Raw genomic sequence first — 144,179 nt, 5'->3', positions numbered from 1 at the left:
CGGTATAAGATTAACCGAGGTTTGTTGATCGTGGTGGCTGAGAGATGGTATAACGAGCATAACACCTTTCATCTACCACCTAACGAGATGACAATGACACTAGATGATGTCTACCAGATACTCGGGATACATGTTATTGGGCACATCATCTATTATGATTTGTATGAGCAAGGAGGGATAGCTGCATTGAGGAGGGTTTTTTACGACGATCTGTGAATATGATATCCCATGGCAGGAGATGCTTGATCTAGATTATGCTCCTCTTCTTTTAGTATTACCAGGTTTTGTTGGAGGCTTCCTTTGTCCTGACCATAGGTCAAAGGGATTATCAGTTAGATGGGGCTACTTTCTAGAGCAGATGATTACACAAGTAACTAGGTTCTCTTGGGGATCTTGTATGCTAGCCCACTTATACCATGATTTGAATAGAGTAGTTTGCTAGGGATCAACTACCTTATTAGTAGGTGTGACCTTGCTACATTTATGGACCTGGGAGAACTTAGTCATCTTGCGTCCACTAGCAGATAGGGATCATCCAATAGGGAGACCCTATGTATATGGATACCCAGGTGCATTTGTCCAGCGGAAGCTGGGCAAACTAAAGTATTGGAGGTGAGTGTTGGATGATATTGATTTTGTGATCTAGCATCCATACAAGTTTTAGCAGTGAGCTATAGGCAATGTGCCTAAATGCAAGTGCATTCCCCATTGTAATATTTACACATACTACTGCATAGTATCGTCTTATTGTGGGTAGATTCCCACCATGGTTTTCCCCTTAACCAAGTTTTCCACATCAAAAATTTGTGTTATGTGTGTTGTTGATGTGGTGATTATTTATGTTACTGCTTTTTATAATCATATATGAACCTAAGGTTAATTTGTTTAAGTTTGGTGAAAACTGATTCACACCCCCTCTCAGTTTTATTGTTGCTTTGTTGCCAACAATACCATTGTCTAAAATCAAAGTGCGAGGTATACAAAATAATGTTATCCATGATGAATTTACATATTACATCAGTAGAAGTGGATCGAAGAGGACCAACCTCTACCCACTTCGTAAAATAATCTATGGTAGTGACAATGAAAGTATGGCTCTGGGGAGGAGGGGAGATTTTGCCAATAACATCCAAACCCCATAATGAAAAGGACCAAGAAGCAAATTGGGACCTAATTTCATGAGTAGAAGCAAAAATATAATTTTTATGTTGTTTACACAAATGACACCTTTTGACAAAGGTAAAAGGCATCTTATTTTATAGTTACCAATAGTATCCCATTTAGAGCAAACGTTGCACCAAAGATTTTATACCAAAGTGCCCACCACAAGTACCTGAATGTGCTTCTTCAATGAAAATGGGGATCTTTTCTTGTTGAGACAATGAAGAAGAAGAAGACCATCATAACCTCTTCTATAAAATACATTCGAGAGAATAATGTACCGTACAACAAGTTTATGAATTCAAGCTCCAATGTTCTTACTTGTAGAATCTCAAAAGGTACCATTAGTCAAATATCAGAAGATATGAGAATACCATTCATCAAAATCTGAAGCATAACAATAAGCCACTTCACTAGAATTATCAGTAGTAGCAGGCGAAGAAAGATTATGAATGACAAATTGGTAATCCATGGAAGGTCTTCAAAGGATACGAGGGAGGTTGTGTTAGACATGGCATTCACATGTCAATTGTCCTTTCAAGGAATATAGGATCTATCATATAAGAAGAAAGCTTGTTTAAAAATGTTGAGGCCGAGTTAGAGTACTGCAAAATTTCATTTTGTTTAGCTTGATATGTTCTCATAACTTGCCTTATAATCAATTGTGAATCACCATAGATACACAAATGCTTGATATTAAAGGATAAAGCCACTTTTAGATTAGCAATAGGAGCTTCATTCTCAAATACATTATTATTACATAGGAAATTAAGTCGATAAGATAAAGGGATAGGTTTTCCTAAAGGTGACATCAAAATAACAGCAGCGCTTGAACTAATTCGACACTTAGATCCATCAAAGTACAATTCCCAAGTATTGCCAATATATAGAGGAAGAGAAAAGCTATCAGGAAATGGATCTTGATTAGGTAGAGTAAGAGGATTAGGAGTGTCAGCCAAATGGTTGGTTAAAGATTTTCCTTCAATTTCTTTTTGAGAGACAAACTTAAGGTCAAATTTACTTAACAACACAACCCATTTTTTTAACACGTTTAAAGAGATTTGTTTTAGAAAAAGAGATATTTTAAAGGATCAAGTTTTATTATAACATGCATCTCAGTTTTTAAGAGATAATGCCTTAAATTCTATGTTGCAAAAATAAGCACAAGACATTGTTTTTCTATTATAGTATGTAGAACCTCATAATCAAGTAAAGTACAACTTGTGTAATAAACTAGACATTCTTTTCCATCATTATTATGTTGCACCAATAAAGTTGCGAGAGCATGAGAAGTAGCGGTCATATAAAGGAAGAAATATTGATTAGAAATAGCAGGTTGTAAAATAGGAGGATTAGCGAAATAAAGTATCAAATCTTCAAAATCTTTTTGACAAATTGTACTCCATCAAAAAGTAGTATCTTTTTTAAGAAATTGAGTAAAATGGAAAGTTTGATCTACAAGTTATGAAACAAAACTATGAATAGCCTGAATTTTTCCTTGAAAGCTTCACGATTAAGAGATATTTCGAGAAGGTGGCATGCTCACAATGGCATCTATTTTATTTGTATGCACCTCAATACCACAATGTGAAATAATTAATCCTAATAGTTTCCCACTATCCACACAAAAAACACATTTTTGGGGATTCAAGCACATGTTGCATTTATGAATTTGTTAAAAAAATTAGCGAAGGAATTTGATATGATCTTGGTGATAGATAGACTTAGCTAGAATATCATCAACATAATCTTCCAAGATTTTATTCATATAATCATGAAAATTAAGGTTCATAGCATGTTGATAAGTGACACTAGCATTTTTTTGTCCAAAAGGCATCACAACCCAACAAAATGTACCCCAAGGAGTTGTAAAAGCAATTTTATATTGATCTTGAGGATTAATTAAAAAAATGATTATATCTAGAAAAACCATCCATAGAAGATAACAAAGCATGAGCAATAGTAGAATCAACTATTGTATCAATGTTTGGAAGGGGAAAATCATATTTCAGGGAAGCCTTATTAAGATCTAAAAAATTAGCTATCTTGTTTGGAAATGACAACAATATTCAAAATTCAAGGAGAGGAATCAATAGGGAAAATAAAGCCAACTTTGATCATTTTTCTATTTTAGCTTTAACAAGCAATGCTATTTTGGGATTTATCTTCCTAATTTTTTGCTTCATGAGTTTAGCATTTGGAATGAACACAATGTTATGAGTTGCAATCTTAGGATCAATGCTAGGCATATCCAAATAAACAAGCGAATATTTTGGGAAATTTATGTAATAGAGAAAAGTACTTTGTCTATCCATCATCATTTAAACACTTCTCAATCTTTATGATTTTTTTGTCATTATAAGGATCTATTTTAACATCAATGGTATCACTCGCAAACAGATTACTTTGTTGGGGAACATCCATAGAATGAGGTAATTCATGAATCCTCTCTTCCTTATCGCATTCTAATTCAAGCTTTTTTCAAAAGTATGTTTTATCATTTAAACAATAGGGAAATCGATGATTATGATAATAACTAGGAAGATTATCATAGAATCCTAAAAATCAACCAAGGAATCATCAGTAGAAAAGATATCAAGGGAAGGTGAATAAGAATCAGAATCAATCAATTGAGGATGCATTAGAGAAAGAGGGTTAGAGGAGAAGATAACATTCACATTGAGAAATGGTCTCTAAGATTATTCAGTGGGCTTAAAGGGATTATATCCAAGTCCAAAATAAGTCTCACATGTATGATTCTCTAAAGGAACTTTTATCCTTGTTCATGTTCCCCGCAACCATTGCCATTATACCCACTCTTCGATAGGATGTGGAAACTACAACCATAGAGGGATGCCATTTTTGGAAGGAATGATGGAGCCTCGTATGTCTTAATGTCATAAGTAGATGAAGTAGAAGAAGTATTTGATTTTGAAGAAACCACAAAATTATAGCTAATTTTCTTAGACAAAGTAGGTTACTTTTTAGGTTGCACTATATCATCATCCTTTTTAGTCTTTGGAGTAATTGGGGGGATTCTTTATTCTCCTATAAAAGGAGGTGTAAAATCTAAGGATCCATAGTTGTCATCTAAGAGTAGCTCTTCAAATGAGGAAGTATCTTTAAGAGGAGATGGTGTAGACAAATTTGAAGAAGATTTAGAATCAAATGAAGTTTACAAACAAGCTTTTAAATTAGTATCAACATGAAAAGTATATATCTTGTTGTTATAGATGATTTTTTTTTATGATGAAGAGTAGAAGGGACAACTTGCATACTATGAAGCCAAGATCATCATAATAGAAGATTGTAAGTAAGACTATTGGGCATGACTTGGATAGGTGTAGGTAAAATGATAGGTCCTACCTTAATAGGTAAGGTTATAGTACCTAAGGATGCTATAGCAGCATTGTCAAAACAAAAATAGAAAGAGATTTTGGTTAAATAAGGAAAGTATCCAAATTAATCTTATGCAAAAAATCAATGCTAAAAACATTAAGGCCAAATTCATTGTCCCCTGAGGTTCATCTTATAGAATTAATATTGATAAGGAAAACAATCATAAGAGGATCATATTGATTTTGAATCTCCATAGAAGATGACTCATCTCGTAAAAATACAATTCGAGCTTTAGGTGCTTTCATAGAATTAATCAAAGAAGTCGTGTTATTAGGTTTTACCATAGGTGGGACATCTAAGTTATTTAAAGTATCTTGTAAAATTCCATAATGTGTAGATGAATTTTAAATTAAATCCCGAAGAGATATCTTGGCAGGAGTGACTTTAAGTTGTTCAATAAGATCATACTCTTTGCCAAGATGTTGTGACAAATGGGGTGTCGGTGGAAGTATTGGTTAGGAAGAAGGAGAGAAGAAGGGATAACAAGAGGAGGATTAGGTTGCCTATTTATCCTCAAATTATATGTGTGGGCAAGTGAATTGTAACTCTCTCAGTTGATTTGTTTGGCATACTCATAAGGACTCTTGGTGGCATAACCTCCTTGCACAATAATAACTATTTTTTTAGGATTGTAAAAGGTATCATTATTATAACCACCTTGAACCACAAAAGAGGTTTATTGATAGGTTGAGAATTTTGAGGAGAAATACCACCTTTATGTTGTAAGATTGTTTGAGGAATTTTTAGTAGAAATGAAATCATTAGGAACATCATCTACCATAGCACAATCATCACTACTAAATAGTTGATTATTGGATTGGATGGAAGGTAAATAATCATAAAGAGGATTATCATATATCACCATGTTACTAGATTTAGAAGATGTCTTGACAAGGTTGACTTCATGAGAAGAGTAATCCAAATTATCTAAATCATCACTACAAAATGTCATAGTAACTATGTTGATCAATCTTTGGCAAAAAGGTTTGTTTAGAAGGCTTAGGATAAATGAATCAATTGAGAGCTTCAAAAATTTCTTCCTTACTAAAAGAATAATCATCATAAGTAAATCAATTATCATATGTTTGAAAATCTTGCAAGTATATATGACAATATTAAAAATAAAAACTATTTTTTGAAACGAAAGATGCATACAAATCTAAATACACACAATGCATAAACAATATTTTTGCTTTTTTATGATTTTGAAATGAAAGAAACATGCAATGATAATATCAAATAAGAAAATGTAATGCAAGAGGGTTAGGGTCACTAAAATGTGATGTGTCAAAATGAAATAAGATAGTATTAGGACCTAAATCCACTTTCACACAAACATTGAAATATGAAAACACCTAGAGAAGTGATTGTACTTTACTAACTCTTGTGAAAGAGAGAAGTGATACTTCCGGGGTTTCTATTCCTTCACTGCTATAGAAGTGAATGTGTAGAGTTTGAGATAGTGCAATACAAGGGTGAAGGTATAAAAAAAAGTGAATACAAAGATGCTATAGTAGACTGTTAAACAAAAAAACTGAAACAGTAGGCATGGAAATGAAAGGAGAGTCTATTTGTGTACCTGTGATTGAAATATGAAGATGATTTGACTGAACTAGGGCACCAGAATGCCTTGGTCTACTGAGACTAAGTTATTGTCAAGATATTTGAATCTTGAAGCAAACTGAATCCCAACCTCAAAATATAGAGCATAAATGTGAGGATCGGGGTGCCCTAGCATCTTTGTCCTAGGAAAGGGATGCCCTAGAACCTTGGTCTCTAAAAACCAAGCATGATTTTTGTTAGCAAACCTGCAACAACTTCCCCAAAACTTCTCAAAGTCTTCCAGCTCTGTCACATACCCGTAGTTGCACTTGGAAGATGGAAAATGGTAGGGTTGTGACTATATAGGGATTTGACTTGGTCAAACCCCTTGTTTTGGTGATTTCCACCTCCACAAATAGTTGATAGTGTAATTGGAAAAGTGTGTGCTCTTGAATATTAAGTGTGTCTAAGATTGCTATGAGCTAAATGTCTAAAATGCAAACTAGATTCCTACTTAAGTGTGTTAGACTAAACCCTAAATGATTATAATAAAAATGCTTTAAACCACGATTATGTTGTGAACATAAAACAATGATGTAAATTTGAAAACTAATATAAAGTAGATATGAATCTCAATGTAAAAACACAAAAATAATATGAAATCATACCCAATCCCTTAGGAAGAGGTACAAGTTGATCATCGATCGGTGATTCCCTTATCATCCTCCAATGTCTCTTGAAGCTTATATGGTTGAAAAGATATACAAAGACTTGATAATTTATGAATTTGTAGGTCTGACACTTCACATGAAATCAACACTTTCACTTCATAAGGATCTCCACTTGATGCTAGATTGGATCCCCAAAAAAGGAAAATATTTACCTTATATATGAAACCTTAGATTTGAATTTGATTAAAAGTCAAACTAAAATTGACATATTTTCGCATGGAGTGGGATTTGAATTAGATAAGACCGCCAAATTATCCTCTCGAAATTCAAGGAAAAAAGAGCAGGACCATGGTGGTAGGTCACCTTGGTCTCGACAATATTTTTTGACTTTTGGGGAATGAAAGATAAGATGGTTCTAATGTTGAATCCAACTTAGTGGCTTAGACCATAACTCGTAAGTATGCAAGATATGATTTGAAGGTTTAAATCAAGGTAAGATTAGAAAAAAAATCAAGATGAAATAACAAAAAGGGGCACACCTAAGATTAAGGGCCGAATTTTATGAAATGTGAATTGATGAGAAATGACCTAGGTTTAATTAAATTATTAATTAAATGCCTAAGAAAGTCCTATAATGCATAATTCAAAGAGATACACTAAGATGAGAGTTAAGTAAGTGCGGAATTGGACAACCTAATCAAGGGTGTACAATTTACAATGCTACAAATAAAAGTACTATTACACTCAACAGTGTATGCATCTAGCTTATATAATGTGCCAACTATGACACATATAGCAATCACCATAGAACTTCTAACTATTTTTCTTATTGCATTTGAAAAAGACTACCTACACATATGCATCTATTTTTTTTTCTCATACACAACAATTTTGTGCCAGTTCAAGGATATGCAACACACCATTAATATTTTTTATTCTACCATCAAGACACTTGATTCTAACTTTTCCACGACCAACAATATTTAAATGAGAATCATCACTCAAGTACACCTTAACTCAATGAAATTCTTCGTATTTAGAAAACCGGCCTCTATTAGAGGTCATATGAAAAGATGCACCAGAGTCAATTAACCATGCATCATTATCTACACAAGTGGCCAAAGTTACAATGAACATATCAACATCTTCTCAGAATCAAAATCAAAATAAAATTTCTTCTTTTTGTTATTCTTTTTTGTTTATACTCCTTACAAAAGTGTCTAGGCTTACTACGATTCTAGAAAATAACTTTGGAATTTCAAGAAGATATCTCCTCTCAGACTTCATGATGTAGAGAGACTTGGAGCTAATCCCATTCACCTTCTTGGTTTCTTGGCTTACTCAACCCTCTAACTCCTCAAGTCCATCCAATGGTACTTGGTTGGGGTTTTTCTATCTAAACCTCCAAGATCTGATCTACTTTGGCTTGCCTTCAAGGTATAGCCACTTGAGCTTTGACAACTAACTGCCTATTGAGGGTTCCACCTCAATCTCCAACTCCACTCCTAAGGCTCCAATCACCTCTGCAAAGGATTACAATACACTAATTGGTTCTTTGTGTTCAGCATGCATTTACATTATGTCTTTGATATCTTTAAGGGGATTGGGAATCTTCAAACCCATCGCCAAGGTTTCCTAACCTCTCTTTGTCTCTACCAGCTCCCAAATAGGCCTAATTCAATTAACCCTCGTTTGGCGGTTTTCAGAGCTTAGTTTGAAATTGACCTAAACAAGGCCACAAATAAATTGCATATTAGAGCACCCTCTTTAGAGTTTCATACAATATTAAATATTTGCATCTGGGTTTTTCGTACACAGGTGGGAATCAAAACTGTCATATTTTCAAGGGTTTAGGCCTACCCGGGTGACTCACAAATGTGTGCTTGAAAAGGTTCGCCAGTAAAAAAATATGACAAAGCTAATCATGGATTATTCAAGGGAGATCAGAGGGATTTCCAACCATGTGACATCTTGTCTTCTGCCAATCCATTTGTGCTTTGAAACCGCACATCTCCTGTTGTCCTAATTCACCAACTCCAAGTTGTGAGTCTAGGGCTTCATTGCTCAAACACCACAATGGCCTACAAAACAACAAAACCTACTCTAATAATATGTATAGTCCCTAACCTATCATTCCATTTTATTTCAACTAGTGCCATCAATGGATGCTCAGGTTAGAGCCATTTTGCTCTTAGACCCTACTTTGCAAGGGTTTTAAACCTAGTTACATAGAATGATTGAGAACTCTACAACCAAAAACACTTGGAACTGCTAATATACCTTGCTGGAAAGATGTTTCAACAAAATCTGATGCCCTACAATGAGATTCTACTGACAAGTCCGTACTGGACTGTACAATGCAACAAAAACCGAGAAAACTGTTAAACGGTGAAGAAAACAAGATTTGCTTGCAACTCAATAACTTGTTCTTGCATTCCAAATTCTCCAACCCGTACAATGAATTTTATTTTGGCTTATATGCTCATGATTTAGTTGGTTGAACCAACTTTGCAACGCCAATCATAAAAAATGTAACTTTTGCAAATATTGCAAAATGTTGCTCAACAACTTTTACATCTTTTTGACTCCTTGGTTGCAACTTTGCACTCAAGTGCATTCCAAGGCTCAAAAGGCCCTCAAACATCCTAGAAGACCTAAAAACAATACAATAGACCTCTATTACATGATTATAATGATCTGGAGTACTACTCCTCTTATCAACATTATCATTACAACTTCCTAGGCTAATAGCATCTTGAACACAAATGACACAACCAAAAGCTTGGACAACTCAACCATGGATCTACTGAGTCCCACATGGTTGGTCCATTATTACATCATGAAAGACAACACAAAAACTTAGGAAAAACCAAAATTGCATGCTTGGAGTGTTAGGTGCCCTGCACCACTTCAATTTATTACACTTCTCATTCTTCTCGCCTTTTTTCTTAGTATTCCATGAACATGTAGGGTCTTCTTTCTATAGATGGATACCTTCATCCTCGTTTCTTCAAAAAAAAAAAACCCATCACATCTTTGGTCTTCAAAATAACAAAAGTAATATTGATAGCCGTAAGAAGGAAATTCTACAAATCAGTGAAAGAACAAAGTGAGATTTTATATTTCTCCTTCTCATCTATTTTGACACACACCATTGCCAATTAAGAAACCAACATATTAAATGTTTCCATGTGGTTTGCAATTCATCAACCCTCTTCCATTCTGAATGAATGCAATCTCTTTCTCAAGAAAATATTGTTCACTAAAGTTTTGGCTTGATACATCTCACCAAGTTTCTTTCATAATTTATTTTCAAAGGACTCTTCATGGATATTGATTAAAACATAATAGGTCAAGGGAAATCTAATTAGAACCTTGGATTTACAATCCATAACATCATATCAAGAAACTAAAGTTGGATTTGCAAGCTTGAAAACATTATCATCAATAAAATTCTACAAATCTCAATCTATTAACAAATCCTCCATCTTCAGCTTCCACATCTCAAAATTATTTCCAAAAAAATTATCCACCTCTATTCTCCTTGATGAACTTACCATTTGAAAAATATTGCAACTAGATCACAAAGTATCTCATACACAAGCTCCGACTCAAATCTGTATTAGTTTAAAAAACCCAACAACCAATGACTAAAACCAAAGATGGTAGGCTCCACTTGTAAGAAATTTAAGGCAGTGGAATAACTTCCTATGCTAACCTTGAGAGAATGGTAACGCAATGAATTTTCATATCTTTATAACAGTTATAAAAATTAAATAAAAATAACATCCATACCATGTAACACAATGATTTAAATGAGGAAAACCCCTTTGGGAGAAAAACCCTAGACTCCTAAAACTACCCAATATGTTATTAAAAAATCATGAATAGATTATAATATACTTGTAGAGCATGCTTCTCACATGAGTATCACCAACATAAATCTAGAGGTAGCTCAACAATTATTAGCTTCTCATAAATGAATCACAATGCTACACAACTATGATACAATGCCTCATAAAATAGAACTTCCTTCTAAGGTAAACAATGTTGATCCAAATTATAACTTTGAAGTACAACACCTAGTGTATAACCTATGGTATTGAGAATTCTGGTTACAAAAACAAAATTCGACCAGACTTATTGGAAGCCAAAAAGTGAGTTTATTCTATTCAAAAATCTTCTATATACAAAGTTCATGAGATCCCAAGGTTCACCAAAATCCCCTTGGATTTGAAAATGAACAATATGGAATGTGTATTACATAATTAAAACCAAAAACTAACAAAAATAACAAAAAAACTATAGAAAAACTTAGTCCAACTTTGAAAAGTCATAACTTTTCACTCAGGACTCGAAACTGTGAACCGTTTGGAAAGATCTCCAAGAGCTCTAGTTTTAGTTCTTTATGGACCTGCCTTTGGTAATGCCCATAAAAAAATTTCCAAAGTTTTGAGGGCTAAAAATGCCCCGAAGACCTCCAAAAATGCCATTTATTGAAACATATAAAATACCAAAAATTTATATTTTCGATATTTTCCCTCACTGATTATTTTCTGATCAAACACACATATAATATCCATCATTAGATGTATGACTTGATGACAAATGGCCAAAGATTTATAATTATAATTTATACATAAAATTTAGCTCTTGGGGGTAATGCCATCGAACCCTCCCTAGGGGGACCATTCCCCTAGACCTCGCAATGACCCCCTTGCAACTCCTCATGACCATTTATCAACAATAAACTTTTATAATCACAAGGTTGAGACACCGTTTTCCTAACGGTTGCCCCTTATAAAATTTAGTTAACCTTAATATTTTGATAAACTTCTTATACCTAATTGAATCTAGTAATAAAATTGAAAAGAGTATCACAAAATTTAGGTAGTAAAAGATAATAGCAAGAACATGAAACCATTTATTTGCTAACATTACAAGAATATAATCAAAACTTTCAACTGATGTACTATATATATTGCAACATGAATAACCAATCCAAATAAACTCTGTTGTTCCTTAGAAAATTTAGGTAGTAAAAGATAACTGACATAGTAAAAAACCATAAAAATAATGGAACAAAGGCAAGTAAAAGATAACTGGCATAGTAAAAAACCATAAAAATAATGAAACAAGGAAAAGAGTATTGTATCAAACAAAAAATTTTAGATATAAAATTTAGAATTTATTTCATAAAATAAAGTATAAAGGCAAACACATTTAGATAATTTATACTCTCTTAACAACTTGTAAAACTTATAAACCTAGTTTCAAGAGATGCATTTTGATGACATGGAATGTATTCTCACATTCATTCAAAACCTTTAATGATCTATAATGAAATGAGATGGGCTCCTTAACTTGGCTCATCATATATAATATAATTTATCTACTCACTGTAGGTCAATACTTGGGAAAGTTATGGCTACTAAATTTAAAATGATTGAACAAATAAAACCATCATTGAAAAAATCCTACACGTGAACGAATAAAGGGATATGATCAAGTTTTTTTTTACATACATCAAATTATTTGTCTAGGAGAAGAAAACGTGACAAAATTTGTCATTAGGTTAAAAAAGAATGTCATGACATCATCCATATCTTTAGAAACATAATATGAAAGACACAAAGATAATACCAAAGATATTACCTCTAACATGGTCAAAGAATGTATAACAAAGGCACGTGGTTATTTATGTGAGGTTTGAAGTATTTCAAGGAAGGGAAACTAAAAACAAAGAATAAATAGAATATTTTAAATTTATAATGAGAAGGTTGTGAGATTCAAGTATGGTATCTTGGGGAGTATTTGCTTAGGTTATAGGATGGGGTTATCATTCAACTAATAGAGTACATAATGTTGGAGGTCAATTATGAGGGCACGTGTTTAAACATATAAATAACAATTAATGTTTTGTTGCAATATGTAAAAGGTCTAGTTTTAGTCTTTTATTAAATTGAAAGTTTTAGCTTCTTTTTTCATAAGTCATCTTGTCAATGTTTTCAATTTGGACAAAGAACTTGAAAACATTGACAAGATGACTTATGATGCAAATTGTCCAACTTTAAGACAAAGTATGAATCTATTTTGAATATTGAAAAGTTTACAAATAAGATAGAATGCAAAAACTATTGATATGCCAATGCAAACAAACTCGTGTTAATCTTCATGATTGAAATGAAGGACACATTCAAAATAGAAGGGCACATCATGGAGGCAATAACATATAAAAGTTAAATAAAAATTAATCTTTTGTTGCAATGTGTAAACCTACAATTGTAGTTTTTTATTAAAAAGATGCCTAAGGCCAATATCACGTCATTGATTTGGAAATATTAGCTTCTTTTCAAACTCAATCTTCCTTAAGACAATCTAGGCACTTGAAAATGTTGACACAATGACTCATGATACTATAGCACCGTAAATTGTCATGAGTACAATTTACACCTCATGTTTGTGCCCTTACTTTAGTGTGTCATATCCTCATCACCTTTTTGGGTATGTTTGTGCTTATTCTCCAACTTTGAGTCCATGAACAACCTTTTGTGGGTCCTACCATGGGATACCCACCCTATTTATGCTTTGTTTGATTATGGTGGGACCAGGGTATGGAATGCCCTAGTCTGGACCATGGCACCCTGAAATGCCATGGTCCCGCTCAATCAGACCCCGATTTGAAATAGGGTCGGGGTTTTATCTCATCGGTAATATTTGATCCTCGTGGCTTTGCATGATCGTTTGAGGTTGACTTAATCAATAACTTACCTAGAACCCCCTATATAAAGACATTTTATCAGCCTAATTTAATCTAAGCAATCTAAGTCTCCATTCATTATCTACCTAAAGTATTCTTGCATCTATGACGCATTCATAATCAGGCATTTTCAGAGATCTTCAAGGTTGCATATTCCTCATTCAACCATTGTGGAGCAAAATTACTTCAATCTTATGCAAAAATGTGTTTGTGATTAGGGTTTTGAGTTTGTCATGCCATTTAATACAACATTTGTGATTACATTAAAAGAGAAAAGCACCATCATCAACAATTGCAAATCTGAGGCATATATGTCTAGCATTTATTTTAGTATTTGTATTATTTCGTTGAAGGTCAATTCCTAAATTGAGGTCAAACCCCTATTCCCAATAATTTCCCCTTTCTTTTTGTGTACAAGAAATAGGTACAGGGTTGTGTTCGGGAGGATTGATGGGATTTGTAGAGACAAAGAGGTTCACCTTTTGACGACAAGAAATTCAGAGGACCATGGCAAATTGATACTACTCGGTCCCAAAAAATCAGGTCAAACTTTTGGGAATAGATCCCTAACATCTCATTTTTCTTAGATCTAGGTTGTTGTCTCCGTATGACGATTGTAGCTCGCTATTTATGCCCGATCTCTTCAATAATCACCTATTTTACCCTAATTTCAACATTTTCTCAATTCAACTTAGAAAGAGGGGAGAACAAACCAAGTGAACCTAATTAGAATTTTAAACTTTTTCCCATTGGGATTAAGCCTAGATCTATTAGGCCAATCCCTCGTTCAATGTGGTGGTCTCTCAAGTAAAATTAGTGGTTTATTTAATTGGCGAAACCCTACTTTTCACCTTTACATTTTGGTGAACCTGACTCCTCACACCACTATTTCTGATTTGTGTTCTCACATCTGATTTGTGAGTATTGTAGTTTTAAATTTTGCACTCATAGATTATATTTTTAGTCAAATTATATAAATTTAAAGAGGTTAAATTTAAAAAAAAAAACTAATTTATTTTGGTTAATTTGGAGTGTGGGTTGCATAATTTGTAAATTTTGTTTTCAAATATAATCTTAGACTTTCATCATGGCGCTTAATAGATCTAATTTATTTTCCATTTCACATATGATTACATTTATTTTTACGTATATTTATCAAAATCAAGTGTTGGATAATATGGTTTCTTTCATTTTACCTTGCTTCTTTTAATCAATTAAATCTCAAAGCTTTTATCCATGATGCATGTTGTTTTATAGTGATATTTTTAGGTAAATGCATTACATATGCAGATCACATAAAAGCTTTTCTAGACCGCAATACTAGAGGTGCTAATGAAAAACCTAATACTTGTACCTCTCCTAGTGTATCTCATGTGAGTGAAGAAAGAGTCAATATTACATCAATAATCTCTCTAATGAAGAGAAAGCATTGAAGCGAAACATGGCACGTTCTTCTTCTCATACACATACCCTAGCACAAGGGGGGCAAGGTCAAAATATTGGTGTTTCAATATCTCTATATCCCCCTTATTCTCCTAGAGCTTATCTTAACCAACAAAACATTTGTAGAGAAAATAATAGATGCAATGAAAAAGGGATTAGTGACAATCACAATGAAATCGTGTTAGTAAACTTTCAACCGCAAGCATAGCATGAAGATAAATCCATTCAAAGCATATCAAGAAAGATTAGTAACAAAGAAAATAGGAAGATAAATAACTAGATAACTCTGATACCTCCTCTTATGCTTGATGATGTTGGCTCTTCCTTGTTATTCTCCTCTTCGAGATCCAAATGAGTGAGTGTAGCTCTTAGCTTTAACATGTAGCCATGGATGCCAAATGGAGGATTGAAATGGTTGAATATGAACTCCTATTGCTATGCAAATGCTAGAATATAACTACTATGAAAAAGCTTAAGTGTGTATGCCAACAAAATAACAATGCTTAAATGAGCTCTCCCCTTTGCTTGAGGATGGGGTTCCTTTTATAGGAAAAATGGTTGATTGAATGGTCAAGATTGATTGGGCTTGTGAAAGGCTAGGATTGCATGATTATCACTCCATGTGTAACACTTTCAAACTAATGCAATGATGACAAGTGTCACCACGAGAGGGCTTGAGAGGAGAGGGAAGAAACATTTAATGTTTGAGATGACAGGAGGGTAACCTCATATGGTTGGGTTATTGGATAAAGCTATTATCCAATGGCTAAACTCTCGTGCAAGTTTACCCATGGTTAGGCCTTGACCAAAGGGACAAAACCCACGTGGGTTAGTGTGTTGAAGAAGGGAAGCATTTAAGACTCTGTAAGAGTCCTTCATGGGTGAGATGATGGGTATGGGATTAAGTTGGAATTAGGATTGTGCAAATGATTAGAAGTGGGATTAGGCTAATTAGAAGGGACTAGAAGATTCTAGAAGAATGATTAGTGGACGAGTGGGCTTTGTGGGAGAATGAAAGTGGGTGAGGATAAAGAGGTTTTTAAAAATAAATATAAATTTATTTAAATGTGTGCAACTTACATTTGTAGGAGAATGCAAGTGGGTGAAGATAAATAGATTTTTTAAAATAAATATAAATTTATTTAAATGTGTGCAACTTGCATTTGTAGGAGAATGCAAGTGGATGGAGTTTTTAAATAAATATTCATTTATTCAAATGGGGGTTTTGATTGGGGATTTTAAATAAATGTTTAATTTATTTAAATGAGAGGAAAGGGGGGTTTAAATAAATTAATAACTTTATTCAATAGTTGGACTATAGTTAATAATTTTTAATTTAAATAAATTTATGAAATTTATTTAATTAAAATAGCAGAATAGGGGTTGAGTGAATTAATTGGAATATTAGTGTATTAAACAAATATTAAATATTTATTTAATTAGTGGACATATTTATTTGTCTACAATAATGTTATGCATTTCATTTGTGATCTATCTCCCCACATAACATTAAGTAAAGATGTAGCCTTAGATGAAAAGGATCTTCCTTCGGAACCTATCAAAGAGGATATGCATGATGATAGAAAGGAGAATCTCCCTATAAACGATATTCCTTCTTCATCTACTTCTCCCTTTGTTCCTTCTAGATATATTTACACTACAGATTTTAAAGAAACTCATTATAATACTCATTTTTCTTAATTAAAAAGATCTTATAGGAGTGACTATAACATAATATCAAGACAAGGCTATAAAGGACATGGACTTGGAAAATTTGAACAAGGAATCAAGTTCCTTATAAACCCTCATACACAAGCTAGTACCAAAGGTCTAGGACATTCTCATCATTCACCCATGGATGATCTTCTTAAAATTCAAAACATTGAGGAGTATCTTGCAAGACATAGAACTTATCATCTATCAAATGGTGCTTCTTCCTCAAACACTCCTTTTTGCTTACATCATCAAACTAATGATCATAATACCAATGATTGTCCCAATTTTTAAAATGGAATGCAAGGACTCATTGATAATGGCATAGTCAAAATCATAGAAAATAATCCATCTTCTTCTAACAATCCTTGTCCTACATCTCAAGAGACAAGACCTACTCCTAACAATGACCAAGAGAAATTAACTACTAGAATCTTTTGGAGATTGAAGTATGATAATAATGTTGTTTTTTCTTTCATTAGACTTAATTACAATTATAAGCGTAAGGAAGGTGATGAACATTGCCTTTTTCATTGTAGTTATTCTCATTCTCTTGGAAATTGTAAAGCATTTAAAATATTTTTTCAAGACCACTATGATAGAGACCTTATAACTGATCTTGCACTCTTTCTTGGTGAAGAAGTAGTGCCTTAGCACTCCATTCACCCTCCATGTTGCTCCTCACCCTGTGACATTAGTAGTTAACTTCATTGGGGACTCTTTGGCATAAGAGGTGATGCTTTTTCAATACCAATCATCTTAGGGCAACAAATTAATTCATTCTTGCTTCTATTCTTGGGGGGCAAGAGCATTAACCTATATCTTCTTTCTATCTAAGGTTTCGCTATTTCCTTGATGGGTTTCATTTTTCATACCTTGATGTCCTTTCTTGCATGAAATGGTACATTTCTTGTGATTAATCTCTCTGTAGGGGTGTGTGTAATCCTTTATCTTAATCTTTCCTTCTTTGAAGATTACCTCTTCTTTAGAGTTGCTTTTTTACACATTTTGATTTTTTTTTCTTGCATTTAATATTCCTTTACGTGGGTACATAGTGCATTTTCTTTTGTATAATTTATCCTTACAAGTTGTGTAATTCTTCTCAATGTCCCTAAAGCTTGGGGGGCATTGATCCCTCCTATCTTTTCTAAGGACCCATTTTTCCTTTGTTGAGTGGTGTTTGCTTATGATTTGATGCCATTTATTGTTTGAAGCTGTTTGTTTACTCAAGGATTTTCTCTTACGCAAGTGGTGTGTATCCTCGACTACAACCTCTTTTTCACTTGGTCGTGTATATTTGTTATAAACAAACCCTTCACTTTGGGTCAAAAGTATGCCATCCTTCATCAAGAATCCCTTTACCTAGTAATAGGAGGAAGGTAGGAATTCTTGTTCTCCTTCCCTTCTTTTGGTAGAAGGTGTTACGTTTGTTCAAGAAACTCCTCTCAGAGGTAGATGTCTTTGAGAAAAGATCCCTTCTCCTACAAGGATTCCCTTTACACTTACTGTAAGATTTCTCCTTTTCAAATATCTTATCCTTGCTTGTAAGAGTATTACCTCTTTAGCTTGGATTTATGAAAATTGTTGCCTAAAAGGATATCTCCTTGCTGTTGAAGGTGTATATCCTTGTTTCTAGCTTCCTTGAGACATCAAAATAGGCCTATGTTGACATTTTAAGGGGGTAGAGAATATCACCCTCTTTGTACTATATTGTACTAAATTTTTGCATATTTTAAATAGGGTGTTCATTCTCATAACTAGAGAAAAAAAACTCTTACATGAGATGCTTCATGCCCAAAACTATATGCAACATTGATATATATCTTAAACATGGTGCACGTTCTCAAAACTAGAGCAAAAAAACTCTTACATGAGATGTCATTGAAACCAGGCATAAACAAGGTTATGCATTATTGAAACTAGAGAAAACAAACTCTTACACAAGATGTTCCCGATACTAGGCACACATTTTCATTTTCATTTCATGTCTTACACAGGTTGTTGCATGCTTGAAACCAAAGAAAACAAACTCTTATACGGGATGCTTAATACCTAAAACTAGACAGTTGCACACACAATGATATGAGTGGAACTAGAAAAACGTAGCTTGACTATTCCCACTCTCTTCCCCAACATGGATCACCTATAAAAACACAACTAGAATTTGTATCCATATCTTCTCTCACTCTTCTTCTCATGGATCACCCAAGAAAACACAACTAGATGGTGTATCAATGCATCTCTCTTTTCTTCTCATCATGAGGTCATAGCTTTGCTATTTGTAGTTTATGATTTGATGTGTGCTCTTGCTCTTTTTATATGATCACTTGTGTCCTTGTGATGACATTTTCAACAATGATATTAGTGGTTGAGACATTTTTTTATCGAGGTCTCTTTGGCTAGTTGACTTGAGGTCTTGTTTTTGGTTTTAAGCTTTTGTGTGTTGTGTGTCTTTTTCCTTTAGTCTTTGTTTGTCTTTTTGTTTTTATCTTGTTTTGTGTGCCCTTCCATGTGATTATGTGAGTTAAGATCCCAATGTGAGGGGATTGGTTCCTCAAAATTAGTGATGTCTTATACTCCTTGTGATTGCTACCCTCAATTACTCCTTTCTCTCTTTCATCTTTCATCTACTTTATTGCGAGTATTTGCATAGGCTCGTACTCTCGTTAAAGTGGGGGCTAAATGTAGCATCGTAAATTGTCATTGGTATAATTTGCACATCATATTTATGCCCCTACTTTAGTGTGTCCTATCCTCATCGCCAATCTGGGTCCTTCTTGTGCCTATTCTCTAGCTTTGAGGCCATGAACAACCTTTTGTGGGTCCTACCATAGGATACCCATCCTATTTTAGTTTTTTTTGGTCTCAATTATGGTGGGACCGTGGCGCGAAACTATTAGGTCCAACAAGGAAAGCTAATGTACTGAGAGGGGAGGGGTGAATCAGTACTTCAAAACTTTTCTTCAAAAACAATCTTACTGATAAACATAAATTGCAAATTGCTGATCTCATAATATAAAGCTAACACATAATTATAGAAATAACATTCATACACATTTCACTCCATAACACAAATATTTTGGTTACACAGAAACTCTTTGTTAGAGAGAAAAACTACGGTGGGGATGGCACCCACAACTTCACTACTGCAATAATAAAGGTTGCTCGGTTAGAGCTACATGTTTAGCTATTTCTGATAGCTTACCCTGTTAGGAGTATCGAGATCTTTAGATCTACTTTGCTAAAGGATTTTTACAACACTTATACAAAATGTTGCACCTGGTTAAAGGCTTTACAATTTATAGACTTTGTTAGAGTCTTTTACCCTATTAAAGGTTTCTATTACAACTCAAATGATTCAATAAAATCTTTACAAATATCTGCAACTTTACATCTGAAATGTTATAGCAGATTCTATGTGCTCAATATGAAATTACCTTGCTCATAGCATACCTCGGTAATTGATAAATCAAATCAGTAAACCCTTATGTTTACTCTGTCCCTTAAACTGTTCTCTGAAGACTTTCTCGGTGACCTCTGAATATCTTTGTCAGTCATAGCAGTCACAACTCAATGTGTCCTCTTATGATTTTCCTTTTTAACTCTTCTATCACACATGTCTCTCTTTTTGATTCTTAAATAATTCTGTATAAATAGATCTCTGGGACGGTGATGTGTTCATGCTTTGATCTTACAAACAAGATTCATTGAATGAATAAACATATAAATTATTTCATTGGATAAACTTCCTCAAAATCATACAAAATCTTGAAGTGCAATTTCCTATGGGATAACGGTTCTCTGTTCCTCGATTCTTGTAACACGTTTCCACATATGTGTCTAGGTTCATTGAATTTGGTAACACGTTTCTACTCGGTTAAGATTACTCAGTATACCTTCTTTGTTGCTCGGTAGACATAAAACGTTACTCGGTAGACAACTTGGTGTATACTTAACTCTGTGACTCCTTTCTTCTGTAACCGACTGCTTTAGTGCTTACCGATTGAATATTTCGGTAGTATTAACCGACTAGAGTATATAGGATGACTTTGGACATAAAACTAATGACAACCTAGTAAATAATAACAATCTCCCCTTTTGACATTAGTTTGGATGTTTGACAAAACTCCTTTCAAAGTCATAACTCAAAATCTATATACTTACAAAAATTGACTAAAATGGTAGTATATACAATTGTCAATAATTAGTAACATACTCAAATATATACTCCCCTCATCAATATACTATACATAAATTAATTTGCATGCTCCTGTGATCAATACTCGGTGTTCACTACTCTGTGTTCTATGCTCCCCCTGTCAAATTCAACTGTTCATTCGGATACTCTGTTCTGCTCAGTACACTCCCTCTTATACTCAGTACACTCCCCCTTTTTGACAAACATCAAAACTAGTTACCATTAGGTGGAGGCAACTGGTCAAAAATAGATTTATACTTTGTACTAGCGTCGGTGAGAGCAGTGGAGAGTGCATCCTTGACACTGTCCATTAGGGAATTCTGAGCTGTAATATCAGCTAACAGTGAAATCAAACCATCTAAAGTGCTTCCCTCTTGTTGAGTGGATAAGTGGGTAGCTCGGTTGATCCACTCTTGGACTGATGATAAGGGAACAAATAAGGTTGGAAGAGTCATGATATCCATCCTTATTTTGTGCTCTTCATTCCGAAGTTCTAACTGTTGAGCCATAAGAGTTTGCAGCTTGGTATAGAAATTCTGAACAAAATTTGACTCGGTGGTCAATTTATTGGAGAGATCGGTAATCTCTTTTTCAATGACTTCGGTCTTATGCTTGATATCCTTAATAAATAATGAAAATGTACAGAGCTTCTGAAATAAGTAAAGAATATGTTTGAGTTGAGGGGACAACTCAACAATGAATCCAACAAGCTTGACTTTACCTATAGCAATTGCTTTTTGCACTTCTTCAATCATTTTGGCAGTTAGCTCTTTGTCCTTCAACTTGCTAAGGTATTCTGATGCGTCTACTCCTGATGCTTCTAATTTAGTGAGTAGTTCATCCAGTTGCATATGGATGGCAGCATCTTTATTCATGGTAGCTTCAGGTAGCATGTCTGTCAATAATGCTTTAACCTTCTGAAGTACTTGGTTCTTCTTCTGAATAGCCATTTGTCTTTCTTGTTCTGCTTTGGCTTTACATAGTTCTCTGAATTCAATAAGTGCTTGCCCTTTCAGTTTTGAAATGTCAACATTTGGCAACACAATAGGCTTTGGCAGATCTACCTTGAAACTATGCTTCTTCACTTTCTTTTCTTTGGATGATGAGGCTTTCACCGGTTGAACGAGTACAATGGCTTTGGAGGCTTGTTCATCCTCGGTAGGTTGCTCGGTAGAGGCAACACTTTTGTCAGTTCCCTTAGCCTCTGATGTGTTCTTCGGTGATTCCTTGCTTGGAGTCTCAGTGGCAATAGTTTCAGTGCATGCAGGTGCTTGAGAAGTCTGTTCCTTGATGGCCTGAGAAGTAGATTCTCCTTTTGTAGACTGTTGACCCTCTTTGCCTTGATCAATGTCCTGAGGTTTCTCGGTTGAAACTTGCTGAGTTACTGGAGGATAGGACTTGACTTGTTCCAAAACTGATTCACTTGATACCAGTTTGGCATAGGCATTTCCTTCTATCATCTCTTGTTCCTGTGCCTCAGTGTCCATGACATCCTCATCTTGTTGAATAGTTGAAGCAGGATCTTGCTCAGTAATGTCAACAATTTCAACTTCACCTTGAGTTTCTTCAGTCTGAATTCTGAAGATTTCTTGCCATTTTTCTTTAGTGTCCTTTTCTACTTCAAGATAGAGTCCATTCATCATTTTCAAGGCTCTATGCTTCACTTGAAAATTTGTCTGGTAGTTTTTCAAATGATTTTTAATATCATCTGCCGACATGTTTGGAAAGAGATGTACCAAAACTCTTTCTCTTATCTGCTTCTTCGAGTCCATAGCATATTTCCATCTGTTGTCAATGTGAGAGTATAATGCTTTTGGAAAATAGTCAGTTACTTCCAATGGAACTACTCGGAATTTGAGAAGTGTACATACAACTGACTCTTCTATTTGCCTCTTTTCTTCTTCTATCTGGGAGTCATATTTAACATACCTGAATGACCCGAATCCTCCATATTGTTTCAATTTGGCACAAAAGTTGTCAACACTGTGTACATCTTCCTTTGTGCTTTTAACAATCTGAAATTTATTTTTGTCTTCAGATTTTGTGTCACTTGACTCCTTATTCAGATTGAGTCTCCTAGTCGACTTTCTATAAGTCTTTATAACTTTAGGCAATTCAACATTTTTTTGCCTCTTACCGGGTGACATTGCAGATGATCTAGTGTTAGGTCATTTCACTGGTGGAGTCGGTGATACCTTAGGTGTATCTTGTTTCTTCCTTTTCAATATTTTGCCCTTTGGCAACTCGGTTCTCAGAGTGATGGTTGCTTCCTGATCTTCAAATTCTTCCTCAATTGAAAGTTGATCATCTTTCCTACTTGTTGACTTAGTAGGTGTGGAGGTAGAACCTTCTCCAAATTTCTCAGTTTAATCTTTTATCATTTTAATGGCTTTTCTTGTAGCCTTCGGTACTACTATGCCCATTTTTACTTTTTCTTTTACCTCTTCATAGGTACCATATCTGATTTCGGTCGAGTGCCTTGGAAGTGCCAGAAAAGCATCTATCTATTGTTGAGAAATATCAAAATCAATTTCATAACCCATAGGCGGTAAAGATTGAGTTCTGGGTTCTACTGCATTGACATAACAGTAGTCGGTGTCCACTTCAAAACATATATCATCCTTATATTTTTCCACTAACTGAGGTGGGATTCTGTACCTGTTATGCATCTTTTCTTGAAATTTGCTGAAGTAATCATCCATTATCTCATTGAAATTATCACCTAACTGATTGATAAAGTCATTTATTTGATGGGTGATTGGTTAGTGTAACTCCTAAACTATGTTACCGACTGATGGGAAGAATTTTTGAAAATAGAAAAACATGCACACTAAGAGTGACCCAAACTTTAGTGTGTTTGCCGAGTTATTCTTCTTAGGTTTCCTTATAGTGTTGAGATTTTCAAATAGGTTTTTCAACAACACTTCACATAGATCAATCTTCATACCCTTTTTCACAATCTTGTAGGGCAAATCTATAGCTGCACATGGTACACTGTTTTCTCTTGCCGATTGAAAGAAACAATAATCGATGACTCTAATTGCAAACTTTAGCTTTGCATCTGTAACATTATTTAATTTAAGACCTCTGCAATCAGACTCGACTCCGGTTAAAGTTATCAATTCCTTTTGTGGTATCATCTTCTGTGCTTGGGCATGGTTGAATATAGGGTATCCGATTATTATGTGAATGATCTCCTTGGTGATTTTGAATGGTTGTTCCTCTAACCACATAAAGTCATCATGCACTCTACTCAAAACAAATTTAACCCATTGGGGTTTGAAAACTCGAGGGTAGGTTAGGGCTTCGATCAATCCCTTGACTTTGATATGCTCATACTTGCTATCTAGGATTCCATCGGTGCATAACTCATCATACATGTCCTTGATCTTGGTATGACCTAGCTCTTCAACACGACACTTAGTGTAGAATCTAACATCTTCAACCAATAGAACCCTATCCGAAATAAGAGAAAATGCATTTTTCTCATCGGGTTCAGATGCAACTTTGGGTGGTAAGGTATACTTCAGTGAGGGCTTCTCAATAGTCTCAACTACAACAAGTTTCTGTAACTTAGGAGCCATTTCAAACTTGGATTTCTACTAACGAAAGAGCTTAGGGTTTTAACTAACCAGAAAATGCTTTCGACTTAGTAAATATAATGTAGATGTTCACAACTGATATTGGTCGGCTAATTGGCTTAAAAATGCTTTTGAGATTGCTGTATAAATACCTTGAAATTTGCTCGGGAGATGTTTGATCGCCTTTGAATTGCTTAGCTCTACTCTTTGATAACTGGTAAGTGTAAAATGACCGCGCGAAGAACTTTAAGTACACATTTTGCCTTATCGGGCTTTGTGCAGTTAGGTAAGAAAACATTAAATGCACTCGGTTCCACTAAACCGATTAACTTCCTTTTACGCTTTTACCGACTAGACAGGCTTCCTGCACTTACCAACTTCTTTGGTACTCCAAAAGACTAGATAGAATTTCAAACTTGCTAATGCATCTTAGCTATGTAGATTTTGAAATTAAGTATATGATAAAATAGGAACTTTTAAGATCTAACCTTGAGAGAATGCAGTCCCTTCATACCTTTACTGATTAATTCGAAGTAGATGCACCTAACTTGGTAGGTAAGGTGCTTTCTTCATTTTTTGACTCAATTTCCTTCTTTTTCTAGATTTTTTGTAGTTTGATTTTTATCTCTTCATTATCTCCTCTGGGTTGATCTCTACAATCTTTAGCCAAGTGTCCAACTTTATGAAAATGAAAGCATGCCATTCCAGGATTTCTCCATGATCTTCAGTTGTTCATTCCAAACCTTATCATGCAGTTGGCACTTGTATGTCCATACCTTCCACAACATTCACACCATATCCTTGTATTGTGATCCCATGGTACTGCAGTATATTGTCGGTTAAGATCTGTGTGAGTTCGGTAGCTTCTAGTATTTGCTCGGTGTGAAGACCTCATATAGTTTTTCTGCTTAAACCAACACTTCTCGGTACTGTGACCATATCTATTGCAGTTTTTGCAAAACCCCTTGAATTTTGCCTTCTGAAAATTGCTAGCTGACTTTGTCCTACATTGTTTAGATGTGTGACCATACTTATTGCAATTGTAACAATAACCATCAGACCTAGTGACATTCGGTTGCTTACCTTTTCTGATTTGGCACATGTTGGCAGTATGTCCTTGCTTTCCACAGTAGTTGCAAATAGGCTTCTTTCCTTCGATGTTCTCCTTGTTTCCAGCTTGCTTTGATGATTCCCCTCTCTCGGTAGAGTTTTTTTCTTTGTAACCGAGTCCTACATCTTTGTTGGGTCTTCTTATATTTAGTTGCTCATCCAACATCCTTGATGCTTCATAACTTTTCTTCAATGTTTCTTTTGACTTCTTTTCTGCTTCAAGTTCATCGGTCAATCTTGATACTTCAAGTTTCAATGTTTGGTTCTCATTTTCTTTTAGAGTTGCTTCATGATGTGCATAACCCACTTGATCAGATAGATTATGTTGAATTCCAGTCATCCTTGTGATTTCGTCATCCTTTCCAGATACCAATGCTTCTAGCTGTTGTTTTTCTCTTTCTATATCCTTTATGTTATCTTCAGTTGTTCTCAATGCATCAAGATTTTTAGTCATCTGTGCACTGAAATACTCATGTTCCCTTCTCATTGCTTTCAGCTGTTCATTCAGTGCTTTGTTCTTTTCTTTCAATTCTACAATCATTTCTTCAGATTCTTCTAATATGCTGTTCTCAGATGATGTCTCAATTTGTTCCACCAACTCTTGTGAGTCCTGTAAATCATCAGACAATCTTCTTCTGACTTTTAGTGATCTTTGCATTTGTCTCTGCATATCTGCAATCACTTGATTAGCATGATCCAATTCTTCTTGAAGATTCACAATTCTCCAAGATTGTTTGTAGCCTTCCATTGATAAGATCTTTCTCTTTAGGCTGTTAAACCCTTTTCCAAGATTGAAGCTCTGATACCAATTGTTAGGTCTAACTAGGAAAGCTAATGTACTGAGAGGGGAGGGGTGAATCAGTACTTCAAAACTTTTTCTTCAAAAAAAATCTTACTGATAAACATAAATTGTAAACTGCTAATCTCATAATATAAAGCTAACACATAATTATATAAATAACATTCATACACATTTCACTCCATAACACAAATATTTTGGTTACACAGAAACTCTTTGTTAGAGAGAAAAACTGCGGTGAGGATGGCACCCACAACTTCACTACTGCAATAATAAAGGTTGCTCGGTTAGAGTTACATGTTTAGCTATTTCTGATAGCTTACCCTGTTAGGAGTATCAAGATCTTTAGATCTACCTTGCTAAATGATTTTACAATTTATAGACTTTGTTAGAGTCTTTTACCCTATTAAAGGTTTCTATTACAACTCAAATGATTCAATAAAATCTTTACAAATATCTGCAACTTTACATTTTAAATGTTATAACAGATTCTATGTGCTCAATATGAAATTACCTTGCTCATAGCATACCTCAGTAATTGATAAATCAACTCGGTAAACCCTTATGTTTACTCTGTCCCTTAAACTGTTCTCTGAAGACTTTCTCAGTGACCTTTGAATATCTTTGTCAGTCGTAGCAGTCAGAACTCAATGTGTCCTCTTATGATTTTCCTTTTTAACTCTTCTATCACACATCTCTCTCTTTTTGATTCTCAAATAATTTTGTATAAATAGATCTCTGGGACGGTGATCTGTTCATGCTTCAATCTTACAAACGAGATTCATCGAATGAATAAACATAGAAATTATTTCATTGGATAAACTTCCTCAAAATCATGCAAAATCTTGAAGTGCAATTTCCTATGGGATAACGGTTCTCTGTTCCTCGATTCTTGTAACACGTTTCCACGTATGTGTCCAGGGTCATTGAATCTGGTAACACGTTTCTACTCGGTTTAGATTACTCGACATACCTTCTTTGCTGCTCGGTAGACATAGAATGTTACTCGGTAGACAACTCGGTGTATACTTAACTCTGTGACTCCTTTCTTGTGTAACTGACTGCTTTAGTGCTTACCGACCGAATATTTCGCTAGTATTAACTGACCAGAGTATATAGGATGACTTTGGACATAAAACTAATGTCAACTTAGTAAATAATAATAGGAACTCCTTATTTTGGACCATGGCACCCCAAAATGAAATGGTCTTGCTCAATTAGGCCCTAATTCAAAATAGGGTTGGGGTTTTATCTCATTGGTAAGATTTGATCTTGTGGTTTTGCATAATCATCGGAGGTCAACCTAATTGGTAATTCTCCTGGAAACCCCTATATAAAGATATTTGATCAACCTAATTTCATCTAAGCAATATAACTCTCCATCCATTATCTACCTAAATTATTCTTGCATCCACAAAGCATTCATAATCAAACATTTTCAGAGATCTTCAAAGTTGCATATTCCTCATTCAACCATTGTGGAGAAAAATTATTTCAATCTTATGCAAACATGTGTATGTGTGAGTGTGCGTGAGAGAGAGAGAGAGAGATTGGGGTTTTGAGTTTGTCATGCCATTTCATATAACATTTGTCATTACATTCAAAGAGCAAAGCATCATCATTAACAATTGTAGATTTGGGGCATATTGTCTAACATTTATTTCAGTATTTGTATTATTTTATTCAAGGTTAATTCCTAAACTGGGGTTTGACACAAGCAAACCCTTATTCCCAACAATTTATCCTTTCTTTTTGTGTGCAAGAAACAAGTACAAAAGTGCATTTGAGAGGATCAACATGATTCACAGAGACAAACAGGTTCACCTTTTGACAACAAGAAATTTAGAGGACCATGGTGAATTGATACTACTTGGTCCCGAAAAATTAAGCTTAACTTCTAAGAACATATCTATAACATCTTATTGTGCCTAGACCTAGGTTGGTGTCTCCATACATCGGCTGTAGCTCCTTATTTATGCCAAATCTCTTCAATAAGCACTTATTTTACCTTAATTTCAACATTTTCACAATTCAACTTAGAAAGAGGGGCAAACACATCAGGTGAACCTAATCAAAATTTCAAACTTTTTCTCATTGGGATTAAGCCTAGATCTATTAGCTCAATCCCTCTTTCAATGCGGTGGTCTCTCAAGTAAAATTAGTGGTTTTGTTACCTAAATTGGTAAAACCCTAATTTTCACTATTATAGATACAAATTGTGAAACTTTAAGACAAATTATGAATTTCAAGTAAATATTGAAAAGGTTACAAACAAGATAAAATGTAAAAATTATTGATATGTGCATACAAATCAACATGTGTTAACCTTTACGACTGAAATGAAGGACAAATTTAAACAAAATGGTGAATCGTGGAGAAAACAAAAGAGAAAAGCTAAATAACAAGTTATCTTTTATTGCAATGTGTAAAGGTGAATCTTCTATTACAAAGGTGTATCTTCTATTCATGTTCTTAGCTCTCTAGTATCCTAATGATGGATCATGAAGTGTGATCTGAAACATTGATGCAAAAAAACTAGTACATAGTCTAATCCAGAAAGTTTGATATTACAAGCTATGGTTTGTGGAAATCTGATATCATTAATTAAGATGATTAAGGCCTATATTACACCATCAAATTGGAATTTCCGACCTATTTTTTAACCCAACCTTCCTTAAGACCATGTAGGCACTTGAAAACATTGACATTATGACTTGTGGCATAAATTGTCCTACTACAAGACAAATTATGAATTTAGAGTGAATATTGAAAAGCTTACAAAGAAGATAGAATGTTAAAACTATTGATATGCCCACATGAACCAATACATTATAACCCTCATGATTGGAATGGATAACAAATAAACAAAAGGGTGCATCGTGGAGGCAATAATAGAGAAAAATCAAAACACATTAATTTTTCTTTTTCATAATCATGATTTCATAATTGGTACATGAATTCAACCCATAGTAGAGAAGGATCTTATGATTTTGATTCATACATACAACTAACAAATCTTAAACTTATCCTCCCAAGATATACTAAGCATTTACCAACAAAAAATACTTATACGAAAAATCTATTTAAAGCCAATTCCTCTTAGAATTTTAACTATGTTAAATGTACTTCCATATATATTAAATTAACCTAAGCAAATCCTAGTCAATGATTCAATTTATCAATTCGTAGATAGATGGCCCAATAGGTTATCAAACTATTTGAACAACATAGCCCCAAAATAGACAAATTATTGACAATAACCCATTTCCAAACAATAAACATTTGAAAACCCAGTTGTAATTTGCATGAAAGTAACAAATTGACAATATCATCGGGCGACAATAAACCTTTGAAAACAAATATCCATAATATAGTTAGAGAACTATAAACTTAAATTAATAACTTAAGCAATAAGTCATAATACTGCCAAAACAAAAATGTTATAATTTTCCCTATAATATTTAATGTGCTTACGAACACGCAATTATTACTATTCATAAATACCCTTGGAAAACCTTTGTGATTCCTTTTTGCAGAAGTTAAAGAAACAAAAACCCTAACACATTAAACTTCAAGGTATAGAACACCAACAAGAACTATAAATCGAAAAATTCATAACAATATTAATTAAAGAAGCACCAACAAAACAATAGAATGTTCAAGTTATGGTATATAGAACAAAGACGAACAAATAATTAAAAACCACAAATGAAAGAAGCACCCACAACCAAGTGTCTTATGGTTCGTCACCTAAGTGAGGTAATAAAACCTCACTTGGGTTGAAAATCACTCATTGAGAACCTCGTAAACCTAACAGTGGTTGGCAATCTAATCCATAATGTGAAACTTGCAAAAAAGTTGAAGAGGAAGCATTCAACAAGGTCAAATGGGGAGCACAAAAACACATAGTAGACCATTCAGTAAATAAGTAAAGAACACGATATTTACTTTAGCAGACAACATCCCCATGAAGAAGAGGATGTAGCAACAACCCACCATCATCGAGCATTGCTTACACAAAAGAGGTGTGAAGAATATTTTAGAGTGAAGCATGTATTGGAACCTATTCAAATGAACACAAATCAGAGCCAACCAAATTTTGGTGTTTATTGAAATGAACACTCTAGAAGATGCATGTATGAAATGGGGAGTGGGTGAGTGAGACAAGTGAGTTTGTGAAGCAAATTTTGGTATATTGGAAGGCATATGTAATTAATGTGGTTGGTTAAGAGGGAAAGAGCAAATGACAAGTGATAAGTGTGAGGAAGTAGATGTTGTAGTTGGCAAATTGCCTACTTACCATGTTGCGTTATGAACATGTACTTGCAGTGTGCCATATAATGTCTGGTGGTGGTCCCAACTCATGATCGTTTTGCCATCCTAATGGGCAATTGTTTTACTTGTTTGATCAATGAGTAGCGTACACATGATAGATTGCTTCAACGTAAGCGAAATTGATTTTTTTTATGTCAACATAATTTTTTTAACATCATGATATATATATTTTATTAATTTTCGATCCATATGATACTCCATGTGAAACACCAAAAATAGCTCACTCCACTATAAACCCCTCTCCCTTAATATTGATCTCAAATGAAAAAATAATATTTGAAATGATAACTTGAGATTAAAGTGAATTAATAAAAAAAAAGAAAAAACAAAACAAATTGAATATATATGAACTAATTAATAAATGTGTGAAATTAGCTTCAACTTCAAGACCGTCAGTATTCACATAAAATTCTAATTGTATTGGGTAGATTCATATCAGCGAATTTCAAATTTATTTGTTGAACTATTGCGATCCGATCTGCGCATTCCATCAATCTGGGGAAATTTGGGATGGATGAAAGTTTGTTGCGCTGCAAAATCAGATGAGAAAAGGAGAAAAGTAACCAGCTAAAAACAGTTAAATCTGCATCTCAATTCCCTCAGCTCTATTAAAGAAATCACAATGAATAGCAATAGATTGTTTCCAGGGGTAAGTAATTAATATCTTCAATTCATTTCTGTGTGAATTTGGATCAGTTTTATGTGTATACCATCTAGCGTAAACAAGACAATGGAACAAATGGGTTTTAAGTATATTTTCTCCTTACCGTGCCAAACTAATGTAATGTGCTTGTGTGCTCTTCTGGGCTGTTGCACCATTTTACAAACTTAAAAAACTATCAGATTTCATCCTCTCGCGTGATTATGTAATATAATTTTTTTTTTCTTCCAGATCTATGAATTCCAAATACGATAGGCTTTTAATTAATCAACTCCGAACTTGAAGTTTTCTTATTGAAAATAAAAGAACCACATTTTCGGGAGAAAGAGTAAACCTGTAAATGACGACCGAACTCAGTGCAATTAGATTTGTCATTTGAAAAGAGAAATACCTAATTTTGACAGGAAGAGTAATTTGAACGAATTAAATTTGTCTTCATTATTTTTTGTTTTGGTAAATTCTTAATTCTGAGGTAATCGTTGGCATACTTTCCATGACGGAGATGTCTCTCTGTAATCAAATTCACCTGGACTTGTACCCGGTCTTGCTCACTGGGGTACACTGAACCTACCAAGTTTGTTGCTGTATTTTAACCAATTCCAATATTATATCTTGCTTCTTAGGATTGGAACCCAAGGCTTCGTTACGAAAGCACTAATACTCTTGCCACTTAAACTCGCCCAAGTTGACTAAATTCTAAGAAGAAATATTAGGGAAGAACTTGTATAGATCATATAGGTGGACTTTAGTCCTTAACGTAGTTACCCTCAAACCCAATGTCCTCATTGAAACTTTTAGGGTTGGGCTTAGGTTCGTTGTCTTAGATCAAACAATGTTATATGCAATATTCAGAATGATGGAAAGCTCCAAGGCATTGATTTGCATAGCGAATCTGGTGGTCAGTCAAGAAAAGCAGAGCCTTGATGCTCTAACGGCCATCTGCCCCATTTTAATATAATCCTTAATATAAAAAGATTACAAGAGGTCCTCATTGAAACATATAGGGCTGGACTTAGGTTCAAACTAACTTTATCTTAGATCAAACGATGTTATAAGCAATATTCATTATGATGGAAAGCTCTAAAGATTTGGTTTGCATTAGCGAATCCGGTGGCCAGTCGAGAAAAGCAGTGCCTTGACGCCCTAATGGTCATCTGTCAAATTTTGATAGAATCCTCAATATAAAAAGATTACAAGATGTGCTTAACTTGTATGGACCACCCGTCTCGTGTCCTAGTGCCTTAGTAATTAATGCTTATAATGAAGCAAACGCAAAATCAGATAAATCAATTGCAAAGAGCGTGGAAACTAAGTCTTATATCCATCATGGTTTTCTAACTGACTTAAAAATCCATGATGTTAAATGTCTTGGTGTGTGCACATGATTTTTTAGCTGATGAGGCTCAGGGATAAAGTGCTAACGTGCGCTTGTTAGGATGCTCAAGTTCAAAGTGCAGCAGCACAGAAATTCTCCCAGTGGAGATCTGCATCAATTGTCAGAGATAGGCAATCCAGACGACCCAGAGAAATTGCTCCACCCCTGTGGGAATGCAATCAGTGCAATGTTTATCTTACACAGATTTAAATAATCCTTCACCTAATTGTAAACAAGGACCAGTATTGTTTTGTACGAATTCAATAGAAATATTTTTACTCTATTGCATATTATTGTTGCAGAGTCGATTGCTACAAAACCCAAAAATTGTCCATGAAGAACTGAAAAACTTCTACTGAATTTTGATGTCTGGCTGGTATGACGTTATTGTCTTAAATTTTAATGCAAGAGATGGACATGGAAAATACTTGAAATCAAACATTTGCTTGAGGATTCAGTTTATATGGGAGTTGAGTTGAAAGGCCAATGATGATTATTTAAGGTTTTGCATGCCAAACATCACTTACCAAGGATAATCTGGCTATCTATTACTGTTAGAATAGAGCATGAATAAAAGATATCCATCCGTTTATTCAATATAGGCTCATGAATCCAAAGGCAACCCTGGGGATGCCGGCTATGGATGTTTAATAAGGGATGACAAAGGGAATATGGTTAGTGGAATTTATGGGTACATTTGAATTGCAAGCAACAATGAAGCTGAATTCAAGGCCCTAGAGAGATGTCTGAAACACTGTATGGAACAGAAATATGGTCAGGTAGATATCGAAAGGGATTCACAGATTACAATAAATGCTGTAATGGATGAGAATGTTCCTAATTGGAAACTAAATAGAAATTTGAAGCAAATATTGGAATACATAAAACAAATACCGGAATATAAAATTGGGCATGTCTATCGAGAAGCTAACAGAGGAGCAGATTTCTTGGCAAATATGGGAGTGGTATTGAAAAAAAGAGAGGAAAAAATCACTCGAGTTGTGACAGGGGACGGACTGGAACAAATAATAAAGGATGAAAAGGGGACAGTTAAACAGAGGAATAAATCAGGTGTAGGATAATTCCAAGGATAGTCGAGCGTTGATGTGAACTAAGGGTACAATGATACAAAGAACAGAGTACTGCCACTGGTGATGACACGGCTACCACAAAGCAGAAACAGCTAAGCAGTGAAGTGAAAAGAGGAAGGAATGCTGATCATCTTCATTCCCAAGGTACTGATGAGCCTGCAATGCCAGAGGTAATCGCCTTGCCTTCTGGGCTGAAGATATGTCTAAGCAGATAAACACATTATGCTCGAAAATAGGAAGAAATGGGAAATCAGGAAGAGAGTCATCAACGGAAACCTGGACCCTTTTCGCAGACTTTTGAGCTCAGAATACAACTGGCTCTCGGCCGCAGCTGCTGTTCATGTTACAGAGATAGGGGAGAACCTTGTGGTCATTCTCCATGCTTTGGAACATTAGATTGTAGGACTATGCCAGATGGATCTTTGCAGAATAATGTAATTGAAGCTATCCCCTTTGATAGCACTTATCTATAAAAGAATAAATAAATATAGGCTCATGAATCATAATGCATGTTTACCTAGCACAGCTTGTTCCAAACATTCCAGCAGCCAAGAAAACAGGCAAGATCAGCCAAAACATTTTCCTTGGATTTGAAGAAATTCCGATCAGAGTGCAGCTGCTCAATTATCTGGGAATGTTTTGTGTATCTTGACAGTCTTTGGAACTTATTTGCATAGTAGCTTCATGCACATACTTGCTGACATCAGCAGATCTGTTCACGTGGACCTTTTCAGCCATGGAACACAATGCAATTCATCAAGAATCTCAGCCGATGTGAAGTTGGGAGGCCAATGGTTTGGAACGACTGTGACAACTTCTTGTTCATGTATTTACATTGGTGAGAGGACATGTAACTGAATATTTGTTGGCAAATCATTTGTATGTGTTCAACCCTTTCTGGTTATAGGAATCTGTAATGTCCCCTTTTTGAAATAGGATTTAATAATAAATTAAAACATAAACTAATAAAAATATAATATAATATAATTAATATATAATTAAGTTAACGAGTGGCCAAAAGGCAAGGAATGAAGAGTTGTGACTCTCTCAAACATGAGATATAAGAGGGAGAAGAGATCATTTGAAAAGGGAAGGAAGAGGGAAGAAATGAATGAAGCATGTGAATCAAGGAAGGAGTAATGGAAGAAGGAAGGAATGGGAAGTAGATAAGGAAGTGTCTCTTTCAAAGGGCGAGAATTATGAAGGAGTGTACTATTTTAAAGGGCGAGAATTATGAAGGAGTGTACTATTCCTTTCAAAGGGCGAGAATTATGAAGGAGTGTACTATTTTAAAGGGTGAAAATTGTGAAAGGTTGTCTCTCTTGCCAAAAGGCAGGCTTTATGAAGAGATGTGACCTCTCCCTCACATGGGAAGCTATAAAGGGAAGAATGTTCATTTGAGAAAGAGATGGAAGGGAGATCAATTTGGAGCATATTATATTATTCTCAAAGGCAGCAATGGAAAGTTGTGACTCAATTGTTATGAAAGGAGGTGCCTCAATTCCTATGAAATGTGATGGTTCTTCCACCAATAAAGTATAAAGGAGAGATCGTTCCAAGCATTCAAGGATCACTCACACAATCATCACTTATGGATCCACAAAGGCAATCATCAATTATCAAATCAAGCAAATAATCTATCAGCAAATCATATTATCAAATCAGTATTCACCAATATGTGAAACCAGCATTCATCACATCATCACTTTTCAATCACCTAATCAACCATCACTTAATCATCACTCACCAATACTTAAAAGTTATACAATTGAAGTAATTCAATCAATCAATCAATCATTCATACAAATTGCAATCATTCAACAACAATACATCAATCATCAAGTGAAATCAAATAAGATTGAGGAATTCAGATTAGATCATGGACTAAGAACTAATCACAGCAATCAGCGAACAAGGAACAAATAATCAGAATCTGAAATGTATCAGCAAACACATATTCAGGATCAGACTCTCACTAATCTGATTCAGACCTGTTATAATCAGCATCTAATAATCTGAATAATAGCTCTTTTAGTTTATATTTAGCTTATGCATTAATTGTCAATATTTATTTCTTATATACAAATATGTATGATTGGATATAAAGTGCATATGTCTGATTAATAAATCTGTTTGTGAACCCCCATCATGTATGGAAGGAAGGAGGTGTATGGAAGAGGGGAATCATGAGGATGGCCATCTAGGTAGGTCACCTTGAGTGGATGATCATGTTGCCTGCCATTGAGGCCAAGAGGGACAAAGTTCCGCTCTTGGGCTTAGATAGGACAATCAAGAAACCCCATTACGATCTCCTCTTTGAGTCTACAATGATGGCTATTGACCTTAGGAGATGAGGCATGAATAGGGAAAGCATGTACAAGCACCCCACTAGGCAGGCCACCCCGAGTGGATGTCCATGTTGCTTGCCATTGGGGACAAGAGGGCCAAAGTTCCCCTCTTGGGCTTAGTGTGGGATGGCTTTGGGTGGACCTATCATGCTTCTTCCCCCATACCCTAATATGTTTGAATAGTAAGAAGTAATATAGATATTGTATTTGTTGATTTAAAGATTATTATATGTTATTATCTTATCCTAATAATGGGAGATATATATTTGTATGTGAATCCTTGGTCATGGTTGCAAGATCTAAATCCAGACCCTTATTGTTTAAAGAAGATATTTTACTTGATAAAGAAGTTAACTCTAACCCTAACTTGTTGCAATGGTGATTCTAGGGCACAATCTAAGGTAAATCTGAAAGGGGACATTATAGAATCCTCATTCCTTACCACACTATTTGGAACACTATTGTACCTTATTCATTTTTCATTGTGAGCAGAAATAGCATATATTTGTTAGGGACCTTTGCTTGCATATCTCAATGGTATGTTCGTTTACTAATCTTTGTCTTCCTTTATATGATCTAGAAACCTGTCTTTCTCAAGACAAGTTTGTCCCCTAGACTACCTATGATTTGGATCATTAGTATGAGAGCCATGTTTTTTACTGTTTGAGTAATTAGGATATTCACCTAATTAATTATCTAAATAGGTCATTATTATATCACTTAAGCTAAATTTAGGAGTGTTTTTTGGTTTTATTAAATTAGGCTAATAATAGCTCATGTTGTCTCATTCATTATGATGTTGACACTTGGCTCTAGGTAATATAATCTTGTCTTAGGGTTTGCATCTAGGGTTTCTTAATCCTTTGTATAAGGATTCATTCATTCATTGTAATCATAATCTTTTGGGCATCAATACTTCTCAAGTTGAGCAAATCGATCTTGTTTGATCTCCATTTGTGACAAGTGTTTTGCTTGTGGGTGATTCGTGGGCTTGTGGGGTTGAACAAATAACCCCAACATTCACATGCTAGTAAAAACACATGCACAATAGCAGAAGGAATGTTGTCAACTCACTTCATCTTTTGAGAAGGGTAAAATGGTAGGTGCAAAGAAAGCATTAGAACTGTTTTTTGATGTTTGAAGAATGATCAACGAAGCTTTGGAAGCATAGTGCCAACTTGAATCCATGCCACGACACCTTTAACATCTTGTTTCTAGGCAACCCAAAGCATTTTCAAAATACTAGTCAACTTGGACATCCTAACAATTTCAGACAACTAGGCCGCAATTGGAAGTGTATTTCTCTATTAGTCACTTCCTAGTTTTAGAGAATATTTCTTTTGTGGCATTGGATTTGTCTATTGTAATGTCAAGTTGTGGCATATGCTTAGTGCACATCACAAATGGGATATGAAACTTCTTTGTTAGCACCTTGTAGGAGGAATACTGCCCCCTGACACTATGTAGATGGCATATGAAATTTTAACAATTGTATTAGTGTAAGAAACAACTAGTTGATGAGTACATCAACAAGTTCCATGAGCACTATGTGTGCCTACATGTAAACACTCTTGAGAAACACAAGGTACTCAAGTACATAAGCGGGTCATTGCCTTACATCCATGCAAAGATGGAGTTTATAACTTTGTAAACATTGAGTCAAGCATTTTGCAATGCATCTAAGATTGAAGCCCATGGGAAGCTCAAGCAGATTTTTCTTCATGCAACAATAAGCCTAAGCCACTTTCAAGCCCTTTGTGTAGAAGCAAAATTCTCTAGTGAAGAAACAACAATGGAACTCCAAGTCATCCACTTGGAACTCTAAAGCCACAACATCATCCATCCAAGCAAGGTAAGAAATGGTGCCATTGCTATCGCATGAGTTCCCATAGTGATGTTGAATGTCATGTGCAAAAATCTCTCATTGCACGAGCCACATCAAATCCCACATAGCCTTAGGAGATTGATTAGGAGGTATATTGACTCAACACAAGTGTCTCTAAAATTGCATTTTTGAGGAATTTGAGTGTTTCCTCCATCGAAAGTGCTGGGTCAACAAATGACAATTGTTTATCCTCATCAATAATGTTAGCCAATAGAACATCATTGTGCAAGATGTAGTCCAATATTTGGGTCTTTCTATTGAAGTGTACCTTAGACAATACTCTCTAGGATGATTACAACAAGGTAAGGATATTTTGGTAAAATGTCAATGTCCTTTCAAGTATGAAGTTAAACCCGTGCAAGGCATAGTCACTTGTGACATCATGCTGCTAGAAGCTTGCTACATACTACTTGGGAGGCTATATATATATGATAGAGATGGTGTGTATCAAGTGAAGACACATTTATGGATCATTCATGTTAGTGATTGATATCCTATCTTCATGAATCTTCACTAATGACCAAAGTAGGCGTCGTATTTGCCAAAACAATGTCACAAGATCATTTCACACACATAGAAGTTTGTGCATCTCATAGTTTTCCTCGAGACACTTGTGCAAGAAAGGAAGTGCGCATTGGTAGCACCCAAAGTTGCACAAACATCATCATAGTAGCAACAACTTGATGGGATGTTGCATTATTACAAGGATGTCTTTGAGGGGCACAAAATCTTGTTACAAAGTCTGTTGTGCAACACAAGATTAGTTTAGTTCTTAGATGCTGTCTTTCAAACAGTCCTTCATATTGCAAGTACATTTGGGAGAATGATGAAGTTTGACATCCAATTCAAGAGTTGATTGATTAGGGCAAGATTTCTCCATGTGGTAGTCTAATAATTCTTGTGCCAAATAATGATGGCACATGGTATCTTTGCATTGACTATCGTGTGCTTAATAAGATCACAGTGAAGAATCAATAAACTCTTCCATGCATGGATCACCTCTTGGGCTAGATCTATTGTGCACAATTATTCACGAAGATCAATCTCAAATCAAGGTATCTCAAATTATTAGATCATCTTGAAGATGTTTGGAAGACAACATTCAAATGGATGGATGGTTATGCCTTTTAACTTGATCAATGCTCCAACAAATATTCATGTGCTTGATGAATGACATATTGTAATCCTTCATCAACTCCTTTGCCATTTTCTACTTGAATGATATTCTAATCTTTAGCAAGACTTGGGAGGAGCATTTGGAGCACGCCTCGTGTGTCTTGGATACTTTGTGCCAAATTCAGCAAGTGTACCTTTGACATGACACAAATTCAATATCTAGGCTACATCATTAATCGCACAAACATCCTTGTAAATTCAAAGAAAATTAAGGTGATTTGAGATTGGTCAACTTTGTGCAACCTCATTGAATTACATAACTTTCTTGAATTTGCTGACTTCTACTATAGGTTTGCCCTTAGATTCTCACATTGTTTGGTCACTTAATTAATTCATGGGCACCAAGGCAACATTCATTTGGACACATGTAATAATGTGATTTTGAGGAGTTCAAGTAGTACTTCTGCATGATGCCTATATAGTGATGCTTAACATTCATGCAGTCGACACCATACTCACTTAGGATGGGCATTTGGTCACCTACCATTTGAAGACATTTAGCAACATGCTGCAATTCTACTCCACCTATGAGAAAGAACTACATGCCATTGTTCAAGTTGTTAAGCAATGGTGACATTACATTTTGGGTAAGGAGATATTCATTTTGATCATAAGCCACTTCAATTTTTGCACATAGAGCAAGTTGGAAGTGGATGACATACTTGCAACAATTTCATTTGGTGATCAATCATAAGAAGGGGAAGACAATAAGGTAGCAAATTACCTTGACAGACTACTAGTTTAAGTGCTCATTGTAGTGTTGGACTTGGGTGGCCACAACTTTGCCAATTGGGAGAATCTTTACCTAATAGGTTAGAAATTTGCATAGACATATGTTACTCTTATGCAAGTTAAATAGGTTGGAAGTGGATGACATACTTGCAACAATTCCATTTGGTGATCAAGCATAAGAAGGAGAAGACAATAAGGTACCAAATTACCTTGGATAGACTACTAGTTTAATGCTCATCATAGTGTTGGACTTGGGTGGCCACAACTTTGCCAATTGGGAGAACCTTTACTTAATAGGTTAGAACTTTGCATAGACCTATGTTGCTCCTATGCAAGTTAATTAGTTTGGTGGATTTCATTTGAGTGATCGGCTTTTGTACAAGATGAGACATCTTTGTGTTCCAAAAAGCACACCTTGCCAACTACTCATTAAGGAGGCACTCTATGCCAAGATAGCTGGACACTTTAGCATTAGCAAGATTTTGGTAGTGCTATGACACTTTTATTGGTCTTAGATGCATGCAAACATTGAGTGTCACGTCATGTCCTACATACCATGTTGCATTCCAAGCTCACGAGTAGGAAGCTTATGCTTTACACATCTCCAGCAATTCGGCAAAGGCCTTAGGAATCTATTAACATGGATTTTGTGAGTGGAATCCCTATGAAAAAAAATGGATTTCACGAGTGAAATCTTTATTAAAAAGCATCAAAATGTTTCAGTAATTGTTGTAGTGGATATATTTTTGAAAATGGCCATCATGGTTGCTTACAAGAAAGCATTGCAATGTAGAAAATTGCATGTCTCTTCTGCAACCAGGTATGGGTACATTTTGGGCTACTCACATGTATTGTGTTTGATCATGATCCAAGATTCATTAGCACATTTTGACAATCCTTGTGGAACTAATTAGATACACAATTGGATCAGTCCACAACCTTTAATCCATAGACAAATGGTTAGACAAATGTAGTGAATTGCACATTTTTGCATGAATTGTGCATCCGTACCTAGACATCTAACATGCCTACAACAGAGCTTTTCCTGGTTCTATTAAGCATATTCCTTTCCAAACATGTCTTGGGTTCTAGCCTTCAGGACCCTTTGACATATCCTATTCCATACCATTGCATTTGGAGTCACACACATAAGAATGAGAAGCAAATAGAACATTGAAATTCCTGCAACACATTCAAAGTGGTCATCAATAGGTTCTCATGCACTAGTAGCAAAAATTAAAGAGCACCATGACATGCACCGCACACCTCCCTTATTGAAGATAGTGATGAAGTCTAGTTGCATCTTTAGGAGGAACACTTTTAGGATCCACATCGGAATATGAAGCCTCTGTGCAATGTTCCATACACTATTTTGCAAGCAATTATTGAGAATGTGCTTTTCTTGATCCTTGACAATTCTTGGTTTGCATCTGTCATTCATCATACAACTCCTCAAGCCATACTTTCCTCCTCTTCTTGAGCAGGTGTCAACTGAACGTCTATCAAACTTGGACCTTGAGCAGTTGCTTACTATTGCACAAGATGAGTGTTGGTTGAAAATTTTGTACACTTGGGAAAATATACAAAATTGTGGCTTCAACCACAGTGTGTGAGTAAAACTCTCCTAATTAAGGGAAGGCTCCCCCTATCTATATCTAATACTAAAACTAAAGCTGGATGAAACAATAGCCTTTCTTCTCTTTTCAAGAAAGCTAATATCCTTTTCTCTTCACGGAAAAGTGATAGCAATTTATGGTAAAACAATAGTAACAACTTTTAAAATAAATGAGAGAAGGGAAATGAAGTTTCTTGAAAGTTCAAAGACTTCTGTCACTTCCTTCGGGACGGGACAACAATGTCAAGCTCAAAGTCTTGAATATATGAGGTCCTATCTACCCTTTTCTATATTAATGATATTCAGAATAAATTGTATTAGCACAAAGACTGAAATACCTTATTCTCTTTTACATGAAACAGTAAGAACTAGTAAGAGCTCAAAGACTCACAACTATTTCTTCCAAAATCTACTTCTAAACTCTCTTAAGAACAAGTGCAAGCACAAAGTCTTACAACTCCCCTCAAAAGAATATTTACTTTAATTTATATTAACATCCAATACTTGCAGCTCAAAGACTGCAAATCAAATTCGATTAAGCTCTTTATAAAACACTTGCAAGAAAGATAATATGGAACACAAACTCAAGAATGTAGCACAAAGACTGAACGCTTGAGCAATCTTCTTCTATTTCTTTCAATTCTTAAATTCACACATAAAAGCTCAAAGACTTCTTTGCTGCAAATTTGATGGAGTTTTTGCTTGCTTTCCAAAAGAAAAAAATTACAATAGCCCCCCTCTAGTATTTATAGGAGAGGAGTCATGAGAAAAAAGGTGGGAGGATCCCAACTAACTTGAGAAATTCTCTCAACCACCAAGACCTATTCAATAACTAACTATGACTTATTCAAAGTTACAAGTCCTATTCTAAATTGACTTGTAACTTGTCTATTTGTAATTACAAAAACGCAAGTAATGACTTAACTTGCAATTTTACAAAAAATGTAAGTAAAAGTGACACTTGCAATTACAATTTTTGACATTACATGTAACTTGTCAAAACCAAATTACAAATGCATAATTAATCTAAGTGTCCAAAGACACGACTCTAATTACATCATCCTTTGTCTATGACGATCTTCATGCTGCTAGAACTTGAAGTATTCTGGATTGGTAAAGACATCTCGAACCGGAATGGGAATTTGCATCCTTAATAATCTTTGTGTCCTTGGCCAACAAACTTCAACCTTATCTTCTTGCTTGGGGTAGTACTGGCTTTTTAGGAGGGAAAGGGCTGCATTCCTCTTTTCATGTCATGACCATCTTTGTCTTGAAAGCATTCTATAATTTGCATCCATGAATTGTTGTTGTATCTCTTCTTTGTATCATCCTCCAATCTTGAAATCTGCTTGCAAAATAAGGCCCATGCCTTAATCCATTGATTTGGTAGATCGTGTATGTGAACAAGACTGACATGGGAAGGGATAAATTGATGCAAAAATGGATTGACAAGTGAATTTCGGGTTCTGGAAGCTGCATTACATGTGTGGGAAAAACAAGAGCATTAACTTGCAATTGTGGAGAACAAACATGCAACTTCATATGTGTAATGGGTAACTACAAGTTTGCACTTGCAATTGGACCTTTAAAACTCATTTTCAAGTGTTTTTTGAGTGCATTTTGGACCAATTTCGGGTTCTGGATGGCTCACTGCAAGTGAAGACTTTAAATGGGAAAAATGAATGAAGGTGTGAAATGAGTGGATGAAATGGTGGGAATGGTATGTACGGATGATGGTAATGAATATGAGTGAAAATGAAAAGATTTTGGGAAGATCATCTTTATGAAAATGGGAAGAACTTTCAACTTGTAATCAAGCTTTAAAAACCCAATTTTGAAAGGATGAACATTTTTTCAACTTTGAAACTCGGAATTTCAACAAAAGATGGTTAAGATTTTTCAACCAAAGGGGTAGATCAACTATTTTCATCTCACTTGCAATCGGGTTTTTAAATCCTGAATGCAAGTAAAGAGGGAAAATGGGGAAAGACAATGCAATTCACAAATTGCTTTGCAAACTTGGAACAAAGGGGAAAATCTCTCACACAACCGATTTTAGGCAAGAACTAACAAAACTAACATATATACAAATTGATTAAGGAAACCAAAACAAACTTGTTGACGTGTCTGAAATCGCATCGCCACGGTTCCATCCGGCCAATGCAGAATAGAATGATCTCGCAGAGTATCCTATCCTCTCTTGAGATAAGCAAATCCCTAATGCTGTTTCTTTGATCAATGGGGACGACCTCAAGGTTTTGATTGTCAGGTCTTGACTGCGGGATAACTCAGTGATCGATGTGTTTTGCTGGGAGCACAAGGGGACTCACTATTTTGCAACAAGGTGGTCTGTTGTGATCCTCAGACTACGAAATAAAATTAAAAGGGAAGGGTTTAGGAAGCCTAAGGACAAGGATGATAACAGCTGATTCAGCGGGTAGACAAACTTCGATAAACTAGTTCTTGTTTCGCCAGAGATACCCTCACAACTAGACAAAAACGGTGCAAGCTCCAAGGGATGAAGGATTTTCAGACCGGAGACACTCGTTTTAGGCACCCAATTCCGGCGCAGCCTAAGACGAACACCTACAGTTGAACTAAGCACAGTTTGGGTTCAAACTAACCATGCATGGTGACCTACAATCAGCAGACCCCCAATGGTATGAACCAGAAATGCATCAAATGCCCCTCCACACTTCACCATTAAAATCCCTGCACTCTAAAATTTAGCCAGCTGAAAGAAACCATGCAAACAGGATGAAAACAAGACAATAAACACCAAATCAATGTTTATATATTGATTTCAGCTGCCTATTACAACAATTTCTGCAGCATCTCTATGCTACTGCTAAGATCTAACCTATTTTATCTTCTAAAATCTAACTACAAAATTCTAACCAACTTTCTAACTATCTAGCAAAAATCTCTAACCCTTTACAAAAGAAAGGCCTCTGCCTTTTATAGTTTTTACAATATTGAATCAGAGGCTAGGATTGACTGCATCCAAGGGCTGCAACCTGCCATCCAAAAGCTGGCAGCCTTAACCCATGCCCATTAAACTCTTAGTCATCTATCCAACTACTATCCCAACTACCTGCCACTATTTGTATTCAATTTGAGTCTATCCGGTAGTTGGACATAACTGCCCACAAAAATATCATGCGCGGGACCCACAGGCAGTTTTACAATAAAACAGTTTCAGTTCACAGAAACTGAACTTCTGGAATTAAATCCAGCTATGTGCTTTTCCTGAGAACGCATGATTGTTGCATTCGGAGTGTTCTTCGATCTTTGGTGGTGAACTTTAACTTGTTGCCCAGGTGGCACACTTCCCAATGCTTCATCGCTTTGATCCTGCACTGCATCTTTTCTCCTCCAGCTTCTAGCACCTTGCCTTGGTTGCGATCCTTCTTCGATTTGCATTTTCAAGCCTTCGCTTGGTTCTCTGCGATGGCGTCCTGCGACTTGCAAACAATCAACTTCGCTTTAATAAATCAATTTGAAAAATTAATTAATTTAATTAATCAAACATTAAATTTCTAAACGTCTGGCTTAGTCTCGGTGAAGCTCTTTGTGAGATGTATCTTGAAACTCGATCTTTAATTTGCTCTCTTGAACGAAATTCAGGCGAATCAAAACTTTGAGAGATTTTGTTTTATTTAAGTGTCAATGCCCAACTTAGCCTTTCGGGCCCTTTGGAAGCTTTTGCAAGTTTATCATCTTGGCCATGAAGTGATATGAGCGAACTTTGTTTTAAGTTGAACGTCTTTATGCAAACTTCGGGCCTTTGGGGGCGATTGCAAGGTTTATATACTTCGCGGTTTTACCTCCAGTTGAATTTCGGCGCTTTCAACCCTTTTTCAAACTTTATATTTTGCGATTTACCTTCTTCATGCAAACTTCGGCGTAATAGATGGTATTTTAGGGCTTGAACATTTCGTGATCTTCAAATTTATGCTGCTGAAGTTTGGCGATATCGCCATCTTTGCAAAGTTTAAACTATATCATTTTCGACCTCCTTCATGGGTGAACTTCGACGATTCTTACACTTTTGCAATTTTTTAACCTTTTCGCGATTTTTAGAGCTTTATCAAACTTCGAGGTTTTCAGAGCATTTTCAAACTAGAAAGGTTCGCGATTTTGCGCCTTTCGCCAAAGTTCGGGGAAATTAGAGCTTGGTTCAAAGTTAAAAAAGGTTCGGGATATTCAAATAGTTGAATTTCGACGATAAATGAGCCTTTTCAAACCTCCTAACTTTTGCAATTTCACCTTTAGTTGCCGAACTTCGGCGTTTTGGAGGGTCTTTTTAGATTTTTAACTTTGCGATTTCCCTAAGGCGTCGAATTTCGGGGTTTGGACATGGTTTGCAAAGTTTATAAATTTCCCACTTTACGCCTTATTGGCGAGTTTTGGAATTTAGGTGGTTTTTGCGAACTTGATAGCTTTTGACACTTTCAGCCAGTTTGCAAACTTATAAATTTTTTGCAATCCATCCATTATTGGCGAATTTCGGGATTTTGGGCACTTTTGCAAACTTCGGAGATTTTAGCCACTTTGCCAATTTCGGCCTGGGAGGTCATTTGGGAGTTCTCCAAATTTCGACTTGCTAAGGTATTTCGTGAAATTTAGACTCTTCGTTTATCTTCTTCATGTTCGGCATGTTGGAACGTTTTGTAAATTCTAAATTTCGGCTTACTGCAAGAAAATGCGCGAATGTGGAATCCCTTATCATTTTCGGCCCTTTTGTGAGTTTGAAGTTCGCAATATGGCCCTAGAGGCCGAATTTGGTTTTAGCGGCACTTGACCCTTCATATCCCCTTCCTCTTCCGCAAGGACAGACAGGCACAAATTGGGGGGTCCCTGTCCAAGACGGGGATGGGTGTGCAATACGCACAACAAATGGCGACTCTGCTGGGAAATGTTCTTGAACATTTCAAGGATGACTATCCGGATCGAACCCCAGAATCTCTATTATATACCCCACAAAACAACCCAAATGAGAGAAGACAGATTCAAAGTAAAAATGAGGTCGCAAACTGAATCAAGTCACCAACCTTGAGAAATCAAGTGTGTGCAGTGAAATTCATTCTGGCTTAAAGAAGATTGAGATATCATTGTTTAGTTAATGCAAGTTACGTAGAGCGACTCTAACTCCAAAAGCAACCTAGATAGAGCCGCGCTGCCAGCAAGCGTCTATAGCCCCGGCGGAGCTATCGCCTGTAAGCTCACAGAGATTGCTTTGTTTCCGATAAATTTTCTTGTTGAAAATCGGCAGAGGTGTCTGCATTCCCAAAGCCAAGCAACTTGATATTTCTTTGCTTTCAATTTACATGTTTAAAATGTTCACTTTTCCCCTTATAAGGCAAAATTGGGTTTATGAGAGGAAACGACAAGTTTAAAATACTTGTAATAGGGAAATAAAACTCCCTTTACAAGTTTTTAAACAGAAGACTATTAAAGGGAAAATAAAATTCCTTTTACAAGTCATAAAAACTTGTAATGGAGGAGAAAAACCCCTACCATAACTTAAAATCACTTAAGTGGAACTTTTTAAATGAATTACAAGTTTTATAATTTAAAGTTCACTTGTAATATGCCCAAAAAGTTCCTACAATGACTTAAAAGCCAGCAACAAGGGGGAAATAAAAGTAAGTTAGAAGTTCTATTTTCATAAAGTGCACTTGTAATTTACTAAAAATTTCCCTACAACACTAAAACAAAGGAAAAATAAAACTTGCAACTTAAGGAAAATTTCCCACCTGTAGTCAGGTAGAAAAAACCCGAAATTGAAAGAAAAACATAGCAAACAAACCTAGAATGCGATGAAATTTGAAACGTGGTTCGAGGATGGACTGAGGATTAAGCCAATCCAAGGCCGAAGCAAAATTCTGCATCGAGAAGCGTGCTTTAGAGTAAAATTTTCATTTTTTGACAAAAAATTCTATGTAATAGTCCATATTTTTGAAAACAAAAATGAGGACAACAATGAGATTATTGAAACTACCACAATGCAGATTTGCCAAGTTTACATTATCTTTCTTAGTGGCTAAGGCCAAGTAGTATGCAAATCAAGCAAAGCAATATTGTCTTTAGTAACTCCATGTTTGATTTCTACAGCTCACCAACAATGCGATGAGTGGCCATCTCTTCTCAAGAAAGGGTGAATGATTAGAGTGCACTTGTGCAAAGGCTCTAGGAGCATTGCATGTGCCTTGATAGTCTTTGGAATTTTTGTGCTCTCCTCCCCAACATGTGTGCCTTGTACCCAACACTTGGTGTCATCATGCACCGCTGGGTGTCATCATGCACCGCTGGGTGTCATCGTGCACTGCTGCACATGACTTTGCATAGCTTCACGCACATACCTAGCAACATTAGTAGATTTGTACATGTGGACTTCTTTAGCTATGGAACAAAATGCCAAGTGTTAGGAATTTCAATTGATGGACAGTTGGAATTTCAATAGTTTGGGATGAGCTGTTAAAACTTCTTGTTTGTATCTATAATGTAATATACATATCCTTTCATCTTGTCTCATTGGTGAGAGGACAAATAATTGAATAGCTGTTGGCAAACCAATTTGATGTATTTGCCCCTTTTTGGTCATAGGAATCCTCATTCCTTGCCACACTATTTGCAACATCTGTTGTACCCTATTAATTTCTAATTTTTAATAGAAGTAGTGTACATGTTTTGCTAAAGTCTTTTGATTACATATCTCAATTGTATCTTGGTTCACTAATTTCCTGTTTTTCTTCACATGATCTATAAACTCGGCTTTCTAATGAGAGTTTGTTCCCTTAAAATGACTTGGGCTTTAATCATATTATACTGTTTGCTTTGTAATTTATTGTTACAGAGAAGATTAGCTAAATACTCAAATTTTGCAACAAACCATATATAGATTTCATCTTTTAACCATAAAGTTCAATTTTATTGTAAATCAATTATTCATGAAACTGAGTATGAGAGAATGTGTTGTCATAGATTTCAGTACTTTGTAAACAAAGTACTGGTTTCTTATAACATACTTTTTCTTGAATTTTCATATCTCTAGTGACTTGTGACTGTGATAGAGCTTAAAGAGTTGACAATTTGAGAGCATCATCGCTATTTCATATTTGACAACAACCCATGAGCAATTTCAGGCTCAAACTATTCTTTTAAGACAAGATATTTAATGGTGAATATATAATAGGTTAGGAACAAGGTTATGGTTTGGGAGTGCATAGGGTATGGTTGTACATTACCTTTGGCACACCCACAAATCTCGGATGCTTGGGGTATAAGGTTGGATTGTATTATACAAAAATATCATATACATAATTATTAAGAAATTCAAATAACTGTATGAGTACAGTTGCACGTTGGATGTTGGTATATAGGGGGTGTTCAGTCCCAAAATTGTTGCTCACCCTTCTAGAGGATTCAATCCACTTCAAAGCCAATGAAATGTCATTCATGAAGGTGGATGAATCATTTCATCAACAAAATGTGGGTGATGACAGGCCAATTGCTGAGAGTGGATAATCTGTCCTCTCTGGGCATGGTTGGATATAAAAGGGTATTCTTAGAGGTATCCTAAACATGATTGATCACAATCGAAGATATACAAATAGACAAACTGCATTAGTATCTAGTGTATGTCTGCCCCAAACGTTTTCACTAGACCAAGGATTAACTTATTGCACATATAACCTCTATTAAATTGATGAAGATAAGCAATGATACTCTATGAATGAAAGATTCTTAGGCTTCTTGGAGATGTTTCCTTGGGAATGATGCTGAATTATGAAATGCAAATAAACTACTAACCCTACTCCTAAATTATGGTTAAATATGTTTTTCATTTTAGGTGTATGGTGGATCATTATTTCTATGATTGGTACCTTATTTTTGTTAAAACTTGAACCAAAATATAGAAAAACTGAGAATAGAAAATAAAGAATGAAACACAAATACACAAGCCCTTATCCTGGGAAAACCCTCCACCTGAGGGTGAAAAACCCAGCCCACTCAAAATGAACTTTATTATATCTCAGAAAAAGAATACAACTGATGATAGTCTCATATTACTATCAATCACAATAATATGAGTTTGATTCTCTACAAATCAATCATAAGAATGAACTCAGATGATACATCTCACATACAATCTAAAAACCTTCATATGACTGAAAACTCTGAATGCAGAAGGAACACATCATATCTCTGATCTGACAGACACAATCACACTATTTTGCTGAATGAGAGAAGCCGATCATGAATCTATCGGAACTGCCGAAGAAGAGAGCACGAGACAAGGAAGATTGATCAATATAACATATCGGGATTTGCAGTGAAGAGGCACACGAAGGGAGAGGGAAAGGCATAGATAGTTACATCTGCACCGACAACCTCATATACATCGACAACCACATGAACTGACAGCCACATCACCTTCACCGACAGCCGTAGCAACATGAAGAGTCACTGACAATCACCAATGCAAACAAGGCAAGAAAAGAACGGAAGCTAACAAACTGATACCAGAAAAAATAAATAAGGAACATTGCATTGATGATCTCTATCGTAGCTATATCTTCAACACTCCTCTTAGCAAGAGAGAGATCTTCATTATGTCAACATATGACAAGTACACATAACTGCAACTCAGAAGATGTCAACAAAAAAACCATCACAGATTTTATTCAATAAAATTGGTATCTTAGTATAACAATATTCATCATAGCTACTCCTAGAGGATGAATACAACCAAAAAATAAAAATCATAAAGTCATACACATGACTTCCACCATAGCTACTCCCAGAGGGTGGATCAAGGGATTTCACCTTGAACTTCTCTCGCAAAGAAGAACTCATTAATCAAGGGATTTCACCTCGAGCTTCTCTCGCAGAGAAGGACTCATTAACCAAGGGATTTCACCTCAAACTTCTCTTGCAGAGAAGAACTCATTAACCAAGGGATTCACCTCGAACTTCTCTCGCAAAGAACTCATTAAACAGAAGCCATGTATCACTGAAGATGAGACTCTCTCACAACAAGAGCATCATTCTCCATTATACCAAGCTTTTCTCGGAAGTAACAAAACTTCACTCTCGGAAGTGGCTTGGTGAAAATGTCTGCAGTCTGCTCCTCTGTAGAAATATACTTGAGTTCAACTGCTTTTCGCTCAACCATGTCTCTAAAGTAATGATATTTAATTTCCACATGTTTTCTTCTATCATGAAATATTGGATTAACTGAAAGTTTCACACAGCTTTGATTATCACACATAATCACAGTAGGTTCCAAAGGATGTTTAAACAAGCCTGCAAGTAATTTCCGAAGCCACACAACTTCTCTTGCAGCCACACAAGCTGCAACATATTCTGCTTCAGTTGTACTTTGTGCAACACAAGGTTGTTTCCTGCTGCACTAGGAAATCATAGCTGAACCTAGGCTAAAATAGCAACCTGAAGTGCTTTTTCTGTCATGCACACAGCCTGCCCAATATGAATTAGAAAACTCCTGCAAGTTCAGCTCTACACACAGAGAAAATTTTAAGCCAAGTCCAATTGTACCATGTACATATCTCATTATATGTTTGGCTGCCACAAGGTGAATATGCCTTGGTCAACAAATGAACTGACTCAAGGTATTAACTGCATAGCATATATCAGGGCTTGTGTTAACCAAGTACATTAAAGAGGCAATTAATTGAATACACATAGTAGGCTCAACTAAATCTGAAGTAGCTGCATCATCATGCAATTTCTTCAAATTTACTTCCATAGGAGTCACCATAGACTTACACTCTAACATGTCAAATCTTTTCTAAATATCAATTGCATATTTACCTTGACTTAGTATGATTTCATTTGGTCTTTGCCATACCTCAAGTCCAAGGAAATAATGTAACAAACCAAAATCTTTCATTTCAAATTCTGATGCTAAATCCTTGTTACATTTGTCAATGAGATCATCATTACAGTGAGGAATAAATCATCAACATATAGTACTCAAATCAGCACCTTATCATCACATACCTTGAAGTATAAGTTTGGATCAACGTCATTCTTTAGAAAACCCAAGCTCAAAAGATAGTGGTCTATCCTTCCATACCAAGCATGAGGGGCTTGTTTAAGACCATATAAGGCCTTTTCAGCCTGCATACATGAGAGTTTCTATTGTGAATAATAAAGCTCTCTGGCTGCTCAATGTAAACCTTCTCTTCAATTTTACCATTCAAGAAGGTTGTTTTCACATCCATTTGATGAAGTTTTTAACCCTTAACAACTGCAACAGCTATGATAGTCTTGATAGAAGTGTAACGTACTACAGGTGCAAAGGTTTCTTTGAAATCTATGCCTTCCTTTTGGGAAAAACCTCTGGCTACAAATTTGGCCTTGTACTTTTCTATACTCCCATCAGCTGTATGCTTGATTTTGAACAGTCACTCAGAAGAAACCACTGATTTATTTTTAGGCCTTGGAACAATGTCCCATACATTATTTTTCATAATAGATTGATATTTCTTTATCATGGCATGCTTCCACACTTGCTGATTTAAAGCCTCTTCAACCTTTGAAGGCTCGGATGCTAAGATATGACTCATCAAAGATACATAGCTAGCAAACTTGTGAGGTCTTTTACTTTCTCTGAAAGTACCACGAGGGGCTGCATATTTTTCGGCATCTTCCATTGTGTGTCTAGCCCACAAAAGTCTTTTCTTATTAGCTGAACTATTACTGGGACCTGCTGATGTAACTATAGAGTCAACTAGATCAATTGGATCAGCTGAATCAACAAGATCTTCTAAATCTGTAAACTCCCTCTGAATGTCTGAAGATGGATTTGGATCAGCCGTATCTAAATCTTGAGGATGCTCAAAATCTTCTTTATCAGATTCTATGTTAGATTCTTTGAATTTCATGCAAGCTACATCTTCATCAAAAGAAACATCCCTGCTGATCTCAATCTGTTTTTGTCCTGGAATGTAGATTTTATATGCTTTTGAAGGTTCACTATAACCAACAAAGATGCCTTTCTTGCTTGAAGGTTCTAATTTAGATCTAATACTAGAGTTCTTCTTCCATGCAAGTACTTTTCCATCAACAAAAGCAACATGATAACCTTTGTCTTCTAATGCAGAAATATAAATCAGATTCCTCTTAATACCAGGAACAAATAGGACATCACTTAAATGAAGAGGAATACCAGAGTCCAACTAAAAAGAAGTATAACCAGCACCCTTCACAGAATAGAAAGCATCATCACCAATGATAACTTGAAGATGAGAGTCTTTTTCTTTCAAGTTTGAAAGGTGCTCATGAAAACCATTGATATGACGAGATGCTCCACTATCTATCAACCATGTATCACTGTTAGTAGGAACATTACTAGAAAGTGCAGAAATAAATAAGAATCCTTCAAAATTTTCACTTGACTCTCTTTGAGGAGAAGGATTCTCAACATTTGCAGCAGCTACTGTAATGTCCCCTTTTTAGCGCAACATGATATGGGGTGTCGTTAGCCTATTCTGACATGGTCCCGAAGGCTAACAAGGACATTGATGGGATCCTGAGGTGTTTTGGCCTAGGTGTTTTCGATTTCAGGCCAATCGGTGCTGCTTTGACAGGGTTTCTAGACACTTACTATTTATAGTAAGTTAGTCTCCAAGCAGTGACTTGAAATTTTTAGTGTTTCCCTGGTTGGCATAACTATCAGTAAAAATATTTGAAGGCGACAATGATTTAAAGGGATTATCAACAATGTTTTAATATTTAACGATAAAGTGTAAAGTTAAATTAAATATTTAACTTTATTGTTATTTTATAAGGTTGGGAATATAAAGTAATGTTTAAAATATTAAAAGTTCCCTTTAATGGTACATTGTGGGAAATAATATTTTATTCTAATTGTATTATCCCACATTTAGGAAATGAAGTGTTTGCATCCAAGGAGAAGATATAAATGGAGGTTGAGAGCTCTCTTTTGGGATATGCTGGGATGAATTAATGTTATGCTGTTGGATTTCGTAGAAATCTGATTATTGGGCTTGGAGGACGGAATCCCTCTTTGCTAGCATTCTCTTCGCTGTTGAAAGACACAGTCAGGAGGATTAATGGTGTTTTCATTCAGGAAACACATTGGGCTTCATTTGGTGCTCTCGCATGATGTTTTTACAGGGGTTTGAAAGTGCAGATTTGAAAATAGTGTTTTTGCTACAGTACCGCGTGAATAGTGTTTTGCTACAGTGCTGCGTGAATAGTAAAAATGCTACAGTGCCGTGAATAGTGCAGCTACAGTGCGTGAACAGTGTTTTCAGCAGGTTCTATACTTGTGGAGTCCAGGTTTGAATTTGTTTATTATCATATGGTCTGTAATATTCTTCAAATCTGATTTGTATGCTTGGAGTTGGAATTGAATAAATATCATCAGCATTAATCCTTTTGCTTTTTGCATTTGATATGTCTGGTTATTTTTATATTGAATAAACTTGAAAGCTTTACAATAAATACCAGTTTACCAAATTTATCCTATAGCAAATCAAGAACCAAAAAAAATCCAGTAGTCAGCTTGCACGCCAACTGTTTGACAAAATTACACTAAGTAGAAAGGACATAAATTTAGTACCGAACAGGGGGTGCCCATTACAGTGGTATCAGAGCAGAAGATTCTGCCATCTTGTGGGAAACTTTCACCAAAACATATTGCAGAAATAAAACAGGTCCAGAATGTATGATTGAGCATGCAACAGGGGCATTATAATTTTTGCAATACCAGGGCCAGACAAAATAGAAATCCGGATAGTCAGAGTGAGCAGTCTAGTTCATCCGTGCAGGTGGACATAGAATCCAGTCATACAGACATAGAGGAAATATTCTTCGATCAGGACAGCAGTATGGGTGACCGAGATGAGAGGAATATCGTTCCAGATCAGGGGGAGGTGATGTTCAGACAGTTGCTGGGTACGTTAGAGCAGGGGCAGCGTATGCAGCAGGAGCAGAATAGGCGAATGGACATGATGTTGCAGCTTATGGCTAGACAGATGGGCATCAATATTAATCCAGGTGATGCCAACAATGGAAACAATAACAATGGGGGAAACGATAACAATAGGGGAGATGATAATAATGGAGGCCGTGGCAACAACAATGGCCCTGAGAATAATATTAATGGTAATAATGGACATGGCAACAATGGGAATGAGGCGGATAACTTTAGACACGTTGCACGCCCAGCTCGAACAGCGAGCTCGAGACCTCTTCTACCCACCTTTCCACCTAGGGATCCGGTTCAACCAGTGAACGAACCGCAGATTACTGAGTTACAGGGTCAGTTCAGGAGGGACTGGGAGGCCAGTGGACCCGAGTTTCAGGCAGATATTTCCCTCAGAGATTATATGGACTTGAGGATGAGACATATGCCTAGAGCAGGAGGGAGGAATCAAAATTTTGAGCTGAGGAAGAAAGTTGGAAAACTTTCCTTGCCTTATTATGACGCTGCAGGGAAGATGACTGCACGAGCTTGGGTGCAGAAGATAGATACATACTTGCAGCTAAATCCTATGCCTGAGGATGAGGCTATCAAGTATGCGGCTATGCATTTGGACGGCGTTGCGCATGAATGGTGGCATCATGGCATGGTGACTCTGGGGCATAATCAGATTACATCCTATGAGGAATTCACAGAAAGATTGATTGAGAGATTTGACACTAGGGATCCTGAGTTACATTTCAAGGAGCTAGCACAGTTAAAACAGTCAGGTTCAGTGGATGCTTACATCGCCGAGTTTCAGCGTTTGTCTGTACTTGTTACTGATATCTCTCCTAGGAGATTGGTGGTGTTATTTTGTGATGGGCTTGCTGATCCATTACGTGGTTGGGTGAAGGGACATGATCCACTCACCTTAGCAGAAGCAACTAAAAAGGCACGAGATTTAGCCCCTTCGGTATACAAAGGAAAATACCATTCAACAGATTCTTCCTACCGCAAGGACAAAGACAAAAAACCATTTCAGAAAGAGTATAACAAACCCAAAGAAGGATCCAAAGGACTAGACAGTGAAACCTTGAATGAACTTCGAAAGAAGAAATTGTGCTTCCAGTGTAGAGAGCCTTGGGACTTATCTCATAAATGCCCTCTCAAGGCTAAGGCAAATCAAATGGAGTATTTTTCAGCAGAGGAGTCAGAGTCAGAGGGGGAGGATCAGCACTCCGATTCAGATGAGGGTAACACGATAGAGGAGAGCAGCATTCCTAAGGATGATAGATCGTTGGCACGCTTGACAGGGGCCCAAAAGGCAATCACATTTAAGGTCAGGGGCACTATCCAGGGGCAGAAAGTGATATCTCTCATTGACACTGGGGCTACACATAACTTTATAGATACACAGTTGGTAGCCAGGAGAGGTTTACAGACAGAGGAGCATGATGGTTTTAGAGTCATGGTGGCTAATGGCCAAAAGCTGTCATGTACTCAGAAGGTTTCAAATCTTCACATTAGATTTGGAGATGGTTATGAGTTGAAAGATGATTTCTATGTTGTGGACATGGGAGATTACGACGTCATCCTCGGTATGACATGGATGGCATCGCTGGTTGAGTTCACTTTCAACCTAGCGAAGTTGGAAATGAGGTTTCAGCATGAGGGTAGGACTGTTGTACTCAGGGGACTTTCAGATGGGAGTTGCAGGGTAGTCTCTTTGAGGAGAATGGAGAAACTTTTTCGACATAATGACATAGAGTGGGCGACAGAGTGCTTAGTTATGCCAACTTCACCGGAGCCTCGGGTGAAGAGTTATCCACCAGATATACAGGAGATTCTTGACAGGCATGCCAAGGTATTCAGTGATATTCCTCACGGGGTTCCTCCTAACAGGGGTGCGGAGCATGTTATTGAGCTCGAGGAGGGAGCCAAACCAGTGATGATCACTCCTTATCGTCATCCTAAGAAACATAAAGATGAGATAGAGAAGGCAATTAAGGAGTTGTTGGAAATGGGGCACATCAGGCCTAGCAAAAGCCCCTTTGCTTCAGTTGTAGTTTTGGTAAAGAAGAAGGATGGGACGATGCGCATGTGCATCGATTACAGGGCATTGAATAAGAAAACAATTAAAAACAGGTATCCCATTCCTAGGATTGATGAGCTGATTGATGAGTTGCATGGGGCATGCTTCTTCACTAAAATTGATTTGCGATCTGGATACCATCAGATCAAGATGAGAGCAGAGGACATTGAGAAAACAGCCTTCCGATGTCACTATGGCCACTTTGAGTTTATGGTTATGCCATTTGGACTAACCAATGCACCCGCTACATTTCAGAGTTGTATGAACCAGGTATTCAGGGAGCAGTTGAGGAGATTTGTCTTGATCTTCTTTGATGACATCTTGGTCTTCAGTAAGACCTGGGAGGAACATTCACAGCATTTGGAGGAGGTATTATCTATCCTAGAGAGAGAGTCTTTGTATGCCAAGGAGTCTAAGTGTGAGTTTGGTATGACAGAATTACTATACCTTGGGCATATTATTAGTGCGGATGGTGTTCGGGTTGATCCCGAAAAGATTAGAGCTATAGTAGATTGGCCTACTCCCACAAACCTCACACAGCTTAAGGGGTTCTTTGGTTTATGCGGGTTTTACAGGAGGTTTGTTAAGGGGTTTTCACAGACTGCAGCACCTTTGACAGACCTCACTAAAAAGGGAGCCTTTGTATGGACAGAAGCAGCGCAACGATGTTTTGACCACTTCAAACAAGTGATGTCATCTTGTCCGGTTTTAGCTCTACCAGATTTCACGAAGCCTTTTGAACTTCAGTGTGATGCTTCAGGTGATGGGATAGGGGCAGTATTGATGCAGGAGAAACATCCCATTGCATTCGAGAGTAGGAAGCTTCGAGGTGTTGAGAGGAGCTATTCTATCTATGACAGGGAGATATTGGCCATAATGCATGCATTGGCCAAATTCCGATCATACTTAGTAGGTGGACGGTTTGTGATCAAAACTGATCACAATAGCATAAAATATTTCATGAGCCAGCGTGATCTTAATGACCGGCAACAGAAATGGGTTACTAAATTGCAGGCTTATGACTTTGACATAGAGTTTGTCAAAGGTAAGAAAAACGTGGTGGCTGATGCCTTATCTCGGAGACCTCACTTATGTGCTCTGGCAGAGATTTCAGGAGATTGGAGAGATCAGATTATAGCAGAGTATGTCGGAGATGCTTGGGCTTCTGGATTGATTTCAGGTACTATACAGGATGATCGCTATGAGGTGATAGATGGATTGATCAGAGTTCAAGACAGGGTTTATTTGATTCCGTCATCACATTTGAGAGAGGTGATACTTAAGGCATTTCATGATGCACCCACAGCTGGGCATCCGGGGATCTTCAAGACCTACAGGCAGATCCGAGAGCGGTTCACATGGAGAGGGCTCAAGGATGATGTTCAGAGGTATGTCAGGGAGTGTGCGGTTTGTCAACAGAATAAGGGAGAGCACACATTTCCTGCAGGTTTATTACAGCCCTTGCCCATTCCAGATAGGAAATGGGAAAGTATTTCGATGGACTTCATCACTGGTTTACCACGAGTGCAGGGAAGGGATTGCATCTATGTGGTGGTGGACCGCTTGACGAAGTTCGCTCACTTCTTTGCTATTCCGTCCATTTACACAGCAGCACAGGTGGCAGATCTTTTCTTTAGAGAGATATTCAGGTTACATGGGTTGCCCAGATTCATTGTCAGTGATCGGGATAGTAAGTTTATGAGTGTTTTTTGGCAGGAGTTGTTTAGGTTGTGTGGTACAGATCTTACACCTAGCACTAGTTATCATCCGCAGACAGATGGGCAAACAGAGATTGTGAATAAATGGGTGGAGGGATATTTGAGGAACTATGTAACTGCACAACAAAAAGCTTGGGTCAGATGGTTGCATATGGGAGAGTATTGTTATAACACCACTTATCATATGTCCATCAGGATGACTCCTTTCATGGCACTCTATGGTTATGATGCACCTAGCTTCATGGATTTAGTTTTGGGGGACAACAGAGTGCCCAAAGCCAAAAACTTATTGCAGGATAGTCAGGACATCCTGAAAGTGCTCAAGGAGAATATACAGCAGGCCCAGAATCAACAGAAATTGTACGCTGATCAGCACCGAATAGAGTGCAGTTTCGAGGTAGGGGATATGGTCTACTTGAGGCTACAACCATATAGACAGTCATCACTCAAGAAGAGCGGAGCTGAAAAGTTGAAGCCTAGATTTTATGGTCCCTACAGGGTGATTCGCAGAGTGGGCGAAGTCGCCTATGAGCTTGAGCTTCCAGAGGGCAGTCGGGTGCACAATGTGTTTCATGTGTCTAGGCTTAAGAAAGCCATTGGTCAGAGTGTAGTGCCTTCTGCAGATTTACCCCCTTTGGATGAGGAGGGGAAGCTTGTGTTAGTACCCGAAGCTATTCTGGATATCAGGGAAAGGACACTCAGGAACAGAATCGTTAAGGAATACTTGGTGAAATGGAGAGACCTGCCAGATGAGGATGCTACATGGGAGAATGAGCAGGTATTGCAACATTCAGGACCGAATTTGCTTGAGGACAAGCAATTTCAAGGGGGGCGGACTGTAATGTCCCCTTTTTAGCGCAACATGATATGGGGTGTCGTTAGCCTATTCTGACATGGTCCCGAAGGCTAACAAGGACATTGATGGGATCCTGAGGTGTTTTGGCCTAGGTGTTTTCGATTTCAGGCCAATCGGTGCTGCTTTGACAGGGTTTCTAGACACTTACTATTTATAGTAAGTTAGTCTCCAAGCAGTGACTTGAAATTTTTAGTGTTTCCCTGGTTGGCATAACTATCAGTAAAAATATTTGAAGGCGACAATGATTTAAAGGGATTATCAACAATGTTTTAATATTTAACGATAAAGTGTAAAGTTAAATTAAATATTTAACTTTATTGTTATTTTATAAGGTTGGGAATATAAAGTAATGTTTAAAATATTAAAAGTTCCCTTTAATGGTACATTGTGGGAAATAATATTTTATTCTAATTGTATTATCCCACATTTAGGAAATGAAGTGTTTGCATCCAAGGAGAAGATATAAATGGAGGTTGAGAGCTCTCTTTTGGGATATGCTGGGATGAATTAATGTTATGCTGTTGGATTTCGTAGAAATCTGATTATTGGGCTTGGAGGACGGAATCCCTCTTTGCTAGCATTCTCTTCGCTGTTGAAAGACACAGTCAGGAGGATTAATGGTGTTTTCATTCAGGAAACACATTGGGCTTCATTTGGTGCTCTCGCATGATGTTTTTACAGGGGTTTGAAAGTGCAGATTTGAAAATAGTGTTTTTGCTACAGTACCGCGTGAATAGTGTTTTGCTACAGTGCTGCGCGAATAGTAAAAATGCTACAGTGCCGTGAATAGTGCAGCTACAGTGCGTGAACAGTGTTTTCAGCAGGTTCTATACTTGTGGAGTCCAGGTTTGAATTTGTTTATTATCATATGGTCTGTAATATTCTTCAAATCTGATTTGTATGCTTGGAGTTGGAATTGAATAAATATCATCAGCATTAATCCTTTTGCTTTTGGCATTTGATATGTCTGGTTATTTTTATATTGAATAAACTTGAAAGCTTTACAATAAATACCAGTTTACCAAATTTATCCTATAGCAAATCAAGAACCAAAAAAAATCCAGTAGTCAGCTTGCACGCCAACTGTTTGACAAAATTACACTAAGTAGAAAGGACATAAATTTAGTACCGAACAGGGGGTGCCCATTACAGCTGCTTGAGTCTTAGATTTTGATACACAATCTTTGGCGAAGTGACCAAATTTGTCACACCTAAAACACTGAATTCTAGAAAGGTCCTTCCACTTTTTCTTGGCATCAGGGGCTGACTCAACATTCTTGTCTCTAAATCTTTTGAAGTTACCTTTCTTTCCTTTCCCCTTAGATGCATGGGCAACAAGCACATGATCATCTTCAATCTCTAAATTTTTTGAAGTTACCTTTCTTTCCTTTCCCCTTAGATGCGTGGGCAACATGCACATGATCATCTTCAAGATGAGATTTGCGACCATAACCTCTTGCTTCTTGACTGCATTCTTCCTGAATGCAATTTGTCCGCAACCTATCAAATTTAGGAAGATCATCTCTTCCACTAATGCCTTGAATGAAGGATTCCCAGGAGATGGGAAGTCCATTCATAGCTAACATAACCAAGTCTTTATCAGTAAAAGTATCTGCAATTGCACTGAGCTGATCTTTTAACTCAGAATTCTTCATGAAATAAGAAGTAACAGATTCTCCTCTAGACATTTTCACATGCAGTAGTTGACGCCTTAGGGCTAAAGCTTTGCTGGTATTGTTGAATTCATAAAGATCCTTTAGAGTCTGAAACATTTCCTTAGCTAAATCCAACTTAGAGATGATAGGCACCAAATGATCCTTAACAAAATCAATCAGAATTTTCTTAGCCATGGTCTTATTTTTTCTCCATTGAACTTTCTCTGCATTAGCAGAAGGTTCTTCTACATCTTTCGAGACATAGTCAAGGAGATCATTCTCTTCTAGAGTGATTAGAATTCTAAATTTCCAAGAAGAGAAATTTGACGGACTATCTAGTCTATCTTCTACTTTCAATTTGTTCACCATAATGAATGACTTAGGCAAGCAACTGAAAGAAATAAAGAACTTAAAAATTCTGGTTCTGGATCAATCTTCTAGACCCGCTCTGATACCATGTTAAAAGCTGAACCAGAATATAGAAAAACTGAGAACAAAAAATAAAGAATGAAACACAAATACACAATGCCTTATCCTGGGAAAACCCTCCACCTGAGGGTGAAAAACTCAGCCCACTCAAAATGGACTTTATTATATCTCAGAAAAAGAATACAACTGATGATAGTCTCATATTACTATCGATCACAATAATATGAGTTTGATTTTCTACAAATCAATCATAAGAATGAACTCAGATGATGCATCTCACATACAATCTAAAAACCTTCATATGACTGAAAACTTTGAATGCAAAAGGAACACATAATATCTCTGATCTGACAGACACAATCACACTATTTTGATGAATGAGATAAGCCGATCATGAATCTATCGAAACTGCCGAAGAAGAGAGCATGAGACAAGGAAGAATGATCAATATAACATATCGGGATTTCCAGTGAAGAGGCACATGAAGGGAGAGGGAAAGACACAAACAGTTACATCTGCATTGACAGCCTCGTATACACCAACAACCACATGAACTGACAGCCACATCACCTTCACCGACAGCCGTAGCAACATGAAGAGTCACCGACATTCACCAATGCAAACAAGGCAAGAAAAGAACGAAAGCTAATGAACCGATACCAGAAGAAATAAATAAAGAACATTGCATTGATGATCTCTATTGCAGCTATATCTTCAACAATTTTGGTTATATATTTGCAGTTACCTGAAGACACAACACATTGAAATGACAAAATAAATATGATATCAACAACTGAACATGTTTAATAATGTAATGTCCCCACTTTGGAATATAATTTAATGGTAAATAATAATAATAAAATTAAAATTCAAAAGAATAAAATAAAAAATTAAAATATAAAAGAATATAATTAAAATTTAATTAAGTTAATGAATGGTCAAAAGAGATGGAATGAAAAGTTGTGACTCCCTCAAACATGAGATATAAAAGGGAGAGGAGAACATCATTTGAGGCGGGATAATTTGGGAATCAGAAGTGCAGATCTGATTTAAATAAGAAGTGCAGATCTGATTGTGAAAGGTTGTGTCCCTTTCAAAGGGCAGAGTTGCACTCTTCCAAAGGGTGCTAATGGTGAAAGGGTGTGTCTCTTGCCAAAGGGCATATGTGATGAAGAGGTGTGACCTCTCCCTCACATTGAGAGATATAAAGGAAAAAGAATCAAAAGCATCCAGGGACATCACCATGGATCAGATCAGATCAGAACTGTTATTTACATGCAGGAACATCCTTGTTCTTGGTAGAAGGACACGGAGGGGAAGGATATGGCATTACGTTTAGAATAATATCGACCAGCCAAAAGAATAATTATGCAAGCAAGGTTACAATCATTCGCACAACAGTCGAGAATATGCATTAGCAGACCCAAGGGAGCATAAAATAAATATATATAGAGATCGAAATTGATGTCTAAGGCAAACACCAAACCGTAAATAATGTTAATAATAATTTGATTAATTTGTAGTCTAACTGATACCTGGAATGCACAGTTTATTATCATGTGACAGTGAATTAATTAAGAGAATAATCGGTGGCTAATAGATGTGAAAGGGTGCAAGGAAAGTGGCGGTTATGAACAGCCAAGAGTCATGTCTTTTGCAACATGACTTTCATTGCCATTGAATAGTATATAAGACAATCGTTCCAACTAGAAGAAAGTGCAGCAATAAGTCTGGCTCTCAAACATTCAGTGAAATTGATTTATAGTTGCCAACAACATAATTTAGACTTTCAGATTAATACAATACTCAGAAAATAGAAATCTATCTTAATTTTCAGATTAATGTTGATTGCTGTTAGTGTTTAGGATTTTCCAGAATTAAGCATAAGTAGAGAAAATGAACAGAATGAACTCACAACACACAAGTACCCTGGGAAAACTTCCTAGGAGGTAAAACCTCCTAGGAGGAAAAACCCAGCAAGAAAGATCCTCGGATCTGATTATGTATTGAGCATAATGTTCTGATTACAACACTTATCTCTGATTGCTGTCCAAACAGCAAGTTGCCAAGGGGATGAAGAATGATGCCCTAGCTGTTAGATGACCAAGAAACTAATCAGCAGAAGATGACTTCAACGGGCTGAAGCAGCATTATAACCAAATGTCCTTGGAGTTCGTCAAAGAGCAGATTCGCCAAGTGTAGAAGGGCATATTGCATTTAGGAGCAGAGCAGATCGCATTTGCTGATGATGTGTGTAATAATTTATGACTTACTTCATCTTGAAGTACACATATATATACCTTTCTCTTGGTGGTAGACCTCTAGGTCGGCCTGCAATAAATATATTATTTATTAATTACTTTTCCCTTAACACGTTTCATTTGGGTGAGAGCAAAGAAACGGGACTCAGACTCGGCTCGGACTCGGCAAGGCCGACTCAGACTCGGACTCGGGACTCGGCGTCAGACTCGGCTGGACTTGGGAAAGTGAAAAACTCAAGAAATTTAGAGATTTTTAAAGATTTAAAACTTGTTTCAGACACCCTTTATTGAATACACCTTAAAGACACAAAAACATCATCAGACTCGGCTCATTTGATTACATACACAAGTATACATCAATCACATAAGCATAAACGCAAATTGTAGCTGAAGAAAATAACAAATATAGATATATAAATATTGTCAAATGTATACAATATTACAAAACTCATGGAATAAAAAATCCATGTCATCATATGATCATCATCAAATGTTTCATACAAATACCAAAGGTAAATAGTAAATACTAAATACAACTACAAGTGTACAAGCCTATGGCTGAGAGGGCCGTGCACCCTCTCGCCCTGGCCCCTTGCGAAGGCATTTAAAGTAGGTCTTGGATGATTCAGCAGCCATAGTCGCTCCCCGTGACACCATGCCATGCTCACCAACATCAGGAACAACTGTGTCATGCTCACCAACATCAGGAACAGCTGTGTCACTCTGAGTCTCAGTATTTCCTGTCTCTGCTCGTGCTCTCTGCTCCTCCTCTGCCATGGCTACAGCCTCAGCCTCTATATCTACCTAGTCGATCCAATCAATATCATCATCACTAAATACAGCTGTAGGAGTCCCAGGAGCTGTCTGATTCTCATTGGCCTACTCTGCTTCAAGATCAACCTCATCTAGAATGATAGGAGACATGTCAACTAATGCATTCTTTCACATTCTCAGGCGGAGGTTGTAGTGAACAAAGACGAGATCATTCATCTTCTCCACAGATAATCTATTGCGCCTCTTGGAGTGTATGTGCTCAAACATACTCCAATTGCGCTCACAACCTGATGCACTGCATGGTTGGCTCAAGATGCGAATGGCAAACTTCTGAATATTTGGTTTCTCTGGGCCAAAAAAGTTCCACCAATGATTTGAGTTTGAAATGAGAAAAATAAATAAAATCAGTCTCACTCATGAACTCATATAAGAAGTTACAATATAGTATTGAATAAAACTAAAATTAAGCCTTACAATTTATTTTTACCTGGCATCATAGTTGTCCTACCGTCTTTGGGGGCAGGACGAGAGAATTTTCTCCCCTTGTGCATCTGAGAACAACTGTAGCTCTCGAAAAAGGTCTATCTGAGAAGTAACAGCAGGTCCCATCTTCTCCATGATTGCATATAGCCCATTAAGGACCTCCACATCAGCCTTGAAAGAAGGGATAAAACGGAATGCCGGATTTAGATAATAGGCTGCCGCATGGATGGGCCTATGAAGCTGATGATGCCATCTCCTATCAATGATCTCCCAAATGGGACCATACTTGCTCTCATCTCCTCCATAGATGAATCTGATGGCCTCCTTCGCCCTATCCATGCCCTCATATATATAGCCCATTGCGGGCTTATCTCCATCCGCAACTCGCAACAAAACCACCAAGGGCTTAACAAACTGCAAAATTGAAAATATTGTGTTATTTAGAAAAATGAGCAAATAAGAGAATACATATAATAAGTTATAAAACATGAAGTGAAATTGTAGAATTTATAAAAAAATTACCTTCACTATCTCATCACAAGGGACCCAAAAGCCTTGCTCATAAAAAATGTAGTCTGCCATATCTTTCCCTGTAGGGGTAGTAGCATAGGATGAGGAAGACCACTCCTCACCAACAATCATATGTCTCAAGGCAGACTTAGACCTAAGCATGGACTGCAATGTGAGGAAGTTTGTGGCAAATCTTGTGATTCTTGGACGACCTAACTCCTTCTGCTTTGTGTATTGTCTCATAAGAGCCAACACCCATGAATGATTATATACAAATTTGCAGACATTTCTTGCCCTTTCTACACATCTCTTGACCCATGGGATTTTTCCAATATCTTCCAACATGAGGTCAATGCAATGAGCAGCACATGGAGTCCAAACTATAGATGGGTGCCTCTCCATCAATAGTCTACCTGCAGCAACATAATTTGTTGCATTGTAAATTGTAATTAACGGAGGTACAAACTACAAGATAGTAATTAATTTGCAAACAAAATTAGTTTGTAATCAAAAGTTTACCTGCAGCAACATAATTTGCTGCATTGTCGGTCACCACCTGTACCACGTTCTCCTCACCCACATCTTCAATCACCTCCTCTATCTGCTCACATAGGTAGGTGGCATTCTTGCAATGGGCGGAGGCATCAATGGACTTGATGAAAATGGTGCCCCCTGAAATAAAAAAATAAAGCTAGGTCAATGATCATTCAATAAACCATTAGATAAAAAATAAAAAATTAAAGACTATATGAAACTAAAATTAATCAATCACCTGCGGAAGAAACAAGAAAATTAAGGAGAGTTCTATTTCTCCTATCCGTCCAACCTTCAGTCATGATGGTGCAACCTTTAGTGCTCCATATCTGGCGTTGTTCATCTAAATCCTTCTTCACATCATCCACCATTTGAGACAAAATGGGTCCCCTCAAATCCCTCTCACTAGGGGCTTTGAACCCCGCCCCACATATGGTAATGGCATCAACCATTTGTTGCCAATAAAGAGACCTGTCGCAAAGAAACTCAATGAGATAAGTTAAGTATAAAAATTCAATGAGATAAGTTAAGTATAAAAATTAAAACAATCAAAGTTATCAAACATAAAAGTTAGTAAAACATTCACTTGGCTACAAAGAATGGAATACAGCTGTAGCTCCAAAACTTGCCAACTGCCATTTTAGCAGTATCATGGACCTCCTTGTTCCAACCCATGCCCTCAAGCGACGGTTGGGACCCAGGAGTAGTGCGAGGCACAAAGAAGGAATCCAACCAGATTTACGAATCCTAGGTCAAATGGTAACACTCCCACTACAACTACTAGTGGTAGGAGCATGAGAAGTGGCGGCGGCACTACCACTTATAGAAGCAGAAGCAGAAATGGAAGCACTAGCAGTAGCAAACTGAGTGGGACAATATGGAGGTAAGGAAGAAGGGCCTCCAACACAACCTAATTGTGTCCCTCTTCCTAAAACTGTCTCTCTCCCAATGGCCGCTTGATCCTCCTTTTGTTTTTTTTTCCTTTCAATCTCCTCAACCATTACATAACATTCATGCCTCAGGGACTGCTTTTAGGCATGGTTCGGCATCATGTCCACGCACACCAACAATATGGTATTTCAGCCTATATATACCTCCATGGAATATTGTTTTGCAAAACATACATTTTGTTTGCCCCTTTCCTTGCCCTGAAAAATCCTCATGATATTTCCAAGCAGGGTCCTTTCTAATGGGGGGTCTAGAAGCTGAAGTAGACATTTTAGGATAGTTTTGTGAAACTTGAAGTTGAGGCAAATAATAAAGTGAAGTTTGCTGCAATAAAACATTACAAATACAAAATAAAATTAATACATATTACATACATTCAAAAAAACTAAAGTAGGGTTTGTCAAACCCTACTTTAGAAAAAAAGAAATTTACAAACCCTACATAGTACAACACTACAACTACATACTACATGCTACATACAAACATACAAAAGATTTTGAAAGAAAATGTAAAACTTTCAAAATAAATGAATAGAAAATGGAATTTTTGCATACAAGAAACAAACTAATCTTCAAAAAAACAACTGTACCTCTTACAACAAGCTTGAAACGAGCTGCAAAGTCTTCCTATCCAACTCTTGATGCACCAAATCGAAACACAATGCAGCTCCAATGTGACAAATTGAAGAAAACTTGAGCTTCCTCCTTGCTGGTTTTTCTTCTATGCACCCTTGTTTTTCTTCCCAACTCACTTTACTCCTCTTTTTTTTGCAAGTGAATGAAATGAAAGTCACTTTTAGGGATAGAAGATAATTAACATAAAAAAACGGACTTTAATAAAAAACATTGTAAAATAATTTTTTTTTGTGTTTTCCTTTTGGCTTGACGCTGGTCGAGTCAGGGGCTCGAGACTTGCCGAGTTTGGTGAGTTTGGGCCAAACTCGCCAACTCGGCGAGTCTGGTGAGTTTACTCCAAACTCGGACAAGTCCGAGTCCGAGCCCCTGGGACTCGCCGGGCCTAACTCGTCGAGTCTGGGCGAGTCCCGTTTCTATGGGTGAGAGGCATATCATGAGGCGTGAGTTATAGGGTCGGCCCTATTGGAGAGTAGCGTGTGAGGAGGGCCCAACCCTAAAGGGTACACGTTACCCTTTCAAGGTAAAAGGGCCCAGCCCTTAAGGGCAGATTCCAATGTTGCCTTAGGCAATTGGAATCCGCCATTCACCCTAATTAAAACTAACAGGTATGTGGCATGTAATAGCCTGTTCCCTTGATCAGATTATTCAATAATGATAATAAATTTCTAAAATTTATCTCTCTTAAATTTATTCTTCAGAACATGGCCATTATCAATGTATTCATCTAATATTAATTAATTGATTAAACAACACAATATTAATTAAATGAATTAGCAATATAATATTTTATTATATTAATTAATATTAATGTGTTTATCTTCTATCTTGTATTTATCCAAAATTAATTAATTAATCAATGTATTTATCTAAGATTAATTGAATTAACCTTTACTAATATTTTACAAGGCAATGCATTAGTAATAGCTAACAAGGCTATTACTTAAATAACACGATAATGACTTAAGGCTGCAAACCTTAGTCAAAAGGCACCGTTTGAAAATAAGGAGACACATCCTTCCCACGTAGCCAATCACTCCAGCATCACACGTATTAAAGGGTCCAGCAAATCGTTGTAACCCAGTACGGAGAAGATTAAGGAATTCAGCCACAGAATAGTGTCTAAATTACAATTGAGAATTGAGGTCTGCTTGCCAAGGATTATAACCTGGTCAAAAGGAACAGTCTGGTACGTTGGCTGATCCATGTAATAATGTTGCCATCGTCAAGTATATATGTTGTCTAGTTTAAGCAATATAAACAGTAATATACTTCAGAAATATCTGACATGTAATGCAAAGTTGCAAACTAATATATAAACATTCTTCTAAATCAGAAAAATTTAATATTGATAATCAGAAAGAATTAAGTTTCACAATTTAAATCAATATAATATAATATTGTTAAATAATATAATGCTGTTAAGTTAAAATTAGTGTCAAAGGGATAGTAGTGAACCACTTAAAGACATTGTTACTTATACATATTACGATTGCATAATTATCTCTTTGCATGGTGATTTACTCACAAAAACTCAGGCATGTAAATGCCAGCAAAAGAAGTAAATGATTTTTAATAAATGATACTGATTGGGATGAACTAGGTATTATGTAATCTCCAAACAACAAAGCATTTTTGAAACATGCAAGCCACCCTACAAAAGGAAGCTAAAATAAACCTGTGACCTGAAAACAGACTGCCATCTGAACTGAACTCAATTCAAGATCTTGTGGTAGTATCAATATGCCCAAATCGGAACGAAGTGTTATTTAAAATAGTAAAACGTGTCTGTATTTGTGCTTCAAATATCATATTCATGCAGATCAACACTGGTCTGTATCTTCATATTGGATTATTGATTGAGGACTTCTAGAGATGATTCAAATTACTGGAACACCTCCCATTTCAAATTTCACTTAGACAATAAATATGGATAAAATAACATGTAGTGCATTGATTCATGAAGCAAGCACAATAAAAACCTGATAAAAGCTGTGTAAATGCATTATGATTATTCAAGCACTTAACTCTTCACTGATCATGCCATCCATCTATATACTGTTACATTCTGATTGGAAGAAGTAAACTATTTATCCAAATTCTCAATGATGTGTTCATACACTATGTAAATAAATGTTATCCTATGCTATGTGAGAATAACAGACTAATCAACACAATAATATATATGAGCAGAAGATGGATGGTGATACTTAAATTGGACCCTAGAACATCACTATCATACTCATGAAATAAATGAGCGATAGATTATTTAGTAGTATTGGTATTTGTTGTAGTTAAACACTAATGTTTTTAAGTTTTAGCGTATACTGGAAATTTCAGAAGATCTTGTTATCTTGTTTGATATCTCAAAGTTTTAAATTATTATGTGTGCGTTACTCAGGTGCACACTTTGTTCCACTTGCAAATTGATATAGTTGAATCTCTGTTAAGTTTCTAATGCATTTGGTTCATTGTTGACTGGATGTCAGGGTGTTGGCCTCTTCACAGGTTTCACACATCTTTGTAAAGGTCTTGCAGTGGTACTTGTGATTGGAAACGTTGTATCCCAGATTTTTCCGTCGACTATCGAATATTTAGCTCTAGTTCCTGGGAAGTATGGCTCTTATCATTATGCTCAATTTTTGGGGTTTTATAATATCTCAAACATATGCATTGTTTATTTTTTTAATTTGTGATATGATTCTTGAACGCTTAAACAGCAAGAAGTATCCCACTATTATTAAAAATTTGTTGGTTTGTTATTTTATTTTTGCATTCAGTTAACTATTTTATTACATTATATACACCTGGGATAGGATAAGTTTACTTAGGTAGGTATGTACTCAGATAGATTGCACATGCATCATGTGCCTTGTACTTCTCTCGTTTTTTGGTGTTATAAACCCGTGTAACTACATCGTTGTCTCACATTGTTTGTGTGTTTACATCTCTTGGTGGAGTATCCTATGTATACCCACTTGTAACTTACTCTTGAGCACCCTTGTAAATACATTTGCATCCATAGTGGAATAGCAGTTGTATTATGTTTCTGCAATCTTCAGTTTTGTTTTGTTTTTGTCATCAGATTTTGAAAGTTTTGTCCCATCGAAAATTCTTACAAAAATGATATGCACATGCATACCTGTCTGCCACAATCAGTAAATATCATTTCCATTATTCCTCAAGTTTTGGGTTGATGAAGATACTTTTTGAAGTAGTATGTAAAACCACTTTTTCAAATGTGTTATAAATGTCCGTGCAATTGGTAGAGAACCTAAACTCTTGCTAGAATTATTTTAGACTGGGATATATACTCCTCTCTTTCAGTTGATTCTTTTCATTTTAAGCAGATATTTATATTTTTAATCTAATGGGAAATGTTTTTCTTTTTGATTGGTAAAGGCAGGATATACCTGCATCATTTGTATTAATTCTCCAAAATTTATACAAAAATCGTTAATGTATCTTTCTACTACTAATATTCCCATTTACACCGTTCCAAACAACGCCTACTTTCAAAAAATATAAACAGTTTAGAATGGAACCCCTATACATCCATTACAATACCAAAAATATAGTCATCCGAGAAATTTGATGCTTATCAAATACAAAATTTACAAAGTATTGCACAAAATTTCAAAGTTCTTAAAAATGCATCGAAATTTATCAAAACAACTAAACCCAAACACCCTTACTATCCTTGCCAGTAATCATCTTTAGAGAATTTCAATTTCTTTTCTTTTTTGCTCCTTGTTGGCATCATCTCTAACGGCTTCTTCACCTTCTGTTCCTGCAAGTACTCTTTCAAATGTCTCCACCCGACCTGCACTTCAGCTTGTCTATCTTCCTTGTCATTGGACGCACGCCACAATAAGAATGGATGCAACAGAGGGAGAAAATCCACAACATGTAACCAGTCTCCCTCTCTAGCTTTGAAGCCCTCTTCAAGAATAGCTATGGCTATGAATGCCTCCAAACTGTAGCACCACTAAGCTTTGACACATTCATTCATAATCCAGTGAGCATCCTCTTTACTCCCAAATTCCAAACACCAAGCTAATAACATGGACACAATATCAACACTGGTCCTCTACTTGTATTCTGCAGCCATAAACTCATCTCCAAAAAGCATTTTGACAATCTGCAGAAACATTGGGTCATTGATGGAGAAGACATTTCTTAGTCTATCATTTGTAATTTTCCCAAAAAAGCCATTTTCTGCTTCTTTGTTCTCAGGCTGAAATAAATCTCCATATCCTCTGCAACACACCTACCGGCTACTTGTTTCTGCAAGAAAAATGTGAAGTAGTCACCACCACCTTCGCAATCTTTGATGAGCACCGTTTACATGCTTCAAATCTTTTAGTAGACTCGCCAAATCTAACATCCTGTCCATTTTATCTCTTGGTTGTGCGACGTACAGTGTACTAACTTGTCATCAATGTGAGCCGCTCGAAAGTCCTTCCACACTTCCTTCCCATCATTGTTATTTGATGCTGTTGCCCATTTTCACTTTTGTAGGTGTGGGTAATTTTGAAATTTCTAAATGTTTGAAGTTTGGCTTTTATTAATTTTATATATTTATTTATTTTCCATACCTGAGATTCTTCATTCACTATTGAATTAATGATTATTTGCAAATCCCCTTCCAGATGAAGATTTGATATCAATATATTGCTTGCCAAGTTTACAGTGAGAAAAGTCGCTTTGACCTCTGCTTCATTATTAGTTCCATCTTCCACCTTAGCACCAATGGCCAAGATGATTCCCAACCAATGCCTGGCCACACAACCTGCCTCCGAATGCCCAAGGTTTCCCTTCGAAGCTCCATCAAAGTTAATTTTGACACACCCTTCCTTTGGTTTTACCCATTCAACAATTTGTCCTTACAGAAGGATGGATTAACCCATGCATTCCCATTAACGGGCGGGATTTTGAGCATTGTCCATTGTTTCTGTAGCAAATTGTTTGACTGACAAAATGGAAATTTTGCTGGGTTCTGTCTTGCAGTGGCAACATTGACCAATTCCGAAATTTCATTCTTAAATTTGTTGAACATATTTTCCAGCTTAGTTTCTTTCCCTAGAAATATTCTTCGATTCCTCTCCTTCCAAATTTCCTAGATTAATACCGAGGGCAAACTTGCCAATTACTAGAAAAGGTCGTATTCTTGTCGTAAAAATTCTACCCCTGGAATATCTCCTTCAATGAGGCAGGGCATGGAATGGACCAACCAAGTTTTTAAAGGATGAATTTCCAACACTGATTCGCAAACTCGCAATGTAGAAATAAGTGATCCACAGTTTTCTCATTTTCTTTGCACAACATGCATCTAAATGGACCTGGAAAGCCAATATTTTTGAGCCACTCCCCAGTAAGAATGCGTACTCTTGGGGCCAACCACGCAAAGGATCCCGCTTTAGGAAGACAATTTTTGTTCCAGCATAATTGATTCAGCCATCCTTCCTCTTCCCATGCCAATTCAAGAAATTTATACTCAATCTTTACTGAATATCTGCCCTTTCTTGATCCACACCAATGGGTTCATCCTTCTCACTTGTTAACAATACCGTTCTATCCTTCAAAACCTCCAAAAATAAGTCTTCTTGTTCCCTACTCAGATTCAAAGCTGACAAAGATTTCCATCTTCATTCAATCAGGGCATTCTCTTCAGCCTTTTCTAAGTATTCTGAAACCTTGGATCCCCACCTATCTTTGGTGATTTGCTTCAATTCTCCCAATCTAACATCCTTCTCTAGAGTATTGAGATCCTCCCATGAATCCTCCCAAAAGTTAAACCGATTCTCCATTACCTAGTTGCCATGTGATGTGGTTGGTTATCACAGGTCTACATGACAGCATAAAATTCCATATTGCCGAGCCCTTCAGTGGATTTTTAATTGTAAGGATGTGCTCCTTATCTTGACATTCCAAATACTTATGACTGAGAATCCTTGCCCATCTAGTGGGAAATGCTATTGTAACTAAATTGACCTGAATAGCAATGGTTAATATGAAATGAAGTTGGAGATAAGATGATATAAATGCTTTTGATTGAAGCATTTTAATTAATATAAAAAAATTAATGTTTACAACTGCGAAGGAACTGTAGATGGTTGCTTGTGTTGTTTGCTACAACTTTGTATGGTAGGATAACCAAGAATTTGGTCTCATTCATTATGTATATTAAGATGTGTCTCAACCTTGCTTTTAATATTAATAAGACATAAAAACACAATTTTTATGCTATAAAATAGAAAAACTCTTTTGTTTGGGCTATAGAGGTTGTTGGCCAAAATAAATAATCTGGGTTGTTTGGCAACAGTTCCTGGATACTTGGCAGTTAGATTTCTTCAAACTCTATAATTTTTAAAAACAGGCCCCAAATGCCCTCTTAGGTCATAGATTATGGCATCTAGAAGTTGGGCCTCCTACATTGAAAATGTAAAAACATTTATGACACATAAAAGAGTTGCAAAAGAGAGTTATACTTGTTGACCAACTTATGACACATGTTATTATGCATCATTTTTGAATGAAGATAATGGAGCCAAAATAGAGCACCCAAGTTGGTGAGTGGATTATGTCATTATGATAAACTTATGGCACGTGGAGGGAATATGTTATTTTTAGCTTGTGGACTCATCTTGAGATTTGGGTGTTGGACTTTTAATTGAGGATTTGAATGTGATATTTTTGGTGGTTTTAATATAAGGTTTCCTAATTACTGTTTGATAGTTTCCTATATTTTCTCTCCTATTTATTGGATGCTCAAGATGGAGGTTTCGATAGTGAGTTTTGTAGGTACCGCTATGTTGCTAGAATTACTTTAGATCTCTAGTTGGTGATACTCTTGTAAAGACTTAGAATCCACAAGTGTATTGTAACCATTGATTATTAAATAATACATTAGGTCTTTGGAATGTGGTTTTTCTCTTGGAAAGTTTTTCTCCCACGTAAATCACCGTGTTATTATATATTGTTTTAATTGTGTATATTTATTCGTAACTTGAAAGATCTAATTTATTTGCATAAACCTCCTTTCATAGATTAGTGTAGGAAGTGTTCCACTTTTTTGCTTCCTTTCAATGTAACGTATCAATTATCTGACTTCTTATTAATTACAAAACAATTATAAATAGTTATTGTGCGTTAAACTTAAATGCTTAGAAACATAGATCCTCAACAACTTGTATAAATAGTTACCATACATAACATTTTGGCTTTTAGATGAACAAACAGTTTACATTCAACTATGAAAATAAATGTATGCAGATTGGTAAACTTTTTCTCCACTTGCACAAAGAAAAATTCTAGAGGTATAAGTATTATGTATATTACATTTAATTAGATGAGTAAAATAACTTTTCATTTTGTCACGTTTCTGCTCCCACAAGAAGTTCATCATAGCAAGCTCTTTAGGAGCAGTTGTTTCCTAAAAGCCAATCCTGGTATTTAGACTAAAAGCCTCAGCCCTGGCACCTGGATTCTCATTTGAATGCGTATCTAGGAGTGCATTTTTGAAAATCTTCCTGCAGTTTTGATATCTAGAGAGAAGGTCAAGGTGCGTCAAGAATGGATTTATAAAACTCAACAGATGAAATTATTGGCAGACATTCAGACTCCTTAAATCGACTAGCATCATGTCGGATAATATAATAAAGACAATTGGAGATAAGTGCAAATTGGAGGATTTTTTTCAAATCACTTGTTTTATCTTTTAATGCAGCTTGGCTCATGTCACACTCTTCTGGTATACATGTACCCTATTTACTAGCGTACTCCAGAAATCCTTTTCATTTTAGTTGTAAATTTTTTTTCTGGCTTTAAAAATAGCTTTCTCTTTGAAGACAGAGGAAGTAAATAGAAATAATATTTTTTTTCATGTTTTGCATTATTGTTTTTAATTTTCAATTGGTTCTAGTTGTAATCTCTGTTCTGGCTTTGCAGGACTGTCCCTTTTGCATGGAATCTAATTACTGCAGGCTACTTAGAGCACTCAGTGTTTGGGGTAATTATTATTGTTGTATTTCTGGAAAAGAAAATTATCTTGGATGTGCTATATCTTGTTTGTCAATCTGGTTCAACAAGTTTAAAATCTTTTCATTGTTGAGGCTTATCTCCAAAGGATCTCAGTTTACATTTTACAGCCAGCTAGGTGAGGGATGCATGTGTCTTGTAATGTGTTAATTTCTATTTTGTTGATAAAGTATTGCCTAGTTATTTGTTTTGCTAAGTATGAAGTTGGAGTTGTAAATTCCTGTATTAATAATCAGAAACAGATGGGAGAAGAATCAAGATCAAAGGACTCAAGTTATTTTAAGATGACTTGTAATTAAAGACTTAAAGCTTCTGCAATCCACAATATTAAAAAAACTCTTCCCATAAAATTGTGTAAAGGATTTAGAGGATTGACATCTTGGACCACACTCTGTCATTCATCATTAGGATAAATGATAAGATTACAGACATGGTCTTTTTAATAGATAACTGGAATTAAAATGAGGCAGAGTTCAATAAAATTGTCCAATGTCTCACTATATATATGATTTGTAATTCTGCGTATTGTTTGATATCAAATATAATTTTTCTTTCTATATCTTAGTGAAAACTAACTAATGTATCTGTTTGTATGCTTATTTTTAGATGTTGGATCGAAGATGCTCTGATAAAAAAATAGAATTGGATGGTTTCATCTGAAGAAAGAAAAGAGTGGACTTATTTCTGTAGGAAACTGTGTAATTGCATGTAACAGATTGAACATTCATGTATACTGCAAATTAGCATGTTTCATTTATATGCTCTCTTGAACAGGATGTATATCAGATGCTATTTTGTTCGTATTTTGTACTCTTATATATTTAGTGAGAAACACGGTTATGAGCTCAATATCTGTTCAGAACCATACTATTTCCACATCTTTAATCTACCTTTATAAAAAACAGAATAGATCCAAGATGTATGGTGAGCTAGTAGTGTTGAATCTGCTTTTCAAGCGGAGCAGACAGTGCATCTGCATCTCTGTATGTTGAAGTCACAATACCATTTACAAAAATTAGGTGGAAGCTCCTCAATAATATGGCATTTAGGGAAACCCTCAGGCCAGATAATTGTATGTACTATGAATGACTGAGGATTAGGTCTCATAAGAAGCCTAGCATTTATGTTAGGTAATAATATGAGTAGTGTGTTTAATGTAATGCATATTTTTGCAGCATCCTAGTAGAGTCTGCAAGCACTACACTAATTTCTCAAATTGCATTTCAATTAGCAATTCCTCTACCTGATTTGTAATCTGTTACTTAAGGAAGTTGATTCAATATTTGAAGGTGTAACTTTCATATTTGTATGGTGCTTTTAGTGCCCTTAAATCTCTTTACATAGCCACCATAAGGGTTTTCTTGACAGGCTTAGGGTTTCTGTCTAGCAACATACCAAATAGATAATGTCTGTGTTGGGCCTACACTGGTGAACTCTATTTGCAGCCTGTAAGAGTTGATAGCAATATTGATCCAGCAGCTGACAGTTCTATGTCCCATTAATATGGTTGCCTTGCTAAAGTTATGGTTTGTTTACCATGCCCAAAATTTTGACTGTAAGATATGTTGATTTTTTACGTCATTCCTCTTCCTTTTGGAAAATCTGATTTTTTGAAAAAAATATCTTTGAAGGCCCCCAAAATGCAAAAAAAGGTCAACTAGAAATCCCAAAAATTCAAGAAACCCAAGTTATATGCTTTGATGATCTCATGTAATAACATATCTCATCAATTTCTTTGGGGAAAGCTTGTTGCATAACTTTTCAGATTCCATGTGAAATTTTTCACTTTCTGTTTTTGATATGTTCATTTCCTGCTAAAAATAACCATATAGGAAATTTCCATCCAGATGTAAAAATCAGAGAGGGTTGTAGCTTCATATCTCTTCTCTGAGATAGCTACCCTTTTGTAATATTCACAGCATATTGTAATGTCCCCTATCTGGGGATGTTCCTAAATCTTGCCCTAAAATGACAAGTTCAATTAAAATAAGAAATATAGCTCATTAAGATACAACTTACCAATTAACAATTTCCTTTCTAACATAAACTTTGGTTTAACCTCTGCAATAATGTTAGTCAACATTTGAAATATAATTCATAAGCCAATTATTTCCATAAGGGTGTGGAGCCATTCGCCACAACTAAGCCAAAGGGTGTGGAGCATCCAACCAAAAAAACTCGACCCCTTGGCCCACAAGTGGCAGGAACATCCAACCAAGACAATTCCATCCAACTTGGGGTGGCCTACTTAGAGGGGAACCTGTATCTGCTTTCCCAATCGTATTACCTTGCCAACTACTACATGATTGTTCATAGGAGAATAAATTGATTAATTAAATAATCTTAAGAGTCTAGATGGATTAGCAATTCCCATTCTTAATTATCTTAATACCACATATGAGATTATATGTTAAGCAAGACCCTCATATTGCATACCAATTACTTGCTAGATCACAAGTCTTCCAATTGCAGGTTATTAGATCCAAGTCTGCTGTTGCAGATTATGTATAACTGATCTGATCCAGTTCCTTGATGAATGCAGGTTTTACATATAAGAACTTCTGCTCTGACTCGATGAATGCAGATTATATATGTAGGAGAACTTCTAATTCCCTTTGATCTGCTTTTTCCTGTTTTTAGACAATCTGATCTGATTCTTCACGATGCCTTCTTCCAAATGATAATTCTCTGCCCTATATATCCTTCAAGAGAAGGCATATGGTCACAACCTTTGCAATGGGCATCCTTCTTCATAAGATGTGTCTCTTACAAGGTTAATTGCTGCCCTTTCATATCACATGGCTGCCTGGAACCAATGCAATTAATTATTTGTTTGTTTATGGTGTGTTTAAGATTAACATTCTTATGCTCCGCATATTGCCGATCATAAGGAAAAGAATACTGTGAATGCTTAAGTCCCTATCTACTGTCCTCCAGCCTTTGAGAAAATTGTGAAGTCTTATTGATAAGATGATTTTCGGAATATGTATATATTGGAATTCCTCCTAAGAACGGTGCAAAAAGATTATTAAGGCAGGGCATTACACATATAGAGAGCAAAGAACTCAGTGCATCATCCGTTGAGTCCACTACATTTCCATCTACATCAATCCAATGCAACCACGTTTTGGAACATTCAATCCCAGCTCAGATTGGACTAAAACACCCTGGCATGCATTGGGATTCACAGTGCAACCACTCTGTTCACTTAGCAAAATGGACTTTGCCTTGGAACTTGCAGCCCTGTGCATCTCTCTAGAGATTTATGCCTTTGTTTTTTTATAATTTGTGAGAAATAAGTTACATTTAGTCTCAAAGATAGTTGTATATACCTCACCTATCAATGAAATAGTGATTTTTTTTTTAATTATAAATCATTTACTTATCTATACATTCGCTCATGGTCGATTCAGTTCCAAAAATTTAGTTTGTTATTTACCAGATTGCTGATCGAATCTAGATTGATATCTTCTACCAACAGCGAAGGGGATTTTCAAAACAAAACAACTTGACATTTCCAGAAACAGTGATATAACTATAAACATATTGTTAGAATTGGGGAATTTTTGTTCCAATTGTAGTTTACACTTTACAGTGGTGAAAAGGTATTTAGACTTTCAGAGTCTAGGTTTGTTCTATGTACAGTTTATTATTTGACTAAGCAGCCTTAATCCACACTATGGGAACAAGTCTCGAGGAAGGTGCAACCCAAATTTTGAGTGGAATGAGAATCCCTAGATTGAGATTTTATCGTTAAGTTTGATTCATCATGATTGTTCCTATTTTGATGATGCCTTAGATATATAAATGGGTGTTTATGTTAATCCAACTATTTAAATTCATGAGCAGTGTGTAGTCTTTTTTCAAAGGTTTTAATCATGTTCGGAGAACTCAGGAATCACAAGGTCTGCCATTGTTTTCAACCAAGCAGCTAAGTTTGATTGATCAAAGTAGAAGCAAATTTTTTCTCTGTTGAACTTTCTGTTGTTTTAATCAAAGAATCACAGCTATCAAGAGGAATATATCTTTTATTATAAGATAACGAACTATATGGTATGCTGGACAGTTTTATGATAAATAACTCAAGAATGATTGTTCCAAAGTAAATGTATGCGATGTATAATTAATTGGTTTTGAAGATATTACCTATGTAATTGGCTTCATTTGAATTCTATAAGCACAGCAATGAAAATGAAATCTATAGTTTAATCAAACTCCATATTTTTTCAGTTGAAATTTTAAGATTTCAATCTAAATTGCATTTTCGATATTGCCATGGGCTTCAATTCTATGAGCTAGAGTATGCCTTTTTTTCATTTTTTAGGAACAGCTGTGATCTTGATGGCTTGAATTTCTTATCTTTCCATTTGACACCTCGTACCCATTTGAGTGAATTTATCTGCTTTCTGGATCTAACTTCCTATCCTCCTCACGTTCTGTTCCCCAATAAAGCTCCTGCATTAGAAATGTAATATATGACATGGTGCATTCCTTCTTGCAGTTTATAATTTTGTTAATTTTTAACATGTAATCTTTGAATCAGATCACCCTCATAACAATTTTTTATGTCTTTTACAGTTGGTGCTAAGCATAATCGGCCTGCTTTTTAGTGGAAAACTACTAGAACCAATATGGGGTTCAAGAGAGTTTTTCAAATTCATTATTGTTGTGAACTTTGTCACCTCAGTCAGTGTGTTCATCACCACCATCTTTTTGTATTACATTACAAGGATGGAGAGTTTTCTGTAAGTACATAGATTCTGTAATTGGATACATGTAAACTACAAATCATTGTTGTTTAAAATTAAAAATTCAGTATTTCCTACTTTTGTATGTGTTTAGCCAAAAAAGAGTACATTTGAAATATATATAATACAACATTACCCTCTGTTGTGTTGGGCTCAGAGCAATTTTTTTTTCTTTTGATTTATGAGAAATTAAGTAGATAAATTAAAGTATTAAACTATGATTTGCTATTTTGACAAGAAATCTTCCAATATATGATTTTGTCTATCAAGAACCTTTTTTGAGTATAGTAATGTCAGTGTTACTTGCAAAATGTGAAATAGTAGCTGTGCTTTGATGCTTTTTTTTGGAATCAAGATTTTGCTCAAACATGCAACAGCCAATGAAAATGGATAAATGGAATGCATTATTCATGATCTTGCATCCATTTAGGTTTTCTTAGAAGCTATGAAGAAGAAAAGAATTAAACTATGTTACTCCAAGTTTCCGAGGTGGGGAAATGGGGGGACGGGGAAATTGGTTTCTAGGATGGATTTTTTTTGTTGTTGTTGCCATTTTAGGGTATGGGGGGGGCAGCAGAGGATATATATATATATGGAAATTTCAAATATATTCATAATTTCTTATGATAACAATGTAACATTGATAAATCAGAAATCTAAATTTAAATTCTAAAATTTAAATCATTCATGAATCAGAATCATCAATCATCATATACATTACGTAGCAATTGAGTTGAAACTTAAAATTCATAAATTCATACACATTCATAAATATAATTCATTGAATCTGCAATCATTGTCAATATCATGAATATAATTATATCAATATCAAAATGCCCAAAGGCTGCAAGTTTCAATATATCATATATGTCGGAGACTCAAAAGTCTCAAACGCGTCAAAGACTCAAGAGTCAAAACTAAAAGTAAAACAATGAAAGTATGCTGCTGCCCCTAATCTTCATCACATCTAGAGTCACTCTTAGCCTCAACCTCAAAGGTTGTACCATCCAACGGAATTCCAATCAATCCCTCCTGTTCCTCCTCATCAACTTGGGTGGCGTCTTTGGGATTAATATGTGACACTAGAATTGTTGATACTCTGGAGTTTGACGATCCTTAAGTCACAGAGCATTATGCACAACCACTAACTTCTTCACTCATCTAGAGGTAAGCCTATTCCTCTTGATGGAGTGGATAAAGCTATATGTAGACCAATTCCTCTTTGTAGCAGAGGAACTAGCAACTTGTGAAAGTAGGCGAATGGCAAGCATCCTTAGCTCCAGTGCATCTGCCCCATGCCATTGCTACCATCCAATAGGGTTGTTTTGTGCCAATAAGTCTACTAGCCACCTTAGGTGAATACATCTTTTGAAGTGCCTTCATAAAGCCACGTCTCATCTCGTCATCATCACAAGGAAGGCACCTTCTAGGCTTGGGCTCATACCATTTTGGATTTAGTGCATAGGCTGCCATATGAAGCGGAGAGTTCATAGTGTTCCACCTCTGCATGCCAATTAGCTTAACATACTCATATAACTCCAAGTTTTGATCCTTAGCCAAAATTACTTATTTTTTAAATCATGTTGTCAAAAGTCTCATATCTCTCCATGATTAGGAGAATCAGTATTAGCATATCTGATGACATCTACAACATGCGAGATGATGGAGCAAACATATCTGCAAAGTGCAAAAATAAATTTCAAATAAGAATAAGATTAAAGATTAGCAATCTCAAAGTTAATTGACAAATAGGAAACTTGGAAACTTTGAAAGATTCAACAACAAAACTAAATTATAAAAATTAGAATTTTTAAATAAAATCTGAAAATTAGCAATGTCTTACCTCACTGTGGACCACCAATCGTTATCAAGGATCCTTTGTTCGATGGCTTTTCCTTCAGTAGTAGTTGCATTGGGCCATCTATTCCATTCTAAATTCACCACCAACTATAGGGCATCATGCACCTCAATCATCCTCTCTAACAAAGCGAAGTAACTGGCATATCTTGTCTCTATAGGTTTGAGAAATTCCTTCTTTGAAAAAGTTTTGAAGAGACCAAGTGAGGTGTGCTGGTTACAAATGAACATTTGATTTACCCAATTTAATTTGCCTATGTCCTTCAATGCATTGTTCAATGCATGAACACAACATGGAGTCCAAAAGACGTGCTTGTAAGCACTTTGCACCATCAAGCCTTCTAATTTGCACACGTGCTGAATCAATGATCACCTAAACAACATTTGAGGCCCCAACCTCCTCTATGGCCTCTTTCAAAATGCTGAACTGAAAGTTTGCATTCTTGTGTTTCTTTGACCAATTAATGCCTATAAGAAAATAAGAGCCAGTTGTGCATTTGACTTTGATGTTGATGAGTGGTCGATGTCTCATATCGGTCGACCCACCATCACAATAGAACAACTTGTCCTCATCCAAGTCTGCTTCATGTTCTCCATCACCAAACTCACCTTAGAATATGATTTGTCAAGGATAGTAGTGCATAGTTTATGATCTCTAGGGGGTACAAAAGAGGAACCAACAACACCTATATATTTGACCATTTTTTTGAAGAAGATTGGGCCACACGAAATGGGATGGCATGGGCATAAAAAGAATCAGCAATGGAAGCCTCTGCTGTTTCCCGTGTGTGCACATTGAACATAGTTGAAACGGCCCTTGGCTGCCCACTATCACTAGCCTTCCTCTTTCCTTTTTTGTCCACACTATGAATACCACTATCACTACCAACAGTAGATGACATAGGCTATAGTATAGATAGCTGTGTAGGAGGTTGCATTGGCAGGGGCACACCTTTAAAGATACTTGCATTTTGCCACCATATATAATCTATTAACACTTTAGCTTCTCATGCTTCTATAAATTTTTGCAAAGTTTAACTCCTTTATTCGAAACACCCAAGAAATGAGACCACACCCTTGTATGCACATGAGACATAACCACACCTTACTCCCTCCTGAATTTTCTTTTTGATGTCTATGGGATGGACAAGGCAAAGAAGAGGATTTTTGGGGTTAAAAGGGCCTTGTGCATAGGGTTTTAAGGTAGCTGAAGGACACTCAAATCTGTTTTGTGGTTGTGTTTCACTCCCAACACCCTCACTCCCACCCCTAGCTGTATTTATTTCACCTCCAACTTCTTCTTGGTCACTACTATCATTGTCACTGCTGCTGGCCATGTTTTATGAGTGTAATCATTATAATGCAAGTCTAGAGAACTGAAATATAAGGAAAAAGTAAAAAACCAGACATTTGATGGACATTAGTTTTTCAAACTTTGAAATGATTTCAATAAAAATAAATGGAACAATGAACTTGCTTGGAGTGGTCCCGATGCTCCAAATGCTCCTTCCTCTCTTTTTTCTCTTTAACTGCTGCTTCTTTCTCCTTTTTTGCTCTCCTCAACAAAATGACATAAAATTAGGGGTTTTTGCCTATTTAGAGCAACTGCTTGTGTGGGGGCCACTCGGTAAAGAAAAATAAATGTTTTTTTTTTTAAAAACTTTTTTTTTTTTTTGTCAAAAATCGTAGCACATCTGGGGGGGACAGCCGGCTGTCCTTGGGACAATCGAGGGACGTCTTGGACATCCACGGTCGTCCCAAGGACGGCCGACCATCCCCCCTCCAAACGTGCCAGGCGTTTTTGCGTACTCAAAACGTTTCCAGCAAATAACAAAATTCTGGGGACGGCCGGGATGTTTCCCCTTGTCTACTTGTCCCCCAAATGTCCCCTTTTCTGAGACGCGGCCAAAATAGGGGGAAACGTGCTCCCAGGTAACACTAGAATTAAATCATTTCAATATCTACAAATGACCAAAAGTATACCAGAGGGACTCAAAATATGTGTAGAACAGCAAAAATAATTTAGAAAAAGATTTAGATTGCAAATAAAATTAAAATAGGAACTTAATTATAATCATTCTGCTTCATATATATTGGCTTTATAAAGCTATTATTTTCTTGTTACGGGAATAACTTCCCAGCCAACTAACTAACCTAACAACTAATTTATTAAATGTAAATCTTAATTCTCTAACAATCCCCCCTTAAGGTTTACATCACAAAAAAAGAAAAACAAGAACCTTTTTATTGTCAAGGCAAATATCTTGATTATCCAACTCTTCATTAAGATCAACCCAAATTTCTCTGTTTAGGCAAATGTCCCAATTATCCAACACTGCATCAACATCAACTCAAACTCATCCTGTTTGAGCAAATGTTCTGATTATCCAACTCTGCATAGCATCAACCCAAACTTCTCATGTCTAGGCAAATATCCTGATTATCCAACCAACATTCAACCATCCATAGCTAGTATGTGGATCCAACTATCCACATACCAACGACAACACATTAAGTCTATGGATTCAACTATCCACAAACGACCAAATCGCTGCATGCCCCCTCTTGCTTTTGAAAGGACCAGCAATGAAAAGATGCTTCTCATACAGCGAATCATCCCTGAGTGAGAAGCTAGCCCAGGATGATAGATGTCCTCTTGCCTCCATTTCCTCCAACCTCCAATTGGACCTTGTTACACTCTATTCATATTATGTCTTATTTGGCTCTCCGATAGCACAAGCATGCTAATTTGAAATCTTTGCCTAGCATAACATAAATGATTTGGAGAACATAAGCATTATGCAAGCAACCATGATCTTTTATCCAAGATTGTTAAAATAAACTTATAAATAAGATATAAAGCACTAATCTTTTCTTGGAAATATTCACATAGCCATTCAGCCTGCAATCGTTATTCACAACATAAATGGTTATTCAAACAGCCACAATAAATATTACCCTATCCTTGCTGCATTCTTCCTTTGTGAGTGAAGTTATTCTTTATGAATATTGATTGATATATAGGTTCAGATTTTAAAAAAATACACAGAGCAGAGACTTCCAAATAATTAATTTTAACCAATCACACAGTGTCTCCAGAAAAGTAATGGGGATCCCTAGCCAAGTAATGAAGACTACACACTGTTATTGACAGGAAACTGTAAATGACCAAATCAGATCCTTCACAATATCTTTGGCATGAATTACTTCTTACTGCAAATTCATTTGGTTTTGAAAACTTTGTGCCTTCTTCCCGCAATGATGTTTTCATATAGATCTTCGCTGCCAAATGCCCAGCAATGAACGAATTTTCTCACATCCACTATAGAACTCTACCCTGGCCTTTGCACCTCCAAACAGCTTGTAATGCCTAATCCTCTACACACAGCAGTAACGATTAATCGAAATTGCAATATGCTTATCTTTGGGCTTGGCTCAACCATGGTGGGCACACACTTTTCCTGGAGTATGACAAGGACTGGATAGTACAGATTGTGCAAAAGCATCTGGAGCTTTCAGTCTGATGTAGGCGCCTAATCTTCTCATCCATTGCAATAGGAATTTAACCTGCTTCTATTCTCCCATTTTTCCCAGGTTATAGGCACAAGAATGGTTTGCGCTTTGACACTAATGTAGAACAACAAAAATAAAATAGAAAAAGATTTACATTGCAAATAAAATTAAAATAGGAATTTCATTATAATCATCTTTCTTCATTATTACATCCAATGTATTAGCTTTATAAAGCCATTATTTCCCTGTTACAGGAATAACTTCCCACCCACCTAACTAACCTAACAACTAATTTATTAAATGTTGTTGAAGATATAGCTTCGATAGAGATTATCGGATCCTTATTTATCTCGTCTAGTATTGGCTCCTTAGCTTTCGTTCCTTCCTTGCCTTGTTTACTGTTGGTGACTCTTCATGTTGCAACGACTGCCGGTGAAGGTGATGTGGTTGTCGGTGAAGGTGATGACGCTGTCGGTGAAGGTGATGAGGCTATCCGTGCAGAAGTAACTGTCCATGCCTCTACCTCTCCTTTCGTGTGACTCTTCATTGAAATTCCGATATGTTATATTCGTCATTCTTCCTTGTCACGTCTTCTTCTTCCTTGAGATCGTGTCTGTCAGATCAGAATATTGTGTATTTCTTTCTGCATAGAGAGTTTCAGATATTTGAAGGTTTTGTTTTGTATTCGAGTTGTATCAGCTGAGTTCATTTTATGATTGATTCATAGAGAATTGAACTCATATTATTATGATTGATAGTATTCTGAGACTATCATCAATTGTATTCTTTTCTGAGATATAATAAAGCTAATTTTGAGTGGGCTGGGTTTTTCACCCTCGGAGGGTTTTCCCAGGATAAAGGCTTGTTCATTTGTGTTTCATTCTATATCTTCTGTTTTTCTATATTCTAGTTCAAGTTTTAACATGGTCTCAGAGCGGGTCTAGAAGATCGATCCAGAACCAGAATGTTTAAGTTCTTATTTCTTTCAGTTGTTTGCCTAAGTCATTCATTATGGTGAATGGATTGAAAGTAGAAGATAGACTAGATGGTTCGTCAAATTTCTCTTCTTGGAAATTTAGAATTCTGATCACTCTAGAAGAGAATGATCTCCTTGACTATGTCTCGAAAGATGTAGAAGAACCTTTTGCTGATGCAGAGAAAGTTCAATGGAGAAAGAACAAGACCATGGCTAAGAAAATTCTGATTGATTTTGTTAAGGATCATCTGGTGCCTATCATCTCTAAGTTGGATTCAGCTAAGGAAATGTTTTAGACTCTAAAGGATCTATATGAATTCAACAATACCAGCAGAGCTTTAGCCCTTAGGCGTCAACTGCTGCATGTGAAAATGTCTAGAGGAGAATCTGTTACTTATTATTTCATGAAGATTTCCGAATTAAAAGATCAGCTTAGTGCAATTGGAGATACTTTTGCTAATAAAGACTTGGTTATGTTAGCTATGAATGGACTTCCCATCTCTTGGGAATCCTTCATTCAAGGCATTAGTGGAAGAGATGATCTTCCTAAATTTGATAGGCTGAGGGTAGATTGCATTCAGGAAGAATGTAGACAAGAAGCAAGAGGTTATGGTCGCAAATCTCATCATGAAGATCATGTGCTTGCTGCCCATGCATCTAAGGGGAAAGGAAAGAAAGGTAACTTCAAAAGATTCAGAGACAAGAATGATGAGTCAGCTCCTGTTGCCAAGAAAAAGCGGAAGGACCTTCTAGAATTCAGTGTTTTAGGTGTGACAAATTTGGTCACTTTGCCAAAGATTGTGTTTCAAAGTCTAAGACTCAAGCAACTGCTGCAAATGTTGAGAATCCTTCTCCTCAAAGAGAGTCAAGTGAAAATTTTGAAGGATTCTTATTTATTTCTGCACTTTCTAGTAATGTTCCTACTAACTGTGATACTTGGTTGATAGATAGTGGTTCATCTTGTCATATCACTGGTTTTCGTGAGCACCTTTCAAACTTGAAAGAAAAAGACTCTCATCTTTAAGTTATCATTGGCGATGATGCTTGCTATCCTGTGAAGGGTGTTTTGTTATACTTCTTTTCAGTTGGACTTTGGTATTCCTCTTCATTTAAGTGATGTCCTATTTGTTCCTGGTATTAAGAGGAATCTGATTTCTATTTTTGCATTAGAAGACAAAGGTTATCATGTTGCTTATGCTGATGGAAAAGTACTTGCATGGAAGAACTCTAGTATTCAATCAGCTCATGTTATTGGTGTTCCTCATGATAGTCTTTACAGGCTTTCAGCTCATCCTATTCAAGTCTTAGCTCATGATTCTTCAAGTTCAAATGAGCCGTGGCATAAAAGATTTGGTCATTTAAATTTCAAACCTTTGTCTTCAATGGAGAAGGTTGTCATTGGTCTTCCTAAGCTGAATCTAAACCGTGAAGGTGTTTGCAAGGGGTGTGCTCTAGGTAAGAACATTAAGAGAACCTTTCAAAGTAGTGAAAGTAGGGCAAAGAATGCTCTAGAATTACATTTTGATTTATGTGGACCTATGTCAATTGCTTCTCTTAGTGGTTTTTGGTATTATGTCACCTTTATTGATGATTTTTCTCCTAAGTGCTGGATTTACTTTCTTAAGTCTAAAGAGTCTGATGAAGTGTTGTCCTGATGTAAAGAGTTCAAAGCTCTAGTTGAAAATCTATCTAGCAAGAAAATAAAAATTCTTAGATCTGATAGTGGAGGAGAATATGTTTCTGGTGTTTTTCATAACTTTTGTGTTGAAGCTGGGATTAAGAGGGAGTTTTGTGCCCCTTATAATCCTCAACAAAACGGTGTGGTTGAAAGGAAGAATAGGACAATTGTTGAAGCAGCAAAGGCTATGATTCATGACCAAAGTCTTCAAACATTTCTTTGGGCCAAGGCTTGCAGGACAATAGTTCACATTCAGAATTGTAGTCCTCATCAGATTCTAAACAACTTGACTCCAGAAGAAGCCTTTATAGGTGTCAAACCAGATGTAAGTTATTTCAGAATCTTTGGATGTCCTGTTTATATTCATGTTCCTAAAGAGAAAAGATCTAAATTAGAACCTTTAGGCAAGAAAGGCATCTTTGTTGGTTATAGTGATTCTTCAAAAGCATATAGAATCTACATTCCGGGACAAAAACAGATTGAGATCAGCAGGGATGTTTCTTTTGATGAAGATGTAGCTTGCATGAAATTCAAAGAATCTAGCATAGAAGCTGATAAAGAAGATTTTGAGCACCCTCAAGATTTAGATACAGCTGATCCGAATCCATCTTCAGACATTCGGAGGGAGTTTACAGATTTAGAAGATCCCGTTGATTCGGTTGATCCAATTGATCCAGTTGACTCTATAGTTACATCAGCAGGTCCCAGTATTAGTCAGCTAACAAGAAAAGACCTTTGTGGGCTAGACATACTATGGAAGATGCTGAAAAATATGCAGCCCCTCGTGGTACTTTCAGAGAAAGAAAAAAACCTCACAAGTTTGCTGGTTATGTATCTTTGATGAGTCATATCTTGGCATCCGAGCCTTCAGATGTTGAAGAGGCCATGGTAGAGGAATATCAATCTATTATGAATAATGATGTATGGGACATTGTTCCTAGGCCTAAAAACAAATTAGTGGTTTCATCTAAGTGGTTGTTCAAAGTCAAACATGCAGCTGATGGGAGTATAGAAAAGTACAAGGCCAGATTTGTAGCCAGAGGTTTTTCCCAAAAGGAAGGTGTAGATTTTGAAGAAACCGTTGCACTTGTAGCATGTTACACTTCTATCAGGATTATCATAGCTATTGCAGCTGTTAAGGGTTGGAAACTTCATCAAATGATGTGAAAACAACCTTCTTGAATGGTAAAATTGAAGAGGAGGTTTACATTGAGCAGCCAAAGGGCTTTAGTATTCACAATAGAAACTCTCATGTATGCAGGCTGAAAAAGGCCTTAGATGGTCTTAAACAAGCTTCTCGTGCTTGGTATGAAAGGATAGATCACTATCTTTTGAGCTTGGTATGTGATGATAAGGTGCTGATTTTAGTACTATATGTTGATGATTTATTCCTCACTGGTAATGATGATCTCATTGACATATGTAAGAAGGATTTAGCTTCAGAATTTGAAATGAAGGATCTTGGTTTGTTACATTATTTCCATAGACTTGAGGTATGGCAAAGAACAAATGAAATCATATCGACTCAAGGTAAATATATAGTTAATATTTTGAAAAGATTTGACATGTTAGAGTGTAAGTCTATGGTGACTCCTATGGAAGTAAATCTGAAGAAATTACATGAGGATGCAGCTACTTCTGATTTAGTTGAGCCTACTATGTATAGACAATTAATTGGCTCCTTAATGTACTTGGTTAACACAAGGCCTAATATATGCTATGCAGTTAATACCTTGAGTCAGTTCATGTGTGAACCAAGACATATTCACCTTGTGGCAGCCAAACATATATTTAGATATATACGTGGTACAATTGGATTTGGCTTAAAATTTTCTTCGTGTGTAGAGCTGAACTTGCAGGGGTTTTCCGATTTAGACTGAGTAGGCTGTGTGCATGACAAAAAAAGCACTTCAGATTGCTGTTTTAGTCTAGTTTCAGCTATGATTTCCTGGTGCAACAAGAAACAATCTTGTGTTGCACAAAGTACAGCTGAAGCAGAATATGTTGCAGTGTGTGTGGCTACAAGAGAAGCTGTGTGGCTTTGGAAATTACTTGCAGGCTTGTTTGGACAACCCTTGGAACCTACTGTGATTATGTGTGATAATCAAAGTTGTATGAAACTTTCAGTTAATCCAGTATTTCATTATAGAAGGAAACATGTGGAAATTAAATATCATTACTTGATAGGCATGGTTCAGCGAAAAGCAGTTGAACTCAAGTACATTTCTACAGAGGAGTAGACTGCAGACATTCTCACCAAGCCACTTCCGAGAGTGAAGCTCTATTACTTTCGAGAGTGAAGCTCTATTACTTTCGAGAAAAGCTTGGTATGATGGAGAATGACGTATTTGCTAAGAGAGTATCAGCTTCAGTGATACATTCCCTGTGTTTAATGAGTTCGTCTCTGTGAGAGAAGTTTGAGGTGAAATCCCTTGTTTAATGAGTTCTTCTCTGTGAGAGAATTTTGAGGTGAAATCCCTTGGTTGATGAGTTCTTCTCTACGAGAGAAGTTCAAGGTGAAATCCCTTGTTCCATCCTCTGGGAGTAGGTATGGTGGAAGTCATGTGTATGACTTTATGTTTTTTATTTTTGGTTTTACTCATCCTCTAGGGGTAGCTATGATGAATATTGTTATACTGAGAAAACAACTTTATTGAATAAAAGCTGTGATGTTTTTTTTTTGTTGACATTTTCTGAGTTGCAAGTATGTGTTCTTGTTATATGTTGATATAATGAAGATCTCTCTCTTGCTAAGAGGGAGTGTTGAAGATATAGCTTCGATAGAGATTATCGGCTCCTTATTTATCTCGTCTAGTATCGGCTCCTTATTTATCTCATCTAGTATCAACTCCTTAGCTTCCGTTCCTTCCTTGCCTTGTTTACTGTCGGTGACTCTTCATGTTGCAACTACTGTCGATGGAGGTGATGAGGCTGTCGGTGGAGGTGATGAGGCTGTCGGTGAAGGTGATGAGGCTATTCGTGCAAAAGTAACTGTCCATGCCTCTACCGCTCCTTTCGTGTGACTCTTCATTGAAATTCCGATATATTATATTCGTCATTCTTTCTTGTCATGTCTTCTTCTTCTTCGACAATTTTCTATATTGGCTTCTTCTTCCTTGAGATCGTGTCTATCAGATCAGAATATCGTGTATTTCTTTCTGCGTACAGAGTATTAGATATTTGAAGGTTTTGGTTTGTATTCGAGTTGTATCAGCTAAATTCATTTTATGATTGATTCATAGAGAATCGAACTCATATTATTATGATTGATAGTATTCTAAGACTATCATCAATTGTATTCTTTTCTGAGATATAATAAAGTTAATTTTGAGTGGGCTGGGTTTTTCACCCTCAGGTGGAGGGTTTTCCCAGGATAAGGGCTTGTTCATTTGTGTTTCATTCTCTATCTTCTGTTTTTCTATATTCTGGTTCAAGTTTTAACAAATGTAAACCTTAATTTTCTAACAAATATGTACATTCAGTTTAACAATGAAGTACTATTGTAAAGGGGTTCTAGGTTAGAAAATGTCAGTGCAAGGCATTGAAGAAATGTAAACATAGCAAAGGGTAAGTCTAAAATGTTTAAACTATGAATTATAAAAAGTTAAGTGTCCTACTCATGAAATTTTGAAGGGAAATTAGAGAAAATTGGTGAAATAGAATTTTATAAAAACCTGAAGACTTCCTGATGCCAAAAAATTCCCAGAGACCCATAAAGATGAAAATGAAGATAAAAATTCCAGAAACTGAAGTTAAAAGTGAAGATAAACATGCATAATCAAGTGCCATGTACATATTCGCAATGCCAAATGTAACATATGCAAGGTGCCAAAGTTTCATGAGTCTGTTAATCCACCTATCAAAAGTTCTATCTGTTAATTCTGTAGTAGTGTAACATAGTTTTTTGGGCCACAATACATCGTACATGCTCCATTACAGTGTTGTCAGAAGCAACAATGTGATCTGGATCAAAAAATAGATTGTAATAAAATCATTTTAAAATCCAGTCAACAAACATATTCCTAAGGTTGCACTTTCAAGTTAGATTATGTTAGGGAAATGAATATTCTTTGTGGTAAACTACAAGTGTAAAATTTGGACATAGAAATGACTTATCTCAAATGTCATGTTTCACTTCCCTGAGAATAATTTTTACTTTATTAATTAGTGAATTACTTATGTAAATATTAATTCTCTTGTATAAAAAAGAGGATGAATGGAAAAGGGCTTTCCTTGGCCCCTATTTGTGGCTTGCTAATTATTTCGTTTCATGGTGATTTAGGTCTATTTCAATCATAGAAATTGGACTCGGGCTCGACTCGGACTTGGTTAGGCCGACTCGACTCACGACTTGGACTTGGCAAAAGAAAACTCGGCTCAAACTCGACTGGACTCGACAAAGTGAAAAACTCAAGAAATTTAGAGATTTTTAAAGATTTAAAACTTGTTTCATGCACCCTTTATTAAATACACCTTAACGACACAATAACATCATTAAATAGAAGCTAATTTGATTACATACACAAGTATACATCAATCACATAAGCATAAACGCAAATTGTAGCTGAAGGAAATAACAAACGTAGATATATAAATATTGTCAAATGTATACGATATTACAAAACTCATGTCCAAGCGGTTGAGCTTAAGTGGTTAAAACACTAGGTTTTCACTGTGGAGACCCAAGTTCAATTCCCAATAGGGACACCTGAAGTGGAATTCTAAGCTGTGACTCTTGGCCTTTCATAGGATGGGGAAGGTCTTGGGGTCAATCTAATCAAACATAATAATAATAATAATTCAAAGATATGTAATGGGTATGGGGCCCCCTACTATGTCTCCACTAGTTCATAGCTCCAGTCAAAAGTTATTCAGGCTTCGGCCAATTACCGATCAAAAAAAAAAAATATTACAAAACTCATGGAATAAAAAATCAATGTCATCATATGATCAAATGTTCTATACAAATATCAAAAGTAAAAACAACTACAAGCCTATGGCTCAAAGGAGCTTACATCACTCCTACGAAGGCGTCTAAGGTAGGTCCTGAATGATTCGGCAGCCATAGCCTCTGCTTGTGACACCATGCCACCCTCACCAACATCAAGTATATGAATATCTATGTCTGCCTCTGGCTCTGCTCGTGCTCTCTGCTCCTCCTCTGCCATGGCTACAGCCTCAACCTCTCTATCTGCCTGGTCGACCCAATCAATGTCGTCGTCACTAAAGACAGGTTCTGTAGCTTAAGTGGTCCACTCGGCTTCAGGATCAACCTCCTCTAGAATGATAGGGGAGATGTCATTCTGTGCACTTCGTTTTTGTTTGAGGCGGAGGTTGTAGTGAACAAAGACAAGATCGTTCAACTTCTCCACAGATAATCTATTGCGCCTCTTGGAGTGTATGTGCTCAAACATACTCCATTTGCGCTCACAAGAAGATGTGCTGCATGGTTGGCTCAAAATGTGAGTCGCCAACTATTGAATATTTGGTGTTTTTGGGCCAAAAAAGTTCCACCAATTATCTGAAATGAGAAAAATAAAAAAAAATCAGTCTCACTCTTGACTCTTATTTAAACAATATATAAGAAAATTAAAATTATGCCTTAGAATGTATTTTTACCTAGCATCATAGTTGTCCTCCTTTCTTTGCAGATAGGACGAGAGAAGTTCTCCCCTTGAGCACTAGAAAACAACTGTATCTCTCGCATAATTTCGGTAGTACAACCAACAGATGCCATCTGCTCTATGATTGAGTACAACCCACTAAGAACCTCCTCATTCGCCTTGAAAGTAGGGCGGAAATGGAATGCCAGATTGAGATAATATTTTGCTACATGGATGGGTCTGTGAAGTTGGCTATGCCATCTCTTATCAATGATATCCCAAATGGGACGATACCTACTCTCATCTCCTCCATACATGGATCTAATGGCCTTGTTGGCCCTATCCATGCCCTCATATATGTAGCCCATTGCGGGCTTTTCCCCATCCGCAACTCGCAGGAGAACCACCAAGGGCCTAACAAACTGCAAAATTGCAAATATTGTATAATTTATAAAAATGAGCAAATAAGAGAAAATGATGAATAAATTATAAAACAAAAACTTAAATTGTAGAATTTATAAAAAATTTACCTTCACAATCTCAGCACAAGGGGTCCAAAGGCCTCTCTCATAAAAAATGCGATCTGCCATATCTATCCCTGCGGTGGTAGTAGCATAGGATGAAGAAGCCCACTCCTCACTAACAATCATATGTCTCAAAGCCGCCTTACACCGAAGCATGGACTGTAATGTAATGAAGTTAGTGGCAAATCTGGTGATTCCAAGACGAGCTAACTCCCTCTGCTCCATGTATTGCCTCATAAGAGCTAACACCCATGAATGATTATATACAAATTTGCAAACATTTTTTTCCCTTTCTACACATCTCTTAATCCATGGGAGTTTCCCAATATCCTCCAACATGAGGTCAATGCAGCGGGTGGCACATGGAGACCAAAATATAGATGGGTGCTTCTCCACCAAAAGCCTACCTGCAACAACATAATTTACTGCATTATTGGTGACTACCTGCACCACGTTCTCCTCACCTACGTCATGCATCACCTCCTTTATTGCCTCACATAGGAATGTTTGTGTTTGCAGTGTGCAGAGGCATCAATGGACTTCATGAAAACAGTGCCCCCTAAAATTTAAAATAAAGCAAGATCAATGATCATTCAATAAATTATTAAATAAAAATTCAAAAAAAAAAATGACTAAATGAAATTAAAATTAATGAATCACCTGCGGAAGAAACAAGAAAATTAAGGAGAGTTCTATTTTTCCTATCTGTCCAACCATTAGACATGATGGTGCAACCCTTGTTACTCCATATTTGGCGTTGATCCTGTAATTCACCCTTCACATCACACACTATATCTGACAAAATTGGTCCCCTTAAATTTGATTCAGAAGGGGCTCTGAACCCCGCCCCGCATATGGTTATGGCATCAATCATTTCCTACCAATAAGGAGACCTGTCACAAATAAATGAAATGAGATAAGTAAGTACTATTGTTGTGACGTTTTCACACATCGCCCCATTGCAAATGGGGACCCTTGCTTTTTTGCTTTTTAGGGTTTGTTTTCTAGGTCTTTTAGGGTTTTGTTAGTTAGCCTTTGCATTTTGAGTGCTGTCGAGGAGATCAATAGGATAGCAAGTCCGGCTTGAGTGATGTCTTGATCCTGAAATTTGGCTAAGTCTGGAATGTCCTGATCCTGAAATTTGACTAAGTCTGGAAACTGAAAAACCTCAAAAAACTAGATTTTGCAATATAACTCCTGGAGGTCTGAAACCACTCTCAAACATCCTGAAAGTATATATGGAATATAACTTAAAGTATAAGAAGGAAGAAAGATAGAAGGCAAAGCGCTCCTGTCCCTCACCAAGGGACCAGGGCGAAAATACTTATTTGAGCCATTCCTGGCCTTGTTTGGTTAAATTGAGACATCAAAAGCATGGTAGGACGAAATGAGCATGATAGAGCATCCAGACTTGATCAAAAACAATGAAATGATGAAGTTTTTGCCTAGAAGGTCAAATTCGCTCCTGTCCCTCACTGAAGGACCAGAGCGCTTTTCTTTATATGCACAATTTTAGACCTTTTTTGGACATTAACTTTTATTCATAGCATGAAGTAAGATGATATCTTCCTTAGCCAAGACATTTTTTGATGAAAATTGTAACGATTTGGCCTAGAGAGCAAAATTCGCTCCTGTCCCTCACTGAAGGACCGGAGCTTGAATTCCAATTTCGCATTATCCTTGCAAGATTTAAGTGGTTTCACGATTTGAGGAGGTCAAGGGAAGTATGTTTTGCCCGTTGAATATAACTTAAGAACACCACAATGAAGAAAATCGGCCTAAGTAACAAGTTCGCTCCTGTCCCTCTCCAAGGGACCAAGGTGACTGGCTAGGGCGCTCCTGTCCCTCTCCAAGGGACCAGAGCGATTTTCCCTCAAGACAAGATTCGGGCAAGAGAAAAGCAAGTTTCGCGTTTGAGGTGGGTGGAGGAAGACGCAATCGATCCGTTGAAGATAATTTTCGAAGCTAGCAAAGGACGAATTGGCTTGTAATTGCAAAAGTGCTCCTGTCCCTCACTGAAGGACCGGAGCTTGAATTTCAAATTTGCATTGTTCTTGCAGGATCAAGACAATTTTATGATTTGAAGAGACCAAGGAAAACATGATTTATCCATTGAATATAATTTGGAAGGCTAACAAAGGACGGATAAGCTTGGATTTGCAAAATAGCTCCTGTCCCTCTCCAAGGGACCAGGGCGAAAAACTTAATATCCAGTCCTTCTCGCCAAGTTTGGACAAATCTAAGCCAAGGCGCGAATTTGAAATGATGTTTAAAATGCCTCAAGGTGGAAAGGAGTTACAAGGACCACGAATTTTGATGACAATTGGCAAAGGGTGCTCCTGTCCTTCACTCAAGGACCAGGGCGAAAACCTTGGGAAAGCACGTTTTTGCCTTGAAGAAGCGGGTTGAACATACATAGAAGAGATGAACGAAGGTCATTGCTTACCTCCAAACTTGATTTGGCGATCTAAAGGACAAAGACCAAGGACAAAAGATGAAATCGCTCCTGTCCCTCACCAAAGGACCAGGGCGAAAATGCTTTAAAGTGCACTCATTTCAAAGATCGAATAAATTGAACTCGAAATTCTAAGTAAAAATGCCATCTTGGACGTCAAAAATGAGGTCTTGGACGTAAAAAACAAGAAGTGTGAGGTCCAAAAGGTATAGGCGCTCCTGTCCCTCTCCAAGGGACCAGAGCGATCTTGTTGATATCTATTATTTTCCCATGCTTGGGCGCCAATATCCTTCAAATTGCAAATTCGATAAAACCTTGAAATATTTTGAAATTAAATTGACATTTAATGATGGCGCATGGCATTTAATAATTAATTTTGAGCCTTAAAATCGAAATTTTTTAATTATAAAGGCATTTGAAATTAATTATTATTAATTTAAAATCAAAAGAAAGAGCGCTTGGGGTATTATTTTAATATTATTTATAAAGTCGGCCTCTTCTTTTATTTAATTTTTATTTATTTTTGGCTTATTTTCAAAGTCGGCCTATGGGAAATTAAAATGGTGAGCGCTCTATGTATTGGGGGTGTTGTTTCACAATTCAAATCATTCAATCATCCTTTCAAGTACGAAATTGGAGAGCAATTTGAGGAGCGAAATCTAGAGAAGTGGAGCGAATTTTTACTAAGGGTGGAGAAGCTAGTGAAGGGCGAAATGCATCTTGAAGGCTATTGGAGGGGCGTATTTCTTGCTAGTTTGGAGGATAATTTCCAGATTTTTGAAGACATTTGAAGGCGAATTTCCAGATCTTGAAGAAGCTAGCTAAAGGAGGTGCATTTTATCCAAGGGAGTCTTGATCTACATTTTGCCTAGCGAATTCTCCTTTTTTTACATCATTTTTTAGAATTAATTCCCAAGTGGAGGTATGGCGTAATCACCTTGGCACCATTTTTGAAGATTTAAATTTTGCTTTGAAAATCCTAAATTAGGAAATGATAACTCAAGATTTATCATGAAGTTTCCTAATTAAAATCTTGAATCTTCCTTTTAAAGTTTAATTTTTTCAAAGATATATTACTAATTTTGAAATGTTGTGTAGGTACCAAGATGGCGACTCCCAAGCTCGAAAGATCCACAAGTCGGAAGACTCTCCTCAAGGAAAATCAAGCCAGATCAAGGACGATCAAGCAAGGACAAGGACGACCTTCTTCGCTCCAGCCTAGCATCGACAAGGACGACCTTCTTTGGACTAACATCATCAAGGGCGACTTCTCCAATCCAGTATTCCAAGGCGAGGTACATCAATCATCCTACAAATCAAGGACACAAGAAGTTAGAGCAAGGGTTCGTTGAAGAAGCAGATAGTTCCAGAAGAATTAATTAAAGCTAGCTTCTCAACAACATCAAGTTGAATATTTACCAAGTTACAAGTGTCAGACGAGGTGGCATCCTAGTCATCACTTCTCCAGTCAGTGTGGTCCACCTCAGCATGTCCAGATTCAATGTACCTAACTCATGGAAGGTGGCACAAACTCCGATGTACCTACCCCGGCTATCCATTGGTCGATTTTTCTAGAGAGGACATGTGTCCAAGCAATACAATTTTATCATTGGTCAAGCATTAAATGTTATGTAATGGTTGTAACAAACCCTAATTAGGGTTTTCATTGTTGAATCTTGGCCATTGATCTTGAATTGATCTAAGCCATCGAATTTTATTGAGGGCACTATATAAGCCCTGGCATTTCATTTTGTAAAGGCAGTTAGGAAGGAGTTGGAAAGCGGTTAGAAGACAAATAGAGAGTAGTTAGCTAGTTGATAGAATAGTAATTAGAGTAGAGTAGAGAGAGAAGGCAAAGATTGTTGCCAAGATGTTGTTGTAAAAGACTTGTAAAACTTCATTGAAGAAATGGTGAAATTTATGGGTCGATTCGACAATTTGCATGGTCTTTATACTTCTCATATTTGATTTCACGTTATTAGATGAGTGGAAGAAATATGCTTGATTGATGGTGAAATTTGCATATCCATACTACTAGTAGTTTGTTGATTGCAGACTTGCCTTGTGTAGTCAACTGGAATCGTTCAGCTTAAGCTTAACTTCAATTGTCGCTTCTTCATTGATATGCATCAACCTGATGGTGTCTATGCCTGCAGTGATGATTTGAACATCATAAAGCTTCCCTTCGAAGATCGCACTAGCCTTGTGGAGATGGTCCTGCGATGTCAAAACAAGACCTAGTTAGAGTTTCATCAAAGATCAATCATCGCTCCTACATTCTTAGTATTAGGATTAGATCCTCTCTTCGCCCTCATCTTTTTTCCATTTTTCAAATCTAAGGCAGTAAGATCCTGTGTTCCAGCAATATTCAAAGGCAAATCAGAAGTTCAGGCATCAAATGTAAGTCCCCTTGTGATTCCAGCAAATCACATCATACCACTGGAGCTTATCCACACGTAGAGACCCTACATACAAGAACCTTGAAGTTTCTCCGATTGATCCTTTTCGCGATATCTTCAGCATTCGGAAACTTTATTCAAGAGAGGATAGGGTACCCTTGGGTATTTTATTCTGTGTTAGGCTGTGTACAAAATACACGTCAACAACTATGTACAACAAAAAATCAAACAAAGAATCAAACTACAAGTATTAAAACAATCAAACAAAATTTTTTCACCTAGCTGCAAAGAATGGAATAGTGCAGTAGTACCAAAACCTATCGACTGCCAATCTAGTGGCGTTATAGACCTCCTTGTTTCAACCCATGCTCTCAAGCGACGGTTGGGAGCCAGGAGTAGTGCGAGGCTCAAAGTAGGAATCCAACCTAGATTTACGAATTCTAGGACCAATGCTATCACTTTCACTACCACTGGCAGTGCCAGGACCATGAGAACTAGCAAAAGCAGAAGCACTAGCACTGGGACGATATGGAGGCATTGAAGAAGGCCCTCCAACACAACCAATGCTAGCCAAATCCTCCTTTTGCTTCTTCACTATTTCCTTCTTTTCTTCAAATACTTCATGTTGCACATAGCACTCATGTGTAGCCTTAACAGTTGCTAATGTGCATTGTTTGGCATCATGGCCACGTATGCCGGCAAGATGGTATTTTAATCTATATGTTCCTCCATGGAATTCGTTTTACAAAATTTACACTTTGTCTGTCTTTTTTTTTTGCCCAGGAAAATCTTCATGATATTTCCAAGAAGGGTCCTTTCTAATTGGGAGTTTAGAAGTAGACATTGTATGATTGTAATGTGAAAAATTGAGGCAAATAAAAAAGTCAAGGTTGCTGCAATAAGACGTTATTGCAAATACAAAAAAGATTAATATTTGAGAATTTGTGCATTGTCATAAATTAATATAAAAAAAATTGTACATTTTTTTCAAAAACTAATGTAGGTACTCTAAGGTAGGGTTTGTAAATTTTTTTAAAAAGAAATGTAGGGTTTGATCAAAATTTCAAACCTTATGGCTTACCTACATTAGATTTTGGAAGAAAATGTAGAACTTTCAAATGAAATGAATAGAAAATTAATCAAACAAATTACAATGAAATTTTTGCTTACAAGAAACAAAAAAAAAACTCAAAATATCAATCTTACCTCTTACAACAAGCTTGAAATGAGATGCAAACTCTTGATGCACCAAATGAAAGTATAATGCAACTCCAATGCAATTTATGGACGTGTTGATGTGTTTTTTATGCACAAAACATTTCAGAATAAAGTACCAAGGTAATTTACCCTCTCTTGAACAAAATCATCTTAGATGCTAAGAATGAGATCAACTAAAATGATTCCAAGGTTTCTACATGTCAGGTCTTGACGAGTGGGTAACTCAATGGTTGATGTGAATTGCCGTGTTTCACTTGGGGACTTACGCAAATGTTTGGATTATCATGAATGATGCGGAATAGGTGTGCTGACAACTTAAGATTTATCAATGTGGCTCTGGATTTACTTCTAACTAAAAAAATGGGCAAAAGGAATAGGGTTCAGGAAATCTATTCTAAAACTAGGAATGTAGGAAATGGGGAATGGATTTAGTGGAATCAAACTAGGCAAGGTCTCACAATCAGGTATTGACACAAGCTTAGTGCAATCGTCTAAGGTATACTTAAGGATTTTCAGGCTATCACCATCAAACGTTGACACCATCCAAGTTGATGCTTGTCAAGGGATGCGTAATAGTTGAAGTTAAGCTTACTTAAAATTCCAGTTGACCACACAAGGCACACTTACCAGCAGCAAGAGGCTAGTGGTATGGATTAAGGATTCCACACAAATGAATTCAACAAATCTTCCACTCAATCTAACATACATGAAAATAAATTCTAATCTAACTTGGAGGAATTGAGAACCATGAATGCAAATACAATACTTGAAGAGCAAAATCACCAACAATTGAACAATGATTAAGATTCAAATAGCTGTAGCATATATCAACAATTCTACAAAAACTCTCTACAAAAACTCTCTTACAAATGAGAGACAAGGAGGCATATATAGAGTCTCTTACAAAATGGATGGCCAAGATTGATCTAAGATCAACGACCGAGATCATGCCAACAAAACCCTAGAATTGCCCTAATTAGGGTTACATAAAAAATGGTGCCACCAAAATATGGCCCAATGAAAAGATACCTAGTCATCAAATAGGGAATCTTCTAGAAGATTCCTCCCTGCATCTCTCTCTCTCCCCTAGCATACTCCAAGAATCTAGCCAATACTGAATCTAACTCCTCCATGGAAATGCTAGGCAAGGTATCCTGTTGTAAATCAATCACGTCCAGTGAGTCTGAGCAAGCATTCAAAGTGTTCTCCCATTCTGGCATGAGCTTTTGCGAACTATGAACATGAATCAACAAAGAGACCAAGTCGTCTATCTGACTCTTCTTCAAAGAGTCCAACTGGCAAAAATACATAAATTTCATCTTGTCTTAATTCGGCTAAGTGTAAACCACTAGCATCACTAACATCAACACCCAATAATTCCTCAATCGAGGCAAGGATCTTCATCTGAATGTCCTGAATTAATCCTTCCATCTCCATACAACTTGACTGGGCGTTCTCATAAGTTGATTTCTTCACGGCTAATGAACAATACCAACCATGGAAATTATATCTGTCTCCATTGTGCACAATGTTCTCGCTGACCAAGGTGGAATTAGGAATCTTCTTCAAAGCCTGGAGGCGTGGAGTAGTCTTGTCTTGGATAGGCCGGAATTCTTCCCAAACTCCCTCCAAATACTGGATTCTGAATACGAGCCCTGTTGTCCTATCATATGCATGGACAAACCAAGTAAGGAAATCATCTGCCTGCTTTCTTGCGCTCTCAATCAACTTTTCCACCTTCGAGAGTGTATCTCTTGCTGTCTCACAGTGTGAATGTATTCCATGGTCAATTGCAATAGGGGAAATAAGGGTGGGATTTCCATGCCTTGTCCCTGCAATATACTCTCTAAGTCTGATATTCTCTTCTCTGTACCTTTCTTTCTCCGCAATCTCTCTGTCTATCCTTGCATTGATTGCCTTGAGGTTTTCACCAACCTCCTGAAATTCTTGCTTCATGGATTTACGACCAAGGGCAACTGAAGTGATCTGGAAATCCATAGGAGTAGCAATGTCCGCTGTCACGCCTGCAATAGGAACAACAATCTACGCAATCCGCATTCTTGTCTCATCTCTAGCTATGTGCGACAAAATCTCCGCTCTCTTGGGCTCCTCCTTAGCACTCCTTGTTAGGTAGTCGTCAATATCATCAATAGGCTGTACCTCTATCATTTGTTTACTTTATTCTATACTTCTCATCAGCCATTCAGGAATAGCAGCCATCTCCATACCATCATCGAGACATATTTCTCAATCAAGTCCTCTCAATGCCAAGATAACATCCTCATTATCATCAAGGTTGTTCCTGGTCCAATTATATACCTCATTTCCCAAACTAACTTCCAAAAAGATAGTAGGGGATCCCGACTGATCATCATTCTCATTCGGAGGTGCAGATATTGCTGTGGCATGGAACTCCTGAATATTCTCTGGTAGTATCACTGTATTGGAACACTACCGAGTCTCCTTATTCTGTTCTGTTACTTCAATCACTTCGATTGATGAGACACTAGGAGGGGGTGAAGGAATGATAAGTGGAAGAATGATAGTTTTCTGTTTCTTCTTCACCTCCTCAATCTTCTTCCCTCTGGCCTTGACTTCTCCTGACGTGTTCTTCCTTCTCTTGGGAGCTTGACTCTCTTCGTCTGCATGAATCCTGACATCACTGATAGTCCTCTGATCATCCTCGGAAGTAGACTCTCCCGGCTTCATCCTTTTATAAGTGAAGGGAACACCCATATCAACTAACTTATTCATCTGTATGTCTACCCATATGTAGGAGAAACTCAAGACCTCTCTCATCAATATATTCAGGTCAATCTCTTCTGACTCTGACCAATTTAGCAATAGGATTGCCTTCTTCATTTCACTCTCATACTATGGATGTGTATGATCTCTGTCTTCTAACACCTGATCAGGAATGAAGAAAAGTCCACATTTCGTCATGAAATCCACTGACATTTTGGACCACATTCTTCTCTTCACTGCTTGCTCATCCATCAGGTTGGCCCAATAATCCTCTATGTCAATTTTGTGAATGAACTTCTCTCCTTTGATCCTTCCGACCTTCTTGTTTGGATCAAATCTTTCTCTTTTCTTGTATGTAGCAAATCGGTAGAATGCAAGCTCCTCACTCGTAGTGCTGGCGGCTATGGCGGACTGGCAAACCTCTGATGTCTTCCCAACTGAAATAGGGAATGTCATGCCTGTCTTGTGCTTCTCTCTCTGAATGACATTGAACTCTAGAAGCTGTCTCACCACTTCCAACTAGATCATTCTGTCGGTTGGATACCTAGGAAGTCTGTAGGGTTCAGATTGAAACCCATGAATCCTAAGGTATGTGAAAGTGGGAAACTGTATATACCACGATCCATATTTTTCTATTAACTCTGTTGCTTCCATGGACAATCTTCTGTGGATTCCGCCTTGCAGCATCCGTGTGATGTACATACTACATAGTGAATGCATCATTCACTCTCTTATAGTCTTCAATTCTATACATGCTCAGCTGGGGGTAGCATTCATGACTCTTGAATTGTCCTTGCCCATTCCCGACTTCACCTTTTCATATTAATCCTCTGTATGAAACAAACCGTGCAAGTAGGTATACTAGGTAAGAAGTCATGGCGAATGACTTGGACCGTTCTACATTCCTCAGCTGAAAGTCGAGGTTGTCACTTATAATTTTCGACCAATTTATTAGTGTTTCTCTAAGACAATCCTGTATGAAGTAGAACATCCATCCATTGAATATTGCTCCTTGCGGCATCCCCATCACTCTGTTGAGTAGGAATATCAAATCACTATATTCCTCCTTAAAATCTATGCACATGAGTGTCTTGGGAGCCTTGGAATGATGAGACCTAGGTTCAATCACCCACTCTTTGTTAATTAAATTCTTGCATACACCCATCTTCTTCGTGTATCTTTCTGCATATTCATCCTTGGTCACATCCTTCATGTCTGTTCCGCGTGGAATCCCGAACGCCTCTGCAATAGCATCCTCAACAAGGTAGGCGATGACAACGCCCTTAGGAGTCTTGATCATTCTTGTGAGCGGATCGTAACATCGTGCACACTCCAGGATAAGCTCACTGCACTGTATGGACTGTGGAAATCCAGCGGCATGGAAAATGCCACTCTTCATAATGTTCGCATAGGCTGGGGAAAGAACTTGATCTCTGACTCCGAACATCCGACGCTGCATCTGGTCGAAATCTAGGAAATGCATGTTTGTATCTGTGATCTCCTTTCATCTGGATGAAATCTTAAGCTCTGGATAAAATCCAGTCTCTAGCATCTTCAATAGTTCTTTCCTTTCCTTATATCCAGACTTTGACATCGCACCTGTACGAAGCTCGAAGTTAGACTTAGGAAAATAAATAATGCTCTTAATAAAATACCTGACTTTCTAAACATTTTAGCTAATTAGAGCATGGAGTCAGGAAAATAATCCATACACTTGGTAAATTTTAACAATTAAGTTCAAAGTGTGACAACACTAAGGCATGGAAACCTTCCATAAAATTCATTGATACCTCCTTATGCTTAGAAAATATGCAAGCTAAAATGTAAAGGAGTATACCGGATTAACGATGACTAAGGAAAGGTGTGAAAGGTTGTGTTTTCACACAATGTATGTCTGAAGACACCTTCCGCAGTCAACAATGGAGGTCAACAATTCTGAAGACAACCTGAAAATTAGAATTTTAAAACATGTTGCAATCTTAAAAAATGTGCATAAACTTGATGAAAATCAGCTCTAATGATGAAAATAATCATATTCAGGAATGTAAGTGTGGCTAGTAAAAGATTAATTTCTGAGGACAAGTCTGAAAATTGATTACTTCATACTTACCAGAACCTTGCAAAGTAGTTAAAAATCCCTGAAAATGATGGAAAATGGCTAAGGAATCAGCTCCAAGCAAAATCGCCAAAATGGTTAGGTGGCTGGAAATGAAAAATGGAGTTTTCAAACCTGCAATAGCGATAAGATGGTCTGAAAATGCACAAAAAACTCCATAAAATACCTCCAAATGCAAATCGCCTAAGTTGGAATTGGTTGGGCAATAAAAACTTAAGTCTGAAAATTAATGGCAGCCATTAATGGAGGTCAAATCTGAAGCAAACCTCAGATCTGGAGCGAATCAGCAAGCTGGAAATGATGGCAGCCACCAAGATTGCATGAAAATCACCAAAATGTGCCACCAAAACAACTCTCCAAGCAAAATCGAAATTTTCCCAACTATGGCGCCAAAGTCAAATTCTGAAAATGTTATTAATGGCAGCCTCGATCTATAGAAGCAAGGATGGCAGCAATCTGGAAAATCGCCCAAGTTGGGATTGGATACCCCAAACACAAAAAATTGTCCTCCTTAGCAAAATCGAACTTCACCCAAAAATCGCCATTTTTGCAAAAATCATGGCATTTAGTCAACATTGGAAGCAAGGAGATATGGCGCCCAGCTGAAAAAAAGAATGGAATGGCAATGGCAGCCAACAAAGTCTTCAATCACCCTACTTCAATCACTTCGCCAAAATTCACCAACTATGGAAAAATTGCCTTTGTATGGAGACACCTGGCAGATTTTAATAATAAAATAATGCTAAGGCTCCTCTCTTATACTTGTTTTTACGTCTTACTTTCACCACACAAGCAATGTGGGATAAAACACTTGTATATATACTTGCTTGGTGAAAACCTAACTTGCTTCTAGAAGGTTAAAATATTAAATGATTATTGCAAGTTATTAAATTTTAAATAATCATTAATTATTATTTAAAAACAATTAAAAATGGGGCTTATTTATTAAAATATTGCAATTTAAGTCCAAATTAAGCCTCCAGGGGAAAATCGACTTAGGTTGGGATTGAAAAATCCCTTTAAAAATCATTAAAATTGTCAAAAATTCCCCATAAGGGTAAATCGATCCTAGCTTGGATAAAAATCCATGCATAACTTCATAAAAAATGCACACAAAACTCCCTTGGGGAAAATCGATGGCAGTTTGGATTGAAAAATCCACACTCCAAACTCACTTCACTTGGAAAAATATTCCCTGGTGGAAAATTGACCTCTGTCTGGATGAAAATCTGGACTCAAAACTCTTCAAAATACTCTCAGTGGAAAATCGACCTCTGTCTGGATGAAAATCCGGACAAAAAATCCGCAGTCACTTGTCACAAATATCCTGGTGGAAAATCGACCCAAGCATGGAATCATCCTTAATGTTGTCCGCACTTTAGTCCGCACTCCAGTCCGCACTCCTGGTGGAAAATCGATCCAGGTATGGATAAACAGTGGGGGAAAATAGTAGCCAGTATGGATTATAGGGGAAACCCATGTGTAGTGTGGATTTTGAGTGGGGGAATAGGTTGGGTAATTTGGAATGTGAGGGGAAAAGCACCTCTAGCATGGAATTTGACCCTTTTACCCTTGGAATAAGGATTTCCCTTGGGATTTTATCATTTTAACCACTCAAAATCACTTAGAGACTATAAATTTAGACTGGACTTAGGCAAATTTTCCAAAAATATGAGCAAAACGCTAGGAAAATAATGGAATAAAGTGCGAAATCATCATAAATAATACCTTAGGAGCGAGAAAACAACTCCAAAAGGTTGCGGAATACCTTGGCACTTTAAAATCACTGATGCGCGTGTTTAAAAACACGTTAACGCTCAAAAAGGTCAACACTTAGGCAAAACTTAGGATCATTAAAATATCAATGTTTGCAACTTGATCCTATAACTTCAAAAACCCTAGACGGCACTAGGCATGATCAAAACTCCAAGACTCGGGCACGGGAAACGCAAAATTGCCCACTAAGCAGCCAAAACCCTAACCTAACAACGTAGAAAGCCGACAAAGAGGGGGTCCCCGTTAGCAATGGGGCGATGTGTGAAAAGGTCACAACAGGACGAAATCTTGAGCTTCCTTCTTGTTGTTTTTCCTTCAATGAACCCTTGTTTCTCACCTTTCTCCTATTTTGCCATATGAATGAAATGAAGTTCACTTTTAGGGTAAAAGCACAATATAAACAAAAAAATATCAATTGAAAACATATTGTAAGTTTGTTTTTTAAAAAACTTAAAATGTCATTGCCGTCGGCCAAGTTTGGGAGTTGGGACTGGAGTCCGAGTCTAGGCAAGTCTAGTCCCTAGGCTTAGCCAAGTTCGAGTCCAAGCCCCCTGGACTCGCCGAGACTCACCTGGCTCGGGACTCGCCGAGTCCAGGTGATTTTGGGCGATTTTTGTTTCTCTGATTTCAATATCTCCGCTTACTTTTGGCAAATTATGGATGACCACATGATGTAATGAATATTTTTATAAAAACACATGTAATGTTTTTATTGAATAAGCTACACATTTCATAGGTGGTGCATATTTTTCCTTTAGAGTTACGATGGAACTTTTAGCTAGTGTCTAGAACGTTGCAAGAGGCTTTAAGTAGTTGTGCATCTTCAAGCTTCATGTTAACGGTGTATCACCTTTCTCTGGATGTTGCTTTTAAAGAGAAGCATACCAATGTACTTATGTGGAAGAAGCAATGCTAACATAATGATCCATAAACCAGCAAAAATTCTTCAACTAGCTTATCAACTATGGATTAAATTCTTAGATGTAGAGAGTAAAGATGAAACTTGCACGAAAACAAATAATTAAACAGAAATAGAGAACACAGACCATAAAAGGAGGTCAAGATACCCTAGAGAAATTCCTTGTGGGTAAAAATCCAGCTGAAATGTGTTAAATCTGACACTTAATTACTCCAAATGACTATTACAAGAGGAGGGAGCCCTGGGATTTCAAAATCAGAGCTGGACACTACTGAGCATTCCCTAACAATCTCTCTAATTATTCTCAAACTCTTTCCCTGCTTCTGTTGATGCATGTTATCTCAAGAACTAGAGAACTTCCTAACAATCATCCACAATGGAAGTGAATCACCAAGAATTACTCCAACGTGACCCATAGGGACTATTAATAGAATTACACCATTTTTGGAAGCTGAAGAGACTGAAAACATGTGCTAAGGAGAAAAATGAAGAACTAGAATGCCATTGGACGTGCATGAATGAGTGTGACGAATTTTCTGCTTCTCCTAGGGGAGTGTTTGTGTGTTCTCCTCTACTGCTAGGGAGCATTCACACATTCATTGAATCAAAAGATTGATTTTGGAATAAACTGTTTACATAATCTGGTCTTCTGGTCTCTTCGCCTCTATCACTTTCTAAGACTAGGTCTGCAATCCAATTCTTCAATTGTCTCTTTCTGATTGTGGATCACTGAGTGTGATCCAAAATGTCTTGATTAAAAAACATACACAATTTATTCGATAAGAAATTTTTTGAATACTACATGGACTGTGGAAAACTGATACCGACTTTTTGAAAATGGAGGTACAATTTTGAGTAGAAATCAATATTAAATCAACCAAACAAGAGAAATTGTAGGTCGAATTGATGCAAGTGTATTCACCAAATGATAAAGGAATTTTGAACCAATCGGATTCCATAAAATTGAGGGAAAGGTTGTTCAAAATTCATAACAGATTAACAAACTATGAGAGTTAATTGCCTGTCTATCAACCAACTTGCCAACTAAGCATGTGATAAACCTGCAGAGTAACATAAATGCCATAAATGATGGTAAAACACAAATTTTAACCAACAGCCCCCTTAAGCAAACGTTGGGAGGGGACAAAAGATTGGATCCCGACAGCAAGGCTTGATAAGGTACCCAAGTACAATGCAGCCTCATAAAGAAGAGGAGAAAACTTGGAGGAAAAAACTTCCCCTAAATTATTATGGAAAGTAATGACATAGATAATGATTACCAAGATATTTGATATTCACAAAGGAGTGAAAGTCTATAAATATGAGTTACAAATGATTTATCCGGAAAGGATAAGATCGACAACTAAGAAAACTAGATGACAACTAAAAGAATAAAGAATATTCTTGAAGTCCATCCTAATGGCATAATTGACCATTATTACTAATATTACAATATTATTTTAATACCTTCCCTTGATGGTCAATCTGTTAACTACATGAAGCTTAATTTGAAATTTTACAAATTTGTCAGGACTCAAGGACTTGGTAAGAATGTTTGTAGTTTGGTCCTTAGTTGGAACATATTGTAACATCACTGATTTATCATCTACAAGTTGTTGGATGAAATGACAATGAAGCTCCTCATTTTTGGTACGCTTGTGGAAGATTCGATCCTTGGCTGGCTTTAGCACCCCTTGATTGTTGCAAAACAAGGGTGAAGGCCCTGCTTAAGACATTTGCATGTTTGGAAGCATCCTTTGTAGCCATACTACCTCACATGTTGCTTTGACTATTCCACGATACTCTACTTCTATCGGGGAAAGAGCTACTATCTGTTGCTTCTTACTGGTGCATGTGATTGCACCCATACCAAGATTGAAAACATATCTAGAAGTGGACTTTCTTTGATCAACTAAAATTGCACAATCTAAATTTGTGAACCCAAGCAGCCTAGGATCTTTTCTTTTGCTATACAAAATGCCCTAGTCAAGTGTCCCTTTCACATATCTCAGCACCCTCTTCACTGCAACCCAATGTTTTGCCTTAGGTGCTGTCATGAATATGGAAATGTAGCTCAAAGAATAGCTCATTTCAAGTCTAGTGGTTGTAAGATAGACAAGGCTGTCCACCGGTTGCATGAATGCTAACTCATTGATCACCTTTGAGTCCGTTTTGACTGAAAGCTTCAGCCCTTTCTCCATAGGTGTAGACGAGATTTCACTGTCTTTTTGAACTTATATGGCAAATTCTTGACACATTCGGAGTGAAATGACACTACCACCATCTGTTTGTCAAACCCACCTAGGTAATAATGTTGGAGGCCTAAGTTTGTCATGTAAAAAACCTGGCTCAAATTCTATTTGATTTGTTCAACCAAATGTGCTTCACTTTCTGTTATGATGATATCATTTGTATAAATGACTAGAAAGATTATGTCATTGCCTACGTTTTTGACGTATAATTAAGGATATGGAGGACTTCTTTGAAACCCTTGTTCATCCAAATACTTGTCAATATTTATGTACCATGCATTGGGAGCCTACGTCAGGCCATAAAGAGGCTTCATTTTTCTGCATACTTGATGCTCCTTTCTAGCAACTTGAGATCCCCGAGGTTGAGTTATGTACACTTCTTCCTCCAAGTCTTTGTTGAGGAAGGCACTCCTCACATCCGTTTGATTGGCTTTCTAGCCAAATTGTGTTGCCATGGCTAGAACCAATCAGATGGTGCTCATCTTTGTTGTAGGAGCAATGTTCTCATAATCAATACCTTCTCCTTGCAAGAATGCTTTAGCCACCAACCATGCTTTGTACATCTCAAGTGTACCATTAGCTTTGTACTTGACTTTGTACACTCATTTGCAGCCAATGGGTTTCTTCCTTGGTGGAAGATTCAAAAGAACCCAAGTCCTATTCTTCATAAGACTTTGATGTACCATTCCTAGTTCGATGAGGATGGTTTGATGGACTCAAAAACCCATATTGTTCTTTTGAAGAAGATGAGAAAGGTGGTCAATTTGTGTCTTCATGCACTTGTGCTCATCATGTTCATTCCTCTTACTATAGGCACACTTAACTCTTTCTTTCTTAGGTTTCCCTTGATTTGAAGAGCTAAGTGTTAGGCTTGGAGGACTAAATTTTTTGTTCTTTCTTAGTCTCCTTAGTCTCTTTGTCCTTTTGTTGTAATTGCTTCTTCCCTTGGTTTGAAGCTTTTTGTTTCTTCTTCCGAGCAATAAGGGCTTGAGCTTTTGTAGACTTCAATGTTCCCATCTGAATTAACTTATCTTGCTCTCTAGTTATATTGGCAAAAAAGTCATCTAAAGTGGGTATTTTCCAAGTGGCACCCATAACACTCTTGGTGGAGTAAAAGGTGGAAACAAATACTGATTAATTAGGGCCTAGCTTAGAGAGGATAGAAAGAACTAACTGATCATCCTTTTTCTCTATTCCACATTCCTTAAGCTGCAACCTTAGTGATTTGAATCTGGTGAAGAAGTCTTCTAAGGTGTTAAGTTAATTGGGGCTCAAACTGATGAGCTCATTCTCAAACTCATTGCTTCTCATCTCATCTTGCTTCCCAAGGAGTTTTTCTAGAGCTATCCAAACTTCATTAAGAGTTTTTAAAGCTTCTATATGAAAGAGAAGCTTTGGAGACACAATTAGACACAAGAATTCAAAAGCTTTGATCACACTTGCTGAAGCGCTTAACTTTAGCACTCCCTTCAGAAGGTTATTTATCAGTCTCCATTGTCGCTCTATATAATCCCTCGTTCTTTAATACAAGCTGAACTTTAATTTCATTTATGGTGATTAAATGGAGTTCTTAGCATCAGCTCAGGTCTCTTCAGCATCAACAAATCTGCTTTTTGGAAGATGAATTGTGTACCTCTTTGCTGCAAAAAACTTGACACTTTAACACCTTTCAGGGTGCTGATGCTGAAGAAACTTGCGAATGTCACAAATGTTACTGCCTCAAGTCTGTAAATGCAAATATCCTTGAACGATAGAGAGGCAAAAAATTGTAGTTGATTGTGAACTCCCCACACCCTAGGATCACCTGCAAAGCTACATTATCTTTCCACAAGAGAGAATGGAAAGAATAGCTTGCTAACATATGCAAGATTGAATATTTGAAGAGAATATTCTAATACCACTCACTCACCCCAGAATCATTTGCAAAAAAAAAAAAAAAAGAATACCTTCCACAAGGGAGTATGCAAGAAATGAACTTGCTTGATATTAAGATCTATGATATGATACTTTGATCTATGATGTATGATACAAAGTGTACAAGAGGCCTTGCTTATAAAGGCAAGGTGAGAGATAAGATTAGAAAAGATGATGACATGTGTCTTAATCATATAACATGAGACAACTAACTCAACAAATATTGAATGCCCTAGGAGAAGTAAAGAAAAGTCAAAAGATAAGATATAATTTAATTGACAACTAAGACTTATAAAAATATTCCTAGGACCTAAGTAAACATATGAATAGGAGCCACTAATAAACTAGTTAGGTGAAGTACCTTATTCACACCAACAAAAATGCCTTGACAGATCAAAACACAAGATAAAAAAGGCCTTAACAGACCAAAACGCCTTGACAGATCAAAACGTGAGATAAAAAAATGCCTTAACAGACCAAAATGCCTTGACAAATTAAAATGCAATAACAAAACAAATCCAAAGACCTTTATTGATACAGTGAGCAAAATTTAACATAACAGATCTCACACACCTTTGCAAAGTTCTGCAAATATTAAGATGTCCAAATGCAAATGGAAATACAAATTGTAGTGAATTTGAACAGCTCCAAAATTCAAACAAAAACCTGTCTGAATTGACCGGCTCTGTGATGCAAGAAACCCTCAGCTGTTTAACGATGTCATAGAAAACCTCTACGAAGCCAGAGACAAGATTCTTGGTCCCTTAGACTGCTGGTCTCATGGATGTCATTAAAATTCTTTCATTCATTTGTACTCAAAATAATTCAAACCAGAATTCTTACTCAAATAGCTTTGATACCATGAAAATGGAGCTTGGAAAACTGAGCAGAAAACCTATCTTGAATCAACCAAACAAGAGAAATTGTAAGTTGAATCGATGTATTTGTATTCACCAAATGATTTGTATATAAAGGAATTTTGAACCAATCGAATTCCAGAAAAAGGAGGGAAAGGTTGTTCAAATTTCATAGCAAACTAACAAACTTTGAGAGTTAACTGCCTCTCTATCAACCAACTCACTAAGCAAGTGATTAACCTGCAGAGTAAAATAAATGGCGTAAATGATGGTAAAACAGGAATTTCACACCAACAATATTCATTGCAATCATAGTGAATTTGCTGCAGTAGAAGGCAAATTTATTGGTGCCAGTTATGTTTTTGCATTATGCCGCAACCAGCAACTTTGCCAAAATAGTAAAAACACAGTTTTGAAGATCTTCCCATACACTGAGCCTTGCACATGGATGTCCCATACCACCTTGAACATTTTTTAACATACACAAAGTTGTCCTGGTTCGAAACAGATACCATGAAGAAGAAAAACTGGATCCATTATGGATCACATAATCTTAAATGCAGTAGAAAAAAATAATGGTAAACTTACAGGTTAACAAGATCTTTTACCTTCGGAAACTCTTTGCAGAAATAAAACCAACAAAAATAGCACTCACTGTATTAATTCAGCTATTCACAATACAATATGATATTTTGTTCTTGTGCTTAACCCTAACATATGTGGGTGTATTTATAGGCACATATGCTAGTAAACTGCTTAAGTGGTATTCTTAGAATACAATTTGTATAAAATCATGGGCCAAAAAAACCATCTGTAAGGGCCAACCTGTGGCAGGGTGTATAGTCTATAAGAGGTGTAAAAAATGTGAAGTATACAACATCTATTGAACAACTTAAAATAGTTACCATGACCATCCAAGTTCACAAGAAGCGTTAGGAAAACTATGGGTTTCTCAGGGTTTCCAAGTGAACTTTTTTGAATTATTTTGAAGGTAAATTGGGGTTTTAAGTGTGTCTTAAACTCAAATCTACAATAAGAGAAGGATCGTCCATAATTGTCTTGTCATCATGTTATTATTCCCTTGCTTTCCAGCTTGTCATCTGGTGGCCAAGGAGGGCAGTTGGTTTCTTGTTTGTCTCTGAGTTAAGCTGTACTATTACTTCTTTAATCCCACCTTATCTAATTTTCTCAGATTTCGCTCTTTTGGGGTAAATGGGAAAAGGAAATATGAAAAATATAACATTGTTTAAGGGAGGAGCCCCACTAAAACATTGTGAGAAACTTTATTTACATTTCTGCTATGTCAGAAAATTTTACTTTTCACTGGGGAAAAGTCAATTTTAATCAGAAGGCAAAAAGTGTCAAAATCTTTGGTCCATGTCTTTCTTTCTCGTGATTCTTCCTTATATGCATTTAATATACTTAAGCCCAAACCAGGCTTCGCCATGAAACTTGTTCAACACCATTAATGAGTTAGAAGCTTATATAGAATATTGTTTTTGTTCTTTTGAGAACCAATTTTTTTTTGAACTGGTCTCCAGGTTTACAGTGTTCCTAAGATTTGTGACTTCAGACTGGATAACATTTTCCTTTAAGTAAATACTTTGGTTTCATGATTGTTTGCATGCAAGATCCCCCTGAGTTCAAAGATGTGAAACTAAATATCAGGTTTACAGCTAATGAAAACATCACTGTTGCAACTTTGTACTATACAATTGTAGCCTACATATGTTGTCTGTTTAATTTTGATTTTAGAGTTTAAATATGTACTTGGAGTTAGAATACACTCAGGAATTTTCTTGGTGCGTTTTATAGGTACACCCCACTTTATGGCTTCCATGGAGTCTTGTCGGGGTTCCTTGTTGGAGTGAAGCAAATTATGCCTGATCAAGAAATGACTTTATTTTTTGTTCTTAAGTTGCGTGCCCAGGTATGATTGAGATTCCAGCTTTAACAGCATTAATTGTCTCGGTTTAGTGTGTTCTTATTTTCATGTGAGGTCTTTGTCTCATCTACTTTTCTCTGGATATAACTAATGTACTTTCGTATGCTTGCAATGCATTCAATTCAGTGGCTGCCTTCCCTCCTGGTTTTGGTATCCATAATTGTGAGTATCTTGGCAACAGAGTCTACAACATATCTTCCTTTCATAATTTTTGGAACTTATGGAAGTTGGCTATACCTGCGATACATCCAAAAAAAGCCAGAAACAAATTTGAAGGGTGATCCAAGTGATGAGTTTGCTTTTTCAACCTTTTTCCCTGAAATAATGAGGTGAAAATTTGCTAAGTTTCGTGAATTTTACTGTATTTAAAATAAATGATTTGATATAACCCACCGACTGACATGCCTATTATTGCCTAAAATCCATTATTCACAATTGACAGACCTGTTGTGGATGCGATTGCTCGAGTTTGTGACAAAATCTTCTGTGGGGGGTCTCAAAGTTTCAGTGAAGGAGAAGGAGACGGTGTAGGTGGGATGCCTTTGCCAGGTTCTGATCCCATTGAGGCATCTAGGAGAAGGTAAGTTCTCTCATTCTTTTTTGTGAAGTATCTTGTTTGTTTGCTTTTGTAAATTGTTTGTGTATAATGAATCTCTGTTTTTTGTTTTCTAAAGTTTCTTATTTGTTGATTTGCTTGTGTATGTATGCTGTTCTCTTTGCTTGCATGGATTTATAATGTTAACGGCTGAGTTTTCCTCAAATCAATGGATATTAAAACCTCATTTGGAACCTAAAAATGCTCATGAATTTTAGCATTTAAATCACATTGACATTCTGCCATTTCTTTGGGCTTCAAGGGCTTAATGGTTGATGTTAATCTGTTTCAACTGATAAAAGTCTAAAGCTTTAGTTTTAGAGGGCACACTAATTGCCAAGTGGAAATGTAGAAGAAGATCCTTACCAGTAGAACAGGGACATTAAGCAAACCATAAGCAAGAAGAGGAGTTGCAGATATCAAAGTGTTTTCCAACACCTATCTCTTGGATTTGCAAAATATAATTACCATGGAAATCCTGATGATGAATCCTGTAGAAGATTTGAAGTGTACGTGAAAAATCTGTAATGTAGTTTTAATCAGAAAATCTGTTTACATATAAGCACAATCAGAAGTGGACAACTGACATAACATCTTGTTTGCATTTCCAACAATCATTCTCAAGCTTATCAAACCTTAAGGATTTTAGCTCTTACATATTGGAAATGACATACCCAAAAAATTGCAATGACATTATGGCACAAATACATTATGAAATCTTTTCATCTTCCAAATTCTTAAGCTATGCAAAAAATATATTAGTTATTGCATTCCCACATGGAGGCAAATGGTTAAAGTGTATACCATCTAGGGAAAATGGCCAATTTATGGATTCTAGTGTCTGATATGAGAATGGGATGGTGGTTGGTTGTAGAGTTAGATTCCACTTCCTCATTTTGGGTGATGAAACGAGGTGTGTCCGCACCAAGTTCAACATCCTACAATCGTGCACTCAAATTATATTCATTTGAACACCATAACAAAGGTGACCATCAGAAAAGAAGTTTAACTTCTCAAAATTGATTGTGATTCCTTGTTTGGAATTCAGACAACATAAATATTGAGCTATAAATGTGAATCAACGATTCCCTTTTCTGTAAGCATTCTCCTATCCCTTCAGGAATTAACTCAAATGGATAATATTAGTCATTTGTACTTTGACAGTCTTTATTAAATTATTTCCAGCAGGGTCTCTGTAGACTTCAGACTACATAACAAGATGGGTGCCAATTGCTCGGGCCATTTCCTTTGCTAGAAACCCATGCATTTCCACCCAAGATTCTTGCTAACGACTGCATTTAAAGTCATCCCCCCCTTGCAATAGCATACTTTTTAGATGATAGATCATGATAAGTGTTCTTTTGCACACTGATTATTTCAAGAGTATTAGAATCTATGTTTTGATTCTTTTACCATTAATTATACAATGAGTTTTGAAATGGAAGCTTTATCAGTTGAATTTTGATGATTTACGAGTTTTACGTAGAGATGGATCAACTTGTTATTCTCACACATTAAATGTACTCCATGAAATAGTCTTCTCTTTTGCGAGGGTTTATGAAAATTTTGCTTGCATTCTATGATTTCTGAGCTCTATTCCAATGCTCTCTGTTCACAAGACTTCAAGGTCATGCAATGTATATATATACATCCATAAAAATGTATAGTCGATGATGAAAAAATTACATAAAATACTGTAGAAAAGACTATTGAGGAAGCTGAGAAATCTTTCGCTGTGAACCTTGCACAGAGAACGTGGTGCTCGTGCTCTAGAAGAAAGGTTAGCTGCAGCAAAGGCAGGTGAAGCTGCCGCGGTAGATGATAGCTCACGACAAGATGCATCTGAGAATGTCTAATTGGTTACCATGGAAATGATGTCTAATTCCAGTCAATATTTTTTGGCAGTTTTCTAGTGGCAATGTTTTGAGGGATGTGAAAATTACTGTAGTTCACATGAAAGATGCTTTTGCAAATGTTATTGTAATTAGATGGAACAAGGTAATTCTGTTAATAGGTTTCCTTTGTTATATTACTGATTGAAGAAGACCTATTCTACTCTTCCTTTGGACGTGTTAATTGTGTGTGTGCATGCACTCACACTTATCACAGGTTATATGAAACACTAGAAGTCCATATGATGTTGGGGTAAAGTCTGATTATAGAGTTTTCCCAACACCAAGAAAGTTTTTGCATGGACTGGAGTCGTTTTATCACTAATCTTGTCAGAGTAGTTAATAATCTTCTATTTACATTTAGAGTATGGAGATTCTTTCCAATAGATTGTGTTCAAAGAATTCAATTGAAAGAGGAAGAGGTTTCATTTGACCTAAAATCTATAGTATTGGTCACCTAACATGGTTTTCTTTGACCATGTAAAATTTCATTTGCTTATCCTGTAACAAATTTATAGAAAATCAAGAAAAATAAAATTTCGAGGCATTAAATCTTGACTTGAATGCCCAAACATCTTGAATATTTCTTAAACTTTTCAGTCAATCATATTTTCATCCAAGTAAATTGGCAATCAAACATTACAAGACGTAGATGAAGTTGTTCTATTTGCTGCTTCTCTTTGTTTTTAGTCACTTGGTAATTGTAATAACATTTTATATAAATAGACTGTGTAAACTTGCCTTACAATTCAGTCGAACTTTACCTTCTCAAGTAGGGTCTAGTATTGATTCGTGCTACCATAGTCTTCAGTGGCCATCAATTTTGTTAAAATTAACCCCAATTGATTTTTCTTTAACTACACATCTCTCTCTTTTTTCTTGATTAGACTTTTGGGATCCACACCAATTTCTGTACTCGAGTTTGGTAATATTGTTCCTAAAACTTTTCTCTCTATATGGAGATCATTGTTTTACTTTTCTCTTTGAGAGGAGCTCCTGGTGTTGCAATTAAGTTCTTTTACTATGTGACACTTGTTGATGATCTTCATTTAGAAGATAGTTATCATGATGTCATGGATAACTTTTTCGCATAGTTTAGTGGGAGATTTTGACAATGATGGTTGGTGGTGTTGTATCTTCTTAGTTTGGAGATCATGGTTTTAATTTACCCTTTGGGAGCTATCAAATGCTTGTTATATATCGATGGTTCTGCAATCCCTTCCCTTGATGCGTCACATTTCAACACAAAGGGAAAAGAGAAATTGAAAACAATTAACATAGGACATGAACTCAGTACATCTTTGGGATTGTAAAAGCTCATTGTATTGCCTCAGTCCACGTGACAGATCCTTTCTCAATCAAATCAATTAAGTGTGCTCCTCATTATGAGAATCCCTTAAAATATCTTTTGTAGTTGCTATAGAGTTCAAAGAATTCTCATTTGTGCATTAGTATTTATGGGGCCAATTCAAAATATCTTGTATCTTCTTATGATCAGCTTGAACTCCCTTTGGTATTGACAACATGACCTAAATACAAAATATCGTCATTCTGGGACTCCTTTCCAAATATATCTTTATATATATAATTTTTTTTTTCTTTTCTTTCAAGATGCCTAAAACTTCTTCAAAGAAATACCAAAACAATCTTCCTAAATTTTTGTTGAACACTTGGTTCATTCAAGAATAAAAGGTGGTTGGAACATTAATCAAATCAAATGACATGACCAGAAACTCGTTGTGTATAAAGTGACATCAGAACGGTGTCTTGTGAATATTCTTTTCCCAAACATTGATCTAATGGTATGGTATCCTAATATGAGCTTTAGTTTTGAAAAATAGCTTGCACCCTGTAAATTATTAATCAAATCTCTGTGTTAAGAGGTTTGTAGTCTATACACATAATATTTGTCATTTAATTAATGGATGATAAATAATATTTAGAAAATTCAATTTACGAAGGTAAGAAAATATGTATGATTTAAAGGGATAGAAAATAATTTCAATATCTATGATGCATTTCAAAACTTAAAAACAACTGTAACAAAAATTAAACCAAATTATTAAGAATTAAAGTTAACTGATTATAATAAACTTAAAAACAAATGGTTTTATATATAAGATAAATTAAATACAATAAGAAAATTAAAAAACCCACCACAAACACTTCCATATAATGTTTCTAAAAACAATTTCATATCAATACTATATTATTTTAAAACTTAATTTGCATTCCATATCTATCATATACTTAAATTGTATTTGCGTATAATCTCTTCCCATATATTTATTAAATATATGTTTTATATTATTCAAACAATTTAATTATTTATCTCTAGCAAGAGAGGAAAATTCAATTCGTCAAAAATATATTTCAGATTTGCAATGGACAAATTTAGAGTAGGGAATTGACATGTGCAAATAGTTCAGCATTTAATATTAATCTGAAAATATAATAGAATTATTACATATTTTAAATAGAATTCTCCATAAACTAACGTCTATTCTAAGTAACTCTCTAAAATTGTTTCATTACGAATGAACACATTTTTGCACTATTCTAGCTAACTCTAAAATTGTTGCCCTATCCTAGTTAACTCTCTAAAATTGTTTCACTATTCATTAACACATTTTTTGGACTAAGTTTGAAATAGAATCAGAACCAATTTGATAAGCAGCTTCGGTGAGATGTATTCCATCCCAATTGACGAATTTTGATGGATCCGAACAAGCTTTCACGTTATTACTCGTACCACACATCCCAAGAATGTTAAAATTGTATTTTCCTCCCCCACTTCCACAACAAGTCTCAAAAGTTTCTTCAAAACCTGCAAAAATCCATTACTTTCATATTAATGTTTATAAAATTATACAAATTTTCTTTGAATCAATGACTGATACATTTTCACTTTGATTAAATTTAAAAATGGGAACATCTTACCATTCTTAGCTGCATTCTTGAGAATATCTAAAGCAATGTTGTAGTAATCTGAATATACGATGTTGGCTGTGGAATATTTATCATTCAACTGTTCGATTGCTATTTGCAATAATGAATTGTGGTTTTGAGAAATTTGATTGTAAGATTGTAGGCACCCATTTTCATCAAAATCTGTGGAATTTTGTTGCAGTGTAAGGATTAATGGAGAGCATCCCAATGGTGGAATTCCTTGAACGATAATATTTTCAGCTCCTTGTTGAATAAGAGCCTGCAAATTCCATACAAAAAATTGATTGATAATTAGATCATATAAAACTTAAAATAACATATTCTATTCTAAATAGTATAAAAACATTACGAAATTTTTAAATTAAAAAAAAGTCAATTGAAAAAATTTCTTATTCAATTAATATTTTAAAAAATATATTTAATTTTAAAATTCATTTAAATTTATTTTATTATAAAAAATAGATCACTATAAAACTTAATTTTTTAATAATTAAATTTCTGCACTCCGTACCCGCTTAGTCCTTAACAGAGGAATGGAAACAAAGATAATTAAAAAAGTCAATAAAATTTTTAAAAAATTATTTTTTAAATTTAAATTTAATTTATTAATTATTGTTTAAACCTACATTAGAATGTATGAATAAAATATCTTTTAATAATTTTTATATATTTTATGTTTATTATAATTTTTTTAAAAATTTATTACATTATGTAAACCTAATTTAGAGTGCATGAATAAAATGGGTCTTCTAATAATTTTATCTACTTATATTGACTTTACTAAAAAGAAAATAATAGTTTTAGAATTTAATCCAACTAAATATATAATATAAAATATATATTTTAATTAAATAGTAATAAAAAATTGGAAAATATTATTAGTTAATACGATTTGAAATAATAAATAATTTGTTAGTAGAATGAAATATATTCTTTTATTAAAATATTAATATATATAAATATATTAAATTTAACAAATTAATTTTATATTTTCAATAAAAAAGTTGTATGAAGAGAGTTACCTCTAAAGATGTTTGGATCTGAGCTATGATAGGAGAGGTAAAACCTTGTATTTGTGACAATGGTTTGTAAAGTGCAGTAGAATCTATGTAGTCATTGGCTCCTATCTCACCAAAAAAGTACAATGCCTTTGAAAAGTGATCTTGGCATCCTGTAAAAAAAAATCAATTAAATTAATATCAAATTAAGAAAAGAAAAACATTTATCAAATTGAAAATGTTGAATAAAAATAATTAAGAACAATTTAATACAAAAATGAAATAATCTTAATACTTAAAATGAATAATGCACCTCAAAATCAAATTAAATTTATTCAAACAAAAACGTAATTACCAGGATTTTGTTTACAAGTGTCGTTTTTTAGATTTGTGAACCAATTGATTTGAGCACTTAGAGATAAAGGTGTTGTAGTGACAACACCCATACTATGTAAGAAAGAAGAATCCAATGCAGTACAACCTGCTATTGCAAAATTTACTCCTGTGGACCTTGAAGAGAATGGCATCCTTCCCACTTTGAGATAAGGTGGGAGGAAAGGCAAATCTAAAGAAGCCGCTGTGGAATTACACAACAAAAATTATAGATTCAATTATCATATAAACAAAAAATCTATCAAAATATTAAAAAACACTTTCTTTTTCAATAATATAAATCAATATTAATCAAACATGAAATCATTTACAAACAATAAAGATCATAGTATTAGCTCTACTCACCTAAAAAACATAGATTCAATTATCATATAAACAAAAAATCTATCAAAATATTAAAAACACTTTTTTTTTTCCAATAATATAAATCAATATCAAATTCAATTATCATATAAACAAAAAATCTATCAAAATATTAAAAAATAATTTTTTTTTTCCAATAATATAAATCAATATCAATTAAACATGAAATCATTTACAAACAATAAAGATCATAGTATTAACTCTACTCACCTAAAAAGTCGATCAAAAGACGTCCATTAGAACAACGACCTGTAGGTTTTCCAAAATATTTTTCTCCATATGGAAGAGTGTTGAATTGATGATAAACTAAAGGATTTGAAATGATTTCATTTCCTGTATCAGTTAATGAATCACCAAAACTATAAATTGTTGAAAAACAAGAAGCACCAACTCTTCCTATTGATAATACAAAAAACACTCCAACCAAAATCAATTGCATCTTAGCCATCTTCTTCAAATCCTCTTAATTCTTCTTCAAAATTCTCACAATTCTTGTAACTTTTGATTCTTTCGTCTTCCTCACAATCATATTTATACAACCAATTCTCTATATTTTAACTTAAATTAATGCATGCACAATCGTTTTATCTTTAATTTACTTTAAAAATTTAATCAATGCATGTATAACTATTTTAATTTAAAATATAGTTTATTTTATTTTGAATTTTAATAATCTTTCATATAATAAATTACTTGAATATTTCTTAAAATTCCACTTCACATTAATTTAATTTTATTATATTTACTTTTTCAAATAATTTTATTCTATATTCTAATTTATATTAATGCATGTACAATTATTTTAGTTTTTCTTTAATTAAAATTTTAAATATTATTAAATATAATAAGTATTAATGTTTTTAAAAAGTTTAAATATAAAGATTTTCTTTTTCTTTTTGTTTTATTGTCTTGTATAATCATATTTATTTCTTAAAACAATTTAATACTATATTTTATCTTAAATTAATACATGCATCGGTATTTTTTTTTATTTAATTTAAATTTTAAATTAATACCTATCTAATTAATTTAATTTTTAATTAAAATTATTTTTTATTTTAAATTTTAACAATATAATAAATTATCTTATATATCTACATACATATAATTTTTTAAAATTCATCTTTGTTTTATTTTATTCCATGTAAGATATTTGCCTTTTAAAAAAAAAGTCAACTTGACTTTATTTTATTATTTAATTATTTATATTTTAAAAAAAATATTACTTTGTGTTTTAACTAAAATTAATGCATGTTCAATCATTTTAATTTTTATTATGACTTTTAAATATGGACTTATATATATTGATTTTTTTCAAATTTCATCTTTTTATTTTATTTTATTGCATGTATAGATATTTGTCTTCTCTTTTAAAATTCAACTTCACTTTGCTTTATATATAATTAATTTTACTTAAAAAAAAACCACTCTTTGTGTTAACTTAAATTAATCCATGCACAATCACTTCAATTAAGTTTAATTTAATATTTCTTTTCTTTTCTTTTAACTTTTAAATAATCTTTAATATGATAAATTTTATTATGTATTTATATATATTGAAATATGTTTTTAAATTCAATTTTTAATTTTATTTTATTGCATGTATAGATATTTGCCTTTTCTTTTAAAATTGTTCATTTTAATACATGCAATCATATTTTCATTTTTTAAAATAACACATACACAGTTATTTTAATTTTAATTTAATTACAAATTATTGTATTTCATTATTTTTAAATACTACCTCTAAAACTCTAGAGCATGTATTCTACAATTTGTTTGAAATACACAAATTGATTGATGAGTTAAACTCAAGCTAGTGGTAATTGAGTGGTAGTTACTGGAGAGAAATTATTTTCATGCATTTAAGTGTCAAATAAAATGCTTCTAGTTTTTTTTAACATTTTCACATCCATTTATAATAACCTTGAAATTATAAACCTACTATTTTTGAAAACATATTTGTTATGATTTTAATGTATATTGAAGTAATTAATTATTTATATATATATATATATATATATATATATATAATAAATAATTAGGTCGAAGGCATATTACACTCACATATTGGACATGTTTGTGACATTTAAATGCATGAAGAATCAAAAAAATATTTTATTTAATTTCTCCAAGTTTAATAATTAATCAATTATATCTATCTCCATCATACTAATAGTTAACTTTGTCAATCTAATAATAATAATTAGTCTTGAAAATGTATGTAAATTTGAGGTGTTTGTCAAATTTAAATGCATGAAAAATCAAAAAATAATTTTATTTATTTTCTCCTCTCAATATAAAAATATAGTAATATCTTAATAATAATTTAATATTTATTACAATATCATAATATCTCCTCTCAATATAAAAATATAGTAATATCTTGATATTAATTTAACATGTATTACAATATCATAATATAATAATAATTTAACATTTTATTTATTTATTTTTTCTAAAACTATTAGTCGAAATCGTGAGAACAACCGACCTAGCAAACACTACATGTCCGAAAATAATAAAAAATTAATATTAATTATAATATAATTATTTTTTAAGTGGAATGATGAACAAATATGATATCTTTCAACATACTTTACCTATATTTCTCTAAAAAATAGGTGTACTAGTTCTTATAAAATCTTCCATAAATGTGAAGCAAACATATATAGAGGGGTTATATATAAATATATTTTATTTTATTTTCCATAAATGAAAATAATAATTATGTTTTTAATGCAACTTTTTGAAAATATTTAATTTAATTTGATCAAAAAATGCAAAAGTCATTTTTCTTAAACTATAGTAATAAAATCACATGGTGAGCCGAATTTTTAGATTTGAAAAAAAAAGAAGGTAGACACATGAACGCCCACATAACTGGGTCTTCACCCCATGACCACATAAGAAGTTAATAGGTAGAATTCTTCAAATCTAGGTGCAACTAGTTATATTAGACCACATTTGACAATCAAATTGGATGGAGATGAGTCACCCAAACATAAATCAATTCTTCACAATCATGCTATAATAGAGAAATTTGTAATATCAAAGAGTCGTGAAAGAAAAAATTGAAATGGGTGGATGAGTCTTGGAAGGTTAGTCATTCCTTCAATTTTGTCCTCGAAGGGTCCTTTTCAATAACCTTTGAGAATGACACAGATAGATATTTCATCCTTAACGACCTATGGAACATGAAGAATGAAAGTATGTACATGTAATAGTTGTACCCCAACTTCGACCTACTTGCTTACTTTCCATCCAAATTTCCTTGTTAGGTCATAATTATAATCTCTTGTTGGAAATATAAATAAATGGAGGACTCGCAAAAATTAGGAGATGCATAAAAAATATTGAATTAATAGATCCTCAAAGATAATTCTAGAATATTCTTATAGATCTATATCCTCTCAATCCATGAATTTTCAAGAACCTTATCATTTCATCTAATGTGAGGGATTAGGTCTAAGTAGAGGAGATTGGAGGGTACTTTATTTCAATGAATGTGTGATACAACCACATTTTAATTTCAATCGCGCTAAAGTACTCTTTAAAATAAGAAATAGAGGGAAGTTGTCAAACTTAAGGCTCTAGATATTGTGTCTCTATATGTGAGGGGGGTCCTAGAAGCAAGAAGGAAGATGTTCCATCCATCCCCAAGTTGAAAACCATCCTCAAAGTTGGGCAAAGCTAGAGAGATATCATCAATTCAATTTTGTTGTTTCATATGAATCCTCCATTCCAAAAGTGGGAGAAATGGAACATGAAGAAATAGATGCCAACTTTTGGGTGGACTTAGAAAATGACATTGATGATAACACGGGAATTAATTTGATTTGCATTGAATCAACCAATCAACCTCTAAAATCATCATGGCTAATATTTTCTTTAGGAAAAAAGATGGGTGAAAGACAAATAAACAATAAAGGGAGGAGAATGTTGTATATGAAAGATAATCTACCGTTAACCAATACATGCTTAGATTTGAGGGAGGAAATCCTGCTTTAGAAATTAATAAATATAATAACTTGGAATGTTTGGAGCTTGATGCCCCTAACAAAATTTTTGTGACCAAGAGCCATATTGATTGACTATTAGTCAATGTTGTATGTTGCAAAAGATAAAATTGGGTGCTTCGGAGGCTAAATTTTTCACTACTCATTACAAAGATTGGGGTTAAATTTTTGATGAGAATGTAATTTGATTGGGGTCTTAGACATCATTCAATCCCAATATCATGCCAAAATAGAGTTATTTCAATCATCTCTGAATCAGATGACCATCAACATGCGAAGTCTCATTTTTGGGCTTTTTTAGAAATTAGTTAATGTTTATGGACCTCCAAAAAATGAAGACAAACCATGAGTATGGAATCAAATGCTTACTTTCATAATGTCACAACCCAAAGAAAAATATATAATTGGAGGCACATGCAATGCAATTCACTCCAAAAAAAAGAGAAATTAATGCCCTTACCTACACTACATAAGCCCAAGTTTACCTCCAAAACTTTGTGAGGGATGCAAATATCTTAGATATTGTGTTGAAAATTGGGACACATTAGTCTACACACATAATAGAACTCCAATATGTGTGTGTGTGTGTGTGTGTGTGTGTGTGATCATTATTTGGTCATCCTTTCGATCAACACTATCCTCCATTTACATGCCCCTTTAAGTTTGAGAGAATGTGTTTTAGAAGTTGATGAGGGAGTTACGTCACCCAATGCTCATAAATAATACAACAAGAAAGAATAACACAAAAAATTACAAGAAAGAAATAACTTGCTTTCATTTGCTTCAATAAATGAAATACAATACTTTGAAAATTACAAGCTATAACCACATGGGCTTCTAATTACAAAAATCTGCAAGTCAAAGCCACAATCTGCACTATCAATTGTCCTTTGCAACCCCCATTGGCTTTCTTTATCTTGGAAAGTGTACCTCCCATTTTGGGCATCAGAAGTCCAATCGTTTCTTTTTCCCACTCGAGAAAATATTTTAAAATTTGGATTCTGGTAAACAACTTATTTGGGTCATAACTTTTTATCCAACCATTGGTTTTTCAATCATTATATATTATTGGAAAGCTTTTGAAAATATGCTTGGCCATGATATAGTATGGTTAGCATATAATTGGATTCTTGGCCAATTTTTAGGTCCTTCTGATGCCCCTAAGTGTCTCAAATTTGAGTTTGAATATTTTTAAGAGATTTTGAAAAATGAAATATTAATATCTCACAAATGACAAATGGTATGGAAATGATTTCTTCACCATTGGCTTCATTTCACTATTTTAGAGTTCTATGTAAAATAATAATTATCTTTTTTATTTTTTTAAAGTAAAATTTTATAGTGATAAAAGTTGATGGGCTATTTTCTATTTTTTATGTTAGTACAAATTTTGCGGTTGTATGGCCATATAACAAAAAATATTATTTTTTCTTTTCATAAATAGGTCAAATTGTGTGTCAAAATTTGTTTCTCAACCATCCTAGCTCTAATGGTGAGGTCTATTTTGTCCTAAGGGGTAATCTATAAAGCTCCCATACAAAACCCTCATTTGAATGCACATCCGAGAAACCCTTTTGACCCAACGTTTCTCACACCTCAAATCTAAAAATAACCCGTTATAACAACAAACCCCAAACCCTCAGATCTACAATAAACAATCGACAAAACCCTCATATCTTTCCACATCTTCATTATTTCATGCAAGCCTTAGATTTAAACTTAACAATAGATTTGCTCAACCAAGGGTTCTACAACCACAACCACACAAAACCACCAAGTGGTATTTCATAAAATCATGAGATTGCAGAACCATTGACCTTGCATTTAATATTGATGTACTAATTTTTCACTTTAATAATACCTCCCCAATATTTATAAAATCAAGCTCACACAAAAACCAACAAGCTCACACAAAACCACCAAGTGGTATTACATAAAACCATGTGACTAAAACCATGAGATTAAAAAAATATTGACCCCATATTTAATATTGTTGTACTATGTTTTTAATATTGTTGTACTAAGTTTTCACTTTTTTTTTTTTTGATAAAAGTGGTAAACCACTAAATTTTATTAATATTATAAATTTTTACAACCTTGTTCAAAGAGCACCGGTAGGAAAAAAGAACCATGCAAAGAAAACCTCTGGTCTAGCTCATACATGAAAACAAATAGAAGCCCACCCGAGATTACAAAATCACCATGTTGGCCAACAAAAACCCAACCCCTTGTAATGAGTACAAAAATTTCTTTGTCTGAGAAAGTTATAATGTTATATACCATGAACTAGTGCTTTCCAACGGAGGAGAAGAAGGGGGGGTATCAACATCAACGAGAACTGCAGGAGGCACCATTTGAATAGGTAGAACTGATGTTGGTGAAGACAGTACAACGTGCATCGAGTCTAGGAGGTAGTGGATACCTAAAAATATGTTTACAGTTGCTGCCAAGCAATCTGGTGATACATGATCTAATAGAGCTACCATAGCAAACAAAGTATCAAACCATTTCTCATAATTGAAAGAAGTTCCCCATACCAGCCAGAAGATAATAACTGAGAACGAGATAGGAAACCAACATACTCAAAATTACCGAATTCAAAATGATAAAAAGATAATGCACTATCCAAATCATCAGTAGTGTAGAAATTGGAGAGGAAGTATGCATCAAAAAGTTCCCTGACCATAGAAGAATCCAAAAGCACATCCATACAAATAGTGAGAAAACGAGATGCAATTTCAGCAAGAAAATAGCCTGCATTCTCCACCAACCATCGCTTTCCCAAAACCTTGCGAAAAGCCAGAGAGAAATCTAGAGAATACACTTGAAACAGACACCCAAGCTTTTCCTCATCAAAAAGATGAGAATCTTGGAAGTCATACTACTTGCGAGGCATCAAAATGCAATAGCCCACAAACTCCATAAAATGATTATGCAAAACCAACAGAAAGCACATGAATATAAGGAGCTCAAATGACATTATGAGAGAACAAGTTCGGCCACCAAAGGACACAACAATAAATATCATCTCAAACAAACCCACAACATTTGAGCAAGAAAGCAACCAGAGGCCGCCACCTTCATACAAAATGATGACCACCTCTGCACAAAACTCATAACCATAAATCAACATAAGCATGCCAAAACCATAAACAAGATGGCCACATGAACAAAATCCCTCACATGAAATGAAATGACTCTATAAACTGCCACCACTCGAGATGAGGATAATTGAACTATTAAAACTATAAGCATGACCCTCGGATCGAAGTACAATCATAAAGAATTTAGCACAACAATAAACCCCATACAACCATCATAAAATTAGACAACCAAAAAGCCACATCACAATAAAGTTAAGCACAACGCAGATTTGAAGTGTGTAAACGATGCAGAGCATAATTATAAGATGCTCCCACCCATCGCAAGTCCCAACTAATAACAACAAAAGCAAAGATCCGTACCCAGACTGAGATTACACACAAAAATGCAGACATGATGAAGTGAAGAAGGCCAAAAGGCCATCAACACAACAATATGTTGCATGCCTGAATATAATCGCCAATCAAGGTACAAGGTCATGATTCTACCACCTTATAAGCTTCCCTGTAACAATGGACCATAAAGTAGGATTTGAACAATTCAAGCTGAGCAAGTATTCTTGTCCAACCAAAATTTTAGATGCCAGGAGTGCGGTGGGCGATTAGTGACCATGTAATACCCTTAGATTAGATCAAATACCCTAGGAGAATATCTTGAGGAATGTCACTTACCTCCACATTCTTAAATTGAGCACCAGAGCCAATTGCAGTATTAGCCAAAAAATCTACAAGTCGATTAAGTTCTCTATAACAATGCGATATTGAGAATGTATAAAAAAATGACAACTTTTCCAAAATATGCTCCAATATGTACTTCAAATGCCAACAATTGCTCTTACTGGACAAAACACTCTAAATAATGACCATCGAGTCCCCCTGAATTAACAGGTTTTTAATCCCTAAAGAGATAGCCAAATCAATCCCGAGAGACAAAGCTTGGCACTCAACAAAATTGTTTGACTGTGAACCAAGGGCATGACATTGAGCTGCTATCAAGACTACCTTGTGGTCAAAAATAGCCATACCAGGCCCAACCAACCCCAGATTGCCCCTAGAAGCTCCATCAAAATGGAGCTTGAAATGTCCCAGACGAGGAGGATCCCATCTAGCAGCAAGTCTCTTATTAATAGTTATAAGACCTTTTGCGATAGACCCATGAGAAGGGATGGCAGAGAGAGATTTCTAGGTCCTTGTAATCCTACCATCCCAATGAGAGAAGGATGTCAAATTCTCCAGATTTTTATGTATGTATGACAAAGCCATCTCCGAGATAGAAGCCTCAATCTTGTTTAGAATGTCAGAAAGTGAAGATGATTGCTTTCTAAAAATCCTATTATTTCTCTTTAACCATATGTTACAAATGATAATCGAAGGAGAGATGAGCCAGCAACAAGCATAAAAGGATGGGGAAAACAAGATAGGCCAAGCTCTAAAGTGAGAGAGAAGGTCATAGCCAATAACAAAGTATAGGCCTAGTTTCTCAAACAATGATTGCCAACATCCAAAAGAAAAATCACAATGAAGAAACATGTGAGAGGAAGATTCCAAATTCTTATTGCACAAAACACAAGGGAAAACAACAATCAATATTAAATTAAATGCATTTTCCCAATGTGAGACCCCACATTTAATTTATTTCTCAATGTTACAATACAACACATTAAGTGGCCACAAGAATGTTAACTCCTAGTATGCAAATACTTCTAGGTCCCCCTTGTGTCCACCACACATAATAATAAAATAAACATCATAAACATTATGCAAGGTGTACAACACCTAATTCCTAACAAAATTATCACCATCCTTTGATTAGTGGCTCCTTGGTTGCGTTACTTATTTGATTTCCCTAGTTTTTTCTATAGGTGAATGGTTACTTTATCTATTAGCATTTTTCTACCATGTGCAATTTTCTAGTAGTTCTTGGGGTCCTTTTTTGTGGATTTTACTATGGTATCCATTTTAAAGCCTTAAATGATTTTTATGCAAGTGCATCCTTCATCCTTTGTGTTGGTGGATCCTCTATTCTTTTTCTTAGTCATTGTGCATGAGTAGAGACATTCTTGGCCTTTGGATACTTTATTAGCTTCCCCTCCAAATTTCTCATAATTTCTCTCTCAAGTGAGTCCTTAGCCAATTGGTGCTTGACTTGTGGGCTCACCTCTTGGTTCTAAAAGTTGTGAGGAATCTATTTCAGCCATTGCAGTTGAATTCCAAATAAGGATGTTTGGATCATAGTTTCACATAGGAAATCTTGATCTAGAAAGAAGTACACATCTCAAATCTGTGTGATCCCATGAGAAAAACAAGTCAACAAACAAGTTGATTTTTGGTTTCTTATTCTGAAATTTTATGATGTGCTTATCTAGTTGTGTAGTTTCACCCTTGTATGTGAATGGGATCTAATAGAATCCACATGTTACCTATGTAAAAAAATTTCTAGTGCAAATTTGATATGAATGATCAAGTTCATTATTTTTTACCAAAGAGCCTTTAATACATTGATTAAGTTATTGAAATCATGGATGATAAGTCGTTGAAATTACCAAGTATAATAGTGTGCATGAGGTTATATTTAATAATAGAGATAAACTTCATAATCAAAGAAAGAATAAAGTGTGAAATACAAACAATAAATAGTCCTAGAGATCAATGAATGAAGATAAATAGGAGACTAACAAACATACAACATAATGTTTATCTTGGAAAAGTCCTTTTGAGAAAAAAATAAAAAACAAATAAATGCAAATTGCTATTAAATTAGAAATGAGATTGCAAAAACAATGAGGCAATACTATGCCCAAATTTTAAACAAAATTCTCACAAGATTTCCATTCACAAAAAATCCTATCTTCTATCATCTATCAATGTGAACATGAAATAAATAGATAATGGGAGACATATCCATGCACCCAAGTGTCAAGTTCCAAGTTGGGTGTTTATGTTATGATTCTTCTCCAACTTCCAAGAATCATTCCAACTTACATTTAAATCTTTTTGTTGTGAATTTTTGTGTGTGCCTATTATAAACCCCTTTGTCATGCTCAAACAAAATTATCTCCATAATGTCATACCTAACATTCAGAGTCAAGTTTGGTGTCCCATTCAAGGAGGGCTGAATAATTATGACACATTGCAACAATAAAATATTACAAATCTTGTAAGGTGTATATATGCCTAACCTAAATATCAAGCATAAAGGAAATAATAAATAAACAAACACATAAAGCTAGGGGTAATGTCCATAGTCAATATGCATTATACCTTGTTTTAGATAAATATCTAAACACAACATTTAAATTCAAACAATCTCCTTACAAGCACACCAAAGAGGTTAAACACAAATATTAGTGAATCTCTCATTATCAATAGCACTAACCCAATCCACATCAATGAAACTTGGTATATATAGCTCCTTACCACCAAGATATCTAAAGACCCTCTTAACAATAATTGAATTTTTTTTTTTCATATTAGACATAAACCTACTCAAGAGTCCTATTAACATATTGAACGTTACACGATGTTATGTATGAATAAATAGTGTCACTCTTGTCCTTTCCATCTAAAACCTTCAAGTCTACCCTTTTGTTACCACATGTGGACATTTCACTTATTGTGGGAATGCTCTCACCATGGTTTTCTTCTATGCTGGCCCTTAATACTCTTCCTTTGCCTTCTTTTAGTGGGATTCTTGGTGATGACCTTGGTTTTTTGGGTCTAGTAATGGCTATGGATCTCTACAAGCTATTATCGATTCTCTTAGCAATTTTTCAACTATTGATGGCATGGTTGGGGCAAATTGATAGAGATATTATGTAGCCACGACCAACTCGGGGGCCCTTCTCATTTTTCTTCTCATTCTCAACATGAAAAGGCTCAACCTGTTTCTATTAACTCTTCCCTCATCATTGTTCATGGACAAGAGGTGGTTGAAAATGAAAGATTTACACCTCATAGCCTGATTTGTCGATTTAACATCTTTTGACCTTCTCTTCCAAACTTACACAAGTGGGTTTTGGTGTCATAGAGGCACATTATTGTACTTTTACTTGGTGCTAGGGATTTCTATATCTCATGTTTTTAGACTCTAGAGGACTTGGTGGTGATATTGAATAATCGTTTGTGGATGTGGGGTGTGTAGTTCCTCTATATCAAGCCATGGTTTCCCTCTTTCAACCTTATGACTGAATCTCTTTGTGTTGTGGTGACTCTTCAATTCTAAGAAGAACATTGCTTTGAGGATATTAACAATGTTATTTTTCATTTGCTAAAGGTTCCCTCTTCAATTCTAAGAATAATTTTTTTGAGGATTTTAAGAATGGTATTAGTCATTTTCTAAAGGTGGATTATACCACATTTAACATAGGCCACTCCACCTTTGCCTATATTTTGGTGGGCATCAATATATCCAAGCCTCTCATAGAGAGTGTTAGTCCCAACCGGTTCTGAGAGGGGAGGGGTGAATCAACACTTGATCAAATTTTCACAATTAAACTTTTAACTTAAATCTGCATTCATCTAATATCCAACAATATACTTAATCACTGAAGTAAAATATGCAAGCATGAAAAGTTGATAGTGACACCAAGAAGTTATCTCGTGGAAACCTAAATGGGAGAAAACCACAGTGTGAGTAGGAACTCACAAAATTTGCATTCTTCTGAAGTACCCCTGGTGAGAAGCCATCCCTGTTAGGAGATTACAAAGACACTGTTAGGTGCCACCCGGTTAAGGGATTTTGTTCAAGGCCAGCTAGTGCTTTTACCCTGTTAAAGGTAGCCCGGTTAAAGGACTTAGGAACATTAATTAAGATGTCACCTGGTTAAGGGATTTTACAAAAGGGACTTGTTAAAGTCCACTCGGTTAAGGGATTTATGTTGCAGTGGTTAGAAAGAAATAGATGGATGATCTATTGAATTAGCTACTAATAGCTTGATCAAATCTCAATATGCATCACACTCAATGCACACCGGTTGTGTCTTCTCTGCACAACACCGATTTTCTTCTTACACCTTTGGCTCTTCACCCATCCAGTCGCATGTCCCTCGGCACTACACTCTGCCAATCCTCTAACCTTTGGCTCAGCACTTTGTCGGTTCTCTGTCCTTCGGCTCTGCACTCTGCCGGTCCTCTGACCTTCGGCCTTGCACTCTACTGGTTCTCTGTCTCTCGACTCTGCACTTAGTCGATCTACCTCAAACACACTCTACTCTGCTAAAACCTCTTAGCACTTCCTCTCTCTCTTCTCTTCAATTTGGATCGCCTTCAACAAGATCCGCTTGTTGCAAATTTCATGATCAAAACTTTTTGAATGAACTCAAGAACACTTTATACATTTTCTGCCGACACTTTCAGGCATTCCCTCAATCAAAGAAATCATGGATTTCAGAAGATTTCAAATTCAAAATCTCCCACTCTTTCTCTGTGCACCTTACAACAATTCCGCCAAGTGTTCAACAAATTCTGCCACCGCATCTCCCAAAGATAGTAAGTTCTAGATCGTGTTCAGTCAATTAAGTGCGAACCAAAAAATCTGCAAGTAATCATGCTTGACTGCATGATAACTGAAGTTGACCTTACCAACAAGTGATTTGGCGTAGACACAAGCTCACCAACTCATCTTTTGCCACCACAACTGAAAAACCGATCACCGATCTGAAATTTATGGTGATCACCTGTCATCCTTCTGTCATGTCGGTGTACCGGTATGCCACTACACTTCTATATTACCGGTTCATCCTTTGATTGCCGATTTGTTGTGCTAGCATGAAGTCTCTTCCCCTATTTTCCAATGAGATTCCGGTTTGCATACAACTTCAAGTTTTCTTTCTCGAGTCACCTTTTGTGACTTCATCATCATTAGAGTGATTGATCTTCTTGAATGACAAACCAGTTGGCTTAGTATATCTTTCCTTGAGCCGATTGAACCTTTGATCATTCGTTACCAATGTTGTTTCCATGTGTTTGTAAGTCATCAGTTTTGCTTACTAAAAAAACACCACTCTACCTATACCTCTTCATCGGTTAGTGTCTTCATCGGTAAGTGTTGGAAATCAATGACAAATCTTAGCACATATACCAGTTCTCTGGATTGATCGCTTTGGTCAATGCCAACAATCCAACAGAGAGGTCATATTGTTGGTTGAGGGTAGGAAGTAGTTACAACCATTGTGTTATTAGAGCCTTCCATTTCATTACAGGAATTACTTTGTTAGTGGATATCTTTCTTCTAATTGTAAGTGCCCCCACCACAAGATTGGGAACTTTGCTACTTAGTGGCATAATGACCATTTGTATGGATGCCCCTATTGTTTAATCCCCTTAAGTGGATGATATTTCTACCTCTGAATTAATGAATCATGTTCTCATGGATGTTCCTCCCATGGTGTCTTCCCCTAATAGTGGTGTGACTTTAAATATTTTATTGACCCTTGAAAGGACTTTTATTGATCTAATGCTAGATACTTACACACCGTCTAGCCTAGTTTCATAGATGGTGGGATTTAAGGGGGTGCTCTCATCATAGATTGGTTGGAAAATTTTGTGTTGCATTCAAATTTCTTAGATAGACCTTAATCCTCAACACATGTGGTGACCAAATATTTTTTGGAACAATGTAGGATGTCTTCCTCTCTCCATGATTGGGTGAGTTCTAAAATGATCTATTTTGGACATTTGCTTAAAGAATGAAGATAGGTCTTCCTAAATCTATTTCAAAATTCTATCCTTGGGTTAATAGTGTGAGGATATCTAGGGAGATGTCAGACAATGTTTAGGTTTTCATTGTTTATTTGTTTGTAGTATGGTTGTGTTGTGGGGTTGTTGAGGAAACTTGGTTATAATTTTGTTGTAAACCTTATGTTGGTTGACAATTGTTCTAAAGGGTTCTAGTGCCCCTTAAAAACCTTATTTTGCCCATATAATTAAAGACATATTGGATAGTACACATGTTTCATATTTTTTAACCTCTAACTCAAGACACTTTCACAAAAACAACTGATTACGCGAGAATAAGAACATTCATTGACTTATAATGTTACATATTGAAAACAACAACAAAGATTTTTTTTTTTGAGTCAATGAAAGTCTTATTTTACCTCTATCTCTCCTAATCTTCATTCCTAGAATGAACTTAGTAGCCCCTAATTTCTTTATGTCAAACTATAACAAAGCTAAGACTTAAGCACCTTGATCATATCTTTATTGTTATTGATAAACATGTCATCAGTTACATATAAAATAAAAAAATGATCAACCTGCTTAAAGTAAACATAGTAATAAGATTTAGGTCTATTAGATCTCAACGACATGTTAGGTGATTTCTTCAAGCCACAAGAATTTGTCAATCTAAAAAGTAAACTTTATTGCCTTTTACCAAAAGTGCTCAAGGTGTGACAAAAATTTCCTCCACATGTCAATATAAAATGTTGTACTAAAATCTATTTCTCAAACTTGAGTGCATATAAAATAACAATAGATAACTTCAATATAATGGATGCAAGCTTTGCAACATAAGAAAATATCTTACCAAATCAATTATCTTGACCTAAAACTAACTATTAGCCACTAGTCATGCCAACTTGTATTATTTTATTTTTCTCAAAATTGAACTTCTTAAAAACCCACTTGCATCCTACATGTTTCCTTTCTTCAATGAATTCAACCAGCTCCCAAGTCATCAGTTTAATCAAGTTTACTATTTCCTTGTCCATAGCTCACTTCCAAGACTTATCCTCCTTTAACTCAATTGTCTCCTCAATATTTCTAGGTTCATTATCACTAACAGATAATGTAAAGACACCAAAAATTGGGTGGTCTATAGCTATTTGGTTTCCTTCTTTGTCAAGTGATCTTTTGTAAGAGTGGAGCATGTGATTGTTTTTACTCTTAAATATTCATGAAGATTGTGTCACTCAAGGTGCCTCATGAACCTCCAATTCATCTTCAAGTGCAGTTTCCTTGGTCTTTAGTAGTAGGTGCACTTGTTTTTTTTCTTCATCTCTAGGTTTCTCTATAGAAGAATATATACCATTTGTCTCAAGATTTCAAGGCTTGTACCCTTTTACATAATTAATAATTGATATAGATTTTCTCATTTTGAAGTCCAAATTAGACCTCTTATTCTTTATAATTATTGGTAGACATATTTGCCACCTAACTCTATATCCTTTTGCCCATGGAAGTGACAACTAAAAACTAATAGTTGAGGCAAAAGTAATAATTGTTTTACACCCGCTCTCTAATTGTTCTAATAATCTACAAAGAATAAATTCCACGTATGCTTTTAATTAGAAAGCAAATAAGGTAGAGATTTTAACCAGAAAGCTTTAAAAGGTGAGAAATCATAACAAGATTATAACTGAATAGAATGCAAAGATTCTACCTGAAAAATACTAAGATTCATAATAGTCGAAACATCATTGCTCCATTTGATCAAAATAAAAAATATCCACAGTATTGTGCACATACTTATTTGCATAAACCATATAACATATATTTAGAAAAGACAATCCAAGTAGTAGATAATTCAAAATAAGAAGAATAGTTAATTCATCAACCATAACTCAGAGTTTATGATCAATGAATTTGTATTTAGATTTGTTTTCTTCAAATTCATTCAAAAAGTCCAAGTATATGGAAAACAACCCAAAAGAAAAGAAGAGGTTTTCTACAAGCATCCAACTAACTTATAAAGATAGCCTTGTAACTGTCTTAAAAACTAACAATCTTCCAAAGATGATTGTTTTAAGCAACTAAAAAGGAAAACTTCCAATTGTATAAAATAATCAGAGACATACTTGGGTAGTTTGTATGGGGTATCTTCGTAACCCCCAATCCTTAGATATGAGAAGTTGTCGAATTGAATAAAATAGCTGCCAAATTGGGTTACAAGAGTTGCAGCTTCTGAGGATAACCTCCTTTCAGGAGAACCTTCAATTATTTTAATCACAGTCAACAAGAAAGTGTCACTGACAAAGAGATAATCTTCATCCCTAACTTTCTTTACAATTGTGGGAAATAATCATGTACAAGTTTATTTGTTGTTGGGGAGCTTAGGGTTTGCAACCCTAGCTAGGACACTTCTCTGCTAACAAGGATATATGTCAATAATAAACATATATGAAAATATGCCCTTCGTCGTTAACCAACTAGTTGTTCATGTAAATGTTGGCTTCTAAGTCTTTCCTAATCAATGTATGAATTATTGCCACAAATAAAAATCATAAACTGGCACATCCAAAATGGAAATTCCTCTACTTCAGTACTTCCCACAACCTAGTGTAAAAGGGTAATGGCATCAAATATCTCATTTTGGAAATGATCCCTTTTTATAAATGAAGGGAGTTTTGATTTACCCTTCTTTTTAACCTTTAACCAATTGGTTGCAACTTGGTTCTGACACCGTTCATTTTAATCTAAAACATAATCCCACCTGAATGCCACATATATATTCACAAATTGCTCTTGTTCAGGAAGCTTGGGCACTTGAGACATAATTTCAGTATCAATTCTAGCAAGCACCGAACCATTGAAGGTTCAAATTTCACGGGATTCACGGTGGTAATGATTAGCACAAGAGACAACTAACTCAAGACAAGGGACGACATGTGGGAAACTGTTGGTTTTGAGGAGGCCACTTTCTACGACTTTCTTGATAATAGGAGAGGCAGACTCTTTTGTCATTCTTCTTAGAATTCTATGCAGACTCACATCATGTCCTAGCTCTTTTTCTACTACATCGTCTAAGACATTTTCTATATTGGGAGGCATGGATGAAGGGTTTGGAACTGGTGATATAAAAGGCAATTTATGAAAAGATCTGCAACAATAGTTGGCAGGGGGTGACCATATACTAGAGTCTCACCAGGTAGATTCATGAAGGGATTCTCAATTTACCACAATAGCCATACTTCTAAGGAGCCTTTGCCTTTGATTCGAGAGAGGAAAAAAAAAAATCTTTTAGCTTGACCTGTTTGTGTGCATCTACAATTTTCTTTGCCAGGAACACTTAAAGATTCTTCTTGCTAGCTCCTAAGCCAAAATGAATTTTTCAAAATGATATTTCTCTTTTTAAGAAGGGGCATTAAATCCATTTAATTTTTGTGATGGGAGCACATTCATTATCCCTCGAAAATCATGCAAACATAATTGCATTACTTTCACCACCTAACCGATCATTAATTCCTCATACTTGTAAGTACTTTGGAATGACCAGTCCTTGGGGCATGAAAACTTCTTAAGTCAGGGCAATGGTCACTTTTTCAACTCTCAAAGCATCATCAATAAGGGGTGCTGGGGTTCGGTAAATTGTTGACTTGCCGACTAGAAAGACAAGTCTAACATAGAGGACCAACATCAAGATATCCTACAGAGTAGTTGGATGGCCAGCGACCTTAAGAACTCATGAACCATATAAATGAGAGGTAAAGGTTTTAAACACAATTGACTAACCAACACAAAAACTTCTTAGCATACATGATGAAATATCATGACTTAAAGCAAAGAGTAGTCAATGATTTTGTGAAATTTTGTATCATAAGTGCTAGGTTTAGAAACTCGAAAGTTTGTCGACTTGGTACAATATTTGGACAAAGGGGTGACCAAGAGACATGACTTAGCAACATATGAAGGTGAGAAAATGCTAAAGGACAATTTTCAAACAAGAACTTGCAAACTAAAGGGGGGAACCAAAAATTTAAAAAATCTAGGGTAACGACTGGCTCTGAAGGGGGACAAGGACTAAGTAGGTTGCAAAAAATCTAGGATCTTTCACCAGAAGCCTTATTACAAAGAGAAACAGAGTCACACCAAAACTAAAACACATAGGAGAACATTTAAACTATAGTACAAGAAGCAGCAGAGCTTCTTAAATCACTAATTGTATAATTTGAGGTCTTGCCCATTATAGACAAGAGGCAATGTTGTACCATCTAGATAAGCTAAGTGAAAACAATTTTCTCCAAGTACTGTTCTGATTATGAATAGGCCTTTCCACAAGGAATCAAATTTCTTGTGAGCTCCTTTCAATTCTCTCCTCCAATCCCATAAGAAAATTGAGTCACTAACCATAAACTTCCTCTGCTTAGTTCTCTTGCCAAATATTTTCTTTATAGATTCTTGGTGTTTGGATATCCTATCCATCACTTCCTCTCACTTTTCATCAAGTTTAGTCAGATACATGATACTTTTCTCCAATGAGGATTGGAATTGTTCATCCTCAATGTATTTTTGTAACTTGAGTGTTGACAATTCCAATCAGATAGGTAGGGTACATTATAGCCCATATAACGATTGGAAAGGGGACATCCCTATTTCTCTCTTGTATGTGATCCTGTCAGCCCACAAATCCTTGTAAAGATATTTGTGCTATCCTCTTTGGTTCTCATCTACCAGCTTATTGATGATAGAAATGAGGTTCTTATTACTTGATTTAACTTTCCTATTACCCCGTGGATAATAATCTGAGGAATGGGCCAAGTTGATCCCATAATCATAGCAGAAAAGGGAAAACTTAGAGGAAGAAAAATAGCTGGCATTGTTTTTTACTATCTTCTTGGGTGCACCAAATCTTACCAAATTTTTTTCTTTCAAGAAGTTAATGTCCACTGTAGAAGTGGTATTCTTTGTTGGGATAACTTCCACCCATTTAGTAAAATAGTCTGTAGCAGTCAAGATATGGGTGTGACCTGCATTAGAATTAGGGTTTATGGGCACAATAAAATCTAAAACCCATTGCTGAAAAGGTTCTTTGATGACTACTGGTCTAAGTGGTAATGTGGCTAGTTGAGGTCTATTGGTAAACATAATGCACTTCTCACACTTAGACACCCAATCGTAAGCATCTTTGAACATACCTGGTCAATAAAAACTCTAGCAAAGGATTTTGAAAGCTGTCACAAATGCAAAGAAATGTCCTTTGCATGTTTGTTATGGAAAACATCCAAACTCTTTTGCTTCTCTCGATCCACACATCTTAAAAATGTACCATCCACTCCTTTCTTGTACAATTTTTCATCCCATATAACATGCTGATTGGATTTCAACTTCATATTCCTTTTTTATTCGGTTGATAAATGAGAGGGACACTCACCATAGGTCAACAAATAGGCTACATTAGAGAACCATTCGTTAGTGCTATTTTATACAATACTAGTGGTATGTTTTCTTCTTCAGCAGGTTTACTCTCAACTATCATCTTACACAACTCTTTCCCCTTGACCAAGTTCATGGGTTTGAGGTCAATATCATTCTATTGTATTTTTGCTATCCAAGAACCTCTTTTGTTACACCCAATGTCTTGCTAGGTTAATATGATCTTTACACCAGAGTTTGGGACACATATTACAATATGAGACTGCAGAACATAAAACTTGAAATTATTTAAAGCCTTTATTACTACATAAGCATGTTTGTCCATGGGAGAATAATTCAACTCATGACTTTTAAAAGGTAAAACCATGAAAGCAATCGGGTCTTCAATTCCTTGTTCATTTTTTTGTAGTAAGATGGCTAACATAGTATGTTTTGATCCATAACAATAAATGATGTAATCTTTCTCAAAGTTAGGATGTACCTGAGTAGGGGCATTAGCAATGGCTATCTTGATGTCTTTGAAAGCCTTTTTATCTTCTAAGGTCCACTTAAAAGTTGGTTGGATCTTCATCATTTCTACAATATGTCTGGTAGTTTCAAAAAAGTTTGGGACAAATCTCCTCAAAAAATTTACTTGGCTAAAGAAAGACCTAGTGCCACTTTGTGACACTGGAAGGCTTAACTGTTGGATTTATTTCACTCTCTTTATGCCAATTTTTATACCGTCTTTGGAGACAATGCAACCTAACAACTTTCCTTTTATGACTACAAAGATATGCTTCTTAGGATTTAGTGAAATAACATAATCTCTACATCTTTGTAGCACTATCTCTAAGTCTTGCAAATGATTACCTTATTTTTGATAAAACTGTTAGGTCATCTAGATGATCAACAATGGTTTTATTCTTCAATTCTCCAAAGGTTAGATATATCACTCTCTGAAAGGTAGCTTCTGTGTTTATAAGCCCAAAAGGCATTCATTAGAAGTGAACACACCAATGGGCGTAGTGAATACAATTTTGTTTTGGTCTTCTGGTGCCACTTCCACCCAATTGTATCTAGAGAAACCATCCAACATGGACATCATCTCTGATCCTAAGACTATTTGCAAGATATGGTGTATAAACGACATAGTATAATTATCTTTAAGGAAGGCCTAGTTTAGGTTTCATAAGTCAACACAAATCCTTATTTCGCCATTCTTTTTCCTAAGAAGCACAATGTTGGCAATCCATGTAGAATGATGGATCTGATAGATAATTCTTGTTTTGAGCATCTTGTCAATTTATTTGATAGTAGCCTCTGCAAATTTGGGGTTGTAATTTCTCTATTTTTGTTTGAATGGTGTTGCACCAGGCTTGAGCGGAATGTGGTCTTGTATTTATCCATTCTTGAACTTTTTGAGATTAGCATAACACCACTTGAAGACATCTCAAAAATAATTCAACAAAATAATTAGACATTCCTTTTCTTGTAAATAATTCTTTTTCCATATACAAACCAACTTAGGGTCTTCTTCAGTTCCTATATTGACCTTCTCATATTCAGTTGACATCCTGAGAGGACTTTCACTCTTTTGCTTGAGATATCTATCATGTTTCGAAGAGACTCTCCAGGTAGACCAGACCTTTAGGGTTTTTTTTTCCTTTGAGTTGAATTATCTCATTTTGCTTATCATCCTCAAAGTATATTTCTCCCTTCGTGGTATCATTGGCTTCCTCAGTACTTCCTTCAAAGAACAAACTGGCGAATGCCTCAGCCTTCTCAAGGAAGTCAATAATCTGCTTGTCATCATTAAAAAATTGCCAATGATTGAGATTGTTAGGTACACTTGGTCTATACATCACTTCAATGCTACACACTTTATCTTTGAAGTCAGGATGTGGTAGGAGGAGGGATGTTGATTCAACTAGAGAATCGACCCTCCTTAAATTTGATACTTAGGCACCGCTTCAATTGCAAAAGCCTCAAAATTTTCTAGGTAATCCCATTTCTGTAATGTCTCAAAATTCTTAGTAGTGTATATGTTCTTCACTTGTTTAGCTACAAGTTTTGTGTCTCCTCTGACCTTCAACTATTTGATTCTCTTTTATTTAATGGCTGCCAATCCCAAAAGTAAAGATATATTTTCTGCAGTATTATTTGTAGTGTAAAATTCCAACTTGAAGTTTGAAGGAAAATTGTATCTATCTAAGGATGTGAGGACTATACCAACTCCAGGTTGAAAGGAGGAACAACTTCCATCAAATTATAGGGTCCACAACTCATCACACAACGAGGGATTGACCATCTCAACATCTTCTTAGGTAGTAGGAGTAAACTCATATGTACCAAGACCGATTTCCACATATAATATTTCAGACCTCGGATCTCTAGACTTAACACAATGAATTTTGTTTCAGGCTCAGGTTCTAGGCGAACCTTCTTTCCATCCACGGGTTTTGTAGCATAGGACCAACCCATTTGAATTTCTCCACCTAGATCTTTGCAAAAGCTCCTACTAAAAAACATCCCATAGCTCGCAAGAATATTAGCGACTAATATTATGAGTTTTAGCCTCTTTTTGGGAAAAGAAGCTAAACGTGCTTGGACATCCTTGATTTGACCTAGAATGGGTACTTGGGTAGAATCCATAAAATAACATTTCCCATGGGAAGAGGTTACTGTTAAACCGAGGGCCCTGGCCACTTAGGAAGGCATGACAATATCTGAAGCTTGTGAATCTATGACACAATTGCTCAACTTATACCCATTTATATATAAAAACACAAAGAATGTTTCTGGTTTCTC

At 35.8% G+C, this 144,179-nt stretch overlaps 3 protein-coding genes across 3 annotated transcripts; 1 reads left to right on the top strand and 2 right to left on the bottom strand.

Moving 5' to 3' along the window:
• The first annotated feature begins 31,103 nt into the window (after positions 1-31,103).
• Positions 31,104-118,051, top strand: LOC131070816 (rhomboid-like protein 19). The gene is made up of 8 exons (XM_058006474.2): positions 31,104-31,361; positions 69,941-70,065; positions 75,402-75,462; positions 80,070-80,236; positions 114,857-114,971; positions 115,113-115,315; positions 115,429-115,566; positions 117,332-118,051. Exons 1-8 carry the CDS (start codon positions 31,335-31,337, stop codon positions 117,435-117,437), a joined length of 942 nt encoding a protein of 313 aa, XP_057862457.1. The 5' UTR covers positions 31,104-31,334; the 3' UTR covers positions 117,438-118,051.
• LOC131859791 (uncharacterized) lies at positions 65,735-66,314 on the bottom strand. Its single transcript, XM_059213855.1, has 2 exons — positions 66,110-66,314; positions 65,735-66,009 (listed from the first exon to the last, which is right to left on the bottom strand). The coding sequence occupies exons 1-2, from the start codon at positions 66,240-66,242 to the stop codon at positions 65,834-65,836; spliced, it is 309 nt and encodes a 102-aa protein (XP_059069838.1). The 5' UTR covers positions 66,243-66,314; the 3' UTR covers positions 65,735-65,833.
• A 1,835-nt stretch (positions 118,052-119,886) lies between the features above and the next one.
• Positions 119,887-122,679, bottom strand: LOC131070807 (GDSL esterase/lipase At1g28600). The gene is made up of 5 exons (XM_058006465.2): positions 122,387-122,679; positions 121,776-121,997; positions 121,445-121,593; positions 120,414-120,681; positions 119,887-120,300 (listed from the first exon to the last, which is right to left on the bottom strand). Exons 1-5 carry the CDS (start codon positions 122,622-122,624, stop codon positions 120,095-120,097), a joined length of 1,083 nt encoding a protein of 360 aa, XP_057862448.2. The 5' UTR covers positions 122,625-122,679; the 3' UTR covers positions 119,887-120,094.
• Positions 122,680-144,179: the final 21,500 nt, after the last annotated feature.

The sequence above is a fragment of the Cryptomeria japonica genome, chromosome 11 (genome assembly GCF_030272615.1).
Source record: "Cryptomeria japonica chromosome 11, Sugi_1.0, whole genome shotgun sequence".
Classification (NCBI taxonomy): Eukaryota; Viridiplantae; Streptophyta; class Pinopsida; order Cupressales; family Cupressaceae; genus Cryptomeria; species Cryptomeria japonica.
The sequence above is the reverse complement of the archived record's forward strand: the minus strand, read 5'-3'. Positions and strand labels throughout refer to the sequence as shown.

Coding starts and splice junctions, on each gene's coding strand:
- LOC131070816 (XM_058006474.2), top strand. CDS start 31,335: ATGAATAGCAATAGATTGTTTCCAGGG. Junction 31,362..69,940: donor GCAATAGATTGTTTCCAGGG/GTAAGTAATTAA, acceptor ACTGGATGTCAG/GGTGTTGGCCTCTTCACAGG. Junction 70,066..75,401: donor TTAGCTCTAGTTCCTGGGAA/GTATGGCTCTTA, acceptor CTGGCTTTGCAG/GACTGTCCCTTTTGCATGGA.
- LOC131859791 (XM_059213855.1), bottom strand. CDS start 66,242: ATGGTGGATGATGTGAAGAAGGATTTAGATGAACAACGCCAGATATGG. Junction 66,010..66,109: donor TTTTCTTGTTTCTTCCGCAG/GTGATTGATTAA, acceptor TTTTTATTTCAG/GGGGCACCATTTTCATCAAG.
- LOC131070807 (XM_058006465.2), bottom strand. CDS start 122,624: ATGGCTAAGATGCAATTGATTTTGGTTGGAGTGTTTTTTGTATTATCA. Junction 121,998..122,386: donor TCTTTTGATCGACTTTTTAG/GTGAGTAGAGTT, acceptor GTAATTCCACAG/CGGCTTCTTTAGATTTGCCT. Junction 120,682..121,444: donor AGATCCAAACATCTTTAGAG/GTAACTCTCTTC, acceptor TGGAATTTGCAG/GCTCTTATTCAACAAGGAGC.